Raw genomic sequence first — 121896 nt, 5'->3', positions numbered from 1 at the left:
CAGAGTTTTACATTTCAGTTCTTTAAGAAACTATCATGGTTTTTAAAAATGTTTTTAATTAATTAAAACTATTTTAGCCTTAAGTTACTCAATCAAGCTATTTAACTAAAATATTAGGATTAGACAATAAAATATAAATTCTTATATTTTGATTTCATTAATAGCTCAGACAAAATCATAAGTGCCTCTGGTGTGGGGGACAGTGCCCCCTCGCCTCCCCCCAAACTCTGCCTATGTGTTTTTTTTTAAAGATTGTGTGCACACTTCCGTTTTGAGACACTTTTAAAATGATAAAAACTACAGAATAATACAATTGTGATTACCAAAAGGAATCAAAACTGTTATATTCTCACGTCTTCAAAGTACACATCCTTTGCGTAGAATTTGCAAGTCTTACCATTGTCACTTTATCAAGCGGCTTCTTAAGGTTACACCTTGGAAACTATTCTTGGACTCTTATTGGCTGCTGCTTTCTTATTATTTGCTCCAAGTCATTTTCAAATATATATATATATATTTTTTAATTAAATTTTAGTTTTTTATTTAATAAATAACTGTTACAGTTTTATATTTGTGTACAAAAGTCCTTTCAAACTTTAAACATGAATATTCAGTTTAAAATTGGTGCTTAAATTGGTGTGCAGGTTTTAGTTTGACTGAGTTTTAAACATCAGAAGAACTATATTTTGCTTTGTTAAACTGATACTGTTATTGTATTGCATGGGTGTGTAATGTTTACTGTTTCAAGTATTGGAAATAAAATGAATGTTTTCCATTGTCTGTCTGTATCTGTTAATCTTTCTTGCTAACTACATCATAATGTCAGACTGAGCTATAACCTATTTGAGCTTTTAAAGCACTTGTATAAAATTTCAAAACAATAATCATCAATCAGTAATTTTCACTTTAACATTTTACTCTAGAACATAAACTCGTTCAGGTGCACAAAATAATTTTTTCACTTTAAGTTGGGCTTCATCATTAACCTTTTGACATAACTTCTTTTAAATTCTGGAGATTAAGGGGTTAATATACATAATATGATACCCAGCTCATTAGGATAATTTATGCAAAAATAGTTGTAACTGTACACATTTTGCAAGTGCAAGTTTTGCAGACTGGTGCTGAAACCACAGGCATATTTGCCACCTCCTGCATTATACCATTTTTTGTAAATTTGTTATGATCAGTTGTGCGAAAGCATTGTTTTGTGTAGAGTAAAGGTCAGACTGTTAACTTCTTATTATCATATACTACCTGTACATTGTGGGACTTTCCATAGACATAATGGACCCTATATGCACCCGGCGCAATGCGACACCAGGCGCGAAGTGTTTCTTCCGATGCACACATTTGCACCCACCTGTTCGCCCATGGGTGTGCTGGTCTGTAAACGACGTGTTTTCAGGCGCATTGTTGGCTTGTTGCTGTTTTGAGGCAGCTGAAGACTCTGACTTTGACCAACTCAAACCTGGTCTAAAGTCAATGGCACATTATTTTTTATTTAAAGAGCATTAGTTAGATGTGTTTACATTGCATGTATCAGAATGACCTATTTGCAGTAATGCAGAATGAAATTGGTTTCCTCTCGTTCAATTTTTTTCTCTTGCAAATTCTGCCATGTAAATAGCGAACCCGCTATATGGTGCACGTGCAGCTTCTTTTTATTGATGTTGTGGGGTCTCTCGCTTTCTTCTCTCGCTCTCTATCTCGCTCTCTCACGCAATCACCCAAAACATAACACATTTCTTTCCACACTTAAGTTTCAATTTGAGTCAGAAATGACGCTCATATGCATTTATAGGAATACAATACAAGTAATACTCAAATAAACTACAGTGAATCAAGTCATACTCACAGTTGTGTTAACCCTCTACAGTATTTATTTAGCTGATAATTAGTAATCATTGTCATGTCTATCATATTTCTTTCTTGGCTTGTAGAATGCTGACAGTGATACATGAATTCATGAATATGTGAAAGTGAAAATCCTTTGATTTTTACTCTGTGTTATTGAAGTCCCACGACACCGGGAGTTTGATCATCGTCTCGTGACATTCGAGTACAGCACCTCATCCTCCACCGGAGCTTTCTGTTCAAACACATCACACAAAATACAAAAACATTTGAATATATATTCAAATAAAAAAATGTGCTGTAATTATGCAGCTGGCTGCCAGTAACTTACTGTAGAAGATAAAGACTGAAAATGTTTCATGTTCATTTTACTTTGAACAAACTGTTGCCAGTAAATAACATAAATGTAAAATCTACAGTAAGTTACTGGCAGCTAGCTGCCAGTAATGCCCAGTAATACTGTAATTTGTAAAGATTTGTTTTTACAGTGTAATAAAGTGCTATATATGCAAATGCCAGGGCTGAACCCAATATGCAACATTGAATATCTCACATTTGAAAAATTTTATTTTTACTTGTCTGTTTATCCCTCACGTCAGATTCCCAGGAGAAGCATATCCACCAAAATAAATTTGCATCGGTCAAACAACGTTGCACTCAGGTTTCATGTTTTCTTACACACTTTCTATACTTTTGCTAAAGGCCTTAAAGTTTAATCAAGTTTTGTCAAAGTTGTGTTAATTCAAGCAAAATTCTACTTTGTAATGTTAAGAATTATAATTTGCTATCATTTAGTCATATAAAGTCAATTGCACATTTATATTACTATATTTACTAGATGGCCATATTGGGAACTTAAAGGGATAGTTCACCCAAAAATTAAAATTATGACATCATTTATTCACTTTCATGTTGGTTCAAGCCTGTGTAAATTTCAATTTTTTACATGAAGAAAGATATTTTGAGGAATGTTTGTAACCAAACCATTCATGGGGGCCCTATTCACTTCCACTGTATTATTTTTTTCTAATATGGAAGTGAATGGGCTCATGATCGGTTTGGTTACAACACGAGAATGAGAAAATGATGACAGAATTACAGTCTGACTGTAAAAACAAGAGAAAAAAACTGATCGGGAGATAAATCTGATGTAATATAATAATGTCGGTTGTTAGTGAGTTTCGATTATGTGATTTAATTAGTTGAACAATGTTCTCTCTGTGCTTATATTTGTGTTCTTGTCATGTCAGAATGAACACATTTACAAGTTTCCACTAAGCTAAACGTATAAAGTTGACACCTTACACGAAGCTTAAATGTTACCCTTGTGATGTCACGGAAAACTATCACAATGGTTGTGGCATCAACATTTAAAAGCGGTTTTCATATAATCCTCCTTAACATTTAATCTTCTTATAATACAAACTTTATTATAAATTATTACAGATTATTTGTTTTTTTTTTGTTCTCTTGTAACTCACACTTCTGCGTAACTGTTAAACGGTGAATTTAGCACAAACACTGTGCACATTGAAGTGTTGTAATGAAGGAGGGCAACACCCCACAGATATGCTCACTAGAAGTGTAACCGTTGGTGTTATCACACATTTGTAATGGAACGAGGTTTCAATCTCGTCTCACGCCTGACATTCTGATCTGATGAAAATTTTTTACATATTTTACAAGTTGGCTCATTCATAACGCATACGAAGTAAATTGCACAAATATTTGAAAACAAACAATTATGGTACCCCACCCCTAAACCCAACATCACAGGGACGAAAGCAAGTCATTTAAAAATGTATGAATTTGGTCTTTAAATTAGCCCATAAAGGAATTCCAGTGAATTCTAAATTTAAAAATAAAAGTCATCAAAACTGTGAAATAACACACATTAAGCTAATGGAATTATGTAGCGACTTATAATATTAAATAAATTGGTCCTTTGCAATCATTAATTTCCATGTATGATGGAAACCCAAAATTCACATACAAAATTAATTCCAAGTCTTTTAAAGCAAAAAATAATAAGAATGTTAGATTTGAATATTTGTGTCCAAGATGTAATGGGTAAGTACAGCACAGTAAAGCACAGATTTATATCTTGCTGTCAATAAAAGATAAATTCTTACCGATTGATGTGTTTGTCTTTTACAGAATATTGGATCTACATAAGTGATCTCCTCTTCACCGGTTTGAACTGTTTCAGAAACAGTAAAAGCTTCATTAGATCTGGTTCTTCATTAAAATGTATTGTTATTTCAAAGACCCATCATTATGCCTTATGTTACTTCTGTATTAACAGTAGATAATTTACTTGCCCTGTTGATTTGTGTTTCTGTGTTTCCTGTAGATCCAGAAGATCAAAACTAAAGCTATAATCATTAGAGATCCAACAACACAACAGATCACAACTATATGATAAGAGGTGCGACTCTGTTCTGTAAAGAAAAATTAAAGTCATTATATAGTAGTAAAGTATAATGAATATATTCCATAATACAATATGATTGAAATAAGGTTAAATTCCAATTTCACTTTACAACCAAAATTAGATTTTTTTTATAGACAAGATCTATTAATAGACGTAATTTCAACATCTTTTTAACAAGTTTTGTATAATATAGTAATGAATATATAACATAATAATTTTGAAATGAGGTAAAAATTCAAGCTTAGAAAATATGTCACTTTCCACTTTTTAAAGATCAGATTTATTCATAGACCTAATTTCAACGACTTGCACTTTCCACCCAATTTGAACGTTGTTACAACATCTTTTTAATGAGTTTTGTAGAGTATAGTATAGTATAGTATAATGAATATATTACGTAATAAAATATATTTGAAATGAGGTAAATATTCAAGCGTAGAAAATATGTCACTTTACAACCAAGTTTAGACTTTTTATAGACTAGATGTCATTTCAACAACTTGCACTTTCAACCTAATTTGAACGTTGTTACAACGTCTTTTTAATGAGTTTTGTAGAGTATAGTATAGTATAGTATAATGAATATTACATAATAAATATATATTTGAAATGAGGTAAAAATTCAAGCGTAGAAAATATGTCACTTTACAACCAAATTTAGACTTTTTATAGACTAGACGTCATTTCAACAACTTGGAAAAACGTCTTTTCACTTTCAAACCAAAGTTACAACGTTTTCAATGAGTTTTCGCTGGGTAGGTATTGTATCTAAACCTCTCGGTCTGACATATACTCATTTATATAACCGTCAGGACATGCGACTCTACTCACCATAGACAGTAACATTGAATCTGTATGGGATCTTGTGTGTGATACTGATGCTCATTTCATAAAGTCCCGAGTCGGTGGTTCTCGTGTTTGTGATGGTGAGATCTCCAGTTTGATTATTCACCTGCAGTCTGTCTCTGAATTTCCCATCAAGAACATCATCATATATTGAGATCTTAGCTTCTCCAATGATTTGAACTATTCGAGTCTCTTGAGGTCCAAACTTCCACAATATCAACTGAATCTTCTGTATTTCAGTAACATTACTGTATAGAGTCACAGAATCTCCTTCCATCACTGACACTGACTTCACTTCATCACCAAACACACCTGCAGATACAAACACATTCACACAGGATTCAGATTAAAAATCTCAAAAATCTGTTCCTAAATAGTAAATATTAAGACCTTTTTAAAGTATCATCCCAGTGACAACCTTTTATCTGACAATGCCAGCATGGACAATGAAAAGAGATGTTGTGGTTAAATTTGATAAAACAAGTTTTTACACTATTTCTTTACTCTATACTAATTGCCACCATGAAGCATAAAATGTGTATAACTTACCAAGCATACAGCAGAACCACAAACAGAGAAGAAGAAATGTATGAACCATTTTCAACATATCATGGATTTGTTGAAAAGGCACACACAGAGAATCTACAGTCATTGAGATGAACACGACTCTGTGTGCTCTGACTTACCTAAAAAATGTGTTGAGGGTAACTCAAGAAGGGAGGGCTATACAGCATGAACTTATGTGGCATATGCTGGCTCTCCTGATTTTGCCAAGTGATTGATGTCCTCAGGGCAACATTATGTTGACCCTGGGACAACATTTCAATCCACCAATCAGATTTCAGAAATAAGTTTACAGTTTGTTTTAAGTTTAAGCTTACAACCAGGATTAGCTGTTTCTAATTGTTCTTCACTCATCATGTCCCTCTGATTTTAGGGTATAGTTATGGTTAGGGTTGGGGTTTGGGGTGGGTTAAGGTTTTATTTAGAAAAATGTTGTCCTTGGGTCAACACAATATGTTGCCCTGAGGACATCAACCACTTGGCAGAATCAGTTCGAGACTTATGGTTAGAGAGTTTAAGATCACGATCACGGCTGGCAGGTTGCGACTGTGGTGCCATTGAGTGAGGCACATTTCCCCCATTTGCTTCCTGGGTAATGCAGTGATAGCTGTATCTTGGTGCCCTTCAGAAGGAGGCTAAAAAGGTTTCCTGTCTGGTCCACAGTACTATTACAGGTAAGAGTATTTTTTTAAACAATGCTCAATATCCAATTTGTTGCATTACTGCCACCTTCTGTTCTAACTTTGCCATAAACTTATGAGTATAGGCATGTTATCAAATATGCAGATGACTTTGACACGGTGTAGCAAATTCCACCTTCAATTAAATGTGGAAAAAAATTAAGGCTATGATAATTGATTTTGGCAGATCAAAATTTAGTCACGGGTTGACAAATATAGATTGAGTGGATATTGAAATGATTTATAATCACAAATGGGATAGTTATTTAAGGTAAGTTTTGAAGCAAATGTATCAGTTATGTTTTTCTTAAGAATATGAAAACTTTTAGCATACAGGAATTTATCATTTGAAAGAATTTGGATCATCCTATATATAACAGTCCTTCCAGAAAAATGCAGATTCTGGAGAAATCCTTCATCTTGATGCACGTTTTCTTTAAAAATGCGATGAAATACGCGGGATATTTATACAATTTTACGCATAAAACTGCGGGAACTTGCAAAAACTGCAGTTTGATGGAAAAGAGAAAAAAATTATTCCCCCAAAACACTGTTCTCACTAGGCTACCTTAATGAGTAATTTCTTATTATTTTCTATGATAAGCAAGCATACATAACAGAAAGTGCTGGGAAGATTTAAGTTCTCATATTGTGTTTTATTTCAGACAAAACACTGATAAGACAATTATATAGCTTTACGAAATGATAATGGTACAACTTCTGTAAAATGAATAAATAATATATATATATATATATATATATATATATATATATATATATATATATATATATATATATATATATATATATATATATATATATATATATATATATATATATATATATATATATATATGAAGAGTTTGGTTCCAAAACGCAATAAATCCATTTTGACAAATTTTGGTAAAAACGTGTTTTCTATACCAAGAAAGTGACAAGATGAAAACAACTATTTTCTGTTACAAACTTTCACACAGCATCTTTAGGTTATAAAAACATAAAAAATTCAAATCCATAAGTTGATTTTCAAAGATTTATTATAAAAACGGATTATTTTTTCCACAAAATGCAATAAATCCATGACAAGTTTTTATTCAAAATGCTATAAATCTATTGAATCAATAGCCTATAAAAATGTGCATTCATCTTTGCCATGTTATATTCATTTAGTTGACTAGTTGTACACACTAATTAAAAATATAAACATTAATGTTATTAATCAAAACACTTACTTTGTCATATTAAGAACCCTGTCATTGCGGTTACTTGACGTCTTCGCTTAACGTCTTTCACAGCGATCAGCTGTAAAATGTTTTTGGTCCTGCTCGATTTTCGTTGACTTTGAGTAAAATTATGGAAAGTTTTTCATAAGATCCTCTGGGGTCAATGTTTTAGCATGAGAAGCTTGATGCTGTTGGGAGAACAAGCACCCGTCTCCCGAGTGCCTTTCAGGGAAATTATTAGATATTGATGCAGTGGCGGCTCCAGAGATTTTCTGATGCAGGTGCTATGGGGATGCTCAACACTTAAGAGAAGGTGCTTTAAATTTTGGGGCATTTCATTAAGGAGGTCGCATCGGACCACCCTTTATACACGCGTACACGCCCGCAATCCCCGCATTAACTAGCCTATACTCGTTCCATGACTATGTAAAAGTATTCAACACAAGGGCAATAGTTACAACATACATAAGCCTGCCAATGTAAACCTCTGAAAATAATATTTCACAGATCTGTCACAGTCTAGCCCTGAATACAACAGAGCAGCAAACGCAGCAACAGACACTGTGCATGCTTCGTCTTAAAATGCTCAGATCACGAAATCACACAGCCAGTTACCAACACTAGTGATGAATCAACAATATTGTTTCTATTGTTGGAGCATCATAGGGTGACCATACGTGCCATTCTTCCCGGACCAGGTCTCACGAGTTTGGCAAAACGCGTCCTGTGCAGGATTTCGGGTGCATCTTCTGGAAGTCGTATTTGTCGACCGCATACGTCATAGAGGATTATTATTATTATTACAGAAAAGCAACCGTTACATTTTAAGGTAAGAATGAAACTACGATTGTATATCTTATGTTTTTAACTGAATGGCGCATGCGGTCAACAAATACGACTTCCGGAAGACGCACCGAAATCCTGGATAGGACGCGTCCGGGAAGAATGACACGTATGTGGAACCTATTGATGTAACAATGCAGAGCCAAGATTTGTTCTTTAAACACCAAATTTATTCAATTTGTAATAGCCAACAGAGGGGAAAATCAAGCACTTATCATAGACGTCTTCACATCAAAACAGCATCATCAATGATGTTGACGCAGTCAAGGGTCCTCGTTCTCTCCGTATTTATAGCCAAAAGTGCCAGATTACTGGTCCTAGTGTGTCCATTGCTGTTCCTCGGGTAGTTTTTGGTGTATCCATTTTGGTGTATTTTACTTGGCTAAATTTCTAAACTCGCTATCAAAAACAAACTGCCGTGCGTTAAGGTCAAAAGTTCACCGGGCGCTGCACCCATTGGCCAAAGAAGATCACATGTTTTGGCGTCATGATATTTTAGCTAAATATATATTTTTTAATTATTATTTAACTTCCTTTTTTAACAACACGAAAACACTATTCAAACATGACATTAAAATATAAATATAAAAATAACAGACATTTCTTGGGGGTGCTGGGCGGGTGCTATTGATATTATAGCCGGAGCTACAGCACCACCTAGCTCCTCCCTGGCGCCGCCACTGTATTGATGGCTTACGTTTCTTTCCCATCACAGAAAACCATCACAGGTTTATCAATGCAATTAAAGTATTATTTTGTTTTGTTTGTTGATCACAAAGTACAAAGTAGATGAGGAAAACTAGGACTCCGTGTACTCAGCGCGCCGCCATGTTTGTTTACATTGCGTGAATGGTGCGCTGTGGGATTTATTGCGTTCTGTAAAAAAGGGGGAGTGGCGTTTATCGCATTTTGGGAAAAAAGGGAGAAAAGATGACAGAATAACACGGCGGATATTGGATTTTGCGTAAAATTAAGAATTTACTTTTAACTACTGACCTGATATAATGCTGATTTTGGCAGTAACTCATTTTTTTTCAAAAATGGCGTTTATTGCGTTTTGGAACCAAACTCTTCATATATATATATATATATATATATATTTTTTTTAAATGTGTGTTTCCTGTTTTATAGAGGTAGCTATACAAAGTATGTCACTTCATAACCTTCCCATGGCAACAGGGATAGCTGCGCTTATGTAAAGAAAATGCAACATTTTCACTTTAAAATGAAAATTCTGTCATCATTTACTCATCCTTATGTTGTTCTAAACCTGTATGAATTTCTTTTTTTCTGATGAACACAAAAGAAGATATTTTGAGAAATGATGGTAAACACACAGCAGACCATAGACTTCCATAGTAGGAATAAAAAATATGATGGAATTTAATGGGTACCATCAACTGTGTGCTTACCCGCCATTTATTAAAATATTTTCTTTTTTAAAATATATTATATTTTCCTACTAAGTCAATAGTCTCTAACTGCTGTGTGTTTATCATTCCTCAACATATATTCTTTTGTGTTCATCAGAAAAAATAAATTCATACAGGTTTACAACAATATGAGGGGAGTAAATAATGACAGAATTTTCATTTTAAAGTGAACTATCCCTTAAGATATATGTGACTTTTTGCTACGAATGTGGGGATTATTAAATCATGCAAGCCTCGCATATTTTGCACGCGGAAATCTGCAATTTATGCACGTATTTGGAAAAAATGTGGCCCCTTATAAATATACGGACTTTGGCTGATTATTGAATCATGCGATCGCGTTTTTATGGAGGGACTGATATAAAGAGTTTCAGCTGTTGCTTTGAGGACGACGTTTTAAAGTCTTTGGTGAAAGTAAAAAACTTTTTAAAGTTTTGTTCCGGTGCAGATCTGGCCGACGACGTGTGGGTGTCATGAGCAATTCGGTCCCCCCGAGCAATTAGGTCTCTCCCTAGGACCCCCGCGTGATTCCATTGGCTGGAAAAATTCCTCATGGGTAGTTTTCTTAGCGCCTTATTACAATTCCTACAAAATCGCGTTATGATTAATGTAGTTAACCTTGTTAAAATTACAATTGATGTCTTTTAAATGATGTTTCATATAGTAGTATATAAATGAGGCTAGAGGTGGGAGATCTATACATTGCTTGTGTCATATTATTTAGATATTATATTCTGTACCATTTCCACTTTTTACTGTCTAACGTTACTTATACAATTACTTACTCATTAATTAGCCTACTTATACAAAACATGATTACTACATAGTTGAGTAGTACAATAGTTACACATTTAAATTATTATAAGCCATGATTACTACACTTTTACTATTACAAAAATATATTCCGTAAGGTATGTAAATTTTTAATTTGTAAAAATAAAGGTATGGTTTTTGTAAAGCAGATGATGACACAAAAGTACTGACGTGTCTGCAACATGAATATTAGTTTATTGGTTAACTTTTATTTTAAAAAATGTTTATGCTTCTATTTTGTACAACGTAATTAGCTTGCTAGACCGCTTACGCAGACGAGATATCGCAATCACACATTTTTGAGCAGGCATTAGTGCTAGGTACCAATTGCCCGGGGGGACCGAATTGCTCATGACATGTGTCCGCGTTTGTTTCAGTTTCTGTTTCATTTTTAGTTTTTTTAGGTCCGGTTTCTGGCATAAGCAACAGATTCGATTCGAAAGTCTCAGTAAATTGTTGTCTGTGTCTCTCAGTGTGTAAATTAAAGTTTAGTTTGTTTTTAACAACATGAAGACAGTGGATTTAATCTGTGTTTTGTCCATGGTCGTGAATGGTAAGATTACATCGATTTTACTTCATTTAAACAGAGTTGGGAAAAGTGAACATAATTTATCACCGTAAAAAGAATTAACCATCTTTTTGGAAAATAGTACCACTGCTCCTGTAATAATCTGTTAACCATTACATCAGTGTTTTGTTTCATACTAAAACAGTTTCAGTCAATAGGTGTGTTCGACATCGGCTGCGGCTGAATGTAACCGATTGGCGAGATTAGCCGCGTGCAGGTGGGGAGGAGCTGAAAACGGAGACGTGAAGTCGGACGCGCTGTGCTTCCCATAGTTTGCGGCATTTACGTCAGGCATGGCTGATCACGTGTCGTTTGCTTGCTTTATCGCAATAAACATGATTTGTAAGATGAAAACTACATAAAAAGTGAATTATACTGTTTTGAATGTCCGTGTATGAGCATGAGTGGAACTGAAGAGGCTTACAGCATCTGTTTTTAAAATAATAAATAAGAATAAAGTTCAAAATAAGCATAAATTATTTAAATACCAATGAAGTGGGTTCTACGTTTTTTATCCATTTTATTTTGATGAAGATGACACAATATAACATCGCGACTACATGAAAAGAGCTTTAACTGTTATAAAAATACAGATTTGTGAGCATTTGTGGAACTGACAGCGTGAAAATACACACGAAATACACGTGATTGTTGTCATGTGGTGAATCCGACCAATCTTGAAACAGCTGTGTCGTCATTACAGCCCGTGCAGCTCCTCTTCGCGAACTGCACTGGCTAACTCAGGCGGCTGATCTCGAATCGCTCTCGCGGTACTTAAAAACCATATGACACAATCACGTGCCTGCAGCGCCAGCTGAAGGCGGACAAAAGTACTAACCGGAATGCACTGCTTCAAGTCAGCCGCCGATCGGTCTGCGCAGCGCTGCATGAAGTCGAACACACCTAAAAGGAGGCTTTTTAAGTACCGGGAGAGCGATTCGAGATCAGCCGCCTGAGTTAGCTTCTTCGACTCGGCGCAGTAACACCCTCCCTCTCCCATTATGAGAGTGAGAAGGGGAGCAGACTTTTCAGGCGAGTCGAAGTACTCCCAAAAGTGCTATTACGCCATAAAATATAGTTCCTCTTTTAAATCCGCTTAGAAAACCACTACGTTTCATTTTGTACCACCAAACTTGCTTGTATAACTACTCGTCTTAAATAGGAAAAACGTTGATATGTTAGGTCACTTCTAACTTTATCTCTAAATGGTACAATTGAATGAATGGGGCTAAGCTAAATGCTATCAAAGTGTCGCAGCGCGCTCCAGCGCTTATGTGCATGCACACAGATGATAGAGGGATGATTCAACAGTTCTTAGTTAAGGTAATAACATATTTTAATATTGAAAATGAGTAGACTATTCCTTTAAGAGACTCTTGTAAAACATTTGAAACACACACCCTGAAAAATGTATATGTTTTCAAGGTTTAATCTCTTACTCTTTTTGTTTGTGAATGCAGGTGTGTTTGGTGATACAGTGTCAGTGATGGAGGGAGATTCTGTTACTCTACACACTGGTCTGAATGCAATACAGTTGGATGTTGTAATCGAGTGGATGTTTGGAAATGATCAGGTTCTCATAGCTGTTATCAACATAGCAGCTAATACAATCTCATTGGATGGAGCTGATGTGAGATTCAGAGACAGATTGAAGCTTAACAATCAGACCGGAGATCTCACCATCACTGACATCAGATCTGAACACACTGGAGTTTATAAACTAGAGATCACTGGAGAGAAGACCACAACAAAAACATTCATTGTCAGTGAGTATCTCAAACATTTTAACATTTCCACATGGACCTTATTGTCATACCCTTGACAATTTGTTTACATTTTTGTGATCAATTCAGTTAAAAAGTTGAAAATAATGAACACCCATGGTGTAAAAGCACTTGAATTTTTCCACTTAGCACCCAGAGTTGAAAAATGATCAACATTGGGTAAAATGCTGAGCTCGTCAAAGTCACTTTTCACTCGGCCGTCCAAACACAGTGGAGGGGCGGGACAAATATCACAACAACCAATCGGCACATCGTTCAACAACTCATAAACAAAGCAAAAGTATATTAGCAACCAAAGCGCTTAACTAAAAAAGCTGGCAAGCGCTTTAAAGCTGCTTTAAAGGGACACTTTTTTTAAAAATATGCACATTTGATTCTTACCGTTTTGAAATCCATTAGGCTGATCTCCGGGTCTGGCAGTACCACTTTTAGCATAGCTTAGCATAATCCATTGAATCTGATTAGACGATTAGCATCACACTCAAAAATAACCAGAGAGTTTACATATTTTTCCTATTTAAATCTTGACTCTTCTGTAGTTACATCGCATACTAAGGCCGCCAGAAAATTAAAAGTAGCGATTTTCTAGGCAGATATATACTTTCATTCTGGCGTAATCATCAAGGACTTTGCTGCCGTAACATGGCTGCAGGAGGCGCAATGATATTGCCCAGCAGCAGAAAATAGTCCCCTTAGTAACTTTCAATAGCAGGGGACTATTTTCGGGTACTGCGTCATATCATTGCGCCTCCTGCAGCCATGTTACGGCAGCAAAGTCCTTGATTATTACGCCAGAATTAAAGTATATACCTGCCTAGAAAATCGCAACTTTTAATTTTCCGTTGGTCTTAGCACACGATGTTCATTCCTGAACTGCTTTCGGGTTCACTCACAAACTATGACCTCCTCCGCATGACATGAGCTTTGCCTTTATACTTGCGTGGTTAATTTCTAACACACGCCTCCAGTTACTCATTGAGGTAAATCACAAAGTAAAGGTAAAGGTAAAGACACAAAAATGCATATTAAAATCACACAAAACTTTTCCGTTTCGGCATAAATATCATGAGGAGGAACATTTGCAGAAGACTTGTTATATACACAAAGTGTGCACATGTCTTCATACCTGGTCATGCAGGATTCACCCAAAAAATTACAATTCTGGTATCAGAATAGTTTTTTTTATATATAAAAAAAGCCTGAATTTTTCATGTTTGCCCAATTTGTTTGAATTTATATGAAGGTAATTGTGCAAAAATGTACTATTATCATAAAATAAACAATAATGAAACTTTAACCCTGCCCCTAACCCCACAGGGCAACGGCAAATCATACAAAAATGAACAAATTGACTATATTGTAAAATACGTATGAATTGCTGTCAGCCAGCGTTGGTGAAATGCAATGAGAAATTTTCTTGTCTTCCATACAATAATAACCGACTAACCGACTTAATTTATCTTCGTAATCATTCACAAAGAAAAAATTGAAAAAAATCTATTTGCTTTTGCAGGTGTGTTTGGCGATACAGGAGGAGTGAAACAAATATCAGTAATTGAAGGAGATTCTGTTACTCTACACACTGGTCTTATTGAAATTCAGAGAGATGAGAAGATACTGTGGCTTTATGAACGTGAAAATACAATCTTAGCTCAAATTAACAGAGCAGCCCATATCTTTTTTATAAATGATGTTGGGAAAAAAAGAATCGTACCCAAACTACATGTGGATCATCAGAAAGGAGGTCTCACCATCAGAAACATCGGAGCAGCACAGTCTGGACTTTATCAAGTACACATCATCGGCAGCATGCATACTATACATAAGAGATTCAATATTACTGTCTGTGGTGAGTACAGCTTATGGCTTTCAGTGTAATATAAACAGATTCAGTTACATGTGTATGTATCTTTGAATTAAAGCATTTTTAAGTACATGCAATATAATAATAAAAGTGAAAGTGACTTGCTTGTCAAGTATGCAGTGCATACTCAAAATGTGACCTGCATTTAACCAATCCCAGTGAGAAGTGAACACACACACACCCGGAGCAGTGGGCACTATCCATTCAATGCATTAAGGATCAAATGGAGTTAATGTGCATTTCTCAATGGCACAACAGATGCAGCCTTCCAGCCGTGAGATTGGGTTACAAGCCCTTTTCTCTTAACAGTGGGTTTTACTGCCCCACATTAAATGCAAAGCTCATTTAATTTGTGTTTCTGACTACAAGCAAAAAAAAAATGCTTATGTCAGCTTTCCATTATTTTGCTTTCTGTGGTGTTTCTCACTTCTGAGTGGGGTTGCAAAGCTCAGGAATTTAAAATGAAATTATTTGTAAATGTCAGTTAATTTTTGTAAGCTGTATCACATACAAACGTTAGCTTCCATGGGACATAACTAGTCTTCCTCCGTGTACCACCAGTGTTGGGGAAAGTTACTTTTAAAAATAATGCATTGCAATATTAAAGGGGCGGTGAATTTGTCGATTTTATTGTTTTATACTGTTGTCTGCTTATGATTTTCACATGGTTTTTACATTCAAAAACATCAAAAGCAATAAGTAATAGGCTATTTTGTAACATGGATTAGTGGCTCTCTGGAGAAATGGTTCGTTTGAAGGGGTGGGCCGCACTGAAGACCTGTACGTAAACGCCCACTGCTATGATCCCCATCATTACATGTTGGGAAATGTTTTAAAAACATTAATGTGTAAAAATAGCAGCCAAACACAAATATGTTTGAGCCACAAAAGATTCTGGGTGCTAAAGATGATACACACAAATGACAATACGTATAGTAAAGTAGAAACAAAACTTTAAACTCAACGTGACTAAATTACCGTATACAACACAGTAAGCGCGCATCAGAATCTAAACTGCGGCAGATGAATCCTTACCAATAACTTTGTATATTTATATTGTGCTTGTGAGGTTGCTCTGACACGTAACGTTACATACCACATAAAATAAGCTTTGTTGAGTGTTTGACCTTTCAAACACAACTCGCCTAAATTACCGTATACAACACAGTAAGCGCGCATCAGAATCTAAATTGCGACTGTTAAGTCCTTCCTTATCACTAACTTTGTATATTTCTACCGTTAAATTACAGTCATGTTGTTAAGTGTATCTTTATTAATCGTTTAATGTTTTTAGTACATTAAAACAGTCAAACATACGTGTTTAGACACGGATGTTACAACAGATATATCAAGCGATCTCTTCTAACAAAGCAATAGTGAAACGCAGTAACTTAAATAAAGCTAAATGTTTAACTTACTGTGTATACGTTACTGCTGTGTCATTTTTGTCAGATCCAATATTAGTGGTGCTTTTAATCACAGTCTCTCTGCAAATCCAGCATCAACTTCTTTACAAATTAATCCGCAGTACACAAAGTAAACAAACACTCCCAACGCCAGCTGGAACTTCTTCAAAAGCAAACTTTATTCACGCATTCCTAATGTTATGTTCTGAGCCTCCGTTATCCAGCGTCTGTGTTCTTCCCATAGATGGTTCTTCCACAACCGAAAATGCGTTTCCATGGTTACTCTATCATAACAGATCACCGTGTCAAAATAAAAGTCTCTCAGAAAAAAATGTATTTAAAAAAGTAATTTTGGTTACATTTGGCAATCTTTAAAGACATGTTTACTGATTGTTGAGACACGCGTGTGTCACGCGAAGCTGTGGGTGGGGCTACAAAAGTGGTCATTGTATTTGGCTTTGGGGAGGTGCTTCAATTCTACTTTGACGTCATATTTTTTCGAATTCCTCACTCGGTCGTTATACTGGCTTGGTGCCAAAACAGTTATATTTCAGTAGCACGGACGTTTTCAGTTCTGAAACTTGCAGGATGTTCATTTAAGTATGATGACCTCTTATATAACAAATTATCAAGTTAAAATTGAGTATTTGATTCACTGCTCCTTTAAGTTATTCCCCAAAAAAGTAACTATTTGCATTACTTAGTTACTTTTAAAGGGGTCATAGCGTGAAAATGTTAGCATTGCCACTTTGTAGGTTTGAGCAAAAATGTGTCGTTTTGGGTGTGTCTTTTAAAATGCAAATGATCTGATGAAGTGCAAACACTGATCACAATGATGGTGGTTTGATGCAATTCCAACTCAATTGTGCTGTGAATTATTTTTTCTCTCTTTCTTTCTCTCTGCACTAAATGGCAGTGCTGTGGTTGGATAGTGTACATTAAGGGGCCGGTATTATTCTAATAAGATATCCTTATGACATCATAAGGAAAGCCAAATTTCAATGACCTATTTTTGCTCACACCTACAAAGTGGCAATGCTAACATTTTCACGACATGTCCCCTTTAATGGAAAGTAATACTTACGTTACTTTTAAGTTATTTTTGCTTTACCTTTTCTTACTTAGCTAAGTTTTTTTTTTATGACTTACCGTGGGTTTACACCAGCCTTGTTTCTGCGGAGCCAAATTTGCGTCTACTCGGTTCATTCACGTGTGAAAGACGTGCATGAAATTTTAGTAATCGCAACATTCACGCAAAAATTCGCATCATGGGAGGGTCTTCTGCGACTCCACTCGCTTTCTGTAATCACGTCAGAACTAGAGCAAGCTCCGGATTGGTTAACACGGCACATTTTTCTGCCAAAGTTCAAATTTTTCAACTCATGTTAACTAGACACGGGAATGAGGCGGAATCGTGTCTATTGGCGGCGCGAGACCTTCAGATGCACGTCAACGCATCTTTACATTGACTTAACATTGAAATCACTCGTGCCTGACACCTATACTGCGGCTGGTCTGAACGCAGCATTAGAAGTTCTGCATTCAGAAATTGCATTTTTCCATTGCACAAATGTCAAGCTCTGGCTTGCCATCTTTGTTTCTGACTCGAACTGTTCCTGCAAGCATGTAATTCTATGTGACTATGTTCATTTTAATTCAGTACATTATTTTTTTTATAAAACAAATTAATTGAACTGAAACGTAACTTGCATTACTTTAAAAAAAAAGTAACTTAAATATGAATGTGTACATTTATAAAGTAATGCATTACTTTACTCAGTACTTCAGAAAATTATTATTATTACAATGCACATTACTTGTGCGTTACCCCAACACTGTGTACCACAATTCCCATATATTCCTGTGTAATTTCCATGGATAGTTTTATCAACCCTACTTCTGAGATAATTCCCATGCACAACTTTTTGCCTCAACTAAAACACATTACGTGTGTTTTCCATGATGGTGGTGTAATGAGTTATGTATTTTATGTTGATGTAGATGGAGTTAAGATGATCTCAATAATGAAAGGAGATTCTGTTACTCTACACACTGATCTTACTGACGTACAGAGAGATCATGTGATGTGGTGGATCTCTGATACAGTCATAGCTGAAATAGATGGAAATGCCCAGATCATTTCTACATACGATGGTGCTGATGGGAGATTCGGAGACAGACTGAAGCTGAACAATCAGACTGGAGATCTCACCATCACTGACATCAGATCAACAGAGGTGGGACTTTATAATCTTGAGATCAGCGGCATCGGACACACCTTACACAAGATGTTTTTTCTTACTGTTTGTGGTAAGTAACCCATGTCTTTCACAGTATTTGCAGAAATTTACAGGAGTACTTCATTTGTGTTTACTTTGTGTTATTGATCTAAGTTACTTTCTGTTTGTCTGTGGCATGTGTTTGATGCTGTAACAGATGTGGTGAAGACTGTGGAAGTGACTGTGGGAAACGTTATTACTCTTAATGCTGGTGTTGGGTCAAAGACTTATAATCAACTATTGTGGCAATATAAAGACACTTTTATAGCTCAACTAAACAAAACAGGCAAGATCAAATTGACACATGATGTGAGATTCAGAGACAGACTGGAGATAAACATTCAGACTGGAGATCTCACCATCACAAACATCAGACCTGAACACACTGGACTTTATAAAGTAAAGATCAGCAGCAGCAGACTTACTTTACTGAAGAAATTTGATGTTATTGTCAATGGTGAGAAACTTAATATTTAACTCTTACAGTCTTTAATAAATCAGATTAATTTATGTTAAGTTAATGACTGTCTCTATTCTTACAGCACAAGATTCCTTCAGTTTACCTCTAACAGTAATAATATGTACTGTTTTCGTACCGTTATTACTGGTGATATTGATTGTGATCATGGTTTGCTGCCAGATGACCCTGCTAAAGAGTAAGTGGAGTTTACCGTGAAGGACTCAGGGTTTTAGAAAACACAGATGTGAACAAATCTGATATATAAATCACGAGACTGTGACTTTGGTTGATGTACTTAATTACTGTTTGATTTGACTCAGGTCTCAGTAAAAACGAATCTAAGAGGAACTTAAACTTGTATAAGTAATCATAATTCATATATAAATTTGTGAAAGCCCTTGTTGTTTCTGTTCTCATTTCGGTTCTGTTTTTTTTCTGTTTCTGTTCAGTTAAAAAAGAGAAAACAACCATATAGAAAGCATTTTCCCAACATGCCATGATTAAATTGAACGGTATGCTCACACTCACACACACACACACACACACACACACACACACACACACACACACACACACACACACACACACACACACACACACACACACACACACACACACACACACACACACACACACACGACATGTAACTAAATTATATGAAATAAATACATATACATATACAATGTAAGCATAAATAACAGTTAGATCCTTGCCATCAATATATCTAATTGTTTCTGTTTAGGTTGTTAGCTTAGCTAGGTGTACATTAGTATATAGAGTTAGTAGACTAAGTAAGAGACAAAAACAGACTAAACAAACATTGATTACAAGACATGGAACAAAAACTTTTGTTCAAACTTTTCTTAATATACTTTAAATGGTTATTATATTATAAATTATATTATAAATATTACATTTTAACAAAGATACTGCAGCAGTACACAAATCTGCAGTCTTATTTTCAGAATGTTTTAAAGGGCACCTATTATGCAAAATCCACTTTGGTGTTTGGAAATAAATGTGTGTTGGCAGTGTGTAAACACAATAACCCTACAATAAAAAAAAATCAATGACTACTCCTTTTTCAGCCCAGTCACACGAAATTACGTACTTATAGTCACATAATTTTTTGATAGTTTTTCGTGATACTGTCACGAATTTCCACATTTTTTCGTAATCGTATCACAAATTTCTGTTTATGTGTCATTGTCACGTATTGGTTACTCAACTGCTTTTTCCTATTTTCTTACCATTTTCGCTTCGGTTTAGGGTGAGATTCAGGGGCGGAGCGAGGGGGTGGCTTTTGGGGCTCGAGCCCCGAATGTTTTGTCAAAAGCCCCGAATCTTTTCAGATCTGTAAAATGAATTCATCCAGGACGCTAGGTGGCGGCACTCAGCTTTAACTCTCCGGTCCCCCACTCAACTGAAAATGAATAAGAGATGCGTGTTGAAGGCAAAATAACATTCTGAATCTCCCCACAGTAAACGCATTTTCAAAGTGTCTTTATTATTACAGTGCCTTCGTTATTACTGTAAGTGTATATTTATAGTTATGTGATGTAAATACTGTTAAATAGCGTCAACTGATATATTATCTGCATGGCTAACGTCTAACTTACTGTGGTGCTCTGGTCTAGTCTGCCTCATTGGTCATTGGTAACGTTGTATTTAAAGTACATTTAATAACAGTGAATTAAAACTTTGAAAAAACTTGCTCATTGTTGCATATATACTTTTTTATAGATGGATATACGATTTATATTTTTAAAGACGTCAGAAGTAAGAAGGTGAGAAAGTATATAGTTAGTTAGGTATGTTTTGTCCATATGCATTTGAAATTCGCAATGATTTTACCTCAGAAATACATTGATAGACAGTTATAAAATGTGAATCCCCAATCTCTTACATTAAAATATCCTTATGTGTGATAACTGTCAGTGCAAATAGGAAGAGAGGAGGATGGAGAGAGATCACAGACAGACAGATAGACAGAAAGAGAGAAAGAGAGAGAAACGCTTCCATAAGCAGGTGAGAAATTGTTCTGTCAATGAAGTCAAAAATTGTTATTCTTATGTAGCTTTATAGTTACTGGATTAGCCTTCAGCAAACATGTTTGCCTATTTTTGGATAAGAGAAGTTAAAGTATCATTGTCAAAATTTGTTATGTTGCAGTTTCAAAATGACAATACCAGTGTTGAGTGAGTTACTCAAAAAAGTAATTAATTACTAGTTACTAATTACATCTTTAATCATGTAATTAAATTACTTTACAAATTACTCCAAAAAGTATTTACTTATTACTAATTACTTTCTAAATCCTATTTAGTACATGATACAAGGATAGGCTTGAAATGGCTCGAAGAAACAATATAAGTACATCAATTATTCTGGTCCCACTTTAGTGTTCATTTCTCTCTATTAATTAACTATTAACTACTTTTGCCTCAATATAACAAACTACTGCTTATTAATACTAAAGTAGTTGTTTATTTTAAGTATTTGTAGAAATGGGGAGGGTTAAGGGTGTAGAATAAGGTTTTGCAGAATCAGGCATTAATATGTGCTATTTAAGTAGGCCTACTAAAAAACAGTCAACATCTCAGTAATATTAATGCTAATAATCAACCAGTTAATAGTGAGAATTGTAAACTAAAACCATGTTAAATCCACTATTTATTATAGTATACATAATTGTTCTACAGTCCATAGACAGTATTTATTTACATCAGAAGTAACTGTAATTCGATTACAAGAAAAATAAGAGTAATCCCTTACATTACTTTTTCAAGTAATTAAATTACAGTAACAAATTACTTAGTAACTAGTTACACCCAACACTGGACAATACAGAGAACACTTAGATTAAAAAATAGTTTATAAAGCTGCCGTAAATTGAGAAAAAATATCAACAGGGGACCAAGCTTTGAAACCCCTAGATTTGGGCTAAGCCCCCAATGTCTACAATGTCTGGCTCCGCCCCTGGTGAGATTTACATAAAATGACATCCTTACCCAAACCCAACTCTAACCCTAACGCCAGGCGACAATGGTTTAAAAAACAATGACAAATAAGCCTACACTTTTGACTTCAAGGAAAACCACAATTTTTTAATATTTTACTATGTTCTTACCTCAACTTAGACAAATTAATACATAACTATCTATTTTCTTTTTTGTAATTCGTGTAATTCAACATAACTATCTATTTTCAATGCATGAAAGAAGAAGCACTTAGTTTGCAGCATTTGACCTCAGCGCGCAGTAACATCTTCACAGGAGTGATGATGTTACTGCGCCAGAGGTTGAAGTGCTGCAAACTAAGTGCTCTTCCGCCATACAATATAGTTCTCATTTTTATTCACTTAAAAATCACGTTTTATTTTGTGCCACCTTACTTACTCGTGTAACTACTCATGTAACAGTCTTTGAATGGGGAAAACATGGAAGTGTTTGGTGGCTTCTAAATTCTTCCCTTTTTAGATCCTAAGGAATAAATGGGACTAGGCTAAATGCTAACACATTCATGACATGCTGTGCAAAGATGCAGTGGCGGTCCTGGCTAGATTTACGCCCTGGGCGAACCATCCCTTGGCCGCCCCCAGAAAAAAAAGAATAACCCCCAAACCCCGCCACCAACATGTATTATTTTGTTACATATAATCTTAAATACAAAAAGGTAGCAAGAACAGAAAAAAACATGTAATACAGTATAAACACCCACTCATGCACACACACGCACGCACGCACGCACGCACGCACACACACACACACACACACACACACACACACACACACACACACACACACACACACACACACACACACACACACAGTTGCTGCTGTGGAAGTATCTGACTCCTCATTTTGGCCAGTGGGTGCTCTAGCTCTAAAATATTTTGGACGTGTCCCTGAATTTACAATTAAGATACAATTATGTAAGTAAGATACACTTGTTTCACACATGCATCAGTTACTCAATTAAAATGACCTTAACACACATTTTATTAGTATTTGTTAACATCCTATAAACTAAGCATACACTACAAATTATTTAAAAAGCTATATCACTGTAGCTTACAAAATGCCATGTCGATGTATATTAGAAGTTATTTAAGTTGACACATATAGCGTAAAGCAATAAAAAATTACACAGTCAGGAGGTCTGTGTGAATTTGCACTTTTTGTGTTGCACACACAAACTAGACTGTGTTGCCTATAGAGTGAATTTAGTTGCATGACATGATGCCTCAATTCTAATAGTTGCTAGTTTAGCAAAACTAAAACCAAATACAGTCGTATTCTGTGGCTAATAGCAAGAGTGCGAGGCAAATATAAATAGCCTATTTCCTACTGTCACTCACAGAAATCGGCATACCTTTATCTTTTGCCCGTTTCTCCTCATCTTCTTTTCCTGAACCGGGCAATTGAGATGGCTACTTTTGTCTTTTAATTTGATCCATGATGATGAAGATGAAGACTCGACATCATTAACTTTGCATTACATTTTGCCAACAACAACGTCCGTTTTACCCGTCAATCAACCGGAGTCACGTGACGTGAGTCACGTAGATGACTCTACAGAATTTTTTTCACATAACCCAATTAATTACATGTTCGTAGGTATATGGGTCTATCTTCATTTTAGGAATGAAAAATACAATTTATTTGGAAGCAGACGCAGCAGTTTGTGTGTTGTGTGTCCTCTGGCCTGGGATCAGTCAATCCCTCACTCGCCCCCTTTAGGCGAGCGAGGGACTTGCAGTCGCAAGTTGATTCCCCGCCCCCCTCACCCGTGCCTTTTCTGACACGCACACAACTGTGTTTCTCAGCACTAACTTGACATAGAAATGAGCGGTTATGATTTTTTTTTTTTTTTAGGGCGCTCGTGCGCCCTCACATAGATTGCGCCCTGGGCGTTCGCCCACATTGCCCATAGCAAAAACCGGCCCTGCAAAGATGAAGTGCACATATTGAAAAAAGATAGGCAGTTTATTTCATTCGTCTAAGTTGAGGTAAGAATATAGTAAAATATTGAAAAACTGTGGTGTTTTCCTTTAAAGGCCCTTTCACACGTGACGCGGCAAGTGGTGGAATCAGCACACAGTTGCTGCTTTCTCTTTAGCTTTGTGCAGTTGAAGCCTTGTTTACACTTTTGCAATTCGCATGGCTCTAACTCTACGGCCTGAACCTGCTGAACCTCCAGACTCCTCGGTAAACCTACAAGACTTTTATGCTTGACGTGCTCTCCGTTGTATAATTCTGTAAATGACAGAGGGCGACTTAAGAATTTGTTCTCAAAACCATCAAAAAGCAGCGATGAGAGAATATTCTTCAGTTCATAATGTTTATTTGACCGAGTATTAATAATATTTGACATAGTATTAACACTTAATGACATTTACATCACAGTTTAATGTAATGTTAACCCACAAAGCTAGGTAGTTTCTTAAGTTTGATAATTATTGTTTATGATTTAGAACAAGTTGTGTTGTATTGGTTTATGTGTCAAGCTGTTATAACAAAGATATCTCAAACAATATCATCTTTGCATTAAAAATTACATAATTGAGTAAATGACACTTAATGGCAGTTGTCATAAATGTGCAAAAAATCTTCTTCATGTTCATGACACGTCATGTTATGATTATGAAGCTGTCATGTCAGTCTTATGCACACCCCTTCAAGTAAAGTGTTATCAAGTTTTTTTTATTTTTTTTTATTTACTACAGGGCAGGGGAAAGCAAGAGGTACGTAAAATAAAATGAAAGTTTCTAAGCAGTTGCACACATCTAAATGCTTTTTGGCATTCAGAAATAGACCCAGTTAGATTTCAGCCTACTAGGGATACTTGCACTGAATCACCAATTTCACATGTATTTTGTGTATTTTTTAAATACAAAATACTGTATTTGTATTTAAATACATTTTTCCTAACAGTATTATGTATTTGTATTTAAATAAATTTTTCGACACAGTATTTTGTATTTGTATTTGAAATACATTTCCATGTATTTATGCCCATCTCTGCATGTTTCAACAAATGGGGGGGTTTCCCGGACAGGGATTAGACTAGTCCTAGACTTAAACACTTTTAAGAGCTCTCCAAACTGAAAACAACTTGCACTTAAATATCTTAAAATACATCAGTGCCCTTTGTTTTACCTCAAAATGCACACAGGTAATGTTTTTAGTTGGGCATGTTTGTTAAAACTAGTTATATTTCCTAATTAAACTAAGGCCTAGTCCTGGATTAAGCTAATCCTGGTCCAGGAAACCGCCCCATCGTGTTTTATCTGACAGCTTAGATAAGATTTGAAACCGAATTAAAATATGTGATCGTGTATGTGAAAAATCCAGTCACATGATGAGTTTAGGAGCATCAAAGTTTGATTTCACATTTTAATCTTTAACATGATCTTACTTGGTCAATATTAAAAAAATCAAGATTAGATTTTCACAAAATGATTATGTACATTATGTAGGATGTTTATGTAGAAAACACTAAATCACAATGTTGTAAATATGAATAGTTTAGGAAACTTCTTTCTTTGTTCTCTTTGACTGTATTCTTCCGCAGGCCTTGTGTAATCAAATCACTTAAATTAATTTTAATTTGCTGTTGTTGATTAGGATTAGCAATTTATTCCTTGGGTCATACAGTACATCAAATATGACACAATAGTGTTGAAAATGACTTTAATAAGCTACATGGCATGAAGAAGCTGCTGCATGTGTTTTTAAGTGAACTTCAACTGTTTAACACCAGATGGCGGTACATTAAACTGTGTATTTGTGTATAAAGCCTAATTTAGAAAGTTTGATCTGTCCAGAGTTGGGAGTCGATTAATAAGGGGCACTGGGGCGCCGCCCCCTTAAAGTTGACCTGAGAAAAAAACTTTTTTAATATTTTACCAAAAAATTAAATACATAGTGCATATTAATACAAAAAAATATCATTTAGTTGTACTATTTCACCGTTAGGCATGGACTCATTTATTAAAAATATTAAAAATAAAAAATGAGTTCGTTGTGAGTGTCATGTTTGTGTGTCTGGGGCGCACCCCTAATAAGTGTCTATGTAGGTCAGTAAATGGGGTAAAAACATGTGACTTGAAGCTGAGCTCTAATTGGCTGCTTTCGGAACCGCCTTGTCCTGCGCCCCAAACCCTCCAACTTATGTTGTAAGTAAATCAACAGTGCTGGGCAAGCTACTTGGAAAATGTAGTGAGCTAAGCTACCAGTTACTTCACATTAAATGAAGCTTCACTACACTGAAGCTACCCCCCTGAGAAATGTAGCAAGCTAAGCTACATCAATAGTAGCTTGCTACATCCAAGCTACTTTTAACCAGTTTTATTATGTAATTATTTATTCAGTTTCCATTTAGCATTTTGGTAATTATAGGCTATACAAGCATAATGTAGGCCTACGTACTTCACATTATGGGGCGGTTTGCTGGACAGGTCTTATCCTACTCCCAGAATAAAATGCATGTTTGAGCTGCTTTAATTTAAGAAACCCCTGGCCCTGACATATCTTAACACAGGGGTCTCCAACGTGGTGCCCGCGGGCAGTAGGTAGCCTTCACAGAGTCTGTGAGGTGCCTGCCAAAGCACATTCTATTAATAGTTTCAATTGTAATATTTATTACATGTTTTTATATTAGCTTGGCTTGATGACATAACCCAATCAGAGGTAGAGCAGGGGTCTTCACAGAATGCAAGTGGTAATGTTTTGTATGTATGAAGGAAGGAAGGCTACACAACTCGAACATACGGGACAAACAAAGTCCTGTGTCGATTCAAAATGACGCGCTTATTCTCAAATTCAGGACGACTTCAAAAATGTTTGGAAAATTGTAGCTTGTGTGGAAGCTACCTCACTACTTGGTCAAAAAAAGAGCTAAGCTACTGAAAAGCTATTTGATTTAGAAAGCAGCTAAGCTACCGCCAAGCTACTGAAAAATTTAGTTAAACTACTAGCTTCCCTACTTGTAGTGAAGCTACTGCCCGGCACTGCAAATCAATAGTGTTTTTTTTTACATTTTTGACCTCATGTGATTGGTTCGTGCTCAGAGTCTCATAACCGCTTTGCAGATTGTCGTTTAACTGATAGTTACAGTACTGATCAGTGGAAGCAGGTGAATTATCTTGAGATGAAGGAAAGTATGATTTTATCCTTACAAAATCACCCTTTACAAGGCATTTAGTTGAAGAATAAATAAAGGATTAATGGTGTTTTCACATCTGTAATTTGGTTCATTTGGTCCGGACCAAAAGCAAAAAAGTGATACATTGCAACTTTTTTAGCAGTTTTGGTTCCTTTTCACACCACACTGATTGCTCTGATCCACACCAGTTGAAACAAACCAAAATTCAGTCATGTGATAAGATCCACATCACTCATTGGCCATATGTATTTAAATGCATTTCCTAAACTGCTTCTCGATTGGTCAGAATCAACATGCGCGAAATTCCAACGAAACCCCGGAAGTAAACAAAAAAAGGAAAACACAGCAAACACCATAGACAGCCGGCTGCACACTGTAATTATGTCTCCGTGGTTGTTATACATAGTTTGTATACAGCACTCTAGAAAAACCGTTCATTTTCAGAATGAATCGCGGATGCGGCTTGAAAACAACTTTTAATGCACTACAAACGCGAAGACACCAAATTTCTGAGGCTCCGCCCGCACCTCCTCGCAACTCCAGGTATGTCCGCAATTTGTCATTGTGCTAATATGGCTAATAGAAACTGTCAACAAACACTTCTTCATCCGATAATGTACTGCGCAGCACACTACGGCCGCTGGTTTAGTCCAAAATGCGCAGTACTTTTGCAGTTAGGTCGGTTAGATCTTGGATCGTGCTCTCACCACAAACAAACCGCTCTAGAGTTTGTTTGCTGCATTCTCACCTGCCTAAACGAACCGCACCAACTTAGCAATCGAACTCTGGTACGATTCAGCCGAACTAGGCAGGTGTGAAAGCACCCTAAGAGGCTTGGACCAGATCGACCAACAGAGTCAAATAATTGCAGTTTGTGTGCTCCACCACTTCTTATGGCAAACGGAGTTGGTTAGCTTGATGCTGTAAGTCATGACTTTTATTGTTTTCCCTGATTGATGTTTTAAAGTCTGAATGCGTCATATTTGCACAAAATTTTGTGGCGCGTTTGAGCTGCCGTTATAATAAGAGCGAGAGCTTAGATAGAGCTTAGGCTTGGTTGACTTTGTTGTTTATGGAGTTTAAGCACCCACAAGAAAACCACTGTGTTTAAGGGAACTTCAAGAACTGAGCAGAACGAGCTGTTGGACTGTATGTCGTCTGTTGTGAGGGAAAACAAACATGTGCTTGTGCTATTGAAGCAAAAAAACAAACGTTTTGTCCTGTGATTATAGGCAACTTTAGTGTGTGTGCGTGTGAATGATTACCTTGATTCGTTCATAACTAAAAATAAACCCACATTATACTCAAATTTACAGATTCATAGTACATTTATTTCATGCTTTAACAGTTGACTTCAACAGTAACATTTTCAGCATTTTAGCTAAGACATCGTCACTTGATAAATGGCTATATACAGTCCTGCATTACTACAGTAAAAGTTTGATTTTTAGTTTAAACTGGTGCTAAAAAACATTTTAGCACCAGCCACCCCTGGTTGTAATACAATCTTCATTTTCCTCAGGTTGAGGGGAGGTCAGATATCTTCATCAGTTTGTGTCAGTAGTCTCTTTCTTTGATCACAGCCAATCATCATCTCATGATTACTGCATACATCACAGCATCCCTCACTGGAGCTCTCTGAACACATATTGATCAATGAGATTCAGTGTGTTTGTATGGTTGCATGAAATCTAGCTAATGACATTGTGTTCAATTGTTAATAATCTCATGTCAGTTTATATTTATGTTACTTTAATTTGTATGAATAAAGAAGTTGAACATACAGGTAACAATTATAATGAATGCTGGATATGTAACACTTTACAGAGTCATCCTCAGCTTTAAAGTAAATTAATAACAAAGACATTTGGATGTATTATTTGAATAGAAGATCTCAATGATCTCACCGTTTCATGTTCTTGTGTTTTATTGAATGCTAGATATGTGTAAGTGGCCTCATCTTGAACTGTTTTAATTATAAGACACATGAAAGTACATTATTGAGTTATATCACACATAAAGGCACTGTATTACAGTTACTGTATATTAGCAGTAGTTTTCACTTGCCCTGTTCTGTGTTTTTTCGTTTCCTGCAGATGTAGAAGATCAGAACTGAAGCCACAATCATCAGACATCCAACAGTACAACAGATTAGAACAGGGATGTGGCTGGAGGATATGGAGGACCCTAAGACCAAACAAATATAGTGTGTGTATGTATATAAGTATTACTGCCATTCAACGGTAAAAATACCAAAACTCAAATAAACCTCCACATACCATAAACAGTAACATTGAATCTGTATGAGATCTTCTGCCTGCCACTGATGGTTATATTAAAAAGTCCAGAGTGTTTAGTTGTGATGTTTGTGATGGTGAGATCTCCAGTCTGATTATTCACCTGCAGTCTGTCTCTGAATCTCCCATCAAGAACATCATAAAATATTGAGATATCTTTGGACTCTCCATTAATTCTTGCTATGAGAGAATTTTGACGTCCAAACCTCCACAATATCATATCATCTTGCTGTATATTAATATTAGTGTGTAGAGTAACAGAATCTCCCTCCATCACTGACACTGACTTCACTTCATCTGGATCAGCAGATATAGCTGCAGGCATAAATATACAGAACTTGAGAAAGCGTATGTCAGACTTTGAATAAATGTACACTGAAAAAAATGATTCATTCAATTTGTTGCAATACATTTTTTTAAGCTATATTTAAACAAAAAATTTGAAAGGCAAAACAAAACAAAAAACTTTTGTTTAAGAGTAGCCTAAATCAATTGATTGCAACCACTAACCTTAAAAAATTGAGTAAATTGAATGAATATTTTTTTTAGTGCATTAACAAATAAAAAATACTTAAAATAAAAAATTTTGGCCTTTGGAAATTCGATCTTCACACAAAAGCAATGAAAGAAGAACACACATGCATATTCGGAAACGTGTATATGCTCTTATTACATATAATTAAATTCACTTCCGGTTAGAGATTCTGATGAGTCCGATTCAGTTTCTTTATTGATGTCACAATTTAAGTTTATTAAGAGTTTTCAACAAAAATATCATCTTAACAGAGAAACACAACTTTCAGATCTTCTTTAACAGGACATTTAATAATATAATAATATTTAATTATATGAGATTACTGACCCAATTTTATTATGTGAATTAAAGCAAGTGCGTCTTCAGACTGATCAAATTAAAATTAAAACAAACATAAAGAAAAACTTTATAACTCTTTATAATAAAGTAAAACTATAACTTACCAGTCAGGCCACAGAAGCACAAACAGAGATTAACCCACATGAGAAACATTTTTTTCAGGGGTCTGAAGGAGTCACTTGAAATACCAATCTATTATTTTATTATTAGGCTATGAAGGGGAAAAGTGATTACTTTCAAAACGTTTTGAAACTTATGACTATTGAAACCTCGTTTTTTTACCACTTGATTTCAGTGTGTTTGATCTGTACCACTGATTCGTAACAAACGGATTCGGAACAGAATCTTTGAATCAATGGAACCAATTGCTTCGAAAAATGATTCACTGTTTGGAAAAGCTCGAAATACCTGAATATGACGTCACCTGCTGATGAAAATAGTGTAAAAGCAACAAGATCTCAAAAAAATATTTTTAAGAAAAATATATTATTTATTTTAACTGAATCATTAAGTGAAAGTGTATCCTGTGTGTTTAGTTTTATTTAGGCCAAACAGAATATTAAGTTACACTCTAGCTTCCCTTTTAATTATAAAGATGTTTGTCATTAAATCTGTCTATAAACAAAATGTAGTCAACATCAGTCACAAGGATGAATGTTTTATGTACTTGCATAATTAAACTGACTCGAGTTCACCTAACAACTACACTGGGCATTTGTCATCAACTCCCCGAAGTGGTGAATTATCAGATTTTCGAAACAGTTATGACGCAATGAAGCCTCGTTTGCAAAACTGATTCGAAAGAAAAGATTCATAAATGCTTCAATGCTTCCTAAACCAGCTTTGAAATCGCCCATCACGGGTTTAGTTTTTCATTGGCTGCAGTGATGACGAATCTTTACTGATCTCAACATCTTGCAACAACATGAAGACACTTGGTTTAATCTGTATTTTGTCACTGGTCATGAATCGTAAGATGACTTTGGTTTCACATTCTTTAATTTAATTTTAAAGATTTAAAAAATTTGCATCAGTAAAGAGAATTTGTGATATATAAGCTTTTAGTATGGCAGTTTAAGCCAGAAGTGAAACAACTGTTTTTTGTGGTAAAAGTGTAGGCTAACCATGTTTTTTCGTGAATTGATTACTGTTAGCAAAACCATGTTTTTCTACAGTAACCATGTCTTTTAGTTTGGTTTTAACTGTAGTAAAACCATGGTTAATTTTCGTAAGTGGTCTGTCTCTATCATTTTTGCTGTTAGACATTATAATGTGTAATGTACAGTCTCATGGCATTGGTGTAGATTCTCCAAGTACTTTAAGAGGTCAAAAATATAAATAGGTGACCACAGGGACATGTCCTAGTTCAATAGTTAAAATATCATTAAAATTCATTAAAAATATAATTTGTTATATATAAGAATTAAATAACAGGGACAAAACCTTTTTAAATGCTTTCATCTTTATATTGTTGTGCGTTTCTAATTCAATTAATTTCTGTAAATATAATTCTTTATTTTCCTTTTTACAATACACAGATATGACATTAAGTGTAATCAAATTTACTTCTAAGTTACTACTTCAGCTGATTTCATAGCAATGTAAACGTGGAAAAGAAGGAATAATGCAAAATCTAAACATATTTACACAAAACCAAATCCTCAGTACTGTGTTGTGATCAGTTTACTTCATTTGTTTATTACTTTAATTTAACATGAGTATATTGATCCTGATAACTTTGACTCTTTTCATTTTTTATTTTCTTTGACTCTTATTCTTATGATAACTTGAATGATGATGAACTTGATATTGCTTTCTCATGTGTCTCGAAGTAAATTCTTTATCGCTAAGGCAGTGGCGCGCAACCAAGTAATCAGTGTAGCTCGCAGCTCCCTCTGCTATTGAAAATAATCTTTACGTTGCTCCATTCTTTGCATTGCTAAATGTTGATTGAGCTTTATCAGTGAATTTTTGTGACGAGACTGACAGGTTAGGTTCCATTTGCAACTCTTTATTGATGTTAACAAATAGCAAACAACAGTAATCAATGGGCACATCCAAGTAATCATAAACGTTTAACAGACCAGGGTCGGGGCAGGCGGCAATCAATCATAAACGTAATCAGTCCAAGATCGGGGCAGGCAGAAAGCAGTCGTAGTCGTAATCCAGTCCAAGTTCAGGGCAGGCGGCAAGAATCAGTAAACCAAGAGACAGTCCAAAATAACACCAGGAAATCAAACACGGGTACACACAGGGAAAACGCTCAGAAATGCTGCTAGGGCAAACAAGACTTCGCAAAGTTCAGGTGGCAGAGTCCCAGGTTAAATAGACCCGCTGATACGCTGCAGCTGGTGTGTAATCAGCGGGTCACAGTGCATGATGGGGAATGTAGTCAGTATTCGGGTGAATGGGAAGTACCGGGAGCGTTGGCGCTGACATCCGTCACAGAGCCCCCCCCCTGCGAGCGGCTCCAGACGCGGGAAGTGTTCTTTCGAGGACGACCTCGGGGACGAGGGGCAGGTTTATCCGGGTGTAGTCTGTGAAATTCATGGATGAGGTTGGGATCCAAGATGTCGTTAGCGTTCTCCCACGACCTCTCCTCGGGACCATACCCCTCCCAGTTGACGAGGTACTGCAGGTTGGAGCCCTGACGTCTGGAGTCCAGCAGCTCGCTGACCAGATAGGCCTCTTCTCCGTCCACCATGATGGGAGGGGGCCCTGATCCTCCAGACTCTACAGCCGCTCCCGGGTCCTCGGCAGGTTTTAACAGGGAAACATGGAAAGTGGGAGAGATACGGTAATTAGGGGGGAGATCAAGACGGTAGGAGACAGGATTAACTTGTTTCAAAATTTTAAAAGGACCAACATACCTGGGACTCAACTTTTTGCACGGGAGACGAAGTTTCAGGTCTCTGGACGAGAGCCAAACCAACTGACCAGGTTCGTAGTGGGGTTCTGGGGTTCTATGGCGATCTGCTTTTTCCTTGACCTTCCTGATGGCTCGGGACAGATGGACATGAGCTTCTTGCCAAGTTTCCTGACTTCGGGTGAACCAAGCGTCAATGGCCGGGATGTCTGCGAGTTCTTCATCCCAGGGAAAGATGGGCGGTTGATATCCCAAGACGCATTGAAATGGAGTGAGACCCGTGGAAGTTTTCTTAAGGGAATTCTGTGCATATTCCGCCCAAGGTAGGAAGCGACACCAGTCATGCTGATTCTTGTGACAGTAAACTCTGAGAAACTTAGTTAATTCTTGATTAAGACGTTCAACTTGACCATTGGATTGTGGGTGATAACCGGATGTAAGACTGATGTTGATATTAAGAGCTTTGAAGAATGCTTTCCATACCTTGGACGTGAATTGCGGTCCCCGGTCAGATACGATGTCCTCAGGAAGTCCGTAATACCTGAACACACAATGCAGCAGCTGTTCAGCGGTTTCCATGGCGGATGGCAGCTTGGGCAGAGGGATAAAACGACATGCTTTAGAGAAACGGTCAATGACAGAAAGTACCACTGTGTTACCATCAGACCTGGGCAGATCCGTCACAAAATCCACCGCTATGTGAGACCATGGTCTCTGTGGGATCACAAGGGGTTGGAGGAGACCAGCTGGGTTCTGGTGTGGGGTTTTACTGGCTGCGCAAGCCGTACAGGCGTTCACCACCGCGCTGACATCAGGTAACATGGATTGCCACCAAAACTTGTTCTTCAGCATCACCAACGTAGAGTTAATGCCCGGGTGCCCAGAAGAGAGAGATGTGTGTACCCATTGAATGACCTGCTTCCTGTGAGAAGGAGGAACGTAAGTACGGTCTGCAGGGCATTCCGCTGGTGGTGGGTTAGCATTGTTGAGCTGGTTTATTTCTTGCATAAGGTTCCACTGAACAGGAGCTACAATGAGGGAGGGTGGGATGATGGGCTCGGAACAAACAGGCTGGGGTGAAGAATCAAAGATACGTGATAATGCATCTGCTTTGGTGTTTTTGGATCCAGGTCGGTATGTGATAGTAAATTGAAATCTAGTGAAGAACAGAGCCCACCTTGCTTGCCGGGTATTGAGACGTTTGGCAGATTGTAAATATTCCAGGTTGCGATGGTCTGTGAGAATCAAGAAAGGGTGTTTGGCGCCCTCTAGCCAATGCCGCCATTCTTCCAAGGCCGCCTTCATAGCCAAAAGCTCCCGGTTACCCACATCATAATTTCTCTCAGCAGGATTCAGTTTTCTAGAATAGAAAGCACAAGGGTAAACTTTGCCTGGGTTACCTTGTTTCTGTGATAATACCGCGCCCACTCCAGAATTCGAGGCATCCACCTCGACTATGAAAGGCTTCTCAGGATCTGGATGATGCAGAATGGGAGCTGAAGTAAAACGGGTCTTGAGGTCACTGAAGGCAGCTTCGGCTTCCGGGTTCCATGAGAGCTTGTGATTGGACTTGTGCACAAGTGAAGTTAAAGGGCCAGCAACAATACTGAAATTCTTGATAAATCTTCTATAGAAATTAGCGAATCCCAGAAATCTTTGGAGTTCCTTTACCGTAGTAGGTTTGGGCCACTGTAGAACTGACTCCACCTTCTTTTCATCCATAGCCACCCCGTCTGGACTTATGATATACCCCAGGAAGGACGTAGAGGACTGGTGAAACTCACATTTTTCTGCTTTCACGTAGAGCTGGTGTTCAATGAGGCGTTGGAGGACAGTTCTGACATGTACCACATGTTGTTCTAGAGAATCAGAATAAATTAGTATGTCATCTATGTAAACAATCACAAATCGGTTAAGCATGTCCCGGAGAACATCATTAATAAAGGACTGGAACACGGACGGACTGTTAGATAGACCGAAGGGCATCACCAAGTATTCATAGTGACCATCACTAGTGGAGAATGCTGTTTTCCATTCATCCCCTTCACGAATACGAATCAGGTTGTAAGCACTGCGAAGGTCCAACTTGCTGTAGATCTTAGCACTGCGTAGTTGTTCCAAAGCAGCTGGTACTAGGGGTAATGGATAGCGGAATTTTACTGTGATGTCATTCAGGCCCCGATAATCAATACATGGTCTAAGACTGCCATCTTTCTTGCCCACGAAGAAAAACCCTGCAGAGGCTGGTGACGTAGAATGACGTATGAAGCCCTTCTCAAGTTCTTCTGCGATGTATTTCTTCATGGCTTGTTGTTCTGGTTCTGATAGAGGAAAGATGCGTCCTCTAGGTGGCACCGCATCGGGTAACAGTTCAATAGCACAATCACTGGTTCGATGAGGTGGTAACTGTGTGGCTTTGATCTTGCTGAATGCAATGGCAAGATCTGAATACTCGTGGGGAACATTATCAGGTAAACTGGGTACTGGATTAATTTGTGACGTGCATACAGAAAGATCAGGTGACTCACTCAAACAGGATTTCATACACTTATCACTCCACTTCAGAATGCTCTTTTCCTTCCAAGAAACGAGTGGATTGTGTAAATGCAACCAGGGGAATCCCAGAATGACTGGATTGTGAGGAGATGATATGACGTAAAACACAATCTCTTCTGTGTGGTCGTGTTCGGTAACCAGTGTGATGCTTTGAGTGATGTGCGTGACGTGACCGGTGCCCAATGGTCGTCCGTCTAACGCTGCGATAGAGAGAGGGGGTACACAAGGGGTTACTGAGATTCCATGAGACTTCACTAATCCCGCATCAATAAAGTTTCCCGCAGCCCCGGAATCAAGTAATGCTTTGGTATAAAATTTACTTTGTTGCCATGTCAGCGAGACAGAAACTTCCATACATTCAAATGTAGTAGATGGAATAGATGCACTCACCCGACCTAAGCGTGTCTGAGCTGGTCGTGAGGGACAGACAGCCAGGACATGGCCAGCTTCACCACAATACAAGCATAAACGTTGACGAAAGCGGCGTTCTCTCTCATCCGCCGTAAGTCGTGCTCTGCCCACTTGCATGGGTTCACTCGTGTCAGGGGAAGGTACTGAATGAGTTGTGTAAGTCTCAAATACACGGACTGGTCTGCGACTGCGTACTAAATTATCCACACGTATAACCAGCTTGACGAATTCATCAAAACTCCTCCCTTCGTCACGGCAAGCTAACTCGGACTGTAATTCTTGACTTAAACCTTGACGAAACAATGTCTTCAATGTATCTTCAACCCAGTTGGTCTGTGCGGCGAGTGTGCGGAAGGTCAGAGCGAATTCGGCCGCTGAGCGGCGCCCCTGTCTAAGGGTGAGTAATTGTTCCCCTGGGTCTCGACCTCCTGCTGGGTGTTCAAACACAGCTCGCATGGTACTCTTAAACTCATCAAAGGTACATTGGTTAAAATTGCCAGCTGCCCATAATGCCGTAGCCCACTCTAATGCTTTTCCAGTAAGCAAAGAACAAATCAACGAGATTTTACTAACCTCCGTGTTGTAAATATGGAGTTGTTGAGCGATGAAAAGCTCACACTGCATGAGGAAGCCTTTACATCGATCTGGGGTGCCATCAAACTTTTCAGGGAATGCCAGACGGGGTGTAACTGAAGCCAGGGGCGTGGCTATGGGTTGAGGTGGAGGAGGCGTGGGAACTGGTGTAGCGGCGGTGTTAGCCGATGTAGCTAAGCTCTGCACTGAGCGAACTAATTCCTCCGTGAGAGATGTCAATCGGACTAACTGATGTTGATGAGCCGCCAGGATGTTTGCTTGTGTGGACAGCTCGCCTGTAAGCTGTGCCACGGTTGCTGGAGCCTGTGGTGGCGAAGTCTTCTGTGACGAGACTGACAGGTTAGGTTCCATTTGCAACTCTTTATTGATGTTAACAAATAGCAAACAACAGTAATCAATGGGCACATCCAAGTAATCATAAACGTTTAACAGACCAGGGTCGGGGCAGGCGGCAATCAATCATAAACGTAATCAGTCCAAGATCGGGGCAGGCAGAAAGCAGTCGTAGTCGTAATCCAGTCCAAGTTCAGGGCAGGCGGCAAGAATCAGTAAACCAAGAGACAGTCCAAAATAACACCAGGAAATCAAACACGGGTACACACAGGGAAAACGCTCAGAAATGCTGCTAGAGCAAACAAGACTTCGCAAAGTTCAGGTGGCAGAGTCCCAGGTTAAATAGACCCGCTGATACGCTGCAGCTGGTGTGTAATCAGCGGGTCACAGTGCATGATGGGGAATGTAGTCAGTATTCGGGTGAATGGGAAGTACCGGGAGCGTTGGCGCTGACATCCGTCACAATTTTCTGGTTGTTTAAGATGTGCTGTTAAAAGGGGACATTTTCGAGAGACAGCCTCAGCCTGGAACAAAACACCAAAAACAGGACTGTTCCTGGAAAATGGGACGTCTGGTCACCTTAAAGGGGTCAAATTCTGAGATTTTTTAAGGGGTGTAAAATAAGTCTTTGGTGTCCCCAGAGTATGTATGTGAGGTTTTAGCTCAAAATATCATATAGATAATTTATTATAACATGTTAAAACTACCACTTTGTAGGTGCGAGCAAAAATGTGCCGTTTTGGGGTGTGTCCTTTAAAATGCAAATGAGCTGATAATGCACACTGATCACCATAATGGTGGTTTGTTGAAATTGAAACTCAATTGTGCTGTCAATAATTTTCTCTCGCTCTTTCTCTCTGCACTAAATGGCAGGGCCGTGGTTGGATAGTGCAGATTAGGGGGCGGTATTATTATAATTAGACTTGCTACCTACATCACATAACAGGCGAAATCTGAATGACCTATTTTTTACATGCTTTCAGAGAATGCTTTACCAAAACAAGGTTACTGGTTTGATCTTTTTCACATTGTCTAGTTGATAGAAGCACTTAAGACCCAATTATAGCACTTAAAGATGGAAACGCTATGACCCCTTTAATATCCAAAGGTTCTTGTAAACCATTTTGAATCACACACCCTGCACATAACCCACATTTAAGTTTATTGGTTTGAATGATACTAATACAAATGTGTTCAAGGTTTACTCTCTCTGTGTCCGCAGGTGTGTTTAGTGATACAGTGACAGTAAATGAAGGAGATTCAGTTACTTTACACACTGGCGTGACTGAGATACAGATGGATGTTGTTATCGAGTGGATGTTTGGACATGATCAGGTTCTCATAGCTGTTATCAACAGAGCAGCTGATACAATTGCATTGGATGGAGATGATGTGAGATTCAGAGACAGACTGAAGCTAAACAATCAGACCGGAGATCTCACCATCACTGACATCAGATCTGAACACACTGGAGTTTATAAACTAGAGATCACTGGAGAGAAGACCACAACAAAAACATTCAGTGTCAGTGAGTATCTCAAGCATTTTATTTTAACATTTCGCACATTGATTCTTTCCATACTCTTGAAAACTTGTTTTCATTTTTGTCATTAACTGAAAACCCAGATTCTGCTTTTGTGTGGCTTTGCATTTTCAGTTTCTGTGAACTATCACAGAACATGTGATAGTTCCTTTTTATTAACATGACTTTTTACCACTATGGCTTTTAAAAAAAAGAAACATGAGATGAAGACTTGTGACACACAAGTTGTACACAACTTCTTCCCACTCATGCAGGGTTGCATTTTTTACCCCCCAAAAATAAAATAAAAGAATTTTTCGTACAATAAAAACCGAGTTTGTCAGTCCCAAACTTTCTGTCAGAATGCTAACCATTCACATAATAATTAAAAAATACATTTTGAATTAAAATATCCATTTCGTCTGCAGGTGTGTTTGGCAGTACAGGAGGAGTAAAACAAGTGTCAGTGATGGAGGGAGATTCTGTTACTCTACACACTGATATTACTGAAATACAGAGAGATGAGAAGATATTGTGGCTTTATGAACGTGAAAATACAGTCTTAGCTCAAATTAACAGACCAGCCCATATCTTTTTTATAAACCCACATTTTGCTAAAAAAAGAATATTCCCCAAACTACATGTGGATCACCAGAAAGGAGATCTCACCATCAGAAACATCGGAGCGGCACAGTCTGGACTTTATCAAGTACACATCATCAGCGGCATGCATACTATACATAAGAGATTCAATATTACTGTCTGTGGTGAGTAGCTTGTTTCAGTGTAAGAATATCACATTAAATTACCTGCATACTTAATCATGTGTCGTTAAAATCATCTGATAAATGCATGGATCTAAATGGAAGTGCAAAATTAAATGCAGCTAATTGTATTTTTGCGTCTGACTACAAGCAAAAATCTGCTTATGTTATTTCTGCTGTCTGTAGTGTTTTCTCACTTCCCACCACGCACTGTAAACCAGGGCATTGCACAAGACTTTTTAAAGATGTCAAATAAATCTTTGGTCTCTCCAGAGAATGTATGTGAAGTTTTAGCCCAAAATGACCATATGGATAATTTATTATAGCATGTTAAAATTGCCACTTTGTAGGTGTGAGCAAATGTGTGCTGTTTTTGGGTGTGTCCTCCTAAAAGCAAGCGAGCTTATGCAAACACTGATCACCATAATGGAAATTGTGCTGTCAATTATTTGTGCCCCCTTCTAACATCACAAGAGGAGCCAAATTTCAATGACCTATTTTTTCACATCCTTGCAGACAATGGTTTACCAAATCTAAGTTACTGGGTTGATCTTTTTCACATTTTTTTATGTTGATAGAAGTACTGGGGACCCAATTATAGCACTCAAATTTTCATTATATATCCCCTTTAAAAAATTAATGGAACGTAATGTGAACTAAAACAAGAGTACATTAAAATTTCTAGCAATTCCAACTTAATTCATTTAATTCAACTTAATTAATTTTAATTTGATTTAACTTGAAATAATTTGTAATATCAATTGCTCTGTCCAACATCTCCATTTAGTTAACCAAGTTACTTTTAGTGTTATAAACCACATTATAACAAAATACCAGGGTTCATGTAAGTAAAAACTGATAACCTGAACAATGACTTTACAAAATTTTAATAGACGGCAAAACAACGTTAATAATATAATAGTTTAAACCTAGATTACATTTTATTAACAAATATTTAAGCAATTAAAGTTATTTTATTATCAGTTCTTATTTTGTGAAAAAGCAGAAACTAATCAAAATATCATGGGTATTCCTTACAAAATGTATTGATCATTTTAAGTTTATTTCACTTGAATGTTTTAGTTTAATGGATTTTATACACTTAAAAGTTAAATGAACTACAATAAAGAAGTATATGTAACATAAAATTATTAATTGATGTTTACTTCATTGTTTAAGGTAAGGCAATATCTGGGTTAACAGTGCAGACTTTTTGCATTAACAAACAATACCACATGTGTTTTCCATGTTGATGTTGTAATGAATTATGTATTTTTGATGTAGATGGAGTTAAGATGATATTAATAAAGAAAGGAGATTCTGTTACTCTACACACTGATCTTACTGATGTACATAGCGATCATGTGATGTGGTGGATCTCTGATACAGTCATAGCTGAAATAGATGGAAAAGCCAGTATCTTCTCCATATATGATGCTGATGGGAGATTCGGAGACAGACTGAAGCTGAACAATCAGACTGGAGATCTCACCATCACAAACATCAAATCATCAGAGGCGGGACTTTATAATCTTGAGATAAACTGCATCAGATACACCTTACACAAGATGTTTATTCTTACCGTCAGTGGTGAGTAACCAATGTCTTTAAATAATAATATTATTTTACTCCGATCAGTATTTTTGGGTGATCTTTAAAGATCATATGGTGACAGATTCCGTTAAATCAAATCCAGTATCCAATAACAGAGACGAATGTGACAAATTCAGTTTTTATTTATTTTTATAGTCTTTTTAATTTCAAGCTTCATGTCCCCATAATTTTATACATTGAATTATTGTTTATGCACAATTGTCAAAAATGTACAGGTGTACAAAAGAAAGTGTACTCTGAGGGAAAGCCGATCACTCTTCATGCTGGTGTTGGTACACAGACATATAAACAACTATTGTGGAAATATGAAGACATTTTAATAGCTCATCTTAAGGAAACAGGCCAGATCGAATTAGCACACGATGAGAGATTCAGAGACCGACTTCAAGTAGATGTTCAGACTGGAGATCTCACCATCACAAACATCAAAACTCATCACGCTGGAGTTTATAAACTGGAGATGAAAACTAGCAGACATACTTTACTAAAGAAATTTTATGTTGTTATCTCTGGTAAGTTGCTGAAAATGTGTCTCTTTATTCTCGCCATCTGATGAAGATCAGATTCATATAAAATGATGATAATGATGTCTTTCTTCATCATTACAGAACAAGAATATAGTCAGTGGAATACAGTACTCTTAGTAGTTATATGGGCTGCTGTAGTACTGTCGGTGGTGATGTTGTTGATGGTGCTGATTTTTTTGCCACTGCACAAGTGCATGAATTGATGAAATAACATAAATGCATAAAATTACAATTTGGTAAGTTTTCTCTACTAAATTTTTTTTCGACATTTTGTGTTTGTGATGGTTTGATTTTTTTAGATTTCAATAAGATGCAAAGACTTTTATGATCTTGTTCAGTGTGTATTGCATTGCATGTACGTTGATTCAGATATTAGTTTCAAAATCAAAATATATTTCTTTACAACCTGTTTTATCTTTTGAATATTGGAAATGTATAGGAATGTTGTGTTTTACAAATACAGTAATGTGCTTCATTAAATGATTGCTGTTGTTCTTCGATTTTCAGATAAATTCATGCGGTTTGATTATAAGTGAAGAATTTTGTTGCAAAACGAGATAAATCCATTTTTTTACATTGTTGTCAAAACATGTTTATTATTATGATATCATGTTATTATTTTGTTTTATGGTGCTACTTAGCTGTATTTGTTAAGTTATGAAGGTTTAAATCAAAACAAACCAACTGCAGATGAATTGATATTAATTAGAATGCACAACCAAAAAATTAGATTTCTGAATTTTTTTTAAAAATGGAGTTATCTTGTTTTGCAACGAAACTCTTCAAGTGTAAGTTTAGTGCGGGTCAAATATGGACAAACCCAACTGTTAGGTTATAAATAACCATATTCTGGGTTGTTGTTACCCAACTAAATGTCTATAACTGTCTATAACGTCTATAACATTATCTTTTAAAATTAAGTTTTTCTGAAAAATGGTACTTTCGCCCCCGCTCTCCCCTTCTTCTGAGAAGGCGTGCACACCAATGCATTTACGCTGGTGGCCATTGTTTCCAATGGAAGCGCCACAATGAAAAATGTTAAACTTTGGGTGAAATGCTCAGCTCATCAATGTCACTTCTCACTCTACCGTCCAATCACAGTGAAGGAGGGGCAGGACAAATATCACAACAACCAACCGGGGGTCATTCTATATTCTCCTATGAATTAGTCATGGGAGTGCTGGGCAAACCTAGTACACAGACAACAGGGCCGGAGTGGGACTCATTTTCAGCCCTGGAGTTTCATGCCTTAGACCGGCCCACTTTAGTTCACGACTGACTATTAAAATAATATCTTTAAACCCTCAGTAGTATAAGTCTGCAGTAGTGCACTGTTCTCTGCAGCCTTGCAATTCACTGTATTTTTCAAATATATAATTTCATATTCCGTGCAAATGCAGTAAACAATTATAATTTTTGCCATAATTATGCAGCCCTACCATAAGACCATAATATTACTAAAGTAAACTTATTCAAAAACTAAAGGAAACAAATGTGTTTGTATTTTCCTCTATATTTCTATTTCTAAAAAATGGTGAGTCTTGCGATTAACTGTTGGGTTGATAACGTTTGGAAACCCCTGATATACAATACACAAGCAAGATTTATCAAGTAGGCCTATGAATTGGAAACAAATGGAAATAATCTGTATCTTTTTTTTTAGTACTTAGATCATGTCTATTGCTAAATAACGTAGGCCTACATTGTGTTAAAAAAAAAGAAAACATCATGGATATACTTTTGAAACTAATGAGTTTTGCATCAAATAGATTTTTGTTCCTCTTGCAATAAACGATGAATAATGACTATTCATAGAGAATTCATCTATGACTTGGATAAAAAAAATACGTTTAGAGGCCAGCCCGTTTGTATTAAGACGCGCTCAAGTTTATTTAAAATATAATACCCAGCTAACAGAAAAAAGTTCTAAGAACGTTCCCTGAAAGTTTTTAACGTTCCCAAAAACGTTCTGCCAACGTTAAAAGTGTCCAGTTTTCTTGACGTTCTAAGAACGTTTTTGTGTTGTCTCAACGTTAGAGGAATGTTACATTTGACCATTTTTAAACGTTATGACAATGTCATGTTTTAATGTTCACAGTCACACAATGTTTAAAACAACAACTGTTTATTATATTGACTTCTTTGATTGTTATGTAAATGATAGAGAAACATTGCATTTTATTATATTTATTTTTTATATTTATATTATTGTATTATATTTATTATATATTTATTATATATTATATATCTATTATATGTAAGTTTAGATGTTGATGTTTTGTTTAATTTTAAGTCACCATTATTGTGATTAGTGTTCGTTTTAGTTGGGCTCTTGAGCCTTGTCCTTTGCTTGCTAGTTTTTTCCCTGGTTGTGTTAACTTTTTGTTAATACACCACATTTGTTATGAACATGTTAAGTTAGTAGTGTAATTCTGTGGTGTGGTGGTTGGTACATAATGGTAAAAAATCATTCCTAATTAATTTACTAATCAAAAGTTTATTTGAAAAAATATCTGCTGTGTAATTGGGATGCACAAACATCAAGAATCAGACTATGAATCTCAACCATGGTGACAAAGAAAATTGGAAAAAAAATCCTTATTTATCCATGCTGCAGTGCATGCTGGGAGTCCTGAATGAGATTTGTAATTTGTTAATACCCAGCATGCATTGCAGCATGAAGTTTTTCATTTAATTGTCACCATGGTTGAGATTCATAGTCTGATTCTTGATGTTTGTGCATCCCAATTATACAGCAGATATTTTTTGTCCAAAGTTTCTAAAACTCTTTAATGACAAACTGCTGTGAAAGTGCTGGCTCTCATTTACATTATTGACAGAAAACTTTTGATTAGTAAATTAATTAGGAATGATTTTTTACCATTATGTACCAACCACCACACCACAGAATTACACTATTAACTTAACATGTTCATAACAAATGTGGTGTATTATCAAAAAGTTAACACAACCAGGAAAAAAACTAGCAAGCAAAGGACAAGGCTCAAGAGCCCAACTAAAACGAACACTAATCACAATAATGGTGACTTAAAATTAAACAAAACATCAACATCTAAACTTACATATAATAGATATATAATATATAATAAATATATAATAAATATAATACAATAATATAAATATAAAAAATAAATATAATAAAATGCAATGTTTCTCTATCATTTACATAACAATCAAAGAAGTCAATATAATAAACAGTTGTTGTTTTAAACATTGTGTGACTGTGAACATTAAAACATGACATTGTCATAACGTTTAAAAATGGTAAAATGTAACATTCCTCTAACGTTGAGACAACACAAAAACGTTCTTAGAACGTCAAGAAAACTGGACACTTTTAACGTTGGCAGAACGTTTTTGGGAACGTTAAAAACTTTCAGGGAACGTTCTTAGAACTTTTTTCTGTTAGCTGGGTAGACGCGCGGCCGGCAAGCGCACTCAAAAGACGCGCTCAAGTTTATTTAAAATATAGACGCGCGGCCGGCAAGCGCACTCAAAAGACGCGCTCAAGTTTATTTAAAATATAATAGACGCGCGGCTGGCAAGCGCACTCAAAAGACGCGCTCAAGTTTATTTTAAATATAGACGCGCGGCCGGCAAGCGCACTCAAAAGACGCGCTCAAGTTTATTTAAAATATAATAGACGCGCGGCCGGCAAGCGCACTCAAAAGACGCGCTCAAGTTTATTTTCTTTATTTCCCCTTTACTGGTTGTTTTAAAAATGTAATGTTTGCATACATAATTAAATAAATATTATACATATAATATGATTCATACTGTAAAAATAATTGACTTACCATTAAGAACAATACAGATACATTACAGAAATGCACACATATACATCTCAGTAGCCATTAAAACTTTAAATATATAAATAATAAAACCTATAACGTGGTAAAAACGCCATAAAAACACTACACTGAAGGGAAAAATAGGGGGAACATAGGGGGAACAGACTTCGACACAACACCGGCAAGCGCAATCAATATAGACGCGTCTGAAACAAAACTCGTGTTCAAGTAAGCGCTTTGAAAACCAGAAGACAGCGGCACGTTCTGCGTTTCCCATGCGTTTTAGATGTCAATGAACCCTAATGCAAGAATTCTTCCAATAAGTGGTCGGGACTCGGGACACAATCAACTTGTGCATAAAGCGGCGGGGACATCTCTCACCCGTAAATACGCGTGATCCCGGTGGCATGACAACACCGGCCCTCGTGGCCAAAAAAAAACAGACCGGCCCACCGGGAATCCTCCCGGTTCTCCCTATGGCCAATCCGGGCCTGACAGACAATGACTTAAACACTCACCACATGAAGCTAAAACTTTCTTTAATGCATCTTTATTTGACAATCAACATCACATTTCAAGAAGTAGACATTTTCATAGCACATTTGATTTGATCTCTTTACTTTCTTGCAGATATACAGAACCAGCGAGATGAATTGACTTTGACACACAACACCACCAACCTTAAGTCATTTTTATGTGATTGACTATTTTCTACATAAAATCATCCTACATAATGTAAAGAACATTCTGTAAAATATAAGCCTGATATAATATTAAATATAAAAAAGGAATGTAAGTCATTACAAATGAAAGTAAAATCTTTTTTTGTTACTGTTGTGCAGAGATAAATGGGGGATTGTTCAAAAAGAAATCTGTCAACAAATTTAATACAAATGCCCACAATATCCAAGATGTAATTCCAGAATTTTTTAATGGTTTTGCTCTCAACTGTCTTTGGTCTCGTTCTTGTCTTGTCTCAACCTCTCAATGTCTTGGTCTTGTTTTGGTCGCGGTTTAGGTGGTTTCGACTACAACACTGTGTTAGAGTCATGGCTTTTATGTAGGGTAATAATGTTGCGCCTTTAAAAACTCCAAAAAGCACATCCATCCATCATAAAATGCACTTTAATATGCTTTTCACAAAATATATCTTTTTTTAAAGCTGCTTAATTCAAAACCAGAATTAACAATAATTACAAAAAGTAACCCATAAGATTTTAATGGGTAAATACAGTAAATGTCATGTGATGTAAGCATATCGTAAAAGCTCACTTAATAAATGAAGATCAGAGAAGCGCACACTGAAAACCTTATGAAGTTGACTTTAATTGTTATATTTAGTACATTTTGTTCCTTAATTCAATGTAATTAATGTTTAAATGAAATCAAACTGAAAACTGTCATATTGTGTTATGTTTTAGAAATGACTTATCTGTGAGCTTCATTCATTTTTTTGCCAGTTTATTTAATTTTCCCTGATTAATGTTTAATCTTTTAGGTCATTTGTTTCTATCACAATGTCCAAATGTGTACTACACTGTGCCATCTGCTTAAATCATTAAAGAAAAATGCACAAAAATGTGAAATGTCATTTATGAATAACTTTGTTTAAATGTAATGAACTTGCTACTTAAACGAACAGTATGTAGGATTGTGGCCAAAACTGGTATTGCAATCACACAACTGGTGGCCAATACACAAAATGACAACATAAACATAAGTTGAGGGCTGCAACTCCACTTTTTAAATGACAATATCCTGGCCGGACCACTGTTGTCAGTAATATAAGTATTTGAAATGAAAATTATTTCTTAATGTCTAGTGACATATCAGGGCCATTTTATAATTAATTGATATACATTTCTTACATACTGTTCCTTTAAGTCACAAGCAGCTGCAGGTGTTTGTAAGTGAAGTTTATCTCTTCACCACCAGATGGCTGTAATTTAAACTGATTCAGAAAGTTTGATCTGTCCATAGTTGATGTTATATTGATCAGAGTTGTAATAAAATCTTCACGTGGAGGTTTGACAGGTCAGATATCTTCATCAATCTTCATCAGTGTCTGACTTTGATCACAGTCAATCATCATCGTGACTCAGTTTATTTCATTTCCCCAATGTTTAATCTTGAGGTCAAATGATTTATGTGTAGAGTATGTCATATCTACTGCTTAAATAATTTAAAATTCACTGTTAAATGTGTTATAATTAATGAATTATTTAAAACAATGAATTTTATTGGTTGAATGTAACAAACTCGTTCTGTTACAGCATGAGCTGTTTTGTAAACCTTTTTAGTGAAGACCAGGAGACTTGGATTTCCTCGAGCAGTAGTCTTTATTGCAGAAAGTGATCTTCAAATCAGAGTATATATGGAGCTGCAGTCACCAATTCTGACTACATTGCATTTATACACATTTTTCGGGGGCAGTGCCTTACTTTAAACAAAGCATTGATAAAAGTAATCCTGCCATCCTGACTATGCCACGGAAATTTGTGAGATCAGGTTGATGTCCATCAGTAGTTCATGTTATATTAATCAGTGTTGTAATAAAATCAAAATTTTCCTCATGTGGGGGTTTAAGAGGTCAGATGTCTCCATCAGTCTTTATCAGTTTGTATCTGTAGTCTCTGTCTTTGATCACAGTCAATCATCTTGACTTACGACTCCTGCATACACCACATCATCCATAACGGGAGCTCTCTGAACACAACAAACATGATATACAATTTTATACAACAGTTCTTTCTGGGTCTCGAATCTGATTGGCTAAGAGCTATGCGATATTGTGCTGATAACGGCACTGTAACCGCTTCACCTTTCGTATCATTCCGCCACCTAGTGAATGGAGGTCCTAAGCAGGCTCATCTCTGAATGTAAAAAACACAGACGCGCTGTTTGAATCACTCTCCGTGTGTCTCATTAGTTTACTAGCTCATAAATCAGTCTGTGAATCCCCAATCAGAAGTTATTATTCCGTCAAAGATCAGCGCTCTTGGATGTTACGTTAAAGTTAATGGGAGAAATGTCTTGTTACATTGTGTGGACGATTAACACTTGGAAAGAGGAATATAGACACTCGTTTTTTTCTGGAGATGAAAGCGTCAGCGTAAGTTCTACCAGGAAGACTCTAATACCACGTCATTCATTCATAAAATCGGCTTACCAATCACAGCTCATTGCCGACTATTTAAACGCTGAACTAACACTCTCTCCTGCTGCCCGTAGGTGTCGTAGCTGAAGTTCACCTCCATCCTCCCCACCACCACCAGGTTGTTCCCTGTTCTTTTGTCCGGGGGTAGGCTCCGCCCCTGCCTTCAACATCAGGCAGGATCTGCCGGACTACAGCTAGACCCGGACGAAAGGCGGGGCATATGCCAAAATCTTATGAGACTCAAGCATCTCTTTTATTTTGAGACTGATTCGAATTTCTGTCTTTTAATTTAACATGGAATAAATGTCATTCAAACGTTCACTTGCCTTCTGAGTCTTTATGGTAGAACTATATTTCTTATCAGAACGCGAAAACACAGTGGAACTGCAGGTAAGCACCGCAGCTTTTAAATGTGGACATTGATCATTTACTTTATCGTGACGTAACTATTAAAACATGTTACGAGATATCGCCACTGGTATATTTATAAGCAGCATGAAAAAACATCACTCCAACACTTATAAAAAAAACGTTTTGTATAGTACTGACAAGAACAAAGTTTAATAATAATAATCGAGTGCTCGTATCACGTTAAGAATCAATGAGAAAGCAATAGTAACGTTAAACAAGTATAGTTTTATTCACTTTTACCTCGCGCCAAAAAAATAACAACACAAAAGACACTAAATATGAATAAAAAACAAGTAATATTTTGATCATGACACCAAATACTGCTGATTTGATCTCATTTTGACGATCATAAACTAACAAGGTCAACATGAGAGCCGGGGAATCCCTGTCAGAGATGTAGCCCAGAGAGGGCGGTGGTCAGCGGGGCGAGTGAACACTGACGTCCGCTCATGCTTTGGTTCTCATTCGTACCGAATCTCACTAAGCAAACGTTCAAACAGGCGCTATCTTTACTAATCGACTGCAGATTTAAATATAATACATATACATTCTCGACTGAACAAATCTTAAAACTACACTTTGTGACCAAGAAACGGTAATATAAAGTAACGGCTTTTCTGTCCATTGAGTTGTTATGAGCTTCAAAGCAGCTGAAAGTTTTACCTGTCATTCTGGCCGCCCTCAAATCCGTGGCGGAAGAAGTAGTTCTCAAACAAAGAGGCTTTTAAAATAACTCCGTTGTTGTTTTCTAGTTTTCGTTTTTCAAACGTGTGCCGTCGAACTGTTGTATAAAAGCAATATCGCTCTCGGAGTCGTGTGATATAGCTCTATATCATCACAGCTGTGGTTGCCTCTGGCACGAGGCCGTAATTACAGCCGTGATGATATAGAGCTATATCACACTCCTACTCGAGCGATATTGCTTAAATATAAAATTAGTACGATATTAGTATGAAATCTATACACTCTAAAAAAAATCCGTAAAAAAACGGACAAAATACTGTGTAAATATGAAGGAATTTTCCGTATTTATGTTTTACGGGCATTTATCTGTTTTTTTTTTAATAACATGTTGCATTATGGGTGCAACAACTCCTGATGGATTCTTTCACTTTTGCCTCTCTATCACCATCTCTGTTTGAAACCTAAAACTACAACTTGCAGAGTTATTTTCTAACACGGATGATGTTTAACTTCTAACCAAATGCTGTCAGAACAAGATACAAGTGTTAAACTATTCCAACATCGACAAATGTGATTTAGTAGACAAATCTTCTTTCTGACGTGACGTGTAAGTCAAATGGATATTTACCACAACATTTATCACATTAAATCTCCAGTTTGTGTTTGTTTTAGATTAATTTGAAGTCACCACTATGGAGATTAGTGTTCCCTTTAGTTAGGCTTTTGTCCCTTGACCTTCCAGAACTGACTCTTCTCTGTTAGCATTGCAACAGTGTTTTTGCTTGTAGCAATTACAACTTGTTTGTTGCTTGAGGAAGAAGAATTGTCTATGATGTCATATAAGCTTGGTTGTTTTTATGTTTAGCTGCCTAACATTTCAATATAAAATGATAAAATAAGAATAATGAACAGAAATGTATAAGAGAGACATTCTATGCTGATCTAATACACACTATATTTAATAAGATTGCTGCAAATGTGTCAGCTGTGGTTTTTGCTTCAGAGACATCAATACTTTGGATACAAATCTCAACAATGGTGAGAGTAAATGTTAAGAGAGTTGTCTGCAATCCTGGTACCCAGCATGCATTTCGGCATGAAGCTTTGTTGTTGATTGTCACCATTGTTGCGTTTCATAGGCAGATTGAAGTGTCCCTAAAGGTTACGGAAAATGTTCTGTAAATTTACGGACAGTGTTCTATAAATCTACAGAATGTTCAGTTTTTGAATAAACAGAAATTATATAAACATAACGGAAAAGGTGCCGGTAATTTTCTGCCAGGACATTATCCGTTTTTTTACGGATTATTTTTTTAGAGTGTATATTTTGATAAACGAGTTTCAGTGTGTTTTAAAATTTATGTATGAATGAATGATCTCAACAATTATATAATAGACACATGAAAGTACATTATTGGTTTATATCAGACATTAATTCAATATATTAAAATTATATTAGCAGTAGTTTTCACTTGCCCCGCTGTTCTGTGTTTTTTCGTTTCCTGCAGATGCAGCAGATCAGAACTAAAGCCAAAATCATCAGACATCCAACAGCACAACCGATAAGAATGAGGGAGAACATGGAGGACTCTAAGACCAAAGAAATATAATGTGTGTATGTATATCATATACTCACACTCTCTGTCTAAAACAAACATTAATACAAGCGTTTACCTAAATTATCCTTTAATCTGAATTTATTCCACATTTATAAAGTCTTATCTGATGATCCTTGAAGATTCATAGTAAGATAAATGTGTAACAAGCATTCGACAGTAAAAATGCCAAAACTTCACTCACCATAGACAATAACATTAAAAACATATGAGATCTTCTGTTTGCCACTGATGATTATTTTATACTCTCCAGTGTGTTGAGTTGTGATGTTTGTGATGGTGAGATCTCCAGTCTGATTATTCACCTGCAGTCTGTCTCTGAATATCCCATCAAGAACATCATCATATATTGAGATCTCTTTTGCCACTCCATTGATTCTTGCTATAAGAGTCTTGTTAAGTCCGAACTTCCACAGTATCATATCATCTGTCTGTAGTTTAGTAATATTACTTTGTAGAGTAACAGAATCTCCCTCCATCACTGATACTGACTTCACTTCATCACCAAACACACCTGCAGATACAAACAGAGACAAATTAACTTGACAAAATGTATTTTGGACCTTGTATATATTGAGAAATCAAATTTTTAAAGACTTAAAACAACAGCATTGAAGAAGAGGACACACGCAAGGTTCCGTGAATTCAGACATTTGAATATTTTCACTCATCAAGCCAAAGTCCATTTTAATTTTTTATTGATGACAGAATTAAAGTTTCACAGTAATAAGATCATCTAAGAAGAGAAACACAATTTAACTTCCGGATCTTCTTTAACAGAACATTAAGATAAATATTATATTATGAGAGATTACAGACATTGATTCAATCTTACATCTGTGAGTTAAACTATAAAATAAAAAACATAAACATAATTTTTATAACTCTTAAAATGTGTATAACTTACCAGTCAGACCACAAAAGCACGAAAGGAGATAAACATAAATGAGAAACATTTTCTTCAACACTCGACAAAGAATGAAAAATGTGTGAATCACTTTCAACATTTCAGATTTTAAGTACTTAAGTGTTGTATAGTCACGCACAGTCATTGAAATGCTCTGACTTACTAAACAAACGAGTTGATGGGATGTCAAGAAGGTAGGGCTATGCAGCATAAACTTACTGTATGTGGTGCAGCTGTGGCCCTAGTGGTTAAACAGTCGACTTGTTGCAAATGAGGAACTGCAGACTGGTGCTGTTGCTTTCCAAAATGGGGGCGTGAATTCAAAAAGTGGGTGGTGGTGATGGCACAGTGGATAAGACACACGCCTTTGGTGTGAGAGACCTGGTTTCAAATCCACTGTGACACAACACTGTGTGTCAAAATCATTGGCAGTGTGAATGAAGCAAAATCAGACAATCCAAAGACAAATCCAGGGATGCATTTTCCGTGTTTTTTCCGTAATCTGTGTGTGAAAAGGGTTTTAGATTCATTGCTAATGTAATGCCAAGTTACTGCAAGATGTCACAATTCTAGAGGGTTGCAAAAGGGGCGGTACATATCTGGAAACTTTCTATGGGAACTTATGGGAAATATTCCAAATTGGAAACTTAAAAGGAATTTAAGAAGCCTCTCCATGTTTGAGATAGCAGTTTTTGTTTATTTAAAGGCGTACATTTTGCAGTTGAAAATTGAAAATCTATGTACGGTTTTTCCATGTCCAGAAAGGTAATAAGAACATCATCAAAGTAGTCCATGTGACATCAGTGGGTCAGTTAGAGTGTGTTAAAGCATCGAAAATACATTTTGGTCCAAAAATAGCAAGAATTACGACTTTATTCAGCATTGTCTTCTCTTCTGGTTCGAGCGTGAAGTCACGTGACTGTAGTGACGCGGCTGCCCTGTTCAGACATGTTTGCCAAGTTTTTTAAAAAACTTATAGCGTGCGTCTCCCCAGACTGTAAATGAAGCTCAGGCACACAAAACAAAAGAAAAATAAAGAAGCTGGGGCAGAACAAATAGCAGTCAGCCGCGTCGTACGTCAGCCGCGTCACTGACTTTATGCGGCGCCGAAGGATGACGTCAAAGTACCGCGAGAGCTCTTCAAGAAATCTTACGGAGTAGTTTAATTTCAACTCGCTCTCACGGTACTTTGATGTCATCTCTCTGTCAGTTCTTGCAGCGCAGCATGAGTCCAAACACAGATAAGTTACACAGAGATCTTTGAATTCGTTATATAATTGGCTACATGTTTTGTCTATCAATATTTTCCATGAAGACATGGCGGCACAAAATGGCGACTTCCATGTACGGGACCCGCGGTGTATGTAGATAAAAATATCTCATTCTAAGGTAATAAAAACATAACGGTTCATTATAAAAGATCTTTGTACACCCCTGATCATATGGTTTTGTATATTATTTTGCATTTCTGTCAAGAGATCCTTTTAAAAATTACACAATGCACCTTTAAAAAATCGAATCTAGTTCTTTTATTAGAAAGATACAACTTTTCAAAACATTTCGAAAATTTAATGAAGCCCACTTGATTGAAACAGCCTTTTAAAAGATTACATATACCCAGTTAAACATGTGTTATACTGCGTTTACACCAACCGCGTTTGAGGCGTCAAAATCACGTCTACATTCGCGCATCTAGAGCGAAGTAGACACATGGAAAAAGCAAACATTTGACTGTTGAGGTGTTTTTATTATTTGACGCGCATCAGAGGCAAAATTCGCTTCTTGTGGGAGGGGCAAGTGCTTTGCGGTTGTCTGTTTGCAAGATGACTGATGTTGATTGTGCATTTATCGAGAGAGTTACCGGTTTGTATTTGGTAACCTTACTATAGGGGGGAAATAAACGCCGTGGGTCGATAAACGTCACGTGACTCAAAAGTGAAATGTGTATTTACAACTTACCAGGTTGCCCAAAGGCCTCACTGACACTCTTCCAAGCGAGGACCTTTTTATTCCTGTCTCTACCGAAATAAGAACTTGTGTCGTATAGATGCGGGTGACTGCTTACGAACAATATCAAGGGTTCCTTCATGTTGAATGAGTGACTCCGGGCGGGGCTGCCACCACAGCAGCAAGCAGACTCCTGATTGGTTAACACGGCACGAAAATCCGCTAAAGCTCAATTTTTTTAACTCGGGCATCAGCCGCAAATTGCCGTCAAATGCACAAAAAAACACCATTCGCGCGTACCGGACCAGACGCTCAATTCGCCCCATTCGTGCGAACTAGACGCTGCGCTAAACGCCTCATTTGCGCCGCAAGACCTCCAGACGCTCATCTTCACATTGACTTAAGATTGAAATCACTCACGCTTGATGCCTCTACCGCAACTGGTGTAAACGCAGCATTAGAAGATTATCGATTACTTTTTTTTATCAAGGAAACCATTTCCCAGTAATTTTTCCATTGTATACATACAAAGATGTTTTAGGCTGAATTACAACGATTTATAATGAAACATTTTTTACATTGTTTTACAGTTAACTGGATTGGACATATTAATACACATTAATGATCAAACACTTGATAAAGAAAAGGAAGACTCTAAACCACTGATTCGAATCTGAAACAATTTTAAATCTTCCCTTATTTAAATACCATCATGTCACGAGTTCTTTTTTTTCAGATGCTACAGTGGTAATGAAAGTGGACACAACAAAGGGACCGTCTTTTCTTAACACTGCAACAACATGATGACCATTGGTTTAATTGTTTTTTCTTTTATAGTGAATGGTAAGATGACTTTCAGTTTCACTTTCTATAAATTAATTGTAAAGATTTTGAGAATTTGGATCAGTAAAGAGAATTTAGGATAATTTATTACATTTACATGTAAGCTTAAGGAGTTCATTTTAAACAGGAAGTGAAACAAGGCTACAAAGTTTCTGTATCAAAACACAGATGAGTTATTGTCATTTAGCTTTTTCAAGCACTGTTCACAGCAATGATTCAGTTTAGTTGTTTATATCTGTTTGTCTGTCTATATTATTTATTATAATTATTGCTGTGTCTTATGGCATTGGTGTAGATTATCCAAGTACTTTAAAAGGTGGAGCATTTTAAATCACACACCCTGCACATATAACCCACTTTAAGTTTGAATTATACTAATACAAATTTGTTCAAGGTTTAATCTCTTACTTTCTCTGTCTGCAGGTGTGTTTAGTGGTACAGTGTTAGTAAATGAAGGAGATTCAGTTACTTTACACACTGGCGTGACTGAGATACAGATGGATGTTGTTATCGAGTGGATGTTTGGACATGATCAGGTTCTCATAGCTGTTATTAACAGAGCAGCTGATACAATCTCATTGGATGGAGCTGATGTGAGATTCAGAGACAGATTGAAGCTAAACAATCAGACCGGAGATCTCACCATCACTGACATCAGATCTGAACACACTGGAGTTTATAAACTAGAGATCACTGGAGAGAAGACCACAACAAAAACATTCAGTGTTAGTGAGTATTTTATTTATTTATTTCCATACTCTTGACAACTTGTTTTATTTTTGTCGTCAACTGAAAGCCAAGATTTTGCTTTCGTATGGCTTTGCATATTCATTTTCTGTTAACATGCTGTATGATAGTTGAACAATTTCCTTATTATTTATATAAAAAGAAAAATCCCTAACATGAGCTGGAGACTCGTGACATACACAAAGTGTATGTGTCATCTTACCCAGTCATGCACTGTTAACCCCAAAGATAAAAAAAACATTAGGTTTTCTATGAAACCCAAGGAGAAATGTTCTTGTTTTTTTGTACAATAATAACAGATTTTGACAGTCCCAAACATTCTGTCAGAATGGTAACCATTCACATTAATAATAAAAAAATACACTTTGAATTAAAATATCTATTTCGTCTGCAGGTGTGTTTGGTGGTACAGGGGGAGTGAAACAAATTTCAGTGATGGAGGGAGATTCTGTTACTCTACACACTGATCTTACTGAAATACAGACAGATGAGAATATATTGTGGCTTTATGAACGTGAAAAAACTGTCTTAGCTCAAATTAACAGAGCAGCCCATATCTTTTTTATAAATGATATTGTGAAAAAAAGAATCGTACCCAAACTACATGTGGATCATCAGAAAGGAGATCTCACCATCAGAAACATCGGAGCGACACAGTTTGGACTTTATCAAGTACACATCATCGGCAGCATGCATACTATACATAAGACATTCAATATTACTGTCTGTGGTGAGTATAGCTAATGATTTTCAATGTAAAAAACAGATTCAGTTTCATGTGCATGTATCTTTGAATAAAATCATCTGATAAATGTTTTTACTTCCCCACATTAAATGCACAGCTCATTTAATTTGTGTTTCTGACTACTACAAGCAAAAAAAAAAAAAAAATGCTTATGTCAGCTTTCCATATTTTGCTGTCTGTGGTGTTTCTCATTTCTCTTTTTCTGAGTAGGGTTGCAAAGCTTGGTAAATGTCGGTAAATTTTTGTAAACTGCATCACATACAAACATAACCTCCTCGAGACCTAACTCGTCTTTTTCCGTGTACCGCCAGTGTTGGGGAAAGTTACTTTTAAAAGTAATGCATTGCAATTAGGGGTGTCACGATTCTCCAAATCCTCAATTCAATGACATTTTCGATTCTAAGGTCACGAATCGATTCGATTCTCGATTTTTATATTTTTTTAAAGACAAAAAATTATAGGCCATTATTATTTATTATTATTATTATTATTATAGTTTCACATGCTTTACCTCGCATGAGGTTTTGTGGGCTTCACTTTACGTGAGAGGGCTTGTAGAGAGGATTCTTCTTGCACGCGCATGGACTTAATGTGCATGTCTTGGACTCCTAGCATCTGAAATTAAACCAGCGCATCATAAGCAGCTGCGCTTCTCTCACATCTATCCGAAATAAGGATAAGGATAAGGATAAGGAAAACTTTATTGTCTGTCACAAGTGACAGAAATTTGTCTTTGACAAGACAGGCTCACATAACATTAAAACAGTAAAAACATATAAGAAATAGACAGTAAACAATTCCACTCTACAACATACATGTGCAAAATACAAAAATATGTTTGGTCTATAAATAATCATTTAATATAGTAATGGCTGTAGGAATAAAAGATTTTTTGTATATATTTTTTCTTGCAAGTGGGACCCTATAACGTCTACCTGATGGTAATAGCTGAAATGATTGATTGAGTGGATGTGTTGGGTCCTGTGTGATTGTAGTGGCTATCCTCAACACTGACCGTCTGTGAAGTTCTGTTAAGGGGGATTGAGGGAGGCCTATTATCTTGCTGGCTTGGTTTATTATACGTGCAAGTTTTGTTTTATACTTAACGGTAAGGACATTATACCAGGATGAAATATTAAAAGTTATTAAGGATTCGATGAGTGATTGATAAACCCTGATTAAAATGTCCTTACTCACATTAAAATCTCTGAGTTTCCGCAGCAGATGTAGACGCTGCTGGGCTTTTTTATACACAGTGTCTACATGCTGTGAGAAGGACATAGATGTATCAATCTCTGTTCCAAGGTATTTAAAAACATTAACTTGTTCAACTGGCTTGCCATTGATACTGAGTGGTTGAAACATGTGCTGTGTACTCTTAATTTCCCTACTCTGGCAGCACAGCTCCTTGGTTTTATCAATATTTAGGTCTAAAAAGATGTTTTGGAATGTTGTGACCAGATTGTTAACTGTCTGATGGTAGTCAGACAGTGCCTTCGCGTCAGACAGATGGGCTACTAAGGCCATATCATCAGCATACTTTAAAAGGGTCATTCCTTCCCTGTTACATGAGATATTATTTGTGTAAACAGAAAAAAGAAAAGGAGATAAAACACATCCCTGGGGGAGTCCAGTATTTAAAATCTGTTTCCTAGAATTAAAACCATTCACACACACCTGTTGTGGTCTGTCCTGTAAAAAGTTCTTAATCCATAAAATCAGTGTTGGGTGGACCTGAAGCTCATCTAGGTGGTGCAAAAGTGTATATATATGTACAGTATTAAAAGCAGATGAAAAGTCCATGAATAAAATCCTTGTGTGGGTATGTGATGAGTCCAGCTGTTTGGTTACAGTGTCCAGGAGAGTTAAAGTTGCATCCTCCACTCCACGTTTAGCTTTATAAGCGAACTGGAGTGGGTCTAGTCTTTCTGACACATAGCTGGAAAGGTGGTTACCTACCACTCGTTCCATACATTTACATAGCAGCGATGTCAGGGCCACTGGCCTAAAATCCTTGGGGTCTTTGGCATGTGTCTTTTTAGGAATCGGGATGACAGTTGACTCTTTCCACTGGTGAGGAACACAGCTTGAATCCAAGAGGCCCTGAAAGAGCTTGGTGAAAACTCCACTTAACTGGGTGGAGCAATCTTTAAGCACTCTACCTCTGAGCCTGTCAGGGCCAGGGGCTTTGTGTGGGTTTATTCGCCTCAGGATAGATGCGACCATTTGCTCCTCAATGATGATAGTCTGGTGGGATAGATTGGGGCTAGGTGGATTCCAGCTGGCTGATGTACTGCCTTTATCAAACCTACTAAAGAAGTGGTTTAATTGCTCTGCAAAGGAGGCAGGGTCTTGACAGTTAATCGCTACAGGTTTAGATGTTCTCCCCATCATGATGTTTAACCCCTGCCATGCCTCTCTCGCATTCCCAGCGGTTAATTTCTGTTCCACTTTTTCCTTGTAATGAATTTTTGCCATCTTAGCCTTCTTTCTAAATTCTTTCTGTAACTCCCGCACTAGCAGTGTATCACCTTCTAAGAAAGCCTTCTTTTTTCTAACTAGACAGGCTTTCATGTCCTTCCAAGACTTTCATAACCTTTTCTCCGAAATGTATTCATCGCATGTTATAGACACTGCTGTTGGAGAGGACATTGAAGTGCAGGTTGAGGCTTTTACAAAGTCATGTACTTCTGTGTTAGATTGTGTTGCCCCTCTTAAATTAAAGAAACAAAAGGTAATCTCTCAACCGTGGCTGAATAATGTAACTCGCACTCTTAGACAAGAATGTAGAAAAGCTGAACGAAAGTGGAAGAGAGATAAACTTCAAGTTTCCTCTGAAATTTTAAAAAATTCTCTAGCTAACTATCAGAAAGTAGTAAAGGAGGAGAAAATGAAATTTTATTCTAAGGTCATTTCAGATAACGCAAATCGGCCAAAAGTATTATTTGACACAATTGATTCCATTTTAAATCCTACAAGGGATGTTATGAGAGATGCAACACAAGAAACTTGTGAAGATTTTCTACAGTTTTTTACTCAAAAAATTGATAGGATTAGAAGTGAAATATTACCTGTACATTCCTGTTTACAAATTAATCCTGCACTGTCCAACACTTTTTCTAATTTTGAACCAGTTTCATCAGTACAGCTGGCAGATGTTGTCTCCAAAATAAACGGAGGTAGTTGTAAAACGGATGTCTTACCCACTCATCTTTTTAAAGATGTTTTTCCCACTGTGAGTTCTAGCCTAACAGCTATAATTAACAGTTCTTTAATGAATGGAGTGGTACCTAGTAGTTTTAAACATGCAATTCTTCACCCCTTGTTGAAAAAACCTAATTTGGATCATACAGTTTATCACAATTATCGGCCAATTTCTAAATTGCCTTTTATTTCTAAAATTTTAGAGAAAGTGGTCTATTTACAGCTATATTCATTTTTAAATACTTGTGATATTCTAGATACATTCCAGTCGGGCTTTAGGACCTGTCATAGCACAGAATCGGCACTGCTCAAGGTTACTAATGATATATTACTATCGTTGGACTCTGGATCAAATGTTGTTCTGGTTTTATTGGACCTGAGCGCTGCTTTCGACACAATAGATCATGAAATTCTCCTCAGTCGTCTGGAGCATTGGGTTGGTGTGCGGGGTATAGCTCTTCAGTGGTTCGCTTCGTATTTGAAAGGTAGGACAGTTGCTGTGAACTTGGGAGATTTCTCTTCCACATCGTCCCCTTTGGTTTGTGGTGTCCCTCAGGGGTCGATATTGGGACCGTTGCTGTTTTCACTATATATGCTCCCTCTACGAAGTGTTTTTCGGAAGTATAGCATTTCATATCACTGCTATGCAGACGATCTCCAGTTTTACTTTCCTGTGAGCTTAGATAAAACCTGTTCTTTGGATAAAGCACAGGAATGTTACAGTGACATTAAACTCTGGTTATCTAGCAACTTTCTCCAATTAAACGAGAGTAAAACTGAGGTTCTGATCGTAGGCTCTCCCGTTTTATCCACCTATTCAGATCATTTGGGTTCTTTATCCCTAAAGACTGAGAATCATGTAAAGAGTTTAGGGGTAGTTATGGACTCATCGCTTAATTTTAAGAAACAGATTGGTGCTGTTGTCAGAGGAAGCTTTTTTAACCTGCGATCAATTGCTAAAGTAAAGAATTTTTTATCCAGTAGGGACCTAGAAATTGTGGTTCACTCTTTTATAACATCTAAGCTTGACTACTGCAATTCGCTATATATCGGTTTACCCCACACTCTGCTTGGCCGCTTACAGTTAGTGCAGAATGCAGCGGCAAGGCTTTTAACGGGGGTGAGAAAGAGAGATCATATTAGTCCTGTACTTCAATCTCTACACTGGCTTCCGGTCAAATTTAGGATTGATTTTAAAATTCTCTTGTTTGTTTACAAGGCATTGTCAGGGCTTGCCCCCCGGTATATTAGTGACCTTATAGTTCCCTACTCTCCTTTTAGAACTCTCAGGTCTTCAGATCAACTACTTTTAAAGGTACCTCGTTGTAATTTTAAAACAAAAGGAGATCGTGCTTTTTCCGTGGTAGGTCCAAAACTCTGGAATAGTCTCCCATTACATGTGAGGTCAGCTCCATCAGTTACAACTTTTAAGTCTTATTTAAAAACTTATTTATTTTCTTTAGCTTTTGAATGAAGTATGTTTGTTGTGTTGTATGATTTTAATGTTATTATTTTGTAAAGCACTTTGGGACAACGTCTGTTGTTTAAAAAATGTGCTATATAAATAAAGTTGCTTGCTTGCTTGCTTAGTGACCCACAACTTATTATTTGGATGTATTATTATTTGTTTGGTTGGAGTTACAACATCCTCACAGAATAAGATGTAAGAAGTTATTACATCAGTCAGTAGATTAAAATCGTTCCCACAATCCTCAAAAAACAAACCCCAGTCAGTCAACTCAAAACATCCTTTTAGTGTTTCTGAAGTCTCTTCGTTCCACTCATTGATTATTTTTTTCAATGGTACTTCCCTCTTGAGTTTTGATCTGTACTTTGGCAACAGCAGAATAACCTTATGGTCAGAACGACCAATAGGTGGACGTGATTTTGATATGTACGCGTTCGAAATATTACCATAGCACAAATCCAGTCTATTATGCATTCTAGTGGGTACTGTAACATATTGCTCCAGATTAGGTAAATGCGTGGTAACGTCACACTTGTTAAAATCCCCCAGCAAAAATACAGGTTGTTCACCAACTTGATTGACAGCCCTATTGTAACTGTTCGCTATATGTTCAGCAGCGAGTGTAAAATCAGGTCCTGGTACATATACTAAAATCACCGTAATCTGTGAGAATTCTCGGGGTAAATAGTAAGGTCTGAAGGACACAGTCATTATTTCAAAGTGCTTGCAACACTCAGTCTCTCTCACCGTGAAGTTATTAGCCCACTTGTTGTTGACAGCTATGCAGAGCCCACCACCAATCGACTTCCGTGTTTTCCGTACATCCCTGTCAAAGCGTATGATGTTAAAGCCATCCAACTCAAAATCCACATCTTCAGAAAGCCATGTTTCTGTAAAGCAGAATAAGCTTGTTTGCCTGTAATCCGAGTCCGAACTCAAAAGTGTAGACAGCTCGTCAGCCTTGTTCCGCAATGATCGTACATTTGACAAGGTGATTGCAGGTAGCGGTAATCTGCTTCCTCTTCTCCTCAATCTGTTACGAATGCCTCCTCTAGACCCTCGCTTCCTCCGTATTCGCCTCCGTTTACTGCCACGTATTAACTCCAAAGGAATCAGTGTTGTAGAGAGGGATAATTGCGATGGCTCCAAGTTAAGCCGACTCAGCTCCAACAGCTGAGTCCGTGTGTAAACGAGCCTGCCTGGGCTAGCGGTAAACGGAACATCAGATCCCAAAAAAAGTCCATTTACACGATAAAAGCTCACAATCGCGAGCCAAATGCACACTAATTGTAAGACTGTTATTATTGACATTTCGTCAAACGTTAAAACACACTATAAAACACAACGCAACGTGTAAAACAATTCAATTCAATTCAATTTTATTTATATAGCGCTTTTCACAATACTCAATTGTTTCAAAGCAGCTTTACATTAATAGAAGCAGTGAAAGCAGAGAAAAACGACAGATAGCACAACATAATACACAATAGCATAAGCAGTCAAATTTGCTGCGGCTATGACGCAACATTATGAGCGAGCGTATTACTAATGTAACGTCTAGGAGAAGAAGCTAAGTTAAGCCCAAGCAGGCTACCTCCCCGGGGTGAAAAACCCCCTAGGAGAAAAAAAACAAAAACCCCGGGTTGTTTAGCCGAGGAAATAAAAATAAAAAGTCCTAGGAGGGAAAAACCCTTGGGAGATATACATGTATATACACACATATAAACGGATAAGGAGCTTAAGCGGAGATTAAGCAGAGATTAAGCGGATATTAAGCGGGTCCTGCCGGTGGTTGTTGGTCAGGCATCAGCTGGGCATCACATTGAAGGACGACCAGTAGATCAGAGGTGTGCCGACTTTCACATCTACCGGAACTGGGTCTGTTTGTCCCATTGTCCTCAGGGTCAATGGGACCCAGGGACGAGACAGGGAGAGAAAAACAAAATCATATTAGCGTAGGGGCCGTTCAAATGGAAATCTAAGTGTCACACAGTGATGTGGTTTAATCAGCTTAGTTTCAGACAGACTAACTATTGCGGCATAATTATATTATCCACAGTTTGAGGATTTTGCAAATTGGGGGCCCACTGCGACGGTATATATGGTAACTAAGGGTCACCTTCTGATTTTTAAGAGAAAATGAAACCTGTCGACCCGTTTGACTAAGGCCTGTAACCCCACTGTCGTCGTTAATGCAGGTTCAGTGGCAAACGGGTCTATATTGCATACTATTGACAAGATCACGAGAAAACGCCAACATCGCAACCTGACCATACGTGTCAACCCGTTTGACTAAGGCTGGAGGCCCCACTGTCGTCGTTAATGCAGGTTCAGTGGCAAACGGGTCTGTATGGCATACTATTCGCAATACAAAGAAAGCGCCAAAATCACAACCCAGCCATACGTGCCAACCCGTTTGACTAAGGCCAGAAGCCCCACTGTCGTCGTTAATGCAGGTTCAGTGGCAAACGGGTCTGTATGGCATACTATTCGCAATACAAAGAAAGCGGCAAAATCACAACCCAACCATACGTGCCAACCCGTTTGACTAAGGCTGGAGGCCCCACTGTCGTCGTTAATGCAGGTTCAGTGGCAAACGGGTTTGTATGGCATACTATTCACAAGACACAGAAAGCGCCAAAATCACAACCCAACCATACGTGCCAACCCGTTTGACTAAGGCTGGAGGCCCCACTGTCGTCGTTAATGCAGGTTCAGTGGCAAACGGGTTTGTATGGCATACTATTCACAAGAACACGAAAGTTCCAGAATCGCAATCCGACTATAGGTTAAGATAAGGTTTTTATTTATTTATTTGGTTGGTCTGTGTTATGACCGCGAGTGCTTTATTCCGTACAGATAACTATTTCGAGTTAGTACTTTTACTAGACAAATTATGCGAATGCTTTGTTGAAGAGAAAAGTTTTAAGTCTAGATTTAAAATTATCGACTGTGTCTGATTCTCGGACATCGGTTGGTAAATCATTCCAGAGCTTAGGGGCTAAGTAGGAAAATGACCTTCCACTTTTAGACACTTTTGATAGTCTAGGGATAATCAAGAGACCAGAATTTTGCGACCGTAGTGTGCGTGATGGATTGTATTCTGATAGTAATTCTCTAAGATATGAGGGTGCTAGGCCATTTAAAGCTTTGTAGGTGATTAGTGATATTTTAAATTGTATGCGATATTTAACTGGTAGCCAGTGTAAAGATGCCAGAATTGGGCTTATGTGGTCATACTTTTTAGATCGAGTAAGTACCCTTGCGGAAGCGTTTTGAACTAGCTGAAGCTTGTTTACTTGATTTGCATGGCATCCCCCGAGTAGCGAGTTACAATAGTCTATTCTAGAGGTCATGAAAGCATGGATAAGCTTCTCTGCGTCAGATGTAGACAGTATATGGCGTATTTTCGAGATATTTCTAAGATGGAAGAATGCTGTGCGGCAGACGTTGGCGATATGACTATCGAAGGATAAGTTGCTGTCGAACATCACACCTAAGTTCCTAACCGTGGAAGATGGCACCACAGTGCAGCCATCTATGTGCAACTTGTAATCTGACATATTATGTTTGTAGCGATTCGGTTCAATAATAAGTATCTCTGTCTTATTGGAGTTCAGCTTAAGAAAGTTATGTGCCATCCAATCACTAACATCGCTAAGGCACTCTGTTAGCTTAGAAAACGTGTGTGTTTCGCTGGGATGTGAGGAGATGTAAAGCTGGGTATCATCCGCATAGCAGTGAAAACTTATGTTATGTTTCCTGATAATGTCTCCTAGAGGTAACATGTATAACGAGAACAGGATAGGACCTAAAACCGAACCCTGCGGTACACCGTATTTAACCACGGAGTGATATGACTCTTCCTCGTTTACATAAACAAAGTGATAGCGATTGGTTAGATACGACCTAAACCAGGCTAGCGCCTGACCACTGATACCAACATAGTTTTCTAGCCTATTGAGTAAGATTGTATGATCTATTGTGTCAAAGGCTGCACTAAGGTCTAATAATATAAGAATTGAGATTTCACCACGATCGGATGTTAATAGGAGGTCATTTGTAACTCTAAGCAACGCTGTCTCTGTGCTATGGTGGGGCCTGAATCCTGATTGGAACTTTTCATATGTACTATTATTTGTCAAGAATGTGCGTAACTGGCTTGCCACTACCTTTTCTAATATTTTCGAAAGAAAAGGGAGATTTGAGATTGGTCTAAAGTTATTAAGCTCTCCCTGATCAAGCTGTGGTTTTTTAATCAGCGGTTTAATAACTGCTAGTTTGAAAGCTGTTGGAACGTATCCTATTTCTAGCGATGAGTTAAAGATATTTAGAACCGGGGTTGACACTACAGGGAATACCTCTTTAAGCAGTTTTGTGGGAACGGGGTCTAATATACAGGATGATGATTTGGATGATGTAACTAGTCTAGAGAGCTCATCTATTGTAGTAGGTTTAAATGAATCAAGATGTTCGTATGGTAGTCTAGTGTTAAGTGAACTAACGGGTAGAGTGGTGGCTGCCTGGGTAGCTACGATGTTTTCCCTTATAGCCGTAATTTTGTTAGAAAAGAAGTTCATGAAGTCGTTACTATTGTGTTGAAGTTTACTATTGGTTTCTGTTTGTTCTTTATTTCTAGTCAGTTTTGCAACTGTGCTAAAGAGGAAACGAGGGTTATTATGATTCTCATTTATAAGCTTGCTAAGATAGGTAGATCTGGCGGTTTTAATAGCCTGTCTGTATTGTTTAACACTCTCTTTCCATGCTGCACGCCATACCTCTAACTTTGTGCTTCTATAATTTCTTTCCATTTTCCTAGTTGCCTTTTTGAGTGCGGCGGTGTGATGATCATACCATGGAGCTGGCGGTTTTTCTTTGATTCTCTTTTTTCGAATGGGAGCAACGGCATCCAATGCGTTAGAACAGACTTTGTTTAGGTTTTCTATTACAATATCTAGATCGTCACAGTTATCTGCTACATGTTTAATTTGGGACAGGTCTGGAAGAGTGCTAATAAAGCTATCTTTAGTGGTGGAAATTATTGTTCTGGCTAATCTGTAGCATGTTGTGGATTGAGTGATCCTATCTAGAAGTACAGTGTATGACACAAGGTAATGGTCAGAAACTGCATCACTCTGAGGTGATATTTTGATGTCATTAACATTGAGCCCGAGTGACAGAATTAAGTCTAATGTGTGCTTACGAGTATGCGTTGGCCCTGTCACATTTTGTCTAATATTGAGAGAATTTAGAACATCCATAAACGCACGTCCTAGTGCATCTTTTGGGTTATCCACATGAATATTAAAATCACCAACGATAAGAGCTTTATCTACAGTGACTACAAGCTCAGACAGGAAATCTGCTATTTCTTTAAGGAAATCTGCATGGTGGCCCGGAGGTCTATAGATTGTAGCTAAGGCAAAAGAGAGCTGTTTGTGGTTACAATCGGTTATTTCCATATTTAACAACATTAGTTCGAATGATTTAAATTTTACTTCAGATTTTTGGTTTACTTTAAAAATTTTGTTGTATATTGTAGCTACACCACCCCCTCTCCCCTTTAATCGAGGTTCGTGTTTATAATAATAGTCTTGTGGGGTGGATTCGTTTAAACTAATGTAGTCGTCTGCTTTAAGCCAGGTTTCTGTTAAACAGAGTGCATCTAAGTTTTGGTCTGTAACTATTTCATTGACAATAGGTTCTTTATTGGTAAGCGATCTAATGTTAAGAAGGCCGAATTTTAACATTCGAGGTTCATCTGTTAATGTATTGTTTTCTAATTTTATATTAATCAGATTTGTACCAGATGTGGCAAGTGGTGCTCTGTATTTATTTGTTCGGGGAACCGATACAGTTGAAATGGGTTGATGTTTTGGTAAGATTGACTCGAAGTGCTGGGATATAAGTGATCTTGACATATTACGGCAGCTAACAGACGGACGGTTAAGCCGATCCGTCTGTTTCCTGACTTGTACCCTGGATAGTCAGACTGTATTAGAAGTAAGACTATTGGTCAGATTTATAGAGAGAATCGCCCTTCCTTCCTGAGACGGATGGAGGCCATCTCTCTTTAGCAGGTCAGGTCTCCCCCGAAAATGCTTCCAATTGTCTATAAACCCTACGTTATGGTGAGGGCACCATTTTGACATCCAGTCGTGAAGAGACAATAATCTACTGTAAGTTTCATCCCCCCGGTAAGCGGGGAGGGGACCAGAGCATATTACATTGTCTGACATTGTTTTAGCAATTTCACATATCTCTTTAATATTATCTTTGGTGATCTCCGACTGGCGGAGTCTGGTGTCATTTGTGCCGGCGTGAATAACAATTTTAGAAAACTTACGCTTAGCATTAGCCAGCACTTTAAGTTTTGATCTAATGTCTGAAGACCTGGCTCCCGGTATACAATCAACTATGGTGGCTGGGGCCTCAATGTTCGCGTTCCTAAGTATCGAATCTCCAATGACCAAGGCACTTTTAACAGACGTCTCAGTCGGTGTATTGCTTAGAATATCGAACCTGTTTGAAATTACCAGGGGGGTCTTGGGTGGGCACCGTAAACGACTTTGCCGCCTGATAGTCACCCAGTTAGTCGGCCCCCTTGACTCAGATGATGGAACCGAGCTATGTGTATTACGTTTAACACTAGGCGCACCCGAAACAGTGTTTGTAGCATTAGCGGTATTAGCGTTTGTAGCATTAGCGGTATTAGCGTTTGTAGCATTAGCGGTATTGCTGTCATCAACTAGCGTTTGGATGCGCGCTTCTAGTTCTGCAATCTTCTCCGTCAGCCTTACTACTTCAATACACTTAGCACAAGTAAACCCCTCTGGGCTGATGGAAGAAGCTAAACTGTACATGTGGCAAGTAATGCAGGTTACAATAACAAGCGGAGTCTTACCGCTTTCATGTTGAGTGATGGCGTCTTTGGTCACCTGGACGCGGTCCGTGAAGCTACATCGCGAGGGCAGCTCGCTCGCAGCACGCCCCGATCGCCTGTGGACGTCTGTAGCCAGTGTGATGTGAGGCACGCTGAATCTGCGACGGCCGGGCAGCAGCTCCTCCACGGCTTCCCGATCGCTTTCATTCTGGGCAATGGCGTCTCCGTTCCCTCGAGCGCGGTCCGTGAAGCTGCACCGCGTAGGGTGTTCGCTTTTTGCACTTCTCGGTCGCTTGTGGATGTCTGGAGCCTGGGTGCTGTACGTCACGTAGGATCTGCGATAACCGGGTATCAACTGCTCCACAGCTTCCCACTCAGGTGAGGACAGGTCTGAATAGCATACATTGGATGAGTCCGCCATTAGATCGGCAAAATGGTAACTAAACACCTGTTTGTTGATGCTAGCGGGCTATATGCTAACACTGGGTATTTAGCCGTGATAAATTGTTTCACGTGGTAGTACTGCTCAATAGTCGTCACGGTAAAGTATTCTTGAGATAAACGAATATGTTATATTATATAAATAGGAACAAGGTAGTCAGAAAATAGGATTTGGATGATAAACTCGACGGAGCTCTGATGCACGATGCTCACTCTGACCAATCAGGTATTTTGCGCGTGCGCAGTCAATACGGACTCTAATCCAAAATCCAAAAAATCACAAACTCCTAAAAAAGTGTAAAACAAACAAAGTGTAAAACAAACAAACAAAGAGCCTGGCCGTGTCGAGAGTCGCTTTGTTGCACAGCGCCCCCCACAATGCATATAAATATAATATAAACATGAACTAAAGTAGTAAACCTTACATATTTGTTTAGTTTTATGCGTTTCATGCGAGCTGAGGCAAACTATCCCTTTTGCTTAAATTTTTTTTTTGCTGCATCTTGGCGCTCGGTCCGAAGTCAGATAGTTATCCTGTTTATGATATGCATTTCAAGGAGTTGTAGCAATACATCCCTTGTTTAAAATGTAAATTGCGTTTCGCTGGATCTATGTTTTTGAAGGCACCTCTGAGAGGCTTATTTCCCCCGTTTGGCAAGCCGACCGGACGTGACATGGGGGCGTGGCAGCATCGACAATCCCATTTTTTAATTCGAAGTTCAAGGTTGTGACTTAATTTTGATCGATTTCGATTTAAAATCGAAATTGTGACTCCCTTAATTGCAATATTAAGTTACTCTCCAAAAAAAGTAACTATTTTTCATGGAAAGTAATATTTGTTACTTTTGCGTTACTTTTGCGTTACTTTTTCTTACTTGGCTTAGGCTTGATCTCTTTTAGGCCTTGTAGGGTTTTTTATGACTTACCGTGGGTTTACACCAGCTGTGCTTGATGTGCCAAATTCGCGTCTAGTTTGCAGCTTAAACATTTTGAGTTTTCTCAGTTCATTCACGCGTGAAAGACACGCATGAAATTCTAGTTATCGAGACTTTCGTGTCATGGGAGGGGCTTTTACGACTCCGCTCACTTTCTGTAATCACGTCACTACTAGAGCAAGCTCCTGATTGGTTAACGCAGCACACTTTTCCGCAATAGTTCAAAATTTTCTACTCGCGCGTTTCCAGCGGCAACGCTCAATTCGCGCCATTTGCGCGAACTAGACATGCGAATGAGGCGTAATCGCATCTACCGCGCCGCGCTACACGCCTTATTCGCACCGCGAGACCTTCAGATGCCCGTCGACGTGTCTTTACCTGGACTTAACATTGAAATCACTTGCGCTTCACGCATCTACCACGGCTGGTCTGATTGCAGCATTACCGTGGGTTCACACCAGCCGCATTTGAGGACTTTAAAAATCCCGTCTACCGCGCCTAGTTTGCCGATTAAACAGTTTGAGTTTACTCGCTTCATATAATACAAATTAATTCAACTGAAAAGAAACTTGCATTACTTTTTTAAAAAAGGTGTACATTTATAAAGTAAAGCATTACTTTACTCGTTACTTCAGAAAATTAATATTATTACATAATGCACTTGTAATGCGTTACCCCAACACTGTGTACCACAATTACCATATATTCCTGTGTAATTTCCATGGATAGTTTTATCAACCCTACTTCTGAGATAATTCCCAAGCACAAACGTTTTGCCTCAACAAAAACACATTACGTTTTCCATGATGATGGTGTAATGAGTTATGTATTTTATGTTGATGTAGATGGAGTTAAGACGATCTCAATAATGAAAGGAGATTCTGTTACTCTACACACTGATCTTACTGATGTACAGAGAGATCATGTGATGTGGTGGATCTCTGATACAGTCATAGCTGAAATTGACGGAAATGCCCAGATCATTTCTACATACGATGGTGCTGATGGGAGATTCGGAGACAGACTGAAGCTGAACAATCAGACTGGAGATCTCACCATCACTGACATCAGATCAACAGAGGCGGGACTTTATAATCTTGAGATCAGCGGCATCGGACACACCTTACAAAAGATGTTTATTCTTACTGTTTGTGGTAAGTAACCCATGTCTTTCACTATAATTATTATTTTCTTTAAGATCAATATTCTTGTATAAATAACAGAAATTGCAGAAATTTACAAGAGTACTTCATTTGTGTTTACTTTGTGTTATTGATCTAAGTTATTTTCTGTTTGTCTGTGGCATGTGTTTGATGCTGTAACAGATGTGGTGAAGACTGTGGAAGTGACTGTGGGAAACCTTATTACTCTTAATGCTGGTGTTAGGTCACAGACTTATAATCAACTATTGTGGCAATATAAAGACACTTTTATAGCTCAACTAAACAAAACCGGCCATATCAAATTGACACATGATGTGAGATTCAGAGACAGACTGGATATAAACAATCAGACTGGAGATCTCACCATCACAAACATCAGACCTGAACACACTGGACTTTATAAAGTACAGATCAGCAGCAACAGACTTACTTTACTGAAGAAATTTGATGTTATTGTCAATGGTGAGAAACTGAATATTTAACTCTTACAGTCTTTAATAAATCAGATTAATTTATGTTAAGTTAATGAATTTCTCTATTCTTACAGCACAAGATTCCTTCAATTTACCTCTAACACTAATAATATGTACTGTTTTCGTACCGTTATTACTGGTGATATTGATTGTGATCATGGTTTGCTGCCAGATGACCCTGCTAAAGAGTAAGTGGAGTTTAAAGTGAAGGACTCAGGGTTTTAGAAAACACAGATGTGAACAAATCTGATATATAAATCACGAGAATGTGACTTTGGTTGATGTACGGTAGTGGCTCTTAATGACAGTTTGATTTGACTCAGGTCCAGAGGTGTAAAGTACTTGAGTAATTTTACTTGATTACTGTATTATTTTTGGGGATTTTTACTTTACTTGAGTACAATTAAAAGTCAGTACTATTACTTTTACTTAATTACATTTTTTAAAAAAAAATAGTACTTTTTACTCCTTACAATTTTATTTACGGTCAAAATGTACTTCTATTTTAGATGTCTATTTTTGCTTGCTCTATCAAACCAATTGAATTGCGCTGATGGCCAGTTTAATTGAAATGTTATTTATTCTGGAGCTTTTGGACCACACTGAGGAATTGGCCAACAGCCGACATCACATGAAGTGTGACACGTTTCCTGCTGTTTGCAGCCTCTCTATCAAGACTAATACATTGTTCACACTGTCAGTCCAAATTTTGGTGCATATCTAATTTGACAGAATCACTGTCCACATTGTGTATCACAACTGTTCAGATTCGATCTGTGCATCCTGTAGCTGTTTTCCGCATTATCTGCACTGTTTCTATAGCAATGACGTTGCGTTGGCATGACAATCTGCCTCAACGTCTGACGTGTTTTATGTGACGTGACAGCATGACGTAACCGAAAAGCTACACAAATGCGATTAGGACGGAAAGACTGAAATGGATTTCAAGCCACCTCTGGATGTAGCCTGAAACGGATTAAAAAAACAAATTTCATGTGGTTTTTAGCCGTTCACCATTCTAAATGTGGATTCCTATCAGATATGCACCAAAATCAGATTTGGACCTACAGTGTGAACAAGGTCTAATACACCTTATCCTGCATCAGCTTCCTGTGAGAGGCTTGATAGAGCTTGAAATTTAAGTTAAGTTTAAGGTTTTACAATTTTGAGTAGCATGTTGCAAACTAAAATTCATTGTAAGTAAGTAAGTAAGTAAAGTTTAATTTATAAAGCACATTTACACACAGCGCAAAACTGACCAAAGTGCTGTACAATGAGTAACTTAAAACAATAAAATAAAACACATGGCTAATAAACATGATTATATAAAACATAATAAATTTAAAGTCTTCCATGTCAAAGCACACAACACAGATAAAACCAATAAAAATCATAATTTAAGGAACAAGAAAGGCTAGAGAATAGAGATGAGTTTTTAACCTAGATTTGAATACATCAATGGAGGGGGCAGATCTGATATCCTGGGGGAGCTGATTCCACAAACGTGGAGCAGCAACTGCAAAAGCTCTATCACCTCTCTGTTTAAGCCGTGAACGTGGCACAAGCAGGAGCTTGTAATTGTCATTGTCACGGATCTCCGCATTTTTCTGTGTCTGTACCACAGACTTTCTTTTCCGTGTCAGTTTCACGTATTGGTTACTCAATCGGTTTTCCTATTTTCTTACCATTTTCGCGTGGGTTTGGGGTTAGAACGACTTTCTGTAACATAGAATGACATCCAAACCCAACTCCTAACCCTAACGTCAGGCGACAATTGTTTAAAAGTATGGAAAAAATAGTATAAACCAATAGTTAAAGTGACATCCTAACCCAAAGCCCAAGTCTAACCCCAAACACACCCGAAAATGGTTTAAAAAATAGGAAAAACAATTGAGTAATCAATACGTAAAACTGACACGTAAAAGAAAGTCTGTGGTACAGACACGTAAAATGCGGAGATCCGTAAAATCAGCAAAAAATTCTGTGACTATACTCTTGAATTTTGTGAAATCATGTTGGAAATTATGTGGTAGTCTTATAGTTTGATAATGAAATACAATTAAATACAAACAGTTGTAAAGAATAAAACCTTGTATGTGGTTAATTCACTTCATGTTTTTAGAGAAAGCTTAAACATGAATCTCTCGTTTTCCTTCTTCCGGTTACTTTTACTTTTTTAATACTCAAGAACAATTTTAATGTGGTACTTTATACTTTTACTCAAGTATAATTCTGGCCAGATACTTTTACTTTTAATTGAGTAAAATTTGCACTCAGTACTTGTACTTTCACTTGAGTAAAATTTTTGAGTACTTTTTACACCTCTGCTCAGGTCTCAGTAAAAACTAAACTTAAACTTGTATTAGTCATGATAATTCATATATAAATTTGTAAAAGCCCTTGTTGTTTCTGTTCTTATTTCAGTTCTGTTTTTTTCTGTTTCTGTTCAGATAAAAAAGAGAAATCAACCAAACAGAAAGGATTTTCTCAACATGCCATGATGAAATTGAACGGTATACACACTAACACACACGCGCGCACACACACACACGCACACACACACACACACACACTTCTTCACACGACATGTAACTAAATGATGTTAAATAAATACATATACATTTACAATGTAAGCATGAAATGAAAATGGTTTGAACATAGGAAAAAGCAGTAATACATAAAAATGACACATAAACAAAAATTTATGATATGATCACGAAAAAATGCGGAAATTCGTGACTATAGGTACATCATTTTGTGAGACTGGGTAGCTTTTTTATCCCCATTAAACCAAAGCAGTCTCATTAAACATGCGGCTTTGATTCTCTTGTTAATGTGACGTCACACAAACAAAGCCCCACCCATGGCCACTGACTGAGTGGTTAATTTTCCCATAAGCTTTTTTAAATGTGTTTGTCAGTACTTGTTGTGGCACTAATACGGACATAAAAAGTGTTTTTTAACCAAAAGTGCCCACTGTCTGTCGGTAAGGGAGTGAGGAACTGTGGCTCATTTGCATTTAAAGGTACAGATGTGAAAACAGGGCATTTTGGACATGCTATAATAAATATATACTGTATAATAAATGATCTGTGGGGTATTTTAAACTAAAACAGACTAATAACTTTTTTAAAAATAGGCATAATATGTGCGCTTTAATATATTTTGCCATTGGTTCTTCTCTTTTTTTGAAATTTATCTGTCATTTGTACTTTCTTGCAGATGATACATTACCAGAAGACAAGAAAAGTACTGATGTATCTCAATTCATCTCTGCCCCTTTTCAAATGAACAAACAATGCAAAAGACTTTTTAAGAGCCTCGAAGATCTTCCTTGTACAATATGAATGAGTTTAAACTTTGATATTTATTTGTATTGCGTGGAAATATTACAATTGATGTATCATTTTAAAAGCAAGTTGTATATTAAGGATCAGCAATATTTTCCCACAGCACATCATTTGTAGCTTTCATTTCAACAAATTGTGTTTTATCTGACAGCTTATGATTTGAATCGAATTGAAATATGTGATTGTGTATGTGAAAAATCCAGTCTCATGATGAGTTTAGGAGCATCAAAGTTTGATTTCACATTTCAATCTTTAAAATGATCTTACTTGGTCAATAATAAAGAACTCAAGATTAGATTTTCTCAAAATGATTATGTACATTATGTAGGATGTTTATGTAGAAAACACTAAATCACAATGTTGTAAATAGTTTAGGAAACTTCTTTCTTTGTTCTCTTTGACTGTATTCTTCTGCAGGCCTTGTGTAATCAAATCACTTAAATTAATTTTAATTTGCTGTTGTTGATTAGGATAGTGCAATTTATTCCTTGGGTCATACAGTACATCAAATATGACACAATAGTGTTGAAACTGACTTTAATAAGCCACATGGCATGAAGAAGCTGCTGCAGGTGTTTTTAAGTGAACTTCAACAGTTTAACACCAGATGGCGGTACATTAAACTGTGTATTTGTGTATAAAGCCTAATGTTAGTAGTTGATGTTATATTGATCAGAGTTGGGAGTCGGTCAATAAGGGGCACTGGGGCACGGCCCCTTAAAGTTGACCAGAGAAAAAGCTTTTTTAACATTTTACCAAAAAATTTAATATATAGTGCATATTAATACAAAAAATATCATTTAGTTGTACTATTTCACTGTTGGGAATGTTATAATTTATTAAAAATATTAAAAATAAAAAATGAGTTTGTTGTATGTGCCATGTTTGTGTGTCTGGGGCGCACCCCTAATAAGTGTCTATGTAGGTCAGTAAATGGGGTAAAGACATGTGACTTGAAGCTGAGCTCTAATTGGCTGGTTTCGGATCTGCCTTGGGGCGCAGGACCGTGCGCCCCAAACCCTCCAACTTATGTTGTAAGCAAATCAATAGTTTTTTTTATTTTTGACCTCATGTAATTCGTTCGTTCTCAGAGTCTCATAACCGCTTTGCAGATTGTCGTTTAACTGATAGTTACAGTACTGATCAATGGAAGCAGGTGAATTATCTTGAGATGAAGGAAAATATGATTTTATCCTTACAAAATCACCCTTTACAAGGCATTTAGTTGAAGAATAAATAAAGGATTAAGGGTGTTTTCACATCTGTAATTTGGTTCATTTGGTCCGGGCCAAAAGCAAAAAAGTGATACATTGCAACTTGTTAGCAGTTTTGGTTCCTTTTCACACCACACTGATTGCTCTGATCCGCACCAGTTGAAACAAACCAAAATTCAGTCATGTGATAAGATCCACATCACTCATTGGCCACATGTATTTGAACGTATTTCCTAAACTGCTTCTCGATTGGTCAGAATCAACGTGCGTGAAATTCCAACGGAACCCCGGAAGTAAACAAAAAGAAGGAAAATACAGCAGACGCCATGTACAGACGGCTGCGCACTGTAATTATGTCTCCGTGGTTGTTATACATAGTTTGTATACAGCACTCTAGACAAACCGTTCATTTTCAGAATGAATCGCGGATGCGGCTTGAAAACAACGTTTTAATGCACTACAAACGGCGAAGACACCATATTTCTGAGGCTCCGCCAGCACCTCCTCACAACTCCAGGTATGTCCGTGATTTGCTAATAGAAACAGTCAACAAACACTTCCTCATCTGATAATGCACTGCGCAGATAACTATGGCAGCTGGTTTAGTCCAAAATGGGCAGTACTTTTGCAGTTAGGTCGTGTTCTCACCACAAACAAACCGCTCTAGAGCTCGTTTGAAAGCGTACCGAGATCTCGGCCCGCTTGTTTGGTCCGATTTTGGTGCGTACCAGAGTTCGATTGCTGCATTCTCACCTGCCCAAACGAACCGCACCAACTTAGCAATCGAACTCTGGTACGATTCAACCGAACTAAACAAGGCAGGTCTGAAAGCACCCTAAGAGGCTTGGACCAAATCGACCAACAGAGTCAAATGATTGCAGTTTGTGTGCTCCACCACTTCTTATGGCAAACGAAGTTGGTTAGCTTGATGCTGTAAGTCATGACTTTTATTGTTTTCTCTGTTTGCTGTTTTAAAGTCTGAATGCATGACAGACTGCACAAAATGTGGCGCGTTTGAGCTGGCTTTATGATAATGAGAGCAAGAGATTAGAAAATCCGAAAATGGTCGACTTTGTTGTTTATGTAGTTTAAGCACCCACAAAAAAACGTTTTTGTTTCAGGGACTACAAGAACCGTGCAGAATGAGCTGTTGGACTATATGTTGTTTGTTGTGAGGGAAAACGTGCTTGTGCTATTGCTATTGAAGCAAAAAGAAACGTACTGGCCTGTGATTATAGGCAACTTTAGTTTGCGTGCGTGTAAATGATTACCTTGATTAGTTCATTACTAAAAATAAACCCACATTATACTCAAATTTACAGATTCATAGTACATTTATTTCATGCTATTTTTCAGCATTTAAGCTGATACATTGTCACTTGATAAATGGCTATATACAGTCCTGCATTATTACAGTAAAAGTTTGATTTTTGGTTTATTTGCCCCCCCCCCCCCAAAAAAAAAACATTTTTAGCACCAGCCGCCACTGGTTGTAATACAATCTTCATTTTCCTCAGGTTTAGGGGAGGTCAGATATCTTTAGCAGTTTGTGTCAGTAGTCTCTTTCTTTGACCACAGTCGATCATCATCTCATGATTGCTGCATACATCACAGCATCCCTCACTGGAGCTCTCTGAACACATATTGATCAATGAGATTCAGTGTGTTTGTAAATGTATGGTTGCATGAAATCTAGCTAATGACATTGTGTTCAATTGTTAATAATCTCATGTCAGTTTATATTTATGTTACTTTAATTTGTATGAATAAAGAAGTTGAACATACAGGTAACAATTAAATGAATGGTAGGATATGTAACACTTTAAAGAGTCATCCTCAGTTTTAAAGTAAATTAATAACAAAGCCATTTGGATGTATTGTCTCAATGATCTCACCGTTTCATGTTCTTGTGTTGTATTGAATGCTAGATATGTGTAAGTGGCCTCATCTTGAACTGTTTTAATTATAAGACACATGAAAGTACATTATTGAGTTATATCACACATAAAGGCACTGTATTACAGTTACTGTATATTAGCAGTAGTTTTCACTTGCCCTGTTCTGTGTTTTTTTGTTTCCTGCAGATGCAGAAGATCAGAACTGAAGCCACAATCATCAGACATCCAACAGCACAACAGATCAGAACAGGGATGTAGCCGGAGGACTCTAAGACCAACAAATATAGTGCATGTATGTATATAACAATATTACTGCCATTCAACAGTAAAAAATACCAAAACTCAGTAAACCTTCACTTACCATAGACAATAACATTGAAACTATTTGAGTTATTCTGCTTGTTGCCGATGATCATTTTATAAAGTCCAGAGTGATCAGTTCTGATGTTTGTGATGGTGAGATCTCCAGTCTGATTATTCACCTGCAGTCTGTTTCTGAATCTCCCATCAAGAACATTATCATATATTGAGATATCTTTGGACTCTCCATTAATTCTTGCTATGAGAGAATTTTGACGTCCAAACCTCCACAATATCAGATCTTTACTCTGTAGTTTAATATGAGTGTGTAGAGTAACAGAATCTCCCTCCATCACTGACACTGACTTCACTTCATCTGGATCAGCAGATATAGCTGCAGGCATAAATATACAGACAAAGAACTTGAGAAAGCGTATTTCAGACTTTGAATAAATGTATTAACAAATAAAAAATACTTAAAATTACACATTTTGGCCTTTGGAAATTTGATAAAAAAGCAAGGAAAAAAGAACACGCATGCAAATTCGGAAACGTGTATACACTCTAAAAAAATAATCCGTAAAAAAACGGATAATGTCCTGGCAGAAAATTACCGGTACCTTTTCCGTTATGTTTACAGAATTTCCGTTTGTTCAAAAACTGAACATTCTGTAGATTTACAGAACATTGTCCGTAAATTTACAGAACATTTTCCGTAGCCTTTAGGGACACTTCAATCTGCCTATGAAACGCAACAATGGTGACAATCAACAACAAAGCTTTATGCCGCAATGCATGCTGGGTACCAGGACAGAAAACTTTCTTAACATTTACTCTCACCATTGTTGAGATTTGTATCCAAAGTGTTGATATCTCTGAAGCAAAAACCACAGCTGACACATTTGCAGCAATCTTATTCAATACAGTGTGTTTATAGATCAGCATAGAGTGTCACTCTTATACATTTCAGTTCTTTATTCTTATTTTATCATTTCAAATTTAAATGTTACGCAGCAAAACGTTAAAACAACCAAGCTTAGACAACATCATAGACAATTCTACTTCCTCAAGCAACAAACAAGTTGTAATTGCTACAAGCAAAAACACTGTTGCAATGTTAAAAGAGCAGAGTCAGTTCTGGAAGGTCAAGGGACAAAAGCCTAACTAAAGGGAACACTATTCACCATAGTGGTGACTTCAAATGAATCTAAAACAAACACAAACTGGAGATTTAATGTGATAAATGTTGTGGTAAATATCCATTTGACTTACACATTACGTCAGAAAGAAGATTTGTCTACTACAGTGTTTCCCAATCCTGGTCCTCGAGCACCCCCTCCCAAAAAGTTTTAGATGTCTCCTTATTTAAAACACCTGATTCAACTAATCGGCCTCCTTCCAAAATGGTAAACATGTCTCCCTAACAAGCTGATGAGTTAAATCAGGTGTGTTAAATAAGGAGACATCTAAAACTTTTTGGGAGGGGGTGCTCGAGGACCAGGATTGGGAAACACTGGTCTACTAAATCACATGTGTCGATGCTAGAATAGTTTAACACTTGTATCTTGTTCTGACAGCATTTGTTTAGAAGTTAAACATCATCCATGTTAGAAGATAACTCTGCAAGCAAGTTGTAATTTTAGGTTTCAAACAGAGATGGTGATAGAGAGCCAAAAGTGAAAGATTGCAGAAGAAGTAATTGCACCCATAATGCAACATGTTATTAAAAAAAACAGATAAATGCCCGTAAAACATAAATACGGAAAATTCCTTCATATTTACACAGTACTTTGTCCATTTTTTTACGGATTTTTTTTATAGTGTATGTGTGACGAGACTGACAGGTTAGGTTCCATTTGCAACTCTTTATTGATGTTAACAAATAGCAAACAACAGTAATCAATGGGCACATCCAAGTAATCATAAACGTTTAACAGACCAGGGTCGGGGCAGGCGGCAATCAATCATAAACGTAATCAGTCCAAGATCGGGGCAGGCAGAAAGCAGTCGTAGTCGTAATCCAGTCCAAGTTCAGGGCAGGCGGCAAGAATCAGTAAACCAAGAGACAGTCCAAAATAACACCAGGAAATCAAACACGGGTACACACAGGGAAAACGCTCAGAAATGCTGCTAGGGCAAACAAGACTTCGCAAAGTACAAGTGGCAGAGTCCCAGGTTAAATAGACCCGCTGATACGCTGCAGCTGGTGTGTAATCAGCGGGTCACAGTGCATGATGGGGAATGTAGTCAGTATTCGGGTGAATGGGAAGTACCGGGAGCGTTGGCGCTGACATCCGTCACAGAGCCCCCCCCCTGCGAGCGGCTCCAGACGCGGGAAGTGTTCTTTCGAGGACGACCTCGGGGACGAGGGGCAGGTTTATCCGGGTGTAGTCTGTGAAATTCATGGATGAGGTTGGGATCCAAGATGTCGTTAGCGTTCTCCCACGACCTCTCCTCGGGACCATACCCCTCCCAGTTGACGAGGTACTGCAGGTTGGAGCCCTGACGTCTGGAGTCCAGCAGCTCGCTGACCAGATAGGCCTCTTCTCCGTCCACCATGATGGGAGGGGGCCCTGATCCTCCAGACTCTACAGCCGCTCCCGGGTCCTCGGCAGGTTTTAACAGGGAAACATGGAAAGTGGGAGAGATACGGTAATTAGGGGGGAGATCAAGACGGTAGGAGACAGGATTAACTTGTTTCAAAATTTTAAAAGGACCAACATACCTGGGACTCAACTTTTTGCACGGGAGACGAAGTTTCAGGTCTCTGGACGAGAGCCAAACCAACTGACCAGGTTCGTAGTGAGGTTCTGGGGTTCTATGGCGATCTGCTTTTTCCTTGACCTTCCTGATGGCTCGGGACAGATGGACATGAGCTTCTTGCCAAGTTTCCTGACTTCGGGTGAACCAAGCGTCAATGGCCGGGATGTCTGCGAGTTCTTCATCCCAGGGAAAGATGGGCGGTTGATATCCCAAGACGCATTGAAATGGAGTGAGACCCGTGGAAGTTTTCTTAAGGGAATTCTGTGCATATTCCGCCCAAGGTAGGAAGCGACACCAGTCATGCTGATTCTTGTGACAGTAAACTCTGAGAAACTTAGTTAATTCTTGATTAAGACGTTCAACTTGACCATTGGATTGTGGGTGATAACCGGATGTAAGACTGATGTTGATATTAAGAGCTTTGAAGAATGCTTTCCATACCTTGGACGTGAATTGCGGTCCCCGGTCAGATACGATGTCCTCAGGAAGTCCGTAATACCTGAACACACAATGCAGCAGCTGTTCAGCGGTTTCCATGGCGGATGGCAGCTTGGGCAGAGGGATAAAACGACATGCTTTAGAGAAACGGTCAATGACAGAAAGTACCACTGTGTTACCATCAGACCTGGGCAGATCCGTCACAAAATCCACCGCTATGTGAGACCATGGTCTCTGTGGGATCACAAGGGGTTGGAGGAGACCAGCTGGGTTCTGGTGTGGGGTTTTACTGGCTGCGCAAGCCGTACAGGCGTTCACCACCGCGCTGACATCAGGTAACATGGATTGCCACCAAAACTTGTTCTTCAGCATCACCAACGTAGAGTTAATGCCCGGGTGCCCAGAAGAGAGAGATGTGTGTACCCATTGAATGACCTGCTTCCTGTGAGAAGGAGGAACGTAAGTACGGTCTGCAGGGCATTCCGCTGGTGGTGGGTTAGCATTGTTGAGCTGGTTTATTTCTTGCATAAGGTTCCACTGAACAGGAGCTACAATGAGGGAGGGTGGGATGATGGGCTCGGAACAAACAGGCTGGGGTGAAGAATCAAAGATACGTGATAATGCATCTGCTTTGGTGTTTTTGGATCCAGGTCGGTATGTGATAGTAAATTGAAATCTAGTGAAGAACAGAGCCCACCTTGCTTGCCGGGTATTGAGACGTTTGGCAGATTGTAAATATTCCAGGTTGCGATGGTCTGTGAGAATCAAGAAAGGGTGTTTGGCGCCCTCTAGCCAATGCCGCCATTCTTCCAAGGCCGCCTTCATAGCCAAAAGCTCCCGGTTACCCACATCATAATTTCTCTCAGCAGGATTCAGTTTTCTAGAATAGAAAGCACAAGGGTAAACTTTGCCTGGGTTACCTTGTTTCTGTGATAATACCGCGCCCACTCCAGAATTCGAGGCATCCACCTCGACTATGAAAGGCTTCTCAGGATCTGGATGATGCAGAATGGGAGCTGAAGTAAAACGGGTCTTGAGGTCACTGAAGGCAGCTTCGGCTTCCGGGTTCCATGAGAGCTTGTGATTGGACTTGTGCACAAGTGAAGTTAAAGGGCCAGCAACAATACTGAAATTCTTGATAAATCTTCTATAGAAATTAGCGAATCCCAGAAATCTTTGGAGTTCCTTTACCGTAGTAGGTTTGGGCCACTGTAGAACTGACTCCACCTTCTTTTCATCCATAGCCACCCCGTCTGGACTTATGATATACCCCAGGAAGGACGTAGAGGACTGGTGAAACTCACATTTTTCTGCTTTCACGTAGAGCTGGTGTTCAATGAGGCGTTGGAGGACAGTTCTGACATGTACCACATGTTGTTCTAGAGAATCAGAATAAATTAGTATGTCATCTATGTAAACAATCACAAATCGGTTAAGCATGTCCCGGAGAACATCATTAATAAAGGACTGGAACACGGACGGACTGTTAGATAGACCGAAGGGCATCACCAAGTATTCATAGTGACCATCACTAGTGGAGAATGCTGTTTTCCATTCATCCCCTTCACGAATACGAATCAGGTTGTAAGCACTGCGAAGGTCCAACTTGCTGTAGATCTTAGCACTGCGTAGTTGTTCCAAAGCAGCTGGTACTAGGGGTAATGGATAGCGGAATTTTACTGTGATGTCATTCAGGCCCCGATAATCAATACATGGTCTAAGACTGCCATCTTTCTTGCCCACGAAGAAAAACCCTGCAGAGGCTGGTGACGTAGAATGACGTATGAAGCCCTTCTCAAGTTCTTCTGCGATGTATTTCTTCATGGCTTGTTGTTCTGGTTCTGATAGAGGAAAGATGCGTCCTCTAGGTGGCACAGCATCGGGTAACAGTTCAATAGCACAATCACTGGTTCGATGAGGTGGTAACTGTGTGGCTTTGATCTTGCTGAATGCAATGGCAAGATCTGAATACTCGTGGGGAACATTATCAGGTAAACTGGGTACTGGATTAATTTGTGACGTGCATACAGAAAGATCAGGTGACTCACTCAAACAGGATTTCATACACTTATCACTCCACTTCAGAATGCTCTTTTCCTTCCAAGAAACGAGTGGATTGTGTAAATGCAACCAGGGGAATCCCAGAATGACTGGATTGTGAGGAGATGATATGACGTAAAACACAATCTCTTCTGTGTGGTCGTGTTCGGTAACCAGTGTGATGCTTTGAGTGATGTGCGTGACGTGACCGGTGCCCAATGGTCGTCCGTCTAACGCTGCGATAGAGAGAGGGGGTACACAAGGGGTTACTGAGATTCCATGAGACTTCACTAATCCCGCATCAATAAAGTTTCCCGCAGCCCCGGAATCAAGTAATGCTTTGGTATAAAATTTACTTTGTTGCCATGTCAGCGAGACAGAAACTTCCATACATTCAAATGTAGTAGACGGAATAGATGCACTCACCCGACCTAAGCGTGTCTGAGCTGGTCGTGAGGGACAGACAGCCAGGACATGGCCAGCTTCACCACAATACAAGCATAAACGTTGACGAAAGCGGCGTTCTCTCTCATCCGCCGTAAGTCGTGCTCTGCCCACTTGCATGGGTTCACTCGTGTCAGGGGAAGGTACTGAATGAGTTGTGTAAGTCTCAAATACACGGACTGGTCTGCGACTGCGTACTAAATTATCCACACGTATAGCCAGCTTGACGAATTCATCAAAACTCCTCCCTTCGTCACGGCAAGCTAACTCGGACTGTAATTCTTGACTTAAACCTTGACGAAACAATGTCTTCAATGTATCTTCAACCCAGTTGGTCTGTGCGGCGAGTGTGCGGAAGGTCAGAGCGAATTCGGCCGCTGAGCGGCGCCCCTGTCTAAGGGTGAGTAATTGTTCCCCTGGGTCTCGACCTCCTGCTGGGTGTTCAAACACAGCTCGCATGGTACTCTTAAACTCATCAAAGGTACATTGGTTAAAATTGCCAGCTGCCCATAATGCCGTAGCCCACTCTAATGCTTTTCCAGTAAGCAAAGAACAAATCAACGAGATTTTACTAACCTCCGTGTTGTAAATATGGAGTTGTTGAGCGATGAAAAGCTCACACTGCATGAGGAAGCCTTTACATCGATCTGGGGTGCCATCAAACTTTTCAGGGAATGCCAGACGGGGTGTAACTGAAGCCAGGGGCGTGGCTATGGGTTGAGGTGGAGGAGGCGTGGGAACTGGTGTAGCGGCGGTGTTAGCCGATGTAGCTAAGCTCTGCACTGAGCGAACTAATTCCTCCGTGAGAGATGTCAATCGGACTAACTGATGTTGATGAGCCGCCAGGATGTTTGCTTGTGTGGACAGCTCGCCTGTAAGCTGTGCCACGGTTGCTGGAGCCTGTGGTGGCGAAGTCTTCTGTGACGAGACTGACAGGTTAGGTTCCATTTGCAACTCTTTATTGATGTTAACAAATAGCAAACAACAGTAATCAATGGGCACATCCAAGTAATCATAAACGTTTAACAGACCAGGGTCGGGGCAGGCGGCAATCAATCATAAACGTAATCAGTCCAAGATCGGGGCAGGCAGAAAGCAGTCGTAGTCGTAATCCAGTCCAAGTTCAGGGCAGGCGGCAAGAATCAGTAAACCAAGAGACAGTCCAAAATAACACCAGGAAATCAAACACGGGTACACACAGGGAAAACGCTCAGAAATGCTGCTAGGGCAAACAAGACTTCGCAAAGTACAAGTGGCAGAGTCCCAGGTTAAATAGACCCGCTGATACGCTGCAGCTGGTGTGTAATCAGCGGGTCACAGTGCATGATGGGGAATGTAGTCAGTATTCGGGTGAATGGGAAGTACCGGGAGCGTTGGCGCTGACATCCGTCACAGTATGCTCTTATTACATACACAAAATTAAATTCACTTCCGGTTAGAGATTTTGATGAGTTCAATTCAGTTTCTTTATTGATGTCAGAATTGAAGTTTATTAGAGTTTCAACAAAAATATCATCTTAACAGAGAAATCTTTCAGATCTTCTTTAACAGGACATGTAATAATATAATAATATTTTATTATATGAGATTCCAGACCCAATTTTATTATGTGAATTAAAGCAAGTGTGTCGTCAGACTGATCAAATTAAAAATAAAATAAACATAAAGAAAAACTTTATAACTCTTTATAACAAATTAAAACTTTATAACTTACCAGCCAGGCCACAGAAGCACAAACAGAGATGAACCCACATGAGAAACATTTTTTCAGCAGTCTGATGGACTGAAACACAAATCTATTATTTTATTATTAGGCTACATGAAGAGGAACAGTGATTAATATGAGACTTTAAAAACGTTTCGAAACTTATGAGTATTGAAACCTGTTTTTTACCACTTGATTTCAGTGCGTTCGATCTGTACCACTGAATCGTAACAAACGGATTCGGATCAGAAGCTTCGAATCATCTGAACCAATTGCTTCGAAAAATGATTCACGGTTTGGAAAAGCTTGAAATGCCTGAATATAACGCCACCTGCTGGTGAAAACAGTGTATAATTAACATCTCAGTGTAAACATTTGACACTTTTTTGGAAAATATATTTTTAAGAAAAATATATTATTTACTTAAAGTCTATTCTGAGCGCAAACCAAATATTAACACTCTAGCTTCCCTTTTAATTATAAACATGTTTGCCATTAAATCTGTCTATAAACAAAATGTAGTCAACATGGTCTCAGTCACAAGGATGAATGTTTAATGAACTTGCATAATTAAACTGACCCGAGTTTACCTAAAAACTCGTTTGCTAAAATCACGTGACTTGACCAGTTTGAAACACGCTCTGAACCACTGATTCGAAACTAAAGATTCGTAAATGCTTCGATGCTTCCTAAAGCAGCTTTGAAATCGGCCATCACGGGTTTACTTTTTCATATGCTGCAGTGATGACGATTAACTTTACTGATAACTCACCTTACAACAAAATGAACACACTTGGTTTAATCTGTATTTTGTCACTGGTCATGAATCGTAAGATGACTTTGGTGTCAAGTTCTTTAATTTAATTTTAAAGATTTTAAAAATTGGCATCAGTAAAGAGAATTTGTGATATATATTATATAAGCTTTTAGTATGGCAGTTTAAGCGAGAAGTGAAACTGCTTTTTTGTGGTAATAGTAACCATGCTTTCGTGAATTAATTACTGTTAGCAAAACCATTTTATAATGTGTAATGTACAGTATAGATTCTCCAAGGACTTAAAGAGATGAAATATATATTAAGATGACCAGATTTTTCAAATACAAAACGGGGACATGCCCTAGTTCAATAGTTAAAATATCATTAAAATTCATATAAAATATTATTTGTTATAATCTAAGAATTAAATTACGGGGACAAAAACTTTTTAAATGCTTTCATCTTTATATTGTTGCCACAAACTCAGCCTGGGACTGTTCCTGGAAAACGGGGATGTCTTGTCACCTTAAAGGGGTCAAATTATGAGAATTTTTTTAAAGTGTAAAATAAGTCTTTGGTGTCCCCAGAGTACGCATGTGAAACTTTAGCTCAAAATATCATATAGATATTTTATTATAGCATGTTAAAATTACCACTTGGGCGAGCAAAATGTGCAGTTTCCTTTAAAATGCAAATGAGCTGATAATGCATGCACTGATCACCATAATGGTGGTTTTTGAAATTGAAACTCAATTGTGCTCTCAATAATTTTTCTCTCTCTTTTTCTCTGCACTAAACGGCAGTGCCGTGGTTGGATAGTGCAGATTTCTTGCAGATATACAGAACCAGGCGAGATGAATTGACTCTGATACACAACACCACCTACCATAAGTAATTTTTATGTGATTGTTTTCTACAAAAAATCATCCTACATAATGTGAAGAACATTCTGTGAAAATATAACCCTGATGTCTTTAATATTTAAATGAATATATAAGTCATGACAAAGATTGAAATAAAAGTAAAAACAATGAAATCAAACTTTTTTTGACTTTGAGGCTTTAACCTGAATTTTCACAGTAACATTTGGTCACATTTCCCTTTTTTCTTCATTTTTTTAAAGCAAACATTGACTTATTCCTCATTTGCAGAGATAAATGTGTTTTTTTTTTCAAAAGAAATCTGTCAACAAATTTAAATCAAATGCCCACAATATCCAAGATGTAATTCCATCACTTTTTAATGGTTTTGCTCTCAACTGTCTTTGGTCTCGTTCTTGTGTTGTCTCAGCGCTTAATATCTTGGTCTTGTTTTGATCTCGGTTTAGGTGGTTTCGACTACAACACTGTGTGAGAGTCATGGCTTTTATGTAGGGTAATAATGTTGCGCCTTTTTTTTAAACTCCAAAAAGCACATCCATCATAAAATGCACTTTAATATGCTTTTCACAAAACATATATATTTTAAAACTACTTAATTCAAGACCAGAATTAGCAAGAATTACAAAAAGTAACCCATAAGACGTTAAATGGGTAAAAACAGTAAATGTCATGTGATGTAAGCATTGTAAAAAGCTCACATAAGAAATGAAGATCAGAGAAGTGTACAGTGAAAACCCTGTGAAGTTGACTTTAATTGTTACATTTTGTAAATTTTGATCCTTAATTGAATGTAATTAATGTTATAATGAAATTGAAAAACTGTCATATTTGGGGAAATATTTTTGCTTCTATCTTGTGAAATATATAAATGATATAAGTACATTTATTTACCAGTTTATTTAATTTTCCCTGATTAATGTTTAATCTTTTAGGTAATTTGTTTCTATTCTTATGTCCAAATGTGTACTACACTGTGCAATCTGCTTAAATGTGTTATCATTTATGAATAACTTAGAAAATAACTTTGTTTAAATGTAATGAACTTGCTACTTAAGTCACAAGCAGCTGCAGGTGTTTGTAAGTGAACTTTATCTCTTCACCACCAAATGGCTGTAATTTAAAATTATTCAGAAAGTTTGATCTGTCCATAGTTGATGTTATATTGATCAGAGTTGTAATAAAATCTTCATGTGGAGGTTTGAGAGGTCAGACATCTTCATCAGTCTTTGATCACAATCAATCATCATCGTGACTTACGACTCCTGCATACACCACATCATCCATCACTGAAGCTGTCTGAACACAACAAACAATCATGTAATAACAATTAGATCAAATTTGTAAAAATCTATACAATTTCTGATATTGATAAATGAGATTCAGTGTGATTTTTATTTGTTTATGTTTGCATGAAATCTAGCTAAAGACATTGTGATACTTATGTCAGTTTATATTTATTACTTAAAATTTTATGAATAATTAATAATTACCAAGATATCTAACACTTCACAGAGTCATCCTCAGCTTTAAACTAAACCAATAACAAAAACATTTCTATTGTTTCTAATAGTCGGGAATGATCTCACCTCTTCACATGCTTGTGTTTTATTGAATGCTAGATCTGTGTAAGTGATCTCATCTTCAACTGTGTTAACTATGAGCAACATGAAAATACATTATTGGGTTATATCACACATAAATGCATTATTTTACAGTAAATTTGCAGTTTCATATACCCTGTTGTTTTGTGTTTTTGTATTTTCTGTAAATGCGGAAGAGCAGAACTGAAGCTACAATCATCAGACATCCAACAGTAAAACTGATCAGAACAGAGATGTAGCCGGAGGACATTGATGCCACTAAGACAAAACAAATATAGTGTGTGTATATATCATTCCCAGCTAACAGAAAAAAGTTCTAAGAACGTTCCCTGAAAGTTCTTTACGTTCCCAAAAACGTTCTGCCAACGTTAAAAGTGTCCAGTTTTCTTGACGTTCTAAGAACGTTTTTGTGTTGTCTCAACGTTAGAGGAATGTTACATTTTACCATTTTTAAACGTTATGACAATGTCATGTTTTAATGTTCACACAATGTTTAAAACAACAACTGTTTATTATATTGACTTATATGATCGTTATGTAAATGATAGAGAAACATTGCATTTTATTATATTTATTTTTTATATTTATATTATTTTATTATATATATTATATATTTATTATATATTATATATCTATTATATGTAAGTTTAGATGTTGATGTTTTGTTTCATTTTAAGTCACCATTATTGTGATTAGTGTTCGTTTTAGTTGGGCTCTTGAGCCTTGTCTTTTGCTTGTTAGTTATTTCCCTGGTTGTGTTAACTTTTTGTTAATACACCACATTTGTTATGAACATGTTAAGTTAATAGTGTAATTCTGTGGTGGTTGGTACATAATGGAAAAAAATCATCCCTAATTAATTTACTAATCAAAAGTTTATTTTCTGTCAATAATGTAAATGAGATCCAGCACTTTCACAGCAGTTTGTCATTAAGGAGTTTAAGAAACTTTTGTCAAAAAATATCTGCTACATAATTGGGATGCATAAACATCAAGAATCAGACTATGAATCTCAACCATGGTGACAAAGAAAATTGGAAAAAAAAAAAATTATTTATCCATGCTGCAGTGCATGCTGGGAGTCCTGAATGAGATTTGTAATTTGTTAATACCCAGCATGCATTGTAGCATGAAGTTTTTCATTTAATTGTCACCAGAGCCGGATTAAATAAATGGACTACACTAGGCAGGCTGCATTTTTTGGGCCCCCCCATCGAGGTTATTTATGAATTGAAATCTGAAACTTACCAAAGTTACTAATAAAAGTGAATTCACATTTTACATAGCCTAGTCTTTGCTTACAAATTGGTTGTTTGTATACCAAATTAAGTCATGTGTTGTATATTAACCAGTCTATCAGACAATTTTTTGCTAAATTTATTATTTATACGTGATTACACGGCTCTATTAAATGCTGTTAAATTATCCTCACCTTATCCATTGGGAGTGTCATTGTTAAGGCAGTAGTACCAGTAAATAACCAATAGGTGTCAGTAATCCGCGGGAGAGCTTCGCTGCATATTTCTCTTCAAGATTGAGAATCGCAACAAAATCCTCGTCGAGCAACACGTCCACTGAGGTAAATGTCCTCAAAACACTGGTTATTTATGTTTCAGTTATATGAATTATATAATAACAGTTTTTATATTATGTATAACAGTTTTATCTCGAAGTAATGGTAGTGCTAAACTCTAATGTATCGTTTCTGAGGCTGCTAGATTTTTCTTTACGCTATTCACGTTTGTGAAGTGAATTTAAAGCACATATTGCTCGCATTTGACTTAGTTAGCCACTATCCATTGGTTTTGTTATCATGTTTGGTATCTAACGTGATTTTTGTGGGGCTTAAAGAAAAAAAATCTTGACCCCGCTAGTTCTGCCATTGGTTTTGCAGTCATGAATTATTATGCAAGGAACTGTTTTTTTTTTTTTTGCCTCGTTATTATACGCAAACATGCCTTATATAACGTAGGGAAATGATCGTTTGTCCTTTATTTATTTATTTTTTGCAGCAACCATGTCTGTGTCCTTAAAGGAACTCTGTCAGGTACAGATTAGAACTATGAACTTGAAAATCAACCATTCTGATGACTGGCGTCCCCATCCGAGTCACCACCTCAGACAACAACAGTCATAAACTCACAAACACAAATACACTCAGTAATACGCTTAATAAAGAAAGACTTAACTATGATTTTATCTGTGTTAACCTATGATATCAGTTATTGATGTATTTTAAATATTTACGTATTACTAGGCTTATCATACATGCATTGAAGTTTTAAAATGTATCTAATATAATACTGTAATTAAATTGAATGTTTTGGATACCACCATTAAATTATTTTGTGCATGTAAAACACAAGCAGCAATGTTTTTATTGAATTCAATTTTGAATTCAATTGAATGTTTTGCATACCACCATTAAATTATTTTGTGAATGTTAAACACAAGTAAATGTTTTATTTATTGGAGATAAAATGGCTGTTTAATTAATATAATACTTCTATTTGTTAGGCACTAACAAGTGAAAATAGTTAGGTTTATGTACATTTATTAAAACTCGATAGCTGTAATGCTTATGTGCAGAAGGAAGCCCGTGAGCAACGAAGGTAAGTTTGCGAGCAGATTCATTTCCACTTATTAGACAGCATAGTCCGCTCATCGTGTTTTGTATTGCATCACTTATATCGTAAACCTTTAAAATCGAGTTTAGTAAGATGTATACTACAGTCAGCTTTGGTTAACTATTGAAGCATCATCTTTAAGGCTCAATGTGACCGCAGTATTTGTTGAACACTGCTGGCAGCGGCGACGTCTGTGTCCGTACCATTTTTATCAATGAGAGCATAAGTTCGTATCTCTGCTCCCGAGCCATAAAGCTCGTCTTTAATTGAAATAATGTTTAATAACTTAAAAAATACGGCGTTTTTTTAATTTCCTGAAAAATAATGGTTTTGGAGATACGGGGATCCCGCCCGACAGCGGCGAAATTGTAGATGGGACATTTGTAAAAAAAAAAAAATCCCCCTCTGTCTGGGCCCCATCCCGCCAATCGGGCCCTAGGCACGTGCCTAGTTTGCCTTTGGGTTAATCCGGCTCTGATTGTCACCATGATTGAGATTCATAGTCTGATTCTTGATGTTTGTGCATCCCAATTAAATAGCGGATATTTTTTTTCCAAAGTTTCTAAAACTCTTTAATGACAAACTGCTGTGAAAGAGCTGGATCTCATTTACATTATTGACAGAAAATAAACGTTTGATTAGTAAATTAATTAGGAATGATTTTTTTACCATTATGTACCAACCACCACACCACAGAATTACACTACTAACTTAACATGTTCATAACAAATGTGGTGTATTAACAAAAAGTTAACACAACCAGGGAAAAAACTAGCAAACAAAAGACAAGGCTCAAGAGCCCAACTAAAACGACCACTAATCACAATAATGGTAACTTAAAATGAAACAAAACATCAACATCTAAACTTATATATAATAGATATATAATATATAATAAATATATAATATATAATAAATATAATAAAATAATATAAATATAAAAAATAAATATAATAAAATGCAATGTTTCTCTATCATTTACATAACAATCAAAGAAGTCAATACAATAAACAGTTGTTGTTTAAAACATTGTGTGACTGTGAACATTAAAACATGACATTGTCATAACGTTTAAAAATGGTAAAATGTAACATTCCTCTAACGTTGAGACAACACAAAAACGTTCTTAGAACGTCAAGAAAAATGGACACTTTTAACGTTGGCAGAACGTTTTTGGGAACGTAAAGAACTTTAAGGGAACGTTCTTAGAACTTTTTTCTGTTAGCTGGGTTATTACTGTCATATTCGTAAAAATACCAAAACTCAAATAAATCTCCACTTACCAGTAACATTGAATCTGTATGAGATCCTATGTTTGCCACTGATGTTCATATTATAAAGTCCAGTGTGTTGAGTTGTGATGTTTGTGATGGTGAGATCTCCAGTCTGATTATTTAACTGCAGTCTGTCTCTGAATCTCCCATCAAGAACATCATCATATATTGAGATATCTTTGGCCACTCCATTGATTCTTGCTATAAGAGAATTTTGAAGTCCAAATCTCCACACTACCAGATCATCTGTCTGTAGTTTAATATGAGTGTGTAGAGTAACAGAATCTCCCTCCACTGACACTGACTTCACTTCATCTGGATCAGCAGATATAACTGCAGACACAAATATACAGACAGAGAACTTGAGAAAGCATATTTTATACTACATATATTTAAAAAAAATTTAATTACTTAAAATTACAAATTTTGGGCTTTGGGAATTAGATCTTCAAACAAAAGCAGTAAAAGAAGAAGACACATGCAAAACTCAGAGATCTGTGAATTTGTAGTAAAGTTCATATTTTACACTCTTGTTAAATTTACAAAATAACATTCATATCCAGTTAGAGATTTTGAAGAGTCCATTTGATATTTTTTTATTGATTTCAGAATTGAAGTTCATTATAGTTTCAACAAAAATATCATCACCTTAGCAAAGTAACATAATTTAACTTCTACATCTTCTTTAACAGGACATAAATAATATAATAATATTTCTTTACATGAGATTACAGACATGGATCCAATTTTACATCTGTGAATTAAAGCAAGTGCATCTTCAGACTGAACAAACTAAAAGTAATAAACATAAACACTTTATAACTCCTAAAACAAAAATTAAAACATTTATAACTTACCAGTCAGACCACAGAAGCACATACAGAGATAAACACACATGAGAAACATTTTCTTCAACACTCGACACAGTGATGCTATCAAGAAGAGTTGTGTAGAGATAAGTTCAGATGTTTGTCTTATACGGTTATATAAGATAACCTGTAAGTATTGTGCAGAAATAACACAACTGTGTACTCTGATGATGTGCATGAGCTTACGTGTCAAGATCGTACTTTTAGATTTGTGCAGCAGATTTTATCTCACAGATTAAGTTGAGCTGTTTGCTGTTTATCAAGCTGTGCAACCCTGTATCACAAAATTATGTACCTATAGTCAAGTAATTTTGTGTTTTCCGTGACACAAAAGTTTTTCCGCCTTTTTGCATGAACATGTTACGTATTTCTGTTTACGTGTCACGTATTTGTTACTCAACAGTTTTGTCCTATTTTCAAACCATTGCTGCTTCGGTTTAGGGTTGGGTTTGGGTAAGGATGTCATTTTATGTAAATAAAACCTTAAACGGAAGCATCAATGGTTTGAAAATAGGACAAAACAGTTGAGTAACAAATACGTGACAGTGACACTAAACAGAAATGCGTGACATGTTCAATCAAAAAGGCGGAAAAACGTGTCAATGTCACGGAAAACACTCACAAAATTAGGTGACAACAGGTATGTAATTTCGTGATAATGGGTTATGATATAAATAAAGTACGGACTACACCAGTTTATTTCATTTCCCCAATTGATGTTTAATCTTGCTACCCAGTCTCACGTAGATGCGTATAAATAGCACAAAGTGTAAAAATCGTGCAATACATACGCCAAATTTCACTGTGGCGTGCATATGATACGCCAGTCCTTCCCATTCACTTAAACGGTGCATCTTTTTTGTCGTTTTATTTATTGGTTTCTCCGTTTTTTTCTGTTTTTTAAACCATTTTTGCTTGGGTTTAGGGTTAGATTTTAGATTTGCTTAATGAGGTTATTTAATATACAGGTTTCTCCATGTTTTTGTCCATATTTAAGCCATGGTCGCTTGGAGTTGGGGTTAGAGTTGGGGTTTGGGTTAGGATGTCATTTTTATAAAACAAAAAGTTGTTCTAACCCTAAACCCAAGCGAAAATGGTAAAAAAATAGCAAAAAAATTGAGAAACCAATAAATGAAACAACAAAAAAATATGCACTGTTTAAGTGAATGGGAAGGAATGGCGTATCATATGCACGCCAAAGTGGAATTTGCCGTATGTATTGCACCATTTTTACACTTCGTGCTAGTTGAGTATGTCATATCTACTGCTTAAATAATTTAAAATTCACTGTTAAATGTGTTATAATTAGTGATGCACCGATGTATCGGCCACCGATATTTATCGGCAGATTTTAGATGAATTTGAAACCATCAGCATATCGGCAATAGCACGAGAAAGGCAGATACCGATTGTTTATTAATTAACTGCATAAAGAAATCCATTATATGTAAAAAATGAGTTGATGTTGTTAATAAAATAAATGCTAAATAGCAAAAACCACCTTTGAAGGTTGTCATGCTGTCTTATTATATTTGTTTTAGCTTAATTTGTGCCTCTCTTATTATGTTGGTCAGTTGAATGTTAATTAGATCCAATCCATGTTCAGTAAAAATTATTTGATGCAGAAATAAACTAGCTAATAGACCAACTGTATAGTATTGTATACAAGTGTTTAATATTGCCAGAAGTTGTCTGTTTAAATCGGAATCGGTATCGGCCCAAAAAAATCCTATCAGTGCATCCCTAGTTATAATTAATGAATTATTTATACAATTAATTTTATTGGTTGAATGTAACAAACTTGTTCTGTTACATTATGAGCTGTGTTGTAAACCTTTTTAGTGAAGACCAGGAGACTTGGATTTCCTCGAGCAGTAGTCTTTATTGCAGAAAGTGATCTTCAAATCAGAGTATATACACTGTAAAAAATAAAAAGTTGACTTAACTTACATTTTCAAGGCAACTTGCTGCACAGCTTTTTTGAGTTTACTCAACTTTTGGATGATGTAGTTCACCTAACTCAATTTACTGAGCAATGACAACTTACACCAAAAGTTGAACCAACTTAAACTGATTAGGCTATACGGACAACCGGCACATCCGGGAACTTCACTGTAAATTTCGTCACCGCCCCTTTTCGGGGGATAAAAAAGCAGCGCTCCCATTGGCTTCCATTCAAAATAGCTGAACAAAGCAACGTTTTTACACAGCCGGCAGGCGTAAATAACTTATGAAATCACTCAGATTAAACATGTCGAGTATTTATCTGTCCATCCTGCCTGCCATAGAGCGCGAAAGATACATTAACACATTTAATTTGGTCAATATAAAAACATGTCCCTTTCATTCTCACAGCGTCAAATTTGTGTAACAACGCCATCCAGTGATTGCTGGAAATATCGCTAAGCCAGTTAGTTGTATGGCTGGACGGAAAAGTGCACTCATTACTCTAAATATAAAGACATAATAAATAAATACGAAGTAACTTTCAAATACGAAGTAAAATCATTCACTTGCTTCCCTGTTGACTCGATGAGGTACGAGTAAATGTCCGGGTAAGACACCTCTGGCCAATAGGGAGCGTTGTTACACAAATTTGATGCTGGGAGAATGAAAGAGACATGTTTTTATATTTACCAAATTAAATATGTTAATGTATCTTTCGCGCTCTATGGCCGGCAGGGTGGACAGATAATTACTCAACATGTTTAATCTGAGTGATTTCATAAGTTATTTACGCCTGCCGGCTGTGTACGAAGGTTGCTTTGTTCCGCTATTTTGAATGGAAGCCAATGGAACGTCTAGTGCGATTTCCCCCAAAAGTGGGCATGAACATGTTCAGAGACATTCTATGACGTTGCGCCGGTTGTGCGTATTAGCAAATTTCTAAGTTTACTCAACTAGTGACTTAAGTCCTCTCAACTATTACAACTGTATTCCAGCATCTATCCATAAAGTTAATACACATACAAGTTGGGTAAAGGACAGTTCTTGTGTTCCTGTGTAGCTCAGTGGTAGAACATTGTGTTTGCAGTGCAAAAGGTCATGGGTTCAAACCCAGGGAACACAAGTACTGATAAAAATGTCTAGCTTTTAATGCAGTATAAGTCGCTTAGGATAAACGATCTGCATGTTTTGGACTGTGGGAGGGAACCCACAATGTCACAGAGAGAACATGCATACTCCACAAAGAAAGGTCTCCTTAACAAAGTCTTTGTCTGACTTAGTCCTTTTTTGAAACAGAGACCTTTTTTTGCTGTGAGGCAACAATGATGCGCGCTAACTCATTGTGCTGCCCTCTACACTGAACACACACTTCTCAATCATGGTAACAATGAACAAACATAATTCTTTAAAAATTACTCTAAATACAACATATAACTAACATTAACAACATAACAACATAAATAAATCCAGCAAACATTAAAACAGTCATCTTTTTTAGTAAATATTAACCAAAGAAGTGAACATGTCGCAATGCATGCTGGGAACCATTCCGACCATTGTTTTTTTTTTAAATTGCTTGTTCAGATTACTCAGGTTGGCAAGTTGGGTGAACGAATTGGACAAAAACTTTTTCATCTAAGTCCAGTCAACAAAATAATATTTGTTAGCTGAATGATTATGCTCTTTTCATTCAGTGAACACAAAATAATCAACTGACGCCCTTCATCAAAGAAATCTTTTTTCAAGTTACTTACTGTTCTTTGTTGAATGAACATTTTAAAGTTGGATTTTTTACAGTGTATGGAGCTGCAGTCACCAATTCCGACTACATTGCATTTATACACATTTTTAGGGGGCAGTGCCCTACTTTAAACAAAGCATTGATAAAAGTAATCCTGCCACCCCCAAACCCTTGGTCCAAACATAAGCAAATGGCCACCAAACAGGGCCACAGTTACCTGGCTAATTTCTTTCATATTAAGATGAGTCAGGAACCCCTTTACATTATCATTTAGAGGGCAGTGTTACTTGGTTTTGCTCTCAAACAAAGCAAACATATATATGCAATAAGATAAAGCCAATGACTTAAATTATTTTCCCACCGCTGTAATTTTAAACCGTATGAAAATAGGAAAAACAGTTGAATAACCAATACGTGAGAATGCCACAGAAAAGAAAGTCGGAAAAATGCGACAGAAAAATTAACAAGAAATTCTGTGACTATGCCACGGAAATTTCTGAGATCAGGTTGGTGTCCATCAGTAGTTGATGTTATATTAATCAGTGTTGTAATAAAATCTTAATTTTCCTCATGTGGAGGTTTAAGAGGTCAGATATCTTGATCAGTTTGTGTCTGTAGTCTCTGTCTTTGATCACAGTCAATCATCTTGACTTACGACTCCTGCATACACCACATCATCCATAACAGGAGCTCTCTGAACAAAACAAACATGTAATACAATTAGATAAAATTAGTACAATATTAGTACGAAATCGATATGATTTTTGATAAACGAGTTTCAGTGTGTTTTTAAATTTATGTTTGAATGAATGATCTCACAGTTTCATGTGCTTGTGTTTCATTGACTGTTAGATCTGTGTAATTGATCTCCTCTTTACCGATCTGAACTGTTTTAACAATTATATATTAGACACATGAAAGTACATTATTGGGTTATATCAGACATTTAATACATTATATTACAATTATATTAGCAGTAGTTTTCACTTGCCCCGTTGTTCTCTGTTTTTTCGTTTCCAGCAGATCCAGAAGATCAGAACTGAAGCCACAACCATCAGACATCCAACAGCACAACCGATCAGAACAGGGATGTAGCCGAAGGACATGGAGGACTCTAAGACCAAAGAAATATAACGTGTGTATGTATATCATATACTCACACTCACTGTCTAAAACAAACATTCATCTCTTAAAGGGGTCATATGATGAAAATGTTAGCATTGCCACTTTGTAGGTGTGAGCAAAAACAGGTCGTTGAAATTTGGCTTTCATTATGATGTCCTAAGGATATCTTATTAGAATAATACCGCCTCCTTAATCTGAACTCTGAAAGAGAGAGAAAAGAAGGACTTGACAGCACAATTGAGTTTGAATTACAACAAACCACCATCATTGTGATCAGTGTTTGCACTTTATCCGCTCATTTGCATTTTAAAAAACACACCCAAAACGACACATTTTTGGACTTGACAGCACAATAGAGTTTCAATTACAATAAACCACCATCATTGTGATCAGTGTTTGCACTTCATCCGCTCATTTGCATTTTAAAAAACACACCCAAAACGACACATTTTTGCTCAAACCTACAAAGTGGCAATGCTAAGAATTTCATCATATGACCCCTTTAAAACAAGCGTTTACCTAAATTATCCATTCATCTGAATTTATGCCGCATTTATAAAGTCTAATCTGATGATACTTGAAGATTCATTGTAAGATAAATGTGTAACAAGCATTCGACAGTGAAAATCCACTCACCATAGACAATAACATTAAATCTGTATGAGATCCTCTGTTTGCCGCTGATGGTTATATTATAAAGTCCAGTGTGTTGAGTTGTGATGTCTGTGATGATGAGATCTCCAGTCTGATTATTCACCTGCAGTCTGTCTCTGAATCTCCCATCAAGAACATCATCGTATATTGAGATATCTTTGGCCACTCCATTGATTCTTGCTATAAGAGTCATGTTAAGTCCAAACTTCCACACTATCAGATCATCTATCTGTAGTTTAATATCAGTGTGTAGAGTAAGAGAATCTCCCTCCATCACTGACACTGACTTCACTTCATCACCAGACACACCTGCACATACAAACAGAGACAAATTAACTCGACAAAACTTATATTGGACCTTGTATAAATGTTAAGAAATTTAATTTTTAAAGACTTAAAACAACAGCTTTGAAGTAGAGGACACACGCAAAACACAAAGATCTGTGAATTCAGACATTTGAATATTTTTCACTCTGGTTATTTACATTTTAATTCTAATATAAAAATCATGCCAAAGTCCATTTTAATTTCTTTATTGATGACAGAATTGAAGTTTCACAGTAATAAGATCATCTTAGAAGAGAAACAACTTCCAGATCTTCTTTAACAGAACATTAAGATAAATATTATATTATATGAGATCACAGACATTGATTCAATCATCTGGGAGTTAAACTAAAAATAAAAACATAAACATAATCTTTATAACTCTTAAAATTTGTATAACTTACCAGTCAGACCACAAAAGCACAAAAGGAGATAAACACACATGAGAAACATTTTCTTCAACACTCGACACAGTGATGCTATCAAGAAATGTTAGTAGAGATAAATTCAGTTGTCTGTATCCTTCAGTTATATAAGCTAAGCTGAGTAGGCTATTGTGCAAAAATAACACAACTGTGTGCTCTGATAAAGTGAGCTTGCGTGTCGAGATCGTATTTTGAGATTTGTGCAGCAATTTTTTCCTCAGATTTAATTACCATACGGCAAAAAATATATATTTTCAAATTGAAATGGCTCAACTGCAAAAATCTACTTTCATTTTATATTTTATACATACGTACACTGTATACATATACTTTATATATATTGTAAAAAAGAAAAAAAAAAAGAAATACAATTTGAAATAAATGCCAAAAAATCTAATTCTTTGCCGTCTGACAAGCCTGTGTCCAGCGTACAACAGAAAACTGTAGGCTACGCCGTTTCCATGCAAGATTTTGCATTATACTTATCATGGGCATGAGCATTGGTTACGATCAAATCTCACATCAGGTTTCACCTCATGTGCGTGAGGCAACCCAGTATCACGAAATTACGTACCTATAGTCACGTAATTTTGTGAGTCTTTTTTTGTGACACAGACACGTTTTTCTGCATTTTTGCGTGAACATGTCACGTATTTCTGTCGTATTTCGCGCGTTTTGTCCTATTTTCTTACCATTGTCGCTTTGGTTTAGGATTACATTTACATAAAATGGCATCCTTACCCAAACCCAACTTTGACCCTACACTCTAAAAAAAATCCGTAAAAAAACGGACAAAGTACTGTGTAAATATGAAGGAATTTTCCGTATTTATGTTTTACAGGCATTTATCCGTTTCTTTTTAAAAACATGTTGCATTATGGGTGCAATAACTCCTGCTGCAATCTTTCACTTTTGCCTCTCTATCACCATCTCTGTTTGAAACCTAAAATTACAACTTGCTTGCAGAGTTATTTTCTAACATGGATGATGTTTAACTTCTAAACAAATGCTGTCAGAACAAGATACAAATATGTGATTTAGTAGACAAATCTTCTTTCTGATGTGACGTGTAAGTCAAATGGATATTTACCACAACATTTATCACATTAAATCTAAAGTTTGTGTTTCTTTTAGATTCATTTGAAGTCACCACTATGGTGATTAGTGTTCCCTTTAGTTAGGATTTTGTCCCTTGACCTTCACTAAACTAACTCTGCTCTTTTAGCATTGCAACAGTGTTTTTGCTTGTAGCAATTACAACTTGTTTGTTGCTTGAGGAAGGAGAATTGTCTATGATGTGATGTTATGCTGTCTAGTATTTAAATATGAAATGATAAGATAAGAATAATGAACTGAAATGTATAAGAGTGAGACTGTATGCTGATCTTAAAAACACAATGTATTGAATAAGATGGCTGAAAATGTGTCAGCTGTGATTTTTGCTTCAGAGACATCATCACTTTGGATACAAATCTCAACAATGGTGAGAGTAAATGTTAAGAAAGAGTGTTCTACAATCCTGGTACCCAGCATGCATTGCGGCATGAAGCTTTGTTGTTGATTGTCACCATCGTTGCGTTTCATAGGCGGATTGAAGTGTCCCTAAAGACTACGGAAAATGTTCTGTAAATCTACGGACAATGTTCTGTAAATCTACAGAATGTTCTGTTTTTTAATAAACGGAAATTCTGTAAACATAACGGAAAAGGTGCCGGTAATTTTCTGCCAGGACATTATCCGTTTTTTTACGGATTATTTTTTTAGAGTGTAATGCCAGGCAACAATGGTTTAAAAATTAGAAAATATTACAAATAAATCATGAAAAAAAGGTCGAAACCAATACTTAAAGTAACATCCTAACGCGAACACCAAATCTAACCCTAACCCGAAGCGTCAATGGTTTGAAAATAGGACAAAACAGTTGAGTAACAAATATGTGAAATACGTCAGAAATACGTGATATGTTCACGCAAAAAGACGGAAAAATGCGTCAGTGTCACGGAAAAGACTTACACAAAATTACGTGACTACACTCTTAGAACAAATGTGTTAAAAACACTAAATGCGTTGTCCCAGAATTCACCCATCACTGTGTTATTATTGAAACAACACATTATGTGTTACTTTTAACACAACTTGTGTTATATTTGAACACAAAATCCACACAAAATGACACATAATGTGTTAAAATGACACATAATGTGTTAAAATGACACATAATGTGTTAAAAGCTTAACTCACAAAGATGTGTAAAAAATTAACACATCCATTCTAAGAGTGTAGGTACATAATTTCGTGATACAGGGTTGCATAATACAAATCTACCTCGTGTATTGAATATATTGAAAATACACTTTTATTTGAGTCAAATATTTTCCTTTGATTTGTCATAAATCTAAACACTTTAATTGTTTTGAAATTGATGTAACACTTTGCAGTTGAAATGAATCCATAAACAAACTTTTTATGTTAATCTTTAAAGAGCACCCATGGTTCACGATTTTACATTTTCTTTGGTGTGTAAGTGTGTATTAGTACATGTTAACAATATTCAAAAGGTACAAATCCCAAAATAAAGATGACGCCAGTTATCCTTTCCAACGTAAATCTCTTTTCTTGGACTACAACAAACACACGGATTGTAGGCAACAGTTTATGTCCTGGGCTTGTTGATGTGGACACGATTATCATAATTCCTCCCGCTTTGACTCACAGCCTGTAAGATAACTCCTGTTAGCATTGCATTGTGAGCGAATCTTTCAAACATGGTAAGGAGCGTGATATTTCTGTCTGACGTCAGAGGTATTCAGACCAGTCACAACGTACAGATTAGCTGGCCAATCAGTGACACGGTGCTTTTCAGATCAGTGAGCTTTGTACAAAATCAGACCATTTGAGGAAAGCAGGGATATTTGGAACTACAATAATGTACGGTATGCGGAAAATAATGTTTTTTGAACCATAAACCACGCAAACACATTGTATTATACCAAATACTGTACACAAAATAACGTTGTTTTAGCAATGAAATAGGTGCCCTTTAATATAAATATCTGTAATGATGCAGTCAGTCCTCTAGGTGCTAGTCTATTTTTTCAAACTTTTTGTGTTTGATTTTTGTTTAAATTAAGTCCTTTATTTAAATCAAAAACCAGACACATTTTCCATTTGGTTTTTGTGATAATAGATGTTTTGTGTTACTAGACAACGTGTACTCCATTTTATAACAATATCATGTAAATTAATACACTGTAAGCCCAGATAAGTTGAGTATACTTAAAAAAATGAAACAAACTTGTTGCCCTAAAAACTTTAAGTAATGATTACTTAAAAACTTTAAGTAATGATTACTTAAACATATAAACTGTTCTAACAACAATTTTAAAGGGGACATATTATGAAAATCTGACTTTTTCCATGTTTAAGTGCTATAATTGTGTCCCCAGTGCTTCTATCAACCTAGAAAATGTTAAAAAGATCAACCCAATAACTTAGTTTTGGTAAACCATTTTCTGCAAGCATGTGAAAAATAGGTCATTGTAATTTGGCCCTTATTGTGATGTCAGAATAAGGTAATACCGCCCCCTTTATCTGCACTATCCAACCACAGCACGACCATTTAGTATGGAGAGAAAGAGAGAGATAAAATATTTCACAGCACAATTGAGTTTCAATTGCAACAAACCACCATCATTGTGATCAGTGGTTGCACTTCATCCGCTCATTTGCATTTTAAATGACACACCCAAAATGGCACACTTTTGCTCAGACCTATTTTAGACTTAGTTTACATCTTAAAAAAAATCTCATAATATGTCCCCTTTAAGTTGAATAGACTTCTTCCAATATTCCTGCACTCTTAACCCAGATTAGTTGACATTACTAGAAATTTGTGAGGAAACCCCTTTGCATATAACTTTAGTTTTTATCACTTTATATTACTTTTGATGTTATAAATGGTATTATAACGCAGATTTGATGACTGATTTTAAGTCAGTCATTGAATAAACTTGATTCTTCACAGAAACACACACACAGAGGCGTCATGCCCATTGAAACTGAGGGGGCAGCTGCCCCCTTGGATTTTTGAGGCAAATGGATTTTGCAAGCAACCTCAAAAATAAAAAAGCGTCCATTAATCTTTTAATCCGTTTAAAATGCCCAAATTGTCAATTTTGTGCTGCACCCGTGTCACCTTTCAGAGTTTTGATCGTTTTTTGATCGTGTACATTACTTTATTCTGGCGGCAGGCGCTGCAGTCGGTGCAGCCGCAGACGTCATCGTCTGCGCGCGCTCACGAGCTTAGCTGTTGCTGCTGGCTGCATTTGTCTATCTTAGGAATTAAAACGTGTAAGACATGCTCACAACATTTCCAAATCCCCAGTACGGTAATGTGTAGTTAACCTCGTCTGTGTAGAAATTGTATGGTTTAAAATGTGACCGTCTCGACCTTAGCAGGGGCGGCGTTTGCGTATGGCAGGGTATGGCAGTTGCATTCAGACAAAACACCAGAAATCAACAGGCTATAATGATGCTCATTAAAGATAATTTAAAATATTTTCAGTAGAACATATCTAAACATTGGTACATCACTAATAAGGATCATTTACACGTGTGTTCGACTTCATGCTATAACACTGGAACCGACAAGCAGATGACATCAACGTGCCGCGAAAGCGGTTTGAAATCAAACTCTTCTGATGATTCCTCGACTCACCCTCGCGGTACTTTGACGTCAACAGCCTGTCGTTCTTGCAGCGCAGCTTGAAGTCGAACACAATCTATAGTGGGTTTCGCGCTGCAGGAGGTCTCATGATGACCGCTGCTTTTATAATCTTTATTTTCGCAAGTAAAATCCTTTTTTTTGTTTTAACACTTAAACAAACTCATGGCTCTCCCCCACACTCGCGCTTTGCATATTCCAGAAGTAATATGATTTGCTCTGTGGATAAATAAACATGTTTTCTTCCACTGGGAATTGTTGCGCGCATTTTTTTTATATGTCCACTTGTGGAATAAAACTGCACGATGACAAAAGGTAAGACTTGTTTTTGCATTTAGCTCTGTTATACTTAGAGTTTGATTCAGTGTTTTAGTTGGATATGTGTGCTCTATCACATCATTTAAAAGTCTTTATTGTGTGTTTAGTGGTTTTGGCGGTTGACGTGACAAGATTTGTGAAGGGATGTCATAGTATGTTTTGTTTTGATATTATCTTGTTTTAGTTTATGTGTTGCTGGAGTTGTACTTAGTTAAGAATTATTTGAAAAGCATTTTAAATAACCATGATTTCTATTGTTCTATTGTTGTTTTTCATTTGCATCGCTTCCGTATTGTTGTCAGTAAGTGTACATCCGTGCAATCGTAGTATGATTTTGTACAGGTTGGTGGAGTATGTACATATATGTGGTTATAGAATTTGTTATTTGAGAATGGCCTTCTTGTACGAAGAATTTTTGCCAGTTGTTGTGCAAAATGCATTAATGACAGAATTAAACAAGACATTAAACAAAACGTAAATAGAACACATCAGGGCCGGCGCCACGAGGGGGCGTGAGGGGGCGTCGCCCCCTCACCGGCACTTTCCCGCCCCCTTATATCACCATTAATGTTGAATGGGATTTTAATGATACAATTTTATTTAAAAATCACATTTGCCTTGTGTATTGTCTTCCTAAAGTGAATTTAATAGTCTAATTATTTAACAAAACAAAAAAAAGTGTGCATGTATTCTGTTGTCTACCGTGACATTAATAAATACACGCCCACTCCATGGCTTGTTACACTTCAAGCGGCGCCACTAGAACTGTGAGGCGATGACGTCAAAGCGCCGCGGGAGCGAGATGAAATTACACTTTGCATGATTTCTCGAATCGTTCTCGCGGTACTTTGACGTCATCCGGCTGTCGGTTCTTGCAGCGCCGCATGGAGTTGAACAAGCCTTTTGTGTTGACGGGTTGACCCACGTCGACAATGACCCCGCGTTCTCAGTCTCAGCGGTCCTGCCCTGTAGCAACGGATATATGGAAAATAGCACTGCAAATTCTGCAAACCGGACTCCGGATTATCACACATCAATTAATGCCGTGGCGTGGATTATTACCGGAGCATTTCAGATGCACAGAACCAAATGTTCGGCTGTCATGTCAATTCTGGCATTAACTTCAGCAGACTGTACATAGTTTTGAAAAGTTGAGATGTTTATGTTCTTCAGCATCCTTGCAAGTTAAAGTACAACCAACCTATACTTGTTCTGCATTTAACGTTAAAGGTAAGCATCTCTCTCACACACACCTGTTTATCAGAAGTAAAATACATGTATTAATATTAATAGATAAAAAACAGACATTGAATTTATAATTAACGAACAGGTATTTGAATTAGCCTATCCTAAAGCATAGCTAAATGTGTAAACGAGTTATTGTCATTTTGCTATTGTGGTTCTCTATCTGCTGGTGTTTCGCTAGCTTATGGTGACTTACTTGTGGCAGTTAAAAACAACTACGTTAAATGATCAAATTGAACCAAAATTTAGATAAAATGTTGCGTTTGGACCGTTTTTGCGCTAGAAACCATTTGCAAACACTGTCCCCCACCATTACGTGAAAATGATTTGCACTACGGAAAGCAAACACAAAGTATTATATTGCATTAACTAATTTCACCATGGACATTCGAAATGGATTAAAAAGAAACTACCTCTGGCTGGGTCTGAACTTCAAATTAGCAGTGTTGTGCTGTTAAGTAACGTTAGGTAGGCTATGCTTTTTTGTTGTTTTATATAGTAAAAGTGTTCAGATCATGTACGTTGCTCACTATAGCTGTAGTTTTTGTGGTTGTATTCCAGAGATGTTTGTTTATAACACGTTAAAGCTTAAGGGACGTACCAAAGCTATATGTATTTTCTAGCTTGGGGAATTAAATGCATTTTGTGTGATCGCCCCCTCTGGTATTTAAGACGCCCCCTCATCAGCGCTCGGCTGGCGCCGGCACTGGAACACATGCCGTTATTCAGATGTAAATATGATGCCAATATGTCATTAATCCGATTGAATAGTATTTGATATGAAAGTTAGTCAACACTTTTATTTTGGAGGTTTTTGCACTATGGCAGGGGTGTTTAGAATGTTAGAAATGTAAGTGCCCTGGAAAAGACTGAAAGCTCTATAATATAATTCGTTTGATGTATGTGTATGCACAAATTTCTGTAAGCTTTGCACACTGTGCCCCCTTAAAAAAAATTGCTGCATGACGCCCCTGCACACACAAAACTGTTTTTGACATGCATTGTCAGGACTGTGGAGAGAAATACAATAAAGTGTTCTGAACAGGGTTCATGTACGGAAACACTGATCACCTGAACGGTGACTTTACAAAATTATAATTTACAACAAAACAACATCAATAATATAAGAGCTTAAACCTATATGACATTTTATTAACAAATATTTAAGTAGTGAAAGTTCTTATCAGTTTTTATTCTGTGAAAAAGCAGAAAATAATCAAAGTATTCAAAGGATTATGGGTATTTTTTCACAACATGAACTAATAATTTTAAGTTTATTCTACTTGAATGTTTTAGTTTAATGGATTTTGTAAGCTTAAAAGTTAAATCAACTAAACTTTTTTAAGCTTTGGCTTCAAAACACAAAATATTTAAGTGATGTTTACTTCACTTCTTTAAGTAAAGACAATATCAGGGTTAACAGTGTAAGTACTATGTAAGGGATAATGTAAAGGGGTAATGCAATGTTCTGCAGGTTATTATGTAAGGAATAATTGACGACGGGCTATTGATTATTTAAGCAATATCGCTCGAGTAGGAGTGTGATATAGCTCTATATCATCACGGCTGTGATTAGGCCAGATTAGGCCGGAGGCAATCACAGCCGTGATGATATAGAGCTATATCACACGACTCCGAGAGCGATATTGCTTTTATACAACAGTTCGACGGCACACGTTTGAAAAACGAAAACTAGAAAACAACAACGGAGTTATTTTAAAAGCCTCTTTGTTTGAGAACTACTTCTTCCGCCACGGATTTGAGGGCGGCCAGAATGACAGGTAAAACTTTCGGCTGCTTTGAAGCTCATAACAACTCAATGGACGGAAAAGCCGTTACTTTATATTACCGTCTCTTGGTCACAAAGTGTAGTTTTAAGATTAGTTCAGTCGAGAATGTATCTGTATTATATTTAAATCTGCAGTCGATTAGTAAAGATAGTGCCTGTTTGAACGTTTGCTTAGTGAGATTCGGTACGAATGAGAACCAAAGCATGAGCGGACATCAGTGTTCACTCGCCCCGCTGACCACCGCCCTCTCTGGGCTACATTTCTGAAAGGGATTCCCTGGCTCTCATGTTGGCCTTGTTTGTTTATGATCGTCAAAATGAGATCAAATCAGCAGTATTTGGTGTCATGATCAAACTATTACTTGTTTTTTTATTCATATTTAGTGTCTTTTGTGTTGTTATTGTTTTGGCGCGAGGTAAAAGTTAATAAAACTACTTGTATAACGTTACTATTGCTTTCTCATTTATTCTTAACGTGATACGAGCACTCGATTATTATTATTAAACTTTGTTCTTGTCACTACTATATAAAACGGTGTTTTATAAGTGTCAGAGAGATGTTTTTGCATGCTGCTTATAAATATACCAGTGGCGATATCTCATAACATGTTTTAATAGTCAGGTCACGATAAAGTAAATGATCAATGTCCACATTTAAAAGCTGCGGTGCTTACCTGCTGTTTCACGGTGTTTTCGCGTTCTGATAAGAAATATAGCTCCAGAAAAAAAAACGAGTGTTTATATTCCTCTTTCCAAGTGTTAATCGTCCACACGATGTGACAAGACATTTCTCCCATTAACTGTAACGTAACATCCAAGAGCGCTGATCTTTGACGGAATAACTTCTGATTGGGGATTCACAGACTGATTTATGAGCTAGTAAAATAATGAGACAAACGGAGAGTGTTTAAAAACAGGGCGTCTGTGTTTTTCCATTCAGAGATGAGCCTGCTTAGGACCTCCATTCACTAGGTGGCGGAATGATACGAAAGGTGAAGCGGTTACAGTGCCGATATCAGCACAATATCGCACAGGTCTTAGCCAATCAGATTCGAGAACCAGAAAGAACTGTTGTATAAAAGAAAATAATGCACACCCAAGGTGCAATGCGGCACGACGCAAAGCTGAGTGCCGTTACACCGCGGATGTGCATTATTTTCAAATAATTCAAAGGACCGGAGTCAATTATTCCTCTTATACCACGGTTACCACAGACATTGGTCTGGTGCCTATTTTTAAGACATTTGACAAGTTAGGTGTGCGTTATCAGAAATTAATGCATACCAACGGAACATTTCTCAGCCAATCCAAATACAGCATTCAACAGACCCGTGGTATAATACGGAAATAACATACCTTGAAAGGTCACGACTGGCCAATCAGAATTAAAACATTTTTGTAATAAACCAGTTTATTTAATTTTCCCTGATTGACGTTTCATCTTGACGTTTCTATATCATATGTGTACTACAGTATGTGACATCTACTGCTTAAATAATTTAAAATATACAGTAAAATGTGTTATCACTTAAGAATAAGTTTGAAAAAAAACTTTTATTGGTTGTACACTGTAAAAAGTGAAAAGATAGATCAACTTAAAAAAAATGGTAATACCTAAAAAAGCAGGTGTCTGTAAGTGTAAGTAATTTCAACTGTGCATTTCTATTGGTGTATAAAGCCTCATTCAGAAAGTTTCATCAGTCCATAGTTGATCAGAATTGTAATAAAAGTTCAATCTTCCTCAGGCGGAGGTTTCCGAGGCCATCATCAGTTTTCATCAGTTTCTTTGTCACCATCGAAGATCTCTGATCACAGTCGATCAAGATCTTATGACTCTTGTATACACCACCTCATCCATCTCTGGAGCTCCCTGAACACAACACACAACATTTAATAAAATCAGATCAAATAATTAAAAATCAAAATTGATATATATCTATTGATAATATTATATATTATCTATTGTGTTTTAAATTCATGTTACTTCAATTTCTATAAATAAAGATGTCAAACATACTTGTAACAAACAAAGTTGCTGGGATATCTAACACTTTGAGTCATCCTCAGCGTTAAAGTAAATTAATAACAAAGCCATTTGGATCTATTGTTTGTATGCAAGACAGTCTCAATGATCTTACCGTTTTTTGTGGTTGTTTTCTGTTGAATGTTATATATGAGTATGTATAATTGTCCTCCTCTTCACCATTCTGAGCTGTTTTAACAATTATATATTATACACATAAAAGTACATCATTGGGTTATATCAGACATGAATGCTTTATATTACAGTTATATTAGCAGTAGTTTTCACTTGCCCTGTTGTTCTGTGTTTTTTCGTTTCCTGCAGATGCAGCAGATCAGACCTGAAGCTAAAATTATCAGACATCCAACACCAGCACAACAGATCAGAATGAGATTGTGGTCGAAGGACATGGATATACCTAAGACCAAACAAATGGTGTGTATGTATATATCAGTATTACTATTATTCAACAGTAAAAATGCCAAAACTCAAATAAACCTCCACATACCCTTGACAGTAACATTGAATCTGTATGAGATCTTCTGTTTGCCGGTGATCATTATTTGATAAAGTCCAGAGTCTTCAGTTTTTGTGTTTGTTATGGTGAGATCTCCAGTTTGACTATTCACCTGCAGTCTGTCTCTGAATCTCTCATTAAGAACATCAGGATTTATTGAGTTATCTTTGGCCACTCCTTTGATTGTAGCTATAACAGAATTTTCAGGTCCAAATCTCCACACTATCTCACTCTGTAGTTCAGTAATATTAGTGTGTAGAGTAACAGAATCTCCCTCCTTCACTGACACTGACTTCACTTCATCACCAAACACACCTGCTGACACAAATATAGAGACAGAACTAGACGTTGAGTAAATGTATTGAGAAACAAACAAATTGAAAGACTAAAAATTACAAATTTTGGACTTTGGAAATTAGATTTCTTATGTGCAAAAAAAATATGTTATTTAAGAAATTTTAATATTATATTCTTGTGAATCGTGTTACTTTTACATATTCAATCTAAAATAAAAGTCATGGCAAAGTCCATTTAAATTTCTTTATTGATGACAGAATTTAAGTTCTTCAGAGTTTCACAGAAATCACATCTTAGCATAGAAACACAAAAAGCATGCAAATCTTCTCTGACAGGACATTTAGATAAATAATATAATAATATTTCATTATATGAGATAACAGACCTGAGTCCAATTTTACATGTGTCAATTAAAACAAGTGCATCTTCAAACTGATCAAACTTAAAATAAAATAAACAAAGAAAAACTTTATAACAAAAATCAAACTTAAAATAAATAAAGAAAAACTTTATAACAAAAATTAAAACTTTATAACTTACCAGTCAGACCACAGAAGCACAAACAGAGATAAACACACACGAGAAACATTTTCTTTAACACTCAACACAGTGATGCTATCAAGAAGAGTTTTGTAGAGATAAGTTCATATGACTGTATGATTCAGTTATATAAGATAAGCTGTAACTATTGTGCAGAAATAACACAACTGTGTCTGATGATGTGAACTTGCGTGTCAAGATCGTACATTTAGATTTGTGGTCAGCAGTTTTTTCTTACAGATTCATTTGAGCTTTTACTCAAGTTGTATTCATCTCACAGACTCTGTACTATACATGGTATTTCAAAAGTACAAGTGATACCCTGTAAAAAGTTAAATTTGGACTTAAACAAATGACTTCAATTTGTAACATTTCCAATTGAAGTAATTTAAGTTAATCAAGCTTTTAATTTTTACAGTGTAGTTTAACTCAAGAGTTTACGGTGCTTCCTTAAAATTCCTTAAAAAAAGTTTTTGTATTAAGCTCTATCACAAACAATTCTTTTGTAGTATCTTAACCATCACTACAATACAATACAATACAATACAATTTGTATAGCACATTTAAAAAACAACATGTGTTGACCAAAGTGCTCAACAAGGCAAGGAAAAATATAAAATACAAAACACAGAACATCAACAAAAACACAGCAGAGGTAGATGACAAAAAACATCAAGCTATATTAAAAGCTATTGAAAAGAAATGCGTTTTTAGGGAAGTTTTAAAAAGTGTCAAGGTTTGGGCGGATCTGATGTGAAGAGGTAAGCTATTCCATTTGGTCCATAGACTCCAAAATCACGGTCACCTCTATTTTTGAGCCTTGTTTGAGGGATAGATAGTAAGTTTGAATCGCCCGATCTAAGTGATCTTGACTGAGAGACTGGGTGGATCAGTTCAGATAAGTTTTGTAGAGACTTAAAAACAAAAAGCAACACTTTATAATCTATTTGAAAATTTAACCGCCAATGAAGCTACCTCATATCTGTAAACTCCACAAGACCATATAGTCTCTTATTTTGTTAGATGTTTCATTATGGATGCTTATGTGCACTTTTTGTGAGTCCTGTGTGTTTATATTGTGTCCTATTTTTCAGGTTACCTTGAGAATCTGGTTCTACAAAAACAATTTGATATGAATTCTGACCAGAACCACACTGAGCAAAGTCACTTATTTCCATTTCTATGTGTATATACATATATGTGTGTGTGTATAAAGATTGATGTTTTTGAGGGTGTGTGGTTGAAGGCACGGGGGTGGTCCAAACTCTGCAGATTTATCTCTAACTTTTGTTGATAGCATCACTCTATTGACTCTCCCAGCTAGAAATAAGAAGTTCTAAGAACGTTCCCTGAAAGTTCCCGAATGTTCCCAAAAACATTCTGCCAACGTTAAAAGCGGCTAGTTTTTTTTAAGTTCTAGGAACGTTTCTGTTGTCTGAACGTTAGAGTAATGTTACATGTTACCATTTTTAAACGTTATGACAATGTCATGTTTTAATGTTCACACAATGTTTAAAACAACAACTGTTTATTATATTGACTTGTTTAATTGTTATATAAATGATAGAGAAACATTGCATTTTATTATTTTATAAAATATTATTTCTGTATGCAGTAAATATATTGCTGTAGAAAACTCAATTCACTTACTAGGTTTAGATGTTGATGTTTGTTTCATTTTAAGTCACCCTTATTGTGATTAGTGTTTGTTTTAGTTGGTCTCTTGACACTTGACTTTTTGCTTGCTAGTTTTTTCCTGGTTGTGTTAACTTTGTGTTAATGCACCACATTTGTTATGAACATGCCAAGTTAATAGTGTTATTCTGCGGTTGTTGGTATGGTAAAGATCATCACCTAATTCATTTACTAATCAAAAGTTTATTTTCTGTCAAAAATGTAAATGAGATCCAGCACTTTCACAGCAGTTTGTCATTAAGGAGTTTTAGAAACTTTGGATAAAAATATCCGATGTATAATTGGGATGCACAAACATCAAGAATCAGACTATGAATCTCAATCATGGTGACAATTAAATGAAAAACTTTATGCTGCAATGCATGCTGGGTATTAACAAATTACAAACCTCATTCAGGACTCCCAGCATGCACTGCAGCATGGATAAATAAGGATTTTTTTAACAATTTTAATTGTCACCATGGTTGAGATTCATAGTCTGATTCTTGATGTTTGGGCATCCCAACTATACAGCAAATATTTTTTGTCCAAAGTTTCTAAAACTCCTTAATGACAAACTGCTGTGAAAGAGTTGGATCTAATATACATTATTGGCAGAAAATAAACTTTTGATTAGTAAATGAACTAGGTGATGATCTTTACCATTATGTACCAACAACCACAGAAATACACTATTAACTTTTCATAACAAATGTGGTGCATTAACACAAAGTTAACACAACCAGAAAAAAACTAGCAAGCAAAAAGTCAAGTGTCAAGAGACCAACTAAAACAAACACGAATCACAATAAGGGTGACTTAAAATGAAACATCAACATCTAAACCTAGGAAGTGAATTGAGTTTTCTACAGCAATATATTTACTGAACATTCAGAAATAATGTTTTATAAAATAATAAAATGCAATGTTTCTATATCATTTACATAACAATCAAACAAGTCAATATAATAAACAGCTGTTGTTTTAAACATTGTGTGAACATTAAAACATGACATTGTCATAACGTTTAAAAATGGTAAAATGTAACATTACTCTAACGTTCAGACAACAGAAACGTTCCTAGAACTTAAAAAAAACTAGCCGCTTTTAACGTTGGCAGAATGTTTTTGGGAACATTCGGGAACTTTCAGGGAACATTCTTAGAACTTCTTATTTCTAGCTGGGCTATCAGACACTGAAGAAAATGTTTCTCATGTTTGTTTATCTCAGTTTGTGCTTCTGCGGTCTGGCTGGTAAGTTATAAACATGTTTTATGATTTTATAGTTTACTGTAATAAATAATTCACATTTTCATTCAGTCAGAAGATTTGCACTCACTTTCTTACTTTTTAATTGAAACAAACACCGTAAGCAAAGCCTAAACATTCAGAGGTCTGATTCTGCATCTGTGTGTTTATTTTTTAATTCTGTCTTCAACTGATTTTAAAAGCTAAAGGTTTCCAATTGTTTAACTACTTGTTAACTATGTTTTCTCAACTTCTGTGTCAATTTCTCTCTGTTTGTGTGTGCAGGTGTGTTTGGTGATGAAGTGAAGTCAGTGTCAGTGATTGAGGGAGATTCTGTTACTCTACACACTCATATTAAACTACAGAGAGATGATCTGGTAGTTTGGAGGTTTGGACCTGAAAATTCTCTCATAGCAAGAATCAATGTAGTGGCCAAAGATATCTCAATAAATGATGATGATCTTGATGGGGGATTCAGAGACAGACTGCAGGTGAATATTCAGACTGGAGATCTCACCATCACAAACATCACAACTCAACACACTGGACTTTATAATATAATCATCAGTGGCAAGCAGATCTTATACAGATTCAATGTTATTGTCTATGGTGAGTAAAGATTTAGGTCAGTGAAGGACAAAATTTAATTTTTCTGAAAACCAAGCCACAAAGAGGAAAAAACAATGAGAAAACAAATAATGATACGAAAAATAACGTTGTACTCTGAACACAAAAAACTATTTATAGAAGTTTGTGCTGATTGACTCGAAAAGACATTCATGCTCAATGGCATGGAAAACAGCAAAAAACAGTCTTGCCTTGAGATTGTGTTGCAATGGCATGCGGGTGGTCCAAACTCAGCAGACCCGACCTTTGTTGACAGCATCACTGTATTGAGTGACAATATGTTTTAAATATGTAGCCTACACAATAACCTCATACGCTATAATAAAATACTATTCTATAATTATAATAATGTTGATATATTACACTTACATTATTATATTTTATATCAAATTTTCTGTTTTTTATAATAGTATATACATTATCTATATTTTTATTATATAGAGGATATTATACATTATTATTTCCTACTTATTTTTTCTACACATAAAAAGAAGATGCGCGTAATGACAAATCTTCGCACTTTCCTTCCTCACTTTTTAAGTCTCTATGAAAGCGTCTGCTTAAAGGGACACTCCACTTTTTAAAAAAATATGCTCATTTTCCAGCTCCCCTAGAGTTAAACATTTGATTTTTAGGAAAATAGGAAAAATATCGAAACTCTTTGGTTATTTTTGAGCGCAATGCTAATGGTCTAATCAGATTCAATGGATTATGCTAAGCTATGTTTAAAGTGGTACCACCAGACCTGGAGATCGGCTAAATGGATATCAAAACGGTAAAAATCAAATGTTTCACTCTAGGGGAGCTAGAAAATGAGCCTATTTTCAAAAAAGAGTGTCCTTTTAATGCCTAATGTAAACGTTATGGAAATGTAATGAGAAGTCCAAACGTCAATCCAAGTGATCTTCTGTCTGTTGAAAGAAAAAGTATGTGAACCCTTTGGGCCTACTTGGATTTCTTCATAAATTGGTCATAAAATGTGTTCAATAAAAACATGAAAACGTATAATGTTTGTGCGGTATTAGTTTAAGCAGACTGTGTTCCTCTATTGTTGTGACTTAGATGAAGATCAGAACACATTTTATGACCAATTAAGAAGAAATCCAAGTAAGCCCAAAGGGTTCACATACTTTTTCTTTCAACTGTATAGATGTGCATCTCTGTCATATTGATTAAATGTGTTTGTTATCGCATCCAATACTTTAATGTTAGCCTACTCCGGTGGAGACATACTGGCTTCGTCCAGCGACAGCAAAACCTCCTGAATCAAAAATGCAAAACACAATATTACCTGTATTAAATATGATCATGAATTTCTTTTTGAGTTCTTTTGCTTCGGTGACAAACTGCTCTAAAATGTTCTGTGGACTAGAGCTGTGAAAATTCGTATATGGAGCTAGATAGGGCGTCTTTTATGCAAATTAAAAACCTAGTGCACACGACCGCTCATGTAGGACACTCCAAATTCACTAACGTAAGAACAAGTATAAGACAAAATTCATGTGCGCATACACGTGTTGTGAATTAAGCGGAAAGAATTTTTGGTTCCCAAAATCCTTGCACGAGGCTGTTATTTTAGTTTTATTCTGTAAAGTCAAGATAAAGACTTGTTTCTAATTTTAACTTCTACTAAGCTTTTATATTTAAGATCTTTCTTATTTGTCAAACCTTATCTCTGTGTGTTCAGGTGTGTTTGGTGTTGAAGTGAAGTCAGTGTCAGTGATGGAGGGAGATTCTGTTACTCTACACACTGATACTGAAATACAGAGAGATGATCTGATACTGTGGAGGTTTGGACCTGAAAATTCTCTCATAGCAAAAATCAATGGCGTGGCCAAAGATATCTCAATAAATTCTGATGTTCTTGATGGGGGATTCAGAGACAGACTGCAGGTGAATAATCAGACTGGAGATCTCACCATCACGGACACCACATCTCAACACACTGGACTTTATCACATGATCATCGGCGGCAGACAGAAGATCTCATACATATACAATGTTACTGTTTATGGTGAGTAAAAATTTAGAAAAAGTTCACTGGAAGTAAACACAGATGCATTGTATTATTCCAACTAGATTTGTTGCACTGTTGTGTTCCGAGACGTGTCCGAGTGCTTTTTCGTCTTTACTGAATTTGGCTACATTTTTAATCTGACATCATTTGACAACATGATGCAGCGCTGCAAGAACATACAATAGGATGACATCAAAGTACTGCGAGAATGATTTGAGAAATCATATGGAGGAGTCTGTCTTTGGATCGCTCTCGCGGTACTGTAACGTCATCCGCCTGCAGGTTCTTGCAGCTCAGCATGAACTCAGACAAGCTTTTAAACCAGAGAACACACACAGAAATGTGTTTGGCGCTGGTTTAAAAAAGTGTAAGGGACAAAATCACAATGTATTTGAAAGTTGCTTGCTACGGCCTTGCATCAGTGTGATGAACTCAGAAATATTAACAGAGTAATTATGTTTATATATTTTTTTTAAATCTACATTCTAAGTAAAAAATGTTAAAACACTAAAGAACTTTGGATAAACCTAAAGTACAGAAAAAAACAGTTTAATGTTTTTAAAGATCTGTGTATTCAGACACTTTTATGTTTTTACACGTTTTAATTTTCTTCTTTAATTTCTAACAATTATTATCTGAAATAATTTATGTCACATCCAGTAAAAGAATCTGAGTCCATGTCAATTTCTTGATTAATGACAGAATGTTTTAACAAAAATATCATCATCTTAAAACAATTTAGCTTCCAGGTCTTTAACATTATGAATTAAAGCAAGTGTTGTGACTGATCAAACTAAAACATTAACTCTCTCCTGACATATCTAATTAAAATGCTTATAACTTACCAGACCACAGATGCACAAACAGAGATAAACACACATGAGAATTTTTTTCAGGGGTCTGACAGTCACGCAACACAGTGATGCTATCAAGAAGAGTTGTGTGAAGATAAGCTCAGATGTCTGTATTATTGGGTTATATAAGATAAGCTGTAAGTATTGTGCAGAAATAACACAACTGTGTCTGATGATGTGAACTTGCGTGTCGAGATCAAACATTGAGATTTGTGAAGCAGTTTCTCACAGATTCAGTTTGCTGTTTTATTACTCAAGCTGTATTCATCTCACAGACTCGTAGTACACTGAAAAAAAAGAATCGTTCAATTTACTACAATTTTTTAAGGTAAGTGGTTGCAATCAATTTATTTAAGCTACATTTAAACAAACTTTTTTTTTTTTTTTTAATGTAGCTTAAAGGCGGAGTCCATGATGTTTGAAAGCCAATGTTGATATTTGAAATCACCTAAACAAACACGCCCCTACCCCAATAGAATCTGGACCTTCTGTTGATAGACCCGCCCCACACATACGCAACCCGGCATTTGATTTGATTTGATTGGCTATAAATGTGTTTTGGTAGTCGGCCCGTCTTCTTTTCCAAAGCGTTTTTCAAACATCGTGGACTCCGCCTTTAAATAAATTGATTGCGACCACTCACCTAAAAAAGGGTAAATTGAGTAAATTGAATGAATCATTTTCAGTGTTTAGATCTTATTTCAAAATTACAAATGATTACATTACACTGTAAAAAGTGAAAGTTAGATCTACTTAAATATATTACTTCAATTAGTAACAATTTAAAAATAAGTTTTGCCAACTTAAATTTTCTACTTAAAATGAGAAACCTTCTGTTGAATTTTTATTTTTTATTTTTTAGGCGTAATCAATTGAAGTTATAGACAGTTATAAACATATTTTATTATTTTATAGTTTACTGTAATAATTCTTATTTTTTATCAGATTCCCACTGACTTGAAGCAAAAAATATGAATGTGTGAATTCAGAGATGTTATCTGTGTGTTTATTTTACCATTCTGTTATTTTTAAATCTATGCCATGTCTCACAACAGAACTGATTTTAAGAGATAAATTGTGTTTGGACTACTTAGTATTTGTAAAAAATCTTACATTTATGACAAATCTTGTCTTTGTGTGTGCAGGTGTGTTTTGTGATACAGATGAAGTGAAGTCAGTGTCAGTGATGGAGGAAGATTCTGTTACTCTGCACACTGATATTACTAAAATACAGAAAAATTATGTGATACTGTGGAGGTTTGGACTTCAAAAGTCTCTTATAGCAAGAATCAATGGAGCGACCAGTGAGGCCTCAGTGTATCCTGATGCTCTTGATGGGAGATTCAGAGACAGACTGCAGGTGAATAATCAGACTGGAGATCTCACCATCACAAACATCACAACTCAACACACTGGACTTTATATAACCATCAGTGGCAAGCAGAAGATCTCATACAGAGTCAATGTTATTGTCTATGGTGAGTAAAGATTTAGAAAACATTCACTGGAACTAAACACAGATCCATTGTATTATTCTAACTGAATTTGGCTTGAGCCCCGGACCTATTTAGTAAAGCCCCGGTTGTTATAATAATATGCCTGATACACGTGTCACTAATTTTAATGCACGTTAAAATATTTTCTATTACAGCCGAACCGCAAATCTCTTGTCAAGAGCTGTCAATTTGCACGTTAACTTCACGTCTGACAAGAACCGGGCACTGAGGGTTCCAGAAATTACTGACCAACTATCAATAAGATACTGTATGGCAGTGGTCTCAAACTCCCGGCCCGCGTCTACTGTTAAAAATATAATATAGTTTTTCCTTCAAAAGCAAGAGAGTGGTGCGTCTTTCGCTGCTACGCAACCTTGAGCGCGCTCCCCGTTACGTTGAGGATAACTGAATGCGTGATCGGATTTTAATTGCACATCATCTGCACCTCACGTCAATCATATAATTGTCCCCATGCGATCAGTTATTCTTGTCGGGACTTTGGAGTTTTCGTCTAGAGAAGATCTGTTACTCAAAGAGCTGCGCGGGGTTAATTCATGCCAAGTCACAGCTTCAATGGCAACACCTCATATAGGAAGGGAGAGATGAGATGGAACATACCCAAGTCACGTCCTAAATAAATCAGAAACACTACCTGGTTGTAGAATGTATTGTTAATAAATTCATATTCAGGAATTAAATTAGTTAGTTTAGTGCCAGGTTTTCATATAAAGTTATATACAGTTATTTAAGATAGGTCTGTTGTCATGACAGGTCATTGTCATATTTGAAGACCCAGCTTTGACTCATCTTCAATGCTATAACTGAGGGAAGGGGGTTGTTCCCCAAAATCTTGCAATACATGGCCCCGGTCATCCTCTACTTAATACAGTGCAGTCGCCCTGTCCCATGTGCAGAAAAACAAACCTACATTTATGACAAATCTTGTCTCTGTGTGTGCAGGTGTGTTTTGTGATACAGATGAAGTGAAGTCAGTGTCAGTGGTGGAGGAAGATTCTGTTACTCTATACACTCATCTAACTAAAATACAGAAAAATGATGTGATACTGTGGAGGTTTGGACTTCAAAAGTCTCTTATAGCAAAAATCAACAGAGCGACCAGTGAGATCTCAATATATGCTGATGTTCTTGATGGGAGATTCAGAGACAGACTGCAGGTGAATAATCAGACTGGAGATCTCATCATCACCGACACCAAAACCAAAGACTCTGGACTTTATGAAATGATCATCAACAGCGCTAAAGAGAGCTCATACAAATTCAATGTTACTGTCTATGGTGAGTAAAGATTTAGTAAATTCACTAGACATAAACACAGATCATGTTTTGTACAATTCCAACTAGATCTGATGCACGATTTTCATTTTTAAGGAGTAATTTGTCATAATAGCAGGGACATAGTAGCTATTTTTAAAGCTGAAATGGAGGATTGTCAGCTGTTGGTGGTGCACTCTAAAAAAATAATCCGTAAAAAAACGGATAATGTCCTGGCAGAAAATTACCGGCACCTTTTCCGTTATGTTTACAGAATTTCCGTTTATTCAAAAACTGAACATTCTGTAGAATTACAGAACACTGTCCGTAGATTTACAGAACATTTTCCGTAGCCTTTAGGGACACTTCAATCGGCCTATGAAACGCAACAATGGTGACAATCAACAACAAAGCTTCATGCCGCAATGCATGCTGGGTACCAGGACAGAAAACTCTTTCTTCACATTTACTCTCACCATTGTTGAGATTTGTATCCAAAGTATTGATGTCTCTGAAGCAAAAACCACATCTGACAAATTTTCAGCCATCTTATTAAATATAGTGTGTTTTAGATCAGCATAGAGTGTCTCTCTTATACATTTCAGTTCTTTATTCTTAATTTATCATTTCATATTTAAATGTTAGGCAGCAAAACATAATAACAACCAAGCTTATATGACATCATAGATAATTCTCCTTCCTCAAGCAACAAACAAGTTGCAATTGCTACAAGCGAAAACACTATTGCAATGCCAAAAGAGCAGAGACAGTTCTGTGAAGGTCAATGGACAAAAACCTAACTAAAGGGAACACTAATCATCATAGTGGTGACTTCAAATGAATCTAAAACAAACACAAACTGTAGATTTAATGTGATAAATGTTGTGGTAAATATCCATTTGACTTACACGTCACGTAAGAAAGAAGATTTGTCTACTAAATCACATTTGTCGATGTTGGAATAGTTGAACACTTGTATCTTGTTCTTACAGCATTTGTTTAGAAGTTAAACATCATCCATGTTAGAAAATAACTCTGCAAGCAAGTTGTAATTTTATGTTTCAAACAGAGATGGTGATAGAGAGGCAAAAGTGAAAGATTGCAGCAGGGGTTATTGTACCCATAATGCAACATGTTATTAAAAAAACGGATAAATGCCTGTAAAACATAAATACGGAAAATTCCTTCATATTTACACAGTACTTTGTCCGTTTTTTTACGGATTTTTTTTAGAGTGTGTGACTCTCAAAGTTACCACCGTAAACACTATTGAAACACCTAGCGTTAGTGAATGAAAGTACTGAAATATAATAAGATAAGCATTCAGCGCTAAACAACTTGGCCTAATTGGGTAAGGAAGAAAATTTGAAGAGTTTGGTTCCAAAACGCAATAAATCCATTTTGACTAATTTCGGTAAAAACGTGTTTTCTATACCAAGAAAGTGACAAGATGAAAACAACTATTTTCTGTTACAAATTTTCACAGAGTATCTTTAGGTTATGAAAACATAAAAAATTCAAATCCATAATCCAAGATTTATTATAAGACTGATATTTTTTCACAAAATGCAATAAATCCATGACCACTTTTTTATTCAAAATGCTATAAATCTATTGAATCAATGTATAAATGTGCATTCATCTTTACCATGTTATATTCATTTAGTTGACACGTCGTATTAAAAAAAATAAACATTAATGACATTAATCAAAACACTTTGTGATATTAAGAACACTGTCATTGCTGCCGTCATCCTTGGGACGTCCTCGCTGAAGTTTTTTGACAGCGATCAGCTGTAAAATGTTTTGGTCCTGCTCGATTTTCGTTGGCTTCAAGTATTATTGGATTTTGCGTAAAAT

General features: G+C 36.8%; 5 protein-coding genes and 1 long non-coding RNA gene across 13 annotated transcripts in view; 4 read left to right on the top strand and 2 right to left on the bottom strand.

Moving 5' to 3' along the window:
• Positions 1-1451: 1451 nt before the first annotated feature.
• LOC141362960 (uncharacterized) lies at positions 1452-30630 on the bottom strand. Its single transcript, XM_073865282.1, has 9 exons — positions 30499-30630; positions 29503-29835; positions 29287-29410; positions 18378-18532; positions 5687-5818; positions 5123-5449; positions 4179-4298; positions 3990-4057; positions 1452-2092 (listed from the first exon to the last, which is right to left on the bottom strand). The coding sequence occupies exons 1-9, from the start codon at positions 30545-30547 to the stop codon at positions 2042-2044; spliced, it is 1359 nt and encodes a 452-aa protein (XP_073721383.1). The 5' UTR covers positions 30548-30630; the 3' UTR covers positions 1452-2041.
• Positions 10922-29435, top strand: LOC129452880 (uncharacterized). Of its 5 annotated transcripts, XR_012368512.1 has the most exons (10): positions 10938-11246; positions 12722-13027; positions 14559-14894; positions 18317-18625; positions 18752-19051; positions 19137-19250; positions 19504-19566; positions 20324-20710; positions 20798-20841; positions 20993-21245. XR_012368512.1 is itself a non-coding variant. In XM_055216954.2 (8 exons), exons 1-7 carry the CDS (start codon positions 11201-11203, stop codon positions 19527-19529), a joined length of 1437 nt encoding a protein of 478 aa, XP_055072929.2. In that variant the 5' UTR covers positions 10938-11200; the 3' UTR covers positions 19530-19566; positions 29320-29435. The 5 variants fall into 5 exon arrangements, 3 of the variants coding, with proteins under 3 accessions (XP_073721482.1, XP_055072929.2, XP_073721481.1); XR_012368511.1 differs by having other exon boundaries at positions 20798-21245; XM_055216954.2 differs by lacking the exons at positions 20324-20710; positions 20798-20841; positions 20993-21245 and adding an exon at positions 29320-29435.
• A 598-nt stretch (positions 30631-31228) lies between the features above and the next one.
• LOC129452888 (uncharacterized) lies at positions 31229-86829 on the top strand. Of its 4 annotated transcripts, none has more exons than XM_073865376.1 (8): positions 31229-31365; positions 38377-38682; positions 39105-39443; positions 70227-70535; positions 70707-71006; positions 71092-71205; positions 73468-73530; positions 74240-75023. In XM_073865376.1, the coding sequence occupies exons 1-8, from the start codon at positions 31320-31322 to the stop codon at positions 74362-74364; spliced, it is 1602 nt and encodes a 533-aa protein (XP_073721477.1). In that variant the 5' UTR covers positions 31229-31319; the 3' UTR covers positions 74365-75023. The 4 variants fall into 4 exon arrangements, with proteins under 4 accessions (XP_073721477.1, XP_073721480.1, XP_073721479.1 ...); XM_073865377.1 differs by lacking the exons at positions 31229-31365; positions 38377-38682; positions 39105-39443 and adding exons at positions 54774-54958; positions 55382-55687; positions 56100-56435; XM_073865379.1 differs by lacking the exons at positions 70227-70535; positions 70707-71006; positions 71092-71205; positions 73468-73530; positions 74240-75023 and adding exons at positions 40725-41030; positions 41270-41566; positions 41663-41817; positions 86762-86829.
• Positions 86830-109141: 22312 nt separating this feature from the next.
• On the bottom strand, positions 109142-109675 carry LOC141362989 (uncharacterized). The gene is made up of 2 exons (XR_012368513.1): positions 109611-109675; positions 109142-109342 (listed from the first exon to the last, which is right to left on the bottom strand). It is a non-coding gene; the product is annotated as an uncharacterized lncRNA (long non-coding RNA).
• A 4052-nt stretch (positions 109676-113727) lies between these two features.
• On the top strand, positions 113728-116671 carry LOC141362959 (uncharacterized). The gene is made up of 3 exons (XM_073865281.1): positions 113728-113776; positions 114056-114379; positions 116085-116671. Exons 1-3 carry the CDS (start codon positions 113728-113730, stop codon positions 116417-116419), a joined length of 708 nt encoding a protein of 235 aa, XP_073721382.1. The 3' UTR covers positions 116420-116671.
• LOC129452988 (uncharacterized) overlaps positions 116601-121896 on the top strand; it is a 6557-nt gene continuing 1261 nt past the window's right edge. The window contains exons 1-3 of the mRNA XM_073865280.1: positions 116601-116781; positions 118414-118572; positions 119725-120060. Of these exons, the coding sequence (XP_073721381.1) occupies positions 116601-116781; positions 118414-118572; positions 119725-120060 (676 nt within the window). The remainder of the gene's footprint in view (positions 116782-118413; positions 118573-119724; positions 120061-121896) is intronic.

Source organism: Misgurnus anguillicaudatus, unplaced genomic scaffold, assembly GCF_027580225.2.
Source record: "Misgurnus anguillicaudatus unplaced genomic scaffold, ASM2758022v2 HiC_scaffold_31, whole genome shotgun sequence".
In the NCBI taxonomy this organism is placed as follows: domain Eukaryota; kingdom Metazoa; phylum Chordata; class Actinopteri; order Cypriniformes; family Cobitidae; genus Misgurnus; species Misgurnus anguillicaudatus.
This window is presented reverse-complemented; position numbering and strand designations above follow the sequence as displayed.

Coding starts and splice junctions, on each gene's coding strand:
- LOC129452880 (XM_055216954.2), top strand. CDS start 11,201: ATGAAGACAGTGGATTTAATCTGTGTTTTGTCCATGGTCGTGAATG. Junction 13,028..14,558: donor AACAAAAACATTCATTGTCA/GTGAGTATCTCA, acceptor TTGCTTTTGCAG/GTGTGTTTGGCGATACAGGA. Junction 14,895..18,316: donor ATTCAATATTACTGTCTGTG/GTGAGTACAGCT, acceptor ATGTTGATGTAG/ATGGAGTTAAGATGATCTCA.
- LOC141362960 (XM_073865282.1), bottom strand. CDS start 30,547: ATGTTTCTCATGTGGGTTAATCTCTGTTTGTGCTTCTGTGGCCTGACT. Junction 29,411..29,502: donor ATTCAATGTTACTGTTTATG/GTATGTGGAGGT, acceptor GTTTGGTCTTAG/GGTCCTCCATATCCTCCAGC. Junction 18,533..29,286: donor AAAAACACAGAACAGGGCAA/GTGAAAACTACT, acceptor ATCTGATGTCAG/TGATGGTGAGATCTCCAGTC.
- LOC129452888 (XM_073865376.1), top strand. CDS start 31,320: ATGAAGACACTTGGTTTAATCTGTATTTTGTCACTGGTCATGAATC. Junction 71,007..71,091: donor ATTTGATGTTATTGTCAATG/GTGAGAAACTGA, acceptor CTATTCTTACAG/CACAAGATTCCTTCAATTTA. Junction 71,206..73,467: donor CCAGATGACCCTGCTAAAGA/GTAAGTGGAGTT, acceptor GTTTCTGTTCAG/ATAAAAAAGAGAAATCAACC.
- LOC141362959 (XM_073865281.1), top strand. CDS start 113,728: ATGTTTCTCATGTTTGTTTATCTCAGTTTGTGCTTCTGCGGTCTGGCT. Junction 113,777..114,055: donor GTGCTTCTGCGGTCTGGCTG/GTAAGTTATAAA, acceptor TTGTGTGTGCAG/GTGTGTTTGGTGATGAAGTG. Junction 114,380..116,084: donor ATTCAATGTTATTGTCTATG/GTGAGTAAAGAT, acceptor CTGTGTGTTCAG/GTGTGTTTGGTGTTGAAGTG.